The sequence below is a fragment of the Acinonyx jubatus genome, chromosome E3, assembly GCF_027475565.1.
Source record: "Acinonyx jubatus isolate Ajub_Pintada_27869175 chromosome E3, VMU_Ajub_asm_v1.0, whole genome shotgun sequence".
Classification (NCBI taxonomy): Eukaryota; Metazoa; Chordata; class Mammalia; order Carnivora; family Felidae; genus Acinonyx; species Acinonyx jubatus.
Window position 1 is genome coordinate 36,972,996 of NC_069398.1, and position 129,273 is coordinate 37,102,268.

General features: G+C 60.8%; 12 protein-coding genes and 1 long non-coding RNA gene across 44 annotated transcripts; 6 read left to right on the forward strand and 7 right to left on the reverse strand.

Annotated features, from left to right (window-relative positions):
* Positions 1–343: 343 nt before the first annotated feature.
* FBXL16 (F-box and leucine rich repeat protein 16) lies at positions 344–12,034 on the reverse strand. Of its 2 annotated transcripts, none has more exons than XM_027043708.2 (6): positions 11,708–12,034; positions 4,514–5,172; positions 3,336–3,844; positions 2,852–2,936; positions 2,430–2,493; positions 344–2,268 (listed from the first exon to the last, which is right to left on the reverse strand). In XM_027043708.2, the coding sequence occupies exons 2-6, from the start codon at positions 5,156–5,158 to the stop codon at positions 2,120–2,122; spliced, it is 1,452 nt and encodes a 483-aa protein (XP_026899509.1). In that variant the 5' UTR covers positions 5,159–5,172; positions 11,708–12,034; the 3' UTR covers positions 344–2,119. The 2 variants fall into 2 exon arrangements, with proteins under 2 accessions (XP_026899509.1, XP_026899510.1); XM_027043709.2 differs by having other exon boundaries at positions 11,703–12,034.
* Positions 12,035–17,775: 5,741 nt separating this feature from the next.
* METRN (meteorin, glial cell differentiation regulator) lies at positions 17,776–22,140 on the forward strand. Of its 3 annotated transcripts, none has more exons than XM_053213421.1 (5): positions 17,776–18,162; positions 18,612–18,720; positions 19,614–19,673; positions 19,758–19,964; positions 21,425–22,140. In XM_053213421.1, exons 1-5 carry the CDS (start codon positions 17,791–17,793, stop codon positions 21,535–21,537), a joined length of 861 nt encoding a protein of 286 aa, XP_053069396.1. In that variant the 5' UTR covers positions 17,776–17,790; the 3' UTR covers positions 21,538–22,140. The 3 variants fall into 3 exon arrangements, with proteins under 3 accessions (XP_053069396.1, XP_053069395.1, XP_026899524.1); XM_053213420.1 differs by having other exon boundaries at positions 17,981–18,162; positions 18,320–18,720; XM_027043723.2 differs by having other exon boundaries at positions 17,981–18,162; positions 18,320–18,720; positions 19,758–22,140.
* Positions 22,141–23,477: 1,337 nt separating this feature from the next.
* Positions 23,478–24,829, forward strand: ANTKMT (adenine nucleotide translocase lysine methyltransferase). 3 transcript variants are annotated; one of them, XM_027043736.2, is made up of 5 exons: positions 23,478–23,639; positions 23,839–23,943; positions 24,036–24,176; positions 24,389–24,439; positions 24,576–24,829. In XM_027043736.2, exons 1-5 carry the CDS (start codon positions 23,478–23,480, stop codon positions 24,795–24,797), a joined length of 681 nt encoding a protein of 226 aa, XP_026899537.1. In that variant the 3' UTR covers positions 24,798–24,829. The 3 variants fall into 3 exon arrangements, with proteins under 3 accessions (XP_026899537.1, XP_026899538.1, XP_053069399.1); XM_027043737.2 differs by lacking the exon at positions 24,389–24,439; XM_053213424.1 differs by lacking the exon at positions 23,839–23,943.
* On the reverse strand, positions 24,775–29,839 carry CCDC78 (coiled-coil domain containing 78). Of its 7 annotated transcripts, XM_053213418.1 has the most exons (13): positions 28,964–29,552; positions 28,578–28,664; positions 28,418–28,504; positions 27,868–28,182; positions 27,677–27,744; positions 27,473–27,551; positions 27,243–27,368; positions 26,821–27,008; positions 26,582–26,753; positions 26,354–26,442; positions 25,334–25,400; positions 25,156–25,256; positions 24,775–25,059 (listed from the first exon to the last, which is right to left on the reverse strand). In XM_053213418.1, the coding sequence occupies exons 1-13, from the start codon at positions 29,021–29,023 to the stop codon at positions 24,948–24,950; spliced, it is 1,551 nt and encodes a 516-aa protein (XP_053069393.1). In that variant the 5' UTR covers positions 29,024–29,552; the 3' UTR covers positions 24,775–24,947. The 7 variants fall into 7 exon arrangements, 5 of the variants coding, with proteins under 5 accessions (XP_053069393.1, XP_026899496.1, XP_053069392.1 ...); XM_027043695.2 differs by having other exon boundaries at positions 26,821–27,368; positions 27,677–28,182; positions 28,964–29,558; XM_053213417.1 differs by having other exon boundaries at positions 26,354–26,397; positions 26,821–27,368; positions 27,677–28,182; positions 28,964–29,553.
* A 203-nt stretch (positions 29,840–30,042) lies between these two features.
* HAGHL (hydroxyacylglutathione hydrolase like) lies at positions 30,043–32,935 on the forward strand. Of its 4 annotated transcripts, none has more exons than XM_027043732.2 (8): positions 30,053–30,464; positions 30,813–30,877; positions 30,968–31,085; positions 31,173–31,281; positions 31,359–31,462; positions 31,696–31,794; positions 32,144–32,223; positions 32,504–32,935. In XM_027043732.2, exons 1-8 carry the CDS (start codon positions 30,360–30,362, stop codon positions 32,649–32,651), a joined length of 828 nt encoding a protein of 275 aa, XP_026899533.1. In that variant the 5' UTR covers positions 30,053–30,359; the 3' UTR covers positions 32,652–32,935. The 4 variants fall into 4 exon arrangements, with proteins under 4 accessions (XP_053069398.1, XP_026899535.1, XP_026899533.1 ...); XM_027043731.2 differs by having other exon boundaries at positions 30,061–30,464; positions 31,693–31,794; XM_053213423.1 differs by lacking the exon at positions 32,144–32,223 and having other exon boundaries at positions 30,043–30,464.
* A 17-nt stretch (positions 32,936–32,952) lies between these two features.
* Positions 32,953–40,272, reverse strand: CIAO3 (cytosolic iron-sulfur assembly component 3). The gene is made up of 11 exons (XM_027043710.2): positions 40,115–40,272; positions 38,812–38,907; positions 37,968–38,111; positions 37,556–37,688; positions 36,917–37,051; positions 36,507–36,625; positions 36,155–36,284; positions 35,403–35,475; positions 34,770–34,907; positions 34,183–34,340; positions 32,953–33,948 (listed from the first exon to the last, which is right to left on the reverse strand). The coding sequence occupies exons 1-11, from the start codon at positions 40,178–40,180 to the stop codon at positions 33,710–33,712; spliced, it is 1,431 nt and encodes a 476-aa protein (XP_026899511.1). The 5' UTR covers positions 40,181–40,272; the 3' UTR covers positions 32,953–33,709.
* Positions 40,273–58,526: 18,254 nt separating this feature from the next.
* On the forward strand, positions 58,527–64,452 carry MSLN (mesothelin). 6 transcript variants are annotated; one of them, XM_027043720.2, is made up of 13 exons: positions 58,527–58,842; positions 59,326–59,535; positions 60,015–60,174; positions 60,777–60,864; positions 61,521–61,564; positions 61,668–61,767; positions 62,043–62,221; positions 62,299–62,454; positions 62,548–62,690; positions 62,769–62,896; positions 63,257–63,351; positions 63,622–63,808; positions 63,883–64,452. In XM_027043720.2, the coding sequence occupies exons 3-13, from the start codon at positions 60,115–60,117 to the stop codon at positions 63,969–63,971; spliced, it is 1,269 nt and encodes a 422-aa protein (XP_026899521.1). In that variant the 5' UTR covers positions 58,527–58,842; positions 59,326–59,535; positions 60,015–60,114; the 3' UTR covers positions 63,972–64,452. The 6 variants fall into 6 exon arrangements, with proteins under 6 accessions (XP_026899521.1, XP_053069407.1, XP_026899523.1 ...); XM_053213432.1 differs by having other exon boundaries at positions 62,311–62,454; XM_027043722.2 differs by lacking the exons at positions 58,527–58,842; positions 59,326–59,535 and adding exons at positions 60,507–60,670; positions 60,980–61,136 and having other exon boundaries at positions 59,567–60,174.
* Positions 64,388–71,036, reverse strand: LOC106977343 (mesothelin-like protein). 7 transcript variants are annotated; one of them, XM_053213431.1, is made up of 13 exons: positions 69,065–69,235; positions 68,859–68,939; positions 68,576–68,702; positions 68,305–68,495; positions 67,885–67,975; positions 67,536–67,677; positions 66,971–67,164; positions 66,740–66,895; positions 66,540–66,667; positions 65,844–65,974; positions 65,670–65,764; positions 65,200–65,455; positions 64,388–64,783 (listed from the first exon to the last, which is right to left on the reverse strand). In XM_053213431.1, exons 1-13 carry the CDS (start codon positions 69,070–69,072, stop codon positions 64,518–64,520), a joined length of 1,866 nt encoding a protein of 621 aa, XP_053069406.1. In that variant the 5' UTR covers positions 69,073–69,235; the 3' UTR covers positions 64,388–64,517. The 7 variants fall into 7 exon arrangements, with proteins under 7 accessions (XP_053069406.1, XP_053069405.1, XP_053069404.1 ...); XM_053213430.1 differs by lacking the exon at positions 69,065–69,235 and adding exons at positions 69,809–69,929; positions 70,882–71,036 and having other exon boundaries at positions 65,670–65,937; positions 67,536–67,975; positions 68,859–68,944; XM_053213429.1 differs by having other exon boundaries at positions 65,670–65,937.
* Positions 71,037–73,912: 2,876 nt separating this feature from the next.
* On the reverse strand, positions 73,913–77,084 carry RPUSD1 (RNA pseudouridine synthase domain containing 1). Of its 2 annotated transcripts, XM_027043687.2 has the most exons (6): positions 76,884–77,084; positions 76,204–76,393; positions 75,982–76,105; positions 75,793–75,895; positions 75,509–75,610; positions 73,913–75,027 (listed from the first exon to the last, which is right to left on the reverse strand). In XM_027043687.2, exons 2-6 carry the CDS (start codon positions 76,383–76,385, stop codon positions 74,630–74,632), a joined length of 909 nt encoding a protein of 302 aa, XP_026899488.1. In that variant the 5' UTR covers positions 76,386–76,393; positions 76,884–77,084; the 3' UTR covers positions 73,913–74,629. The 2 variants fall into 2 exon arrangements, with proteins under 2 accessions (XP_026899488.1, XP_026899489.1); XM_027043688.2 differs by lacking the exon at positions 76,204–76,393.
* Positions 77,085–77,307: 223 nt separating this feature from the next.
* On the forward strand, positions 77,308–85,835 carry CHTF18 (chromosome transmission fidelity factor 18). 3 transcript variants are annotated; one of them, XR_008294669.1, is made up of 23 exons: positions 77,308–77,466; positions 77,672–77,869; positions 77,951–78,101; positions 78,273–78,441; positions 78,864–78,956; positions 79,038–79,090; positions 79,220–79,364; positions 79,856–80,065; positions 80,585–80,682; positions 80,926–81,049; positions 81,133–81,284; positions 81,396–81,489; positions 81,793–81,891; positions 81,980–82,110; positions 82,298–82,469; positions 83,255–83,479; positions 83,562–83,711; positions 83,810–83,940; positions 84,609–84,753; positions 84,868–84,984; positions 85,253–85,310; positions 85,385–85,620; positions 85,702–85,835. XR_008294669.1 is itself a non-coding variant. In XM_027043684.2 (22 exons), the coding sequence occupies exons 1-22, from the start codon at positions 77,376–77,378 to the stop codon at positions 85,519–85,521; spliced, it is 2,943 nt and encodes a 980-aa protein (XP_026899485.1). In that variant the 5' UTR covers positions 77,308–77,375; the 3' UTR covers positions 85,522–85,803. The 3 variants fall into 3 exon arrangements, 1 of the variants encoding a protein (XP_026899485.1); XR_003415468.2 differs by lacking the exon at positions 85,702–85,835 and having other exon boundaries at positions 84,580–84,753; positions 85,385–85,466; XM_027043684.2 differs by having other exon boundaries at positions 85,385–85,803.
* On the reverse strand, positions 85,806–88,106 carry GNG13 (G protein subunit gamma 13). 2 transcript variants are annotated; one of them, XM_027043685.2, is made up of 3 exons: positions 87,946–88,106; positions 86,169–86,300; positions 85,806–85,996 (listed from the first exon to the last, which is right to left on the reverse strand). In XM_027043685.2, exons 1-3 carry the CDS (start codon positions 88,104–88,106, stop codon positions 85,891–85,893), a joined length of 399 nt encoding a protein of 132 aa, XP_026899486.2. In that variant the 3' UTR covers positions 85,806–85,890. The 2 variants fall into 2 exon arrangements, with proteins under 2 accessions (XP_026899486.2, XP_026899487.1); XM_027043686.2 differs by lacking the exon at positions 87,946–88,106 and adding an exon at positions 87,590–87,666.
* LOC113594994 (uncharacterized) lies at positions 87,640–114,598 on the forward strand. 2 transcript variants are annotated; one of them, XR_008294670.1, is made up of 8 exons: positions 87,640–87,990; positions 89,532–95,997; positions 97,054–97,140; positions 108,021–108,157; positions 109,288–109,375; positions 110,413–111,818; positions 112,103–112,294; positions 112,389–114,598. It is a non-coding gene; the product is annotated as an uncharacterized LOC113594994 (long non-coding RNA). The 2 variants fall into 2 exon arrangements; XR_003415466.2 differs by having other exon boundaries at positions 89,532–95,991.
* Positions 105,114–108,879, reverse strand: LOC113594840 (proline-rich proteoglycan 2-like). 2 transcript variants are annotated; one of them, XM_053213435.1, is made up of 3 exons: positions 108,457–108,879; positions 106,930–107,978; positions 105,114–106,630 (listed from the first exon to the last, which is right to left on the reverse strand). In XM_053213435.1, exons 2-3 carry the CDS (start codon positions 107,315–107,317, stop codon positions 106,215–106,217), a joined length of 804 nt encoding a protein of 267 aa, XP_053069410.1. In that variant the 5' UTR covers positions 107,318–107,978; positions 108,457–108,879; the 3' UTR covers positions 105,114–106,214. The 2 variants fall into 2 exon arrangements, with proteins under 2 accessions (XP_053069410.1, XP_026899022.1); XM_027043221.2 differs by lacking the exon at positions 108,457–108,879 and having other exon boundaries at positions 106,930–108,233.
* Positions 114,599–129,273: the final 14,675 nt, after the last annotated feature.

The following is a 129,273-nucleotide window of genomic DNA, read 5'->3' on the forward strand; positions in this document are numbered from 1 at the left end:
ACATCCCTGCCCCCCTCTTAATCTCAGTTACCCAATGCACGAAACAGGGCTCATTTTTGCCCTTCTGGAAGGATGGACTAGATTCTAGATATTTTGAGGTTACTCTTATATGTAATGACTTTGGTATCATTCTCTCCTCCCCAAAGCAATGAAAGCTTAGGGACCGAATGTACTGGTCGCTGCTGTGTTCCCAGTCTGCACAGTGGCAACAACCTCTGCGTGTTGAGAGAACCAGAAAGTGTGATGAGTTGAGCGGTGCACAAGAGTCCAGAGACTTGGGCCACCCTGGGCAGATACACCTTTCCCTGCCATGGTCGGATGACCTAAAAACAACTCAGACACGTGTTTTTACAACTTTTTTAATATATATTTTTATAAACAGGTCACGTGATAAAATAGCACAAGAAACACTTACCAAATATAAGGTTATATCTTCCGCATATACAGGAGAATGAGGTCGTTATGTACAATAAGAAAATGATTTTAGGGGTTGGTTGGTTTTGTTTTGTTTTCCTCTCTCCCCTTAATTTTTCCTCCTACAGTCGTTGGAAATATCACAGCTTCAGTTGCATTAATACTTTGGACAAATGGACAGCTGCCTCCTCCCCACTAGGGAGCCGTGGGGAGGAGGGGCTGAAGAAACTGGCTCCTGACCACCTCAGCCCCGGAGCTTCCTGTGGGCACTCCAGGACAGGGAAATCTTTGGGCTGTTGAACTGTTTCTCTGCTTCAACAGCATCTCTCGCTCTCTCGCTCGCTCTCGCTCTCTCTCTCGCTCTCTCTCGCTCACTCTCTGGCTCTCTGGAAACTGGTTACTTTCTTCCAACCAGACAGGGGGTGTCCCAAGATTGGGTGTGGGCACTGTATTTCCTGGGGCTCAAGGTTGGGATGGAAAGGGGTCCCAGCCCCCTCCTCAGCAATTGCCAAGATGTGCCAGCATCCCCAGGACTTCTGTATGTCTTGGGATTGGACAGAACATGGCGAGAGCCCATTTGGGCAGGCAGAGGTTTGGGAAGCTGGGGAGGGGGTGGGGGCAGCTAGAAAGGAGCCCTCCCTCCTCTGGATGCTGAGGGTGTGCTGGCCACTGTAAGATTGGAGTTGCTGGCTGGCGCTGATCCTGAGCCTTGGCTGGGGCCCGCTTTTCCAGCTTCCACCTGACAGAGACCTGCCCAGGATAAAGTGTGGCGCTGAGGAGGCTGGGCCTAGCTGGCTACAGGGACTGGTGTGGGGTCCACCCAGGGCTGTTTGCAAGGCCTGCAGGGCCTGAGAGTTGCTCCAGCTTGTGGTTTCTCAAGGTGGTGGTGTCCTGCCCGGGTTGAGGTAAGCTGCAGCGGGCTCGGTTAATGTTGATTACACCAATATCATTGTCAGCCAGGGCTGTCCCTCCCTCAACCCAATTCCACCCCATTCTGGCCCACGGACCCATAGACCTGCCAGTGGGGGATGGGGCGAGCAGGGGACTGCCTCATACAGTGGCCAGGAAAAGGGGAGGTCTCATGGGGTCAGGCTGGCATGAGGTGGGGCACGGGCGGGAGGGACTTGGGCTCCTTGGCGGGCCATGGCTTTGGCGGTGGCCTGTTTCCCCTCGCACCCCTCCGAGGGCCTCAGGCGCGGTGCAGTGGAAGATGCGGGAAGCCCTTGGGGCTCTTCTGGCCCCTGTGTCCTGGGGGACTCAGCTCCCCTCAGTCCCTCCGGGCCCTGCCCGAGATGGGGGACAGCGGGGAGACAGAGCAGGGTGTGGCGGGGAAGGTGGTAAGGGCGGCGGTCAGGAGAGCTCAAAGCGCCCCCTAGGACCGAGCCCCGGCCCCACCCCCCCACCCCCAGCGGGTGGACGAATGATGGAGGCGGCTGTGGTGCGGTGGAGGGCGGGCGTGCAGTGCGGGCACGAGGGGCATGCACAGAGTCCCCGAGTGTGCGTGCGTGCGTGGGGCTGGGCCCGCCCGCCGCCCCTCCCCGCCCGGGCGGGTCCAGGAGGGGCGCGGGGGCCGGGCGGTCACCAGGTTCGCCCTGCCTCCCGCGCTGGGCCGCAGGCGCGAGGGCTCCCCTGAGGGCAGGGCCGGGAGAAGGCGTCCCGCCCCGGAGCGTGGCGGCTTCCTGCGCCGGGGGCGGGGAGGCCCGCGCTACTCGATGACGAGACAGCGGGGCAGGTGCTGCGAGAAGTACTTGAAGAGCTCGGGGGTGGCCCCGGGGCAGTTGGTCAGCTCCAGTTCCTCCAGCTCCTGCAGCTGCACCAGGCCCGACAGCCCCGTGGTGGTCAGCAGCGGGCAGCCTGCAGCGGGCGGGAGGCCAGGCGGCGGCTGAGTGCGGGGGCCGGCAGAGCTCGCCCGGCGTCTCCCTCCGGACCGGGCCCTGGGACCCGGGGAGTCAGCCCCAGGTATGAATCGGCGCGAGGGACCCGGCAGGGCCAGGTGGGGGCGGGTGGGGTCTCACCTGCCAGAGACAAGAGCCGCAAACTCCTCATGGCCAGGAGGTGCTTCAGCCCGAAGTCCTGCACCTGGGCGGGAGGGGAGGGCAGGGCGGGTTAACGACCTCTGCTCGCGCCCTGGCGGGGAGGCGGGGGTGGGGGGGGGGGCACTTCTAGGGTCAGGCCTTGGGCCTGGAGCTGTTGGAGGCGCAGGGGGGCAGGGCTCAAAAAGGGGGTTTCTCGGCCTCCCAAGGAGCCAGGAGGCAGCGGGGGAGTGGCGCTGAGGGCCCCAGGGAGTCCGGGTGCTCGGCCTGTGTCGCGTGCTAGGCGTGGAGGGACCCAAACTTCCTCTGACCCTTCCGGGATCAGGGCAGCGGGCTGAGCGGCTGGGAAGGGCCGAGTCCCCCACCTCCGCTCCCCAGTCTTGGGAGGCGAGGAGGGCGGGTACCTGGCAGCACCATCGCAGGTAGAGGCTGCGGAGGGACGACATGGTGGACAAGTAGCTGAGGCCAGTATCCGTGATGCGTACACACCTGTGGGTGCAACAGAGGGGCGCTGCCCACCTTGAAACACCCCGCCCCTCAGCTCCGCCCCTTCCTGCTTTTCCCGGCGTGTCCAGGCCTGAAGCTCCCCTCCGCCTGCACAGATGAGAGCGCTTCCCTTTCCACAGACTCTCCCCAGCCAGGTCCCCCCCAACCCCCACCCTGGTTGCTTGGTGGCACCACCCGTTCCGGGGTGGGGGGCGGTTCAGCCCCACCCTTGTTACAGGGCCACTCTGGATCCCGGGTTTGTGAGCGCCCGTCCTCAACCCACTCCCCATCACGCGGCAGCGCCATTCCGCTCCACGTCGCTCCACTGGTCTAGGCTCCCCGCTCAGAAGGCCCCGCCCCCCCCCCCCCCCCCCACTGCCCAGGCGTGGGGGTCGCGCGCACCTGTCCAGCACCAGCTCCTCCAGGCGGTGCAGGTCGCAGGCCACGTACTCGAGCGCCATGTCCGTGATGCGCGGGCACCACGAAAGGTCAAGGCTGCGCAGCTTGCGCAGGTTTTCGGCCACGAGCTCGACGCCGTCGTCGGTGACCTTGGAGCAGCCGGAGAGGCTGAGCGCGGTGAGGTTGGGCAGGCTGTGCACCACATTGACCACGCCGTGGTTGGTGATCTCCCAGCAGGAGAGCAGACGCAGCGTGTGCGTGCTGTGGCCCTGGCGTGCTGTGAAGTAGGCCAGCGCCGTGTCCGTCACGTGGTAAGCCTGCAAGCTCAGCTCGGCCAGGTTGGGCAGCAGCTGCGAGATGGCCGCAATGGCGTCGTCGGCCACGTTGATGCAGTCGCTCACGCTCAGCGAGGTGATCCGGGCGCTCAGGCTGGACCACAGCCCCGCCTCGGTGAAGTCGTTGCAGCCTGACAGCTCCAGGCGCACGACCCCCTGCATCTGCTCCAGCATCACCTGCGGGCAGCAGGGCGTGGTGAGGATGGGGGGGGGCGGGGCGGAAGGAGCCCGATGAGGGGCAGAAAGCAGTGTTCTCGAGTGTAGACGGGTGTAAAACAGGACAAGTGCACGTCACAGTGTGTTTCTCACATGAACACAACATTCTAAGAGAAGAGGCAGAGCACAGGGGGACCTGGGAGCTCAGGGCCTCTCCAGAGCAGGGGCTCCAGAGCACTTGGTGTTAAGGATTTGATGGTTAGAGTCCTGGCCCTGGGGAAGGGGCAGCTTGCACAGCTGCTCCTCTGGCCTGAGCACCTGCTCCCTTGCAGCATCCCCCCCCCCCCACCCAAGGCTGGCCTCACAGGCATGTAGGGCTCTGAGCTCAGAGGGTGCTCCCACTTGACTGATTGCTTTGATGTTGCTGTCTTGAAATTCTTAACCATCTTTGAACAAGGGACTTGAATTTTCATTTTGGATTGGGTCCCCCCAATTATGTAACCAGTCCTGCTTCCCCTCCCCCAGAGACATGATCCACAGAGCACCAGCACCACCCTCAGCTCCTTTGCTCCTTGTATGCCTGGGGTTTCCTCTGGGGGCACCCTCCCTCCCCCCACCCCCAGCTCATTTGCTGCTACTTGGCCCTGCACACCCCACCCCTGTCCCTTCTAGGCCACCGGTAGGGCGCACCTCCAGGCCGGCATCAGTGATGGTGGAGCGCTTGAGGCTCATGGCCTTGACGCCCTTCTTAGAGAGGGAGTAGTTGTCGATGAACTCACAGATGTCCAGGTCGGAGACACCAACCAGGCAGAAGCCCTCAAAACCACGCGCAGCGAAGCCCTGCAGGTTCACAAACTCCTTCTCGCCACCAGGCAACACGTTGTAGAGCTCCTTGGCATGCAGCACAGGTGTGAGGCCCGCCCAGAACTTGGGCTGGTAGAGCACACGCCGCCAGGCCTTGCACACCTGGGCCAGCACGCACTTCTCACAGGCTGAGAAGTACCAGAAGAGGCCATTGAGGATCTTTTCATCTGTGGCCAGTGGTGGCCGCTCCACTGGGGGCCCAGGAACTGGGACTGAGGCTGGTCCACCAAGGGGGAGCCCTGCTGGGGGGCACAGGCCCCCAGCTAGGGCAGCCCGTGGCAGTGGGGCAGCCAGGCTGGGTGGTGGGAGGGTGGGTGGGGGTGGTGGCTGGCAGGGCCGGTTCTTGGCAGCTGGTGTGCCCTTGGTGATACTGGCTGCACCCAGGCCGTTGGGCTGGCCCGGCAGCTTTACCAGGCCATTTCGAGGCAAGCATGGAGGCTTGGGGTCGCCGTCCACACCCGGGCTCGACATCTTCCTCGCTCGATCTGCAGACAGGGTCCAGGATGGGGTAATGAGTCTCCTGCTGCAGCAGGGCTGGGCTCCTTCCCATCCCAGGGCATCTCCTCCCCTGGCACTCCCAGAACCTCCCAACAGAAAGGATCTGAATCTAAGTCCCTTCTTCCCCGACTGTGAGATCAGGGCTGTTCATGACTATGACACTCCCTGAGCACCTACTATGCGCACTGAGCTCAACCAGTACTCACATCTTTTTGACAGCTAGGTACTATGGTTCTCGTTTTAGAGATGAGAGAAGAGAGGCAGCGACAGACAGACACTTGCCTGGGACTGCTCCCTTCACCTTTACTACCCTGATGCCCAACATCAGTGTTTGCCAGGCCTACCTCTACCCGGGTAGGAACTGGGAGACTGAGGGAGCTGGTGTGGGGCGGCCTCTGCATCTCCACTGTGGGGTTCCAGCATGCCTCTGAGGAGTGGTTCCAGGACCCTGTCTGAGACTCACACACCAGCCCCTGAAAATGTCAGTGCCTACTGGAGGTTCTGTGGTTCATAATCTACCCAAAAGAAAGGGTGAGGTTTACTCTGATGCCAGCACAATGATCCCTGGACACATACTGTCCTGTAATCCTCCATGTAACCCGTTGAGGATCGTACTATGATGACCGTGCCCATTGTTACAGATGAGGAAAACAAAGCAGCATGAACTGTTTGCCCAAGGTCACAGTAAGTGGTGGAGTCGAGGCTTGGACTAGGGCTGGCCGTGGAAGCATATTTGTAGAGAGTTCCTCTTAGGGTGGGACTGAAGCCACCCCCCCCAATGCGCCCCCCCCCCCCACCAGGGCTCTGAGGTTGTGAATGGGTGGCAGATGGCTTTGAGCACAGATAGCCCTGGAGAGGGGGGCAGGGGGACCCTCACAGTACCACGATCTGCTCCACATTCCAGATCTTCTCTCGCCCACCCCCACTCTAGACATCCCATGGAAAGGCAGTGCACCCAGTGGTTTAGCCATACAAGCTCTAGGGTCACACACCCTGGCTCTGTGGCCTCAGTGAGGCACTTTTCTCTGAGACTCACTTTCCTTACTTTTGAGCCTGAGAAAGGATGATACACCCCCACACGACAACATGTGAAAAGGGCTAAGCATAGTGTATGGCCCACAGTCAGCATTTGGAAAGTGGTGAGGAAGTTGCTTCTGGACCCCATGGCCGTCCTGAGGGGAAGGGGTAAGGAGCCATTAGGAGGGAGGGAAGTGAGCCACCCTGCCCTGCTCTACCCAGCACCATGCGTCCACTGGCTTCCAAGCCCTGGACAGGACAACCCTTGCTGGCCTTCCACATCTGTGGAGGGGTTGCTGACCTGGGCTGGGACCAGGGGTCTATGGGAACATATGGCCTCATGGCTACCAACTCAGCTTTGGGTCGAAAGGCCTTCCTGCTCTGACAGCCATGAGCCCCCAGCCTGGCAGTCCACATCAGGCCCACCCTCCCCAGGGGAGGCTCCCCAACCTTGGCTGTCCCTTTACTGCAGCTCATGACCAGATAGTAGCAGCCTCACACTGGATAAAACACGACATTCATAACAACGTCTGCTGAATGTCCACTAGCTTCATGTCAGCCCCGTGTGTGTTGGGGCGGGGGGCGGGGGGAGCAGCCTGACATGAGGGCTGCCCCAGATCTCTTAAAACCAGTATGTGATGAGGAGACCGTTGTGGATCAGAAGTGCCTCATGGAGGGACAGGGTGAAGCCCACTACTGGCCGCCCACTCCTGGGACCAGAGGAGAGGCTGTCCTGTCGTCCTGTCGACTCCCTCCTGTGGGCTGTACTGGGTTCAGAAAGGCAGCCCCAGCCTGAATACCTTCTGTGTCCCCGGTGCCCGGCGCCAGGATCTCAGGGCTCAGGGCGCGCCACCCACCCGACCTCCGCCGCTTCCCGCAGACCAGGCGCGGCTGGCTCGGCCCCGGAGCGCAGCACCATGGACAGCGCCCCTCCAGCCGCTGTGCGCGTGCTCGGAGGCCAGGCCCCGGCGGGCTCCACCGCGGACAGCGGCTGGTGGGGGTGGGGAGGGGGGACGGCCCCGGCAAACCAGCTCAGCAGGCGACGGGGCGGGGCGAGAAGCCGCCCGCTCCGCCAAGATCCGGAGGAGGCGGCGGAGGTGGCACCAGGGGAGAAATAACTCAAGAGCAGTGCCGATTTAGGTTAAAGATGCTCCCAGCCACGGGTGTGCACGTGGAGTGCCTGAGTTGGTGGTGGGGGGCAGGGTGCACGTGGATGCCCCGGGCATCTGCAGGGCTCTTCCCCCCCCGCCCCATCCACCCCACTGGAGCTCACATTTGCACGCGCCCACAGTCCCATCCCCTCTTCAGGCCTCAGGGTGGAGCTGGTGAAAACAGCCAGCGGGTGAAGAGAGCCCACGGGAGGGAGGGGCCAGGTCGAGGATGGCCTCCGCCTGGGGGTGGGGGTGGGGGTGTCCGAGGCCTGGCTGCCCCTTATCTCACACTCACATCCCTGGCCAGAAGGCACTGCCCTGCCTGCCAGTGGGTTAGCCCTTCTGCCGTGCCTTCGCCTGGAGCTGCCTCTCGGCGGAAGCAGCTCTGAGTTCCTGACCTTGTCCATGGTCCTGCTGGGCTCCACCTGCACACTCCAGCCTCACTGACCCAGCCTGACAATCCTTGCTCTGTGGCTCAAAACTGGAAACAGCCACAGCTTGGCCCAGGGGTCAGGGCTTTAGGAGAGAACTGAGCTTGCGGTCAGAGATGAGTCTTCCTGTCAGTTAGGCAGGGGGTCTCTTGCAGGGGGCTGGGACAAGTGGCCCTCTGCCTGGTCCCACCCACCCAGCCAGATGGGCTGCGAGACCCCAACCTCTTTCGTACTTGTTCCTGTCCCTACTGCATGCACTGGGGCTCAGAGGACCTGCCCGGAGTTTCTAGTCAGGATGGGGTAGGGGCAGTGGCCAGTCTTATGTGGTCTGCCTCCTCCTTTAGAACTAAGCACTAGGAGCTAACGCTAGGAAAAGAGGCGTTTTAAAAAGATGGCCAAACTTGCACTATTCTCAGCCTCAGCCCCTGGTGTCTTGTGCCTCCGTGTGGAGCGGAATTCTGGAGGAGGTCCTCCTGGGATAGGCTGCGGGGGCTCCAGGTTCCTGGGAGGACTCCAGAACTTGGTGGCTCCCAGGCCGACAGTCTCCAGATGCCCACGCTGAGGCTCTGAAAGGAACTGCTTCTTTTGCGGCCAAGTCACTGGGCCCTGAGACCTAGCAAGTCCACCTTACAGCCTCGCCTCTGGTTCCTCCTCAGCCATGGCCCTACAGTCCAGCCAGACCCCCTGTTCTGTATTCCTCATCCCCTCCCAGGGCACATGATGGGCCCCCTGCTTGCTCAGTCGGCCTCCCCACTTCTTAACCCTGCCAGCTCCTTACCCACCATCCTTCAGTGTGAGCACCACCCCGGTCTCCCCCTGCGGGACTCCCCAGCCCTGAAAAAAAGCATCTCCAGGGTCTCAGTCATTACTGTCCATCCATCTGTCTCTTCCCTTGGCTGGGGACTTCTTGAAGACAGGCAGCACCATGACTGAGTGGCCTCTGAGTGCTGGCTGAATGAATGAATGAATGAATGAATGAATGAATAATGGCAGTCAGCAGGGTCATGCAGAAAGGGATATGGCTGCCAGATGCCCAGGAGGCTTGATGGAAGACAGGCCAGATGAAGAAGAGGGCAGTGGACGGTAGGGGAGCTGCTTGTAGCTCAGTTTGTTAATCCTGGTTGTAGCAGAGGCCACTGTCCACAGTGAGGGCAGCCACTGGGTTGGGTTGGTGCCAGAGTCTCTGAGAAGGCACCCAAGACCCTAGGGCTTAGGGTGGGCCTTGCAATTATTCAGGCCCATGGGAAGAGGATGGCTCACATCTCTTTTTTGGCTGAGTCCCCACTATGGGAGCTGCAGGGTTAAGGAGGCTGCCTGCCCATCCCTCATAATCTGGCCAGATCCAGGGAGAGGGGACAGGAGCCACCAGAAGGGAGGGAGGAGCTGGTCCTGCCCTGCTCTTCCCAGTGCCACTCCTCTATTGCTGGTCTGAGCCCTTCACACATTGCCTGACCAGGCGTGGGGAAAGTAGGGCTCAGAGACTGAATTTTCAAAAGGTGCACAAAGCTGGGATTTGACCCCAGTTTGTCTGACCTCCAAAGACCAAGCTAGGCATTGAGGTCCAGATGGTGACCCTGGGCCCTCAGCTGGTCTGCCGCTGGCCAGGTGCACTTCCTGAGGCCTCTTCCTCTGCCCTGTTCTGCTTCTCCTGTCCCCTGTGTCCTCCCAGCCTGTGACCTTAGGCTAGTGGTCTCCCCCAGCATTGTCTCTGTCATGCCCCTGCTCTCTCTCCAGAGGCTGCAAGCTGCAGGACTCTCTTCTTTTGGACTGCTCGTGCCTAGGAAACCCTCCACTCCTCATGGCCCCCAACTCCGAGATCTCTTCCTTCATCCCCGATACTCTGACACAGCCCACCGTGAATGCTGGAGGGGTCTGGCCCTGATAGGACCTGCACTGACCAATTCTCCTGGCCCACTGAGGCCCATGGAGCTGGACAGGGTGTGGGTAGCCAGAAAAATTCACATCGGGTCGATCTGCAGTGACATCCCCAGGGACTGGGGTGACAACCAGCTTGGGATTGGGGACACAGTGCGGGCTGACAAACTCCATGACAAGCCCCGTGACTCAGGCACATTCACATCCCTGTCACTTTGCACATGTGCCAGGCAGCACTCCCTTCCCGCCCCCAGCCCAGGGATGCTTCTGGGGTGCAGGCTGCCCCACCCGTGCCCCGGGGGCTCCAGGAAGTGAGCACATGGCTTCAAAAGAGACCCAATCGGTGCTTCATCAGACCCAGTCCTGCGGTCAAGCTCAAGACAGCTTGGCCATGTGGGACTGGGCACCTTGGGGAACGGGCTTGGGCTCCACGCCTCATCTTGGCTCTTTTGCTCTGGAGGATGAGCCCTCCAGTGCCTAGACTGGGGGCATCTAGTGTCTGCCTCTTTGGGTGGCTGTCTCAAACCCTCCCCCTCTTCCCCACCAAGTGAAGTGATGGGGTCCAAGCCCACCCTCTGTGACTGGTCTGGCTGCGGCTCCAACCTGCCAGTGGTGGGGAAGGTTCTGAACCACCCACTTACCCCACAGAGCCTTCCTTCACTGCCACCTCCACTCTTCCCCTCTGAGGCATGGCAGCGATCACCCACGTGTGACAAGATGGGGCTGCAGGCAGCCAAGCAGGGCCCTACCTTGGGGTGAGATGTCTCCCTGGCTCTCAGCAGCGCAGGCTTCCTGGGCCCAGGCCAGTGGTCTCGAGGGCCCCAGGTGCCCCTACCTCAGGGCTAATTGTGTCCTTCTTCCATTGGGAGAGAGGACTCACTGAAGTGCCCTGGAAGTGGGTGTGAACTGGAGGGTAGCGCCTGTCCAGAGAGCCTGCCCAGCATCAGGGGTACTTATAGGCCTGGCCCAAGTGAGAGGTGGCTGAGGAAGAGGGGAGCCAAGTAGCGGAGACGGCGGGCCCTTGGGGCCTGAACAGTCTGCCCTGCACTGCCCACGTTTATGACCGGGGTTTGGATCTCCCTTGTCCCCATAGCTCCTGGTCCAGACCTGTGGCCACCTCCTGCCAGGCCAGCAAGTCTCCATCAAGCCTTTGCCCTCTCAGGGACCCAGTCCAGGCCTCCGCTCAAAGGCGTTGGCTGAAAGAAGGGGCCTGGGAGGTGGCGGGTACCGGGAAGGGACTGACCGAGTGGGCAGGTGAAGCGGCATCCGCCATCTGTTCTCTCTTTGGAGGGAAGGCTTCCTGTGCAGAGGCCGGGAGGGGCTGGAGGAGTGGCCACTGGGCCGTGGGCTCCCTGAGGCTCCAACAGCTAGGGTGTTGGGTGCCTTCTGGGGTGATGGGTGGGGGACTCTCTCCCCTGAAATCCCGGGAGGCCAGACCCCTGCCCTAGCAAGTCTCAGAGTGCCCAGTTTCCCTTATGGGGCCGTCCAACCTTGGCCAAGGCTCGACCCCTCCTCCAGGACCAGGCACGTGGCCAGCCTCCTCCTTTCCCCTCATCCTCCTGCTGTGGTGGCAGCTCCACACAGGCCCAGGTGTCCAGGGCAGACTGGGCCCCCGCCATGCATCCACATGGCTCCAGGAGTGGAACTGTGTCTAACACCTGTCTCATAGGCCCAGGGGCTCGTGGTGCTGGGAGGGAAGCTCAGAGCTCAAAGGAGGTCCAGGATCTCACCCAGCCACGCCAGCTGGGGGCCTGCAGTTCCGCTTCCACCGAGATATGGTCGGGCGGCACCGGCCCACAGCCCTGGTCCAGTGGCTGTGGGGAGCGTGCTTCAACCAGCCAGCCTCTGGGGTCAGGAGCCCTGGGAGGGCCTGTCAGGACCACAGGCTCAGTGGCCTCCGCCTGGGAAGCGGCCGCGCGTATGTGAGACCCTGGGGGTGTTGGCGGCCCTGTCCGAAGCCCCCTCCCCCCTCCTCATTGTGGCCGCCGCGATGGCGTGGCCTGGCCCCTTCCCCGGCTCCACAGCCTGGCCCGGTGCACACACCTTACCTCGGCCCGGGCACCTGGCTCATGCCACGCTGTCCGCCGGGCGTCTTCTCGTCATGGGGAGCCCGGCATGGGCGCTGGCGAAGCGGGGAGGCGGCCGAGGTGCTGGCCTGGCCGGCAGGGCCCAGCCGCGCCCCGCGCCCCGGCCTGGCCGGCCCCCTCGGCCGCGCCCGGAGAGGAGCTCCCCGGTGGGAGAGGATCGGCTGCCCGAGCCTCCCACCGGGGAGGCTGAGGCAGTGCCCAGATAAATAAGGCCGCTTTGCAGGGAGCCGGGCGGGCGCCTCCTCCCTCCCCGCGCCCTCCTCCCCGCGCTCCTCCGCGGCCGCCGGCGGCGCCGCGCGCGCCCCCCGCCCGGCTCTACACGCCGCGCCCTCGCGCGCTCCCGGCGCCGGGAGCCAATCCGGTTGGCGAGCCCGGGCGGGGGCGCCGAGGATGCCGAGCCCCGCCCCGCCCGCCGCGCCCTGCCGCGCGCCCACGGGCACGCGCCGGCCCGGCGGCACCCCTGCCCCTCCGCCTCGGGCGCCCGCACAACAGCAGACCCGCGCGCACGGCGGGGCGGGGCGGGGCGGGCAGGGCGCGCAGCCCGAGAGCCGCCTGTCCGGGGAGAGCCCTGCCTGCGCGGAGACCTGCGGGGGGAGAGGACTCGAGCTCCTTTGGCGCCGGCGGTTGGCTCGGGGATACGTGGTCCCGCGCAGACAGGTGCCGGCCCCGCGCGTCCCGACCCTGGGATGCCACCTTCGAGGGCAAGGACGGTGCCCCCCTCCCCCTCCCAGCCCTTCCTGCGGAGCGGAGCGGGCGGCCAAGCCCCCTTCGTGGCCCTCACGTCTCCGGCGCACCTGCTGGGTGCCAAGTCCAGAACCCCCCGCAGCGGGGACGCCCCCTCTCCCGCAGAGCCGAGAAACAAGTGACCACCAGATCATTACAAGGGAGTGACAAGCGCGATGAAATTTCAAGAGGGCCACGTGACAGTAACCGCGGGAGGGGGCTGGAGGCGTCGCTCCTGAGCACAGGACACTTGACAGGCGACCCCAAGGATGGCAGGGTGGGCGAAGTTACCCCGGAAGGGGTGTGCACGGGTTTTTAGGTTTTGAGGACTTGAGCCTGGCGAGCCCGCTCTGGAACCCACTGGAGGGGGGTGTTGGTAATGGCCGCTGTGTAGGGACCAGGCTGGGAGAGGGGCCCCGGGTGGGATGCAGAGGGAGGGTGTGCAGGGCTCTGTTCCGGCTTCCCAGCAGGCTCAGAGCAGAGAATGGAGGCTAATGGTGACCATCCCGGACCCCATCCCGGGGTCTCCTGGGAGCAGAGACTGGGGAGGGATCAGGTGTGGGGAGAGCAGAGAGGGGTCTTCATTTTAGGGGAGGAGCCTTAAGGCCAAGAGGGAAGGCCCTGGAGGGGGAGAGGGAAATGAAAACAGCTGGTGTTCGCAGCGTTTGGTGGGAAGCAGGACCCAGTGGGGCTGCTGTGAGGTGGGGGCAGCTGCAGGGGGGGAGCCTAGCTGTTTGCGAGCTGGAGCGCTGCTTTTGCTGTGTGCAGGGCCCTGGATCCGGTTGCTGAGGCTGGGGTGACGGCGGCTTTCCCGTGTGGCAGGGGTGACTGAGTGCTGTCACCCACACAGTCGCCCCTGGTGTGCAAGTCCAGCGGGCTGGCCTTCCAGTTCATCCTCCACCCCGTGGGGGCCCCGGTGTGGAGGGTGTGTGACCGTGACCTGGAGGACAGGGTTTGACCTCCTGCTTCCAGGAGGTGCCAGGACCTCATGCAGAGAGCAAGTTCCGCCCTCAGCGGGGCCTCAGAAGACTCCCTGCCTTGGAAGGATCTGAGCGAAGAAAAATATTTATTCGGAGGGATGTGAAATACCGTTGCACAAGCCTGCCTCCCGAATACCAGTGGGTTCTGCTCCCTCCTCCACCTCTTTCACCCTCCTCGTCCAGCCGGCTGCTCTCCTCCGTGGCTGATGGCGGCCACTGTTCTCCCCGTGGTGCAGGGGACTCGGCCCCATCCTCCTAGGGCTCTGTCTGCTCCGCTGCAGCCCAAAAACCCCGAGTCTCCAGCACCGCCGGCCCCCAGCTGTGCCCTATACCTGGCCCCTTGCTCTGGGAGCTGTGGCCACACTGGCCTTCCTCCAGGGCCACAGTGCTCCCCTATGGTGTCCCATAGGGGACACCCGTCCCATGGAGCACTCCTCGCCTGGAGCACCTCTCACCTAGAGCATCACATCACCTGAAATACTCCCTCCTCTGGAGCATCTCCATCCCCTGGAGCACTCCTTGGGCTGGTGCATGAGCACAGAGGAGTGTCCCCAGTCCAGGCTGCTGGAGGTTTCTGGTTGTTTAGTCCCCGGAGGGTGAGGAGTGAAGGCTGTTGGTGAATCCCACCCTGAAACCATTCTATGAGATGGGGAGAAGGGTCACATCAGGGGTTGGGGCTGCCCACGATGCGGTCACTCCTCATGGCTGGCCTGGGGTTCCTTACAGGAGGTCCTCAGGCAGTTCCTTGTGGGGGCTCTGGGTACATGTGTCCTGGAGCCACCTGCCTGGCCCAAATCCTCCCGTCCGTGGTGGTGGTGGTGGGGGGGGGGATCAGGCAAGTATTTCCCCTCCTGGGAAATAGGTGTGGGGTCCAAGGGGGTGCCCTGAAGGTCAGCACGGCAGCTAGCACAGCCCAGGCTGTGAGAGCCCCATGCCCGATTGTAATTCGGCTGGCTCTGAAGCTTCCTGCTATGGAGCCATGGGGCACACTTTCCGCCTCTGTCCCCCCCCCCCCCACAGCCCTCCCTCCCGTGCCCCAGCGCCCGGGGAGGGGCTGTGAGGGGCAGAGTTGTGTGTTCCGCCGTCCTCACCACTCCACTGCTGGAATGGGCGCCCACAGGAGTGAGAACCTCAAAGCCTGGTGTGGCCATGGTGGCTGTGGGCATCAGGGGGTGGGCCCCTTTGCTGCCTTCTGCTCCCAGCCTTTCCTCCTCTTGGGACCCAGCCGCCTGCCAGGGGCAGAGGGGCGGAGCCACAGGGCTGAGCATGACTCAGGGCCCAGCTGTCACCACGGCAACCCTGTCGCCTAGCAATGGCGGTCTCCCAGTAACGGTCGTCTCCTAGCAATGAGATATTTTCCTGGGCCCTGGCTGGAGCCTGGCAGTTATTTTTAGCTCAGCTGCAAGTCAATCTGCAGCTGCATTTTTGGCTCCTCCAGAAGATACAAGGTGTGTGTGTGGGGGGGGGGGGGGGGTGGATTTCTTGTCAAGGGGAAGAAAACATCCCCATGACAGAAACCTTGCTGTCGAGGGTCTCCAGATGCAGCATCCATAGGTGGGCAAGGCCAGATTCTGCTGGGGGTGAGGGTCAGGGAAATGGGGTGCTGGCAAAGGGGAGCCAGAAGAGTCAGCAGATATGACCATTTCCCTGATGGGGTCTCTGGGCAGGCTGGTCACTCCAGCACCTTGGGAGACCCTGGGTCAAGCTGGGTAGGGGCAATCCAGGCCAGTGCTCATGGTGGATACCATCAGAGCACATCACCGGGGGGTCCGGGTTCTGGTAGGCTCCTGGCACCCCCTGGCATTCAGTTTGGGAACTGTCTCTGCTGTCCCCAGCCCCTAGCCCCACCCCAGAGGGGCAGCACATCCAGGTGGGCCTAGCTGCAAGGGTCTGGATGACCACAGGTCCAGCTGGGGACTCAGGCAGGGCTGGCCTCTGCTCAGGCCACACCTCTCCTTCTCCCCCACTTTTGCTGAAGTGAGAGCCCAGGCGAGTCTTGTGCGAGTGAAAGAACTTGACCTCTCTGTCTGGGCTTTCTTACTCTGGGGACCTGTTCACTGTCCCCTCCAGGCCAAGTGCAGGCCCTTCTGTACCTGATGGGCCTGGGACTGGCCCTGCACTCCTCCAACTCGCCACCTTCCTGGTTCCCGGTCTGTCCTGGGCTCCACAGTGTCCTTGAGGCATTCCCCCTGTTTCTCGGACCTGCCGCTCCCCCAGGTCTTCGACCAGCTCAGCCCCTGCCTTGGTCATGAGGGTTCCTTGCCTGTGCCCCCAGGGCTGGGGCTTCCTGTCAGGTGCCCGTTGTCCTGTGGGGCTGACCCCCTGCTTGAGTACAGGGCTCCGCGTGGATGCCCCTCCTTGTCCAGCATCGGCTGCACCCCCTGCGAAGAACTAGGGTATGGGTGGGGATGGAGAGAGGCCCCTTTGGAGGGGCAGGGCCCTGAAGGTCCTGGAGCTGGGGGCATGTGAGCACAGACACTGGAGTCTGAGATGTCTTTCATTCAGTCATTCAGCCCTCTGTTCGCTCATTGGTGCAGCCACTCACTGCTCATGTATTTACTGAACACCTGCAGTGTTTCTGGTCATTGCACTCCGTGATCGAGGGCAGGCATGGCCTGATGGACTCCTTATCCTACGGGAAGCAGATCTTTGATGGCTAACGACAGCAAGGTACTTTGCTGGTGGGAGGGCAGCAGCTGTGAAGACAGGTTGCCCCTGTGCAGGTTTTCTGAGGGAGAGAGTCAGCATTACCCACTGGGCGACGGTAAGAGGTCTGCACGGGGGAATCCTGGTGATGAGGAGACGGCTCAGGGCCAGGCCACTGGCCAGGGACACCCACAGGACATTGACTCATTCTCTGGGGGAGAGCTGGTGTGGGGAGTCAGAGACAGGGGCTCTAGGCTGGCAGGGGTGAGTCTGCAGCTGACTCCTCACGCTGCCACCAGAGGGCGCCCGGAGCCCACTACGTGCCTCAGAGACCGCGGCTGGACACGGGCCCTAGAGACTGGTCAGAAGGTGGGAGGTGGACACGGGTGCCTGGACCGCAGCAGCTGTGGTGTTGTCCGGGGTGCCCTCTCCCCTCCTCCTACTGGAACCTCGTTTACCTTCTATGTTCCCAGCACGGGCCCTGTCTACCTCTTTCATTTTTAACTGAGTAAAATTTGCTCCCTTGACCATTTTTAAAGATTTTTTTTTTTAATGTTTATTTATTTTTGAGACAGAGAGAGACACAGCATGAGCAGGGAAGGGGCAGAGAGAGAGGGAGACACAGAATGTGAAGCAGGCTCCAGGCTCTGAGCTGTCAGCCTAGAGCCTGAGGCTGGAACTCATGAACTATGAGACCATGACCCGAGCCCAAGTTGGCGCTAAACCGACTGAGCCACCCAGGTGCCCCTCCTTCCTTTTTAAGGTGGAATCACAGTCCACTGTTGGATGGACATTTTGTTTATCCTTTCCTGTGTCTGTAAACACTTAGGTTCCTTCTGCCTCTTGGCTGTTGCGATAGTTGGTTTTCACTCCACCTTGCCTGGAGCCAGGGGCCTGTTGTGCCCTGGGGTGTGTCCCCTTTCCCCTTGGGACCATCTCCCTCATGTGCCAGCCATGCCCTTCAGGCTCAGGAGTAGCTGGAGGGCTGAGTGGGGGGCAGTGGTGTGGAGGGTTCACATCCACAGATGGCAGAGAGTCTATATTGTTACCTGCAGACCCTGGTTAAAAGCTCTCAGTAGCCCCAAGGGTTGGAGTACGCGGTTGGACTCCTGGCTTTGTGCCTAGAGCCTCTGTGATCCGACTCAGGGGTTTCACCCAGCTCTAGGCCTTTGCCAGGGCAGTCTGCTTCCCCCCTCCCCCCACACCTGCAATCCTCTCCAGGCCCTACCTGGCCATCTGTTCCCCATCCCCTCTACGCAGAGGAAGTCCTTGCTCCAAGGAAATCTCTGGGCTCCCCCCCTCCCCACACACAGCCTCCACACGCACCCTGGGGTGTTTGGTTTTAGCTCCATTTCAGTTTGTCTGGACCTCCTGATTCTGGGGCTCAGGGCTGTCCTTTGGCTCCTGGTTTTCCGTGGTGCCCACACGCCTAGCATCGGGCCCCTCATCCTTGGGGGTTCTGTGGGCACCTCTTGGGACGAATCAGCAGGGCCAGGTCGGGGCACGATGGGAGCTGGAAGCCCAGGGCCCACTCTTGGAAAGGGTCACCGAGATGAGCCGCCCTTCCTCCTCCCCTCCCCCCCGCCCCACAGCACCCCACCACCCGCCCCCGCCCCGAGGCTCCAGTGGGCGCCCCCGCCCCGAGGCTCCAGTGGGCGCCTTTCCCACCCCTATCCCGGCCCGGGGCTCCAGGACATGGGCGCACACGGCGAGGCCGGGGTCGGGGGTCCCGAGCTGGGGACACACGGCGCACAGAGCCCCGAACTCGGCCCTCCGCGCCTCCCGCGAGCGCCGCTGCGATTGGTGGAAAGTTCCTGGGCCGCGCCGCGATTGGCTGCGCCCGGCCCGCCGCCTCCCGGCCGCCCGGGACCCGGCGGGACTGCCCCGCTGCCGTGCGGCGCGGGCGGAGGGGTGCGCGGGGCCGGCTGGCGACCCGGGGGCTCCCGCCGCCGCCCCGCCCGCCCGCGTCATGCCGCCCCCTGCTCTGCTTTGCGCGCTCTGCTGGGGCCTCCTGGCCACCGCCACCCACGCCGGCTACTCGGGGGACGGCTGCAGCTGGAGCGGCAGGTACGACCCCTCCCCCCCCCCCAAGGCCGCGCCCCCGGGGTCCCGAGAACAAAGTGGACACAGCTGCCGCTGGCTGCGGGGGAGGGTGCAGGGCGAGCGGGCCGTGCCGGGTGGGGACGCGGGCCGCCTGCCTCAGCGCCTCCCGTCCTGTCCCCAGCGGCCTGACCCAGGAGCCGGGCAGCGTGGGGCAGCTGTCCCTGGCCTGCTCGGAGGGCGTGATCCAGTGGCTGTACCCGGCCGGGGCGCTGCGCCTGACCCTGGCCGGCTCCGGCTCCGGCACGCGCTCTGGCATCGCCTGCCTGCGGCCCGCGCGGTCCTTCGCAGGCGCCCAAGTCTTCGCGGAGCGGGCGGGCGGCGCCCTGGAGCTGCTGCTGGCCGAGGGTTTGGGCCCGGCGGGGGGCCGGTGCGTGCGCTGGGGTCCCCGTGAGCGCCGGGCCCTCTTCCTGCAGGCCACCCCGCACCCAGACATCAGCCGCCGCGTGGCTTCCTTCCGCTTCGAAACGCACGAGGACAGGTACCCAGAGCTGCCTCCACAGGCCCACGGTCTTGGTGCCGATGGTGAGTGATGAGCTGGGTGGGGGGTGGACCCGTCGTCCCCACTGTGCAGGGAGAGCAACAGGCATGAGAGCGAAATGGGTTGTCAGAGGCCACACAGCTAGCGAGGACAGGTCGGAGGGTCTGGAAAGGGGGCGGGCAATCCCTCATGATTCAGCCTAGGGAAAGAGCTAGCACTGGGCAGAATGGGGGGAAAGGGGAGGCCGCGGGGACTCCTGGTCCCTGAGGGGTTGGGGGAGGGGAAGATGGCGGGACAGAATCAAAGCCTCCAGCCAAAGCTGTCCAGGGCTCCCTGGCCCGGCAGTGACCTCCCTCCCCTCCCCCAGTCCAGTACAACAAAAAGTCCAGTGTGCGGCCTGGTCACCATGGAGACGCTGCCTTGCCCCCCCCCCCTGCAGGGCACCAGGCCCAGCTCTTTACTCTCTTAGAACTTGAAGCCTGACCCCACAGGGGATCTTTCTGTTCTGCACCCTGGCCCCAGGCCAACTACTCCAAAGCCCCTCCTGTCTCCCACCAGGTTGGGCTGGTGTCTTTGGGCGGCGGGAGGCAGCTCTGGGGCCTGCAGGGTTCCCTCGTGCTGGTGTGCATATGTAAGATGGGTGCATGGGAGTGTGCCCCCAGACACCCCCTGCAGGTCGGCGAGTCCCTGTGCCCGCGCGCTGGGCACGGCCCCTAGGCCCACGTCTGTGCCCGCACGAGCGTGCAAGTGTCACCCCGAATACAGCATGTCTTCAAGATGTGTGTGCCCGCCTGCTCCCTCAGGTCCCCCGTTGCCATCAGGCCGCGAGGGGAGGGTCTGGTGGCCTGCCCTCTCCCTCCTGCCTCTAGCTGGGGGGAGGCCTAGGGGGGTCCAGGAGAGGGCAGGACCTACAGTCGGGATCCCCCCTTCATGCCAGGTGTCTGTAGGCCCTGCAGCGACGCCGAGCTCCTGCTGACTGCATGCACCAGCGACTTTGGTGAGTGTCCCCACCGCAGGGGGGTGGGGGCTGGGGTCTGCCCTGCCCTGCCCTGCCGGCCACTGGCAGCATGTTTCCCCGCAGTGATCAACGGAACCATCCGCGGGGTTGCCCACAACACAGAGCTGCAGGAATCTGTTATCACAGTGGCAGCTGCCCGTGTCCTCCGACAGACGCTGCCGCTGTTCCGGGTGGGGGAGTCCGGGGGCCAGGCCTCCATTCACACCCCGCTGCGCTGCGGCGTCCGTCCTGGCCCCGGCGCCTTCCTCTTCATGGGCTGGAGCCGCTTTGGTGAGGCCTGGCTGGGCTGTGCACCCCGCTTCCAGGAATTCAGCCGTGCCTATGCGGCTGCCCACGCCGACCACCTCCACCCCTGTGAGGTGGCACTGGACTGAGCGCCGGGAGCAGGGCACTGGGGAGGGGCTGGGAGAGGGTGGGTGGGGAGGGACAGCCTCCTCAGGGTCCCAGCTGCTTCTGAGGTGATAGCCACAACCAATAGGAACACTGATGTCATTAGCCAGCGTAGATGGGAGTGTCCCATGCCTGAGCCTGGGCCATCTAAGCACCCCCCAGCCCCACTGCTCCGATTTCTGCTTCGGAGTAGGACACCGAGGCTCTGGGCAGTGATGCCTTGTCTAAGGCCACCCAGCTAGTGAGTGGGAGAGTGGCCCGTGCCCGTGCCTTGAAGGCGAGCTGCTGCCTGGGTTGGGGGGAAGCAGGGACCCTTCCTTCCACGGGATCCTCAGCTCTGCTGCTCCTACCTTCGAGGCCAGGTTCTTCCGTAAGTGAGAATGCAAGCAGAAAAAGGGCTGTAACTCCCCAGGTCTGAGGAGGGAGGGGTCCTTTACTGGGGGACAGGCAGGAAGACGGCACTCCTAGCCTGTGAGGGAAGGCGGTGCAATCTGGCAGGATGCCAGACTTCCCTCTGTGGTCCGCTGGGAGCCCAGCAGAGTCATCCTGGCCCCGTCCGATCCTCGGGGAAGAATGGCCCCCTCTGTCCTGAGGGCCCTGAGACGTGCGTAGCATCCGGACATGGCTCATCCTCACGGGAGCGGGGTCTCCTCTGCAGGGTCGGGCACCGTTTCTGGAGGGCAGGGTGATACAATGGGGTCTCTAAGGACCATTTCCCGCCACCGGCCCCATTGTTGCTGCCTCCGCCTTCCTTTTCAGCCTCAGTCACATAAAAGGCTAGGGCAGTTTGGGACAAAGCCCTGTGTGGAGGCTGAATGCCCCTGGGGTGGGGGTGCATGCCAGGGCTTCTGAACCGGGACTGGCTGACTCTGCTCACTCCAACCCCACGCGTTCCTGAGGAAGCCAAAGCTCAGGGTGGGGTTGGGGCACCTGGACTCACAGGCTGAGCCCCAGAAACAGCTTCCCATCCTCATCTGCCAGTCTGCAGTGGGGAAGGAGCTGACGGTGGGCATGGAGGCCAGGGGCCGCCTCATCTTTCAGGCAGGAGCTGAGACTAAAAGAGAGGCCGGCCGGTCTGTGCAGGGCCCAGACACAGGGCTCCTTCCTCCAGATTTGGCTGACAGTTGTGGGTAGGGGAGGCAGGTTCCCAGGGGTTTGCAGCCACCTGCCCTCCTGAGGCTCACTGCCGCTCCCTTCTCCCCAAACTTTCAACCATGGAGTGCTCAGGGTCACGCAGTAGACCTCTCCTGTCCCTTGATATGCCCTCATCGGAGAGCTGGAGCAGCCTCGTGGCTTTACAAACCATCAATGTGCTGATGACCCTGTGTTTTGATCTCCAGCCTGGACCTTTCCCATGGACTGCAGAGCGTCGTATCCCTGTCTGCCCCCTTCCCCTCACCGAAGAGCATCTCGGCAAAGACCAGAGGAGGAAGAGATGGGTGTACTCTCCTGATCCTCCTCCTCTGCTGGGAGGTTTCTGCTTTGTCCAGGCCCCAAGGACGGCTTCCTCTCCAAGGCTATCCTTACCCTTGGTATCTGTCCTGATTTTGTGGTCAGTTCCCCACAGCCTTTCATGGGAAGGAGGCCCCTGGCCACACCCAGGGGTCACTGTGGACTGCCTCCCAGACCACCTGCCCACAAAAACGTAGGGCGGCTGCTCTGGGCTGAGCCCTTGGTTGGACACTGGTCTCTACGCACCTGTCCCAGGAAGTGCCTGAGCCTCCCATGCACACCCTCTCCGCAAAGTGCTAACTTTGCAACTAGTATTCTTTTCATAAGGTGCAGAAAGGGCAGAAATGGGTATGGCTAACAGGGCTACAGGAGGCCTGGGGTGCTCCAGGTCATGCCCCAAAGTCTTGGGCCAGGGGCTTCATGCCTGCCCTGGGGGGCGGGGGCAAGGGGAAACAGTGTGGGTGAGCATGTATGTGGGGGCTGTGGGCTAAGGGAGCTGGCCTGTGGGGCACCTCTGGGCATGTGCACTCACACAGGTACGTGCCCAACTGCTGAGGAGCAGAGCACCTGAGTAAACATGAGAGTTGTGGGGTGTGTGCACTGAGGAGTCTGGTTACGTGCATTCATTCAGTCAACAGCTTTTATTGAGTGCCTTCTAGGTGCCAGGTGCTGCCCTAGGAATAAAACAAGGAACAAAACACACAAGGGTGGGGTACTGTGTAAGCACCCCCCCCCCCTCAAACTGCCTAGAGCCCAGTGTACAAACTTTCTTTCTGGGGAGGGCCCAGTGACAGTCCCACAGGAGACAGGATCCTGTGAGCCACGTGGGGCCGACCCTCCTCCCCAGTGCTCATTTCTTGGGAGCATGGCACTGGAGTTTCCTGCCACCCACAGGCGCCTGTCTTTCAGGACTGGGCCAGTTGGGGACAAGTACAGGCAGGCATGTGAGGCGATGTATACCTGAAGGTGTGGGCAGGGGTCTTGGGCATGTTTATATTGTCTGATGCTGAGGCTCCTGACCAGGGCCGCGGATGTCCAAGGAGCCAGGCCATGACCTGTGTACATGAAAGCCCCTAACATTCACGAGACATCTCACCCAGCCTCAAGGTGGGATGAGGAGGTTCTGGCTCTGCCACCTGACCCAGGGCTCTGTACCCCTATTTGTTTCTCCCACCCCCAGGCTTTGCCAGGTCACCTCCGGGAACTCTTTTTTTTTTTTTTTTTTTTTTTTGCGTTTTTGGAGAAGGAAGGTGGTCTGCCTAGCTCTTGGGGCTCTTTCTTCCACTCACGTGGCTGGGCCGGCTGCCAGTCGCTCGACCACTCATATCCGGCCCCCGTCCGACCACACTCACAGCCATGTGCCTTCAGCTAGATCTCCTGGTCAACCCTACCTCTCAGCTGAGCTCCCAACTTCCGCCGCACCCTCCCCGTCCTGGCCACTCGGGCTAATTGCCTTCGGCTGTGGGACGGACCCGGGAGGGTGTCCTCCCTGAGCCCGCCCCCGGGCTTGGCTGGCCTTCGGGTGTCGCGGTGGGCGGGGACCTCCACCAGTCTCTCTGGGACAGCCTTGCGGCTCGGGCCGCCCCACACCCCGGGGCTCCCTTCCCGCCAAGCTCCACGGCCGCCCCCCGCCCCCGGCTCCGGCCACGCCTGCCTTGCCCTTCCCAGGGGTCCCCTGCGTGCGCAGGCTGGGCCGGTGCGGCTGGCGGCCGCAGACGTCCCAGTAGGACCCGGAACGCGCGGGAAGGGGGCCGAGCCGCGGCGGAAAGCGAGTGGAAGGCCGCTTCCGGCGCTCCCCCCGCACTTCCGGCGCTCCGTCACTTCCGGTAGGGGGCGGGGAGGAGGGCCCCCTCCGGCTTCCGGCTCGCGTGTGAGGGTGTCCGACCCGAGCCCGGGAGGCGCCTTCGGGCGGGGCGACCCTGGGGCGCGCGTCCCGCCGCCATGGAGCAGGACGACCCGGGCGAGGCGCTGTCGGAGCTGCGCGGGCGGCGGCTGGGCGCGCTGGAGCTGCTGCAGGCGGCGGCGGGCTCAGGCCTGGCCGCCTACGTCGCGTGGGCGCTGCTGCTGCAGCCTGGCTTCCGCCGCGTGCCGCTGCGGCTGCAGGTGCGGGGCGGGGCCATGGCTGGGGGCGGGGTCCGGGGGCGGAGCCGAACCCGCAGAGAGTGGGAGGCGCTGCCTCTCCCTGGCGGGCCGCGGGTGGGGACCTTGAAAGCTCAGGAGGCAAGCTCTGCGCGTCTCACCCGCCCCCCCCCCCACGTGGGATCAGGTTTGGGGACCCAGCCCCGCTTGCCTCCTTGCCCAGGTGCCCTATGTCGGTGCAAGTGAGCGGCAGGTGGAGCACGTGTTGTCGCTATTGCGAGGCCGTCCTGGAAAGACGGTGGACCTGGGCTCTGGCGACGGCAGGATTGTAAGGAGTGGGATGCGGGGGGGTGTCCTTGTCTCCCCCTCTCGCCAGCGCACCTGCCCACCTTCTGGACCCACAGTTGCGTGTGCCCACAGGTGCTGGCTGCTCATAAGTGCGGTCTCCGCCCGGCTGTGGGCTACGAGCTGAACCCGTGGCTAGTGGGGCTGGCCCGGCTGCACGCGTGGAGAGCAGGCTGTGCCGGCAGTGTTTGCTACCTGCGTGAGGACCTCTGGAAGGTAACCCAGGGAGTCCCGGACCCCCAGGGGCCCCCACGCCTGGTCTCCACACTTCCAGCTCTGGGTTGGCCACCCTGCTGACAACCCCGGGTTCCCCTGCCTGCACCCGCGTGGGCTGGGGCCAGGACTTGGAAGCCACAGTTACCCCAAGCTCACCACACCTCTTCCTCGGCTGGGGCCCCGCTCCCTGCTGGGGTGACCTCTTCTTGCAGGTGAGCCTGAGGGACTGCCACAACGTGTCTGTGTTCCTGGCCCCTAGTGTGGTAGGTCTGGGGTTTGCTAGCCCCAGGGGAGGCCCGGGCCACCCTCAGTGGAGGGGTTGGGCCTGGAGGAGCTGGGCAGGGGCAGTTGTATTCAATCTTGCCCACCCTGTCCTCCCTCCTGCTCTCTCTCCCACAGCTCCCCCTGCTGGAAGACAAGCTGCGGGCAGAGTTGCCCGCAGGGGCCCGAGTGGTGTCGGGGCGCTTCCCCCTCCCCACTTGGCAGCCTGTGGTTGTGATGGGGGAGGGTCTGGACCGTGTCTGGGCCTATGATGTCCATAGTGGTGGGCCAAACGGTCAGGCTTCCCCGGAACCCAGTTCTGCCTCAGTCCCTGGGGCCCCCCGTTCTCAGGTTGGCTGACCACTTGGACACAATAAAGACTCTGGACTACACGTACTGACTCTTGTTAGGTGGAGGGTTGGGTGGCATGACCCCTGCCCGCAAGGGGGTGCTGTGAGGAGGGTTCCATGCCAGCTGCGAAGAGTTCTGCTGAGTGCATTTGACAGCTGGCTAGCGGCTGCGGGTCTTGGAGTGCTGGGGCTTGACTGGAGGGGTGGCCCCCACTTTGCAGGCATCCTCTGTACCCATTAGCTTCCTCAGCCTCAGGATCTCTTGTTTGTACCTGCTCGAAGGAGTCAGGCTTAGTCACCTGCCTGGCTGTGCACAAGCCCTGACTCTCTTGCCTGGAGCTGAGGCCCTCAGTTCACTCCCAGCCCACCTGCCTAAGTGCTGGTCCACATAGTCCTGTAGCTCAGAAAGTTGCTCCTCAGCCATCGTGGCCCGGACTAGTAGCTTTGCCCGCTCGCGTTCCAGCTCTGCCTGGCATGGGGAGGGCAGAAGCTCTGAGGCAGGACAGAGTGTGAGGAGGGGGTCCCCAGCCAGGCCTTGCCCACTACCTGGGTGCCACGGGAGAAGTCCTGGAGCTTCTGGTGGATCTGGGCCCAGGAGGCAGGTTCCTGGCCCCTGGGAGGAGAGAGGGAGGGGCATGTATGAGGGCCAGCATCAGGCCAGGTGTTGACCAATGATCATGCTCAAATTGGGGCACCTAGATTCCTGACTTGCCTGCTGGGAGCCAGTGCAGAACTGCATGGACCCACCTGTCCACTTTGGGCCCCCCTTGGGCCTTTGAGCCATCTGTACAGGAGGACAGCCCTCCCTGTACAGGGACTCAGAGAGGGCTAAGTCACGAGGTAACATAGTGACCCCAGTGCTGTATGGATGTTGATGGAGGACTTCCCCCCCATTCTAGGGGTTTGCTTCTCGAAACTCGGAGTTGCGCTGACACAGTCCCTGCCCGCTGTAGTCAGACACACGGAGATCTAGAGGCAAGGGCTGTGAAAGTCACCAGGCGGCCCGCCCCTATCCCGTCCTGGGGCCAGGGCCTCTGCTGGCCATCCCACCACACCTCTTCATCCTTCCGTCCTCTGGGTCTTGCTGAAATGTCCCTTCCTCAGGGTCTCTCCCTGATCCTTCTATTTTTGTTTTTAATTTTTTTTTTAACGTTTATTTATTTTTGAGACAGAGAGAGACAGAGCATGAACAGGGGAGGGGCAGAGAGAGAGGGAGACACAGAATCGGAAACAGGCTCCAGGCTCTGAGCGGTCAGCCCAGAGCCTGACGCGGGGCTCGAACTCACGGACCGTGAGATCATGACCTGAGCCGAAGTCGGACGCTTAACCGACTGAGCCACCCAGGCGCCCCTCCCTGATCCTTCTAGTCACGGTTAGCCCCTCTCCTGTCAGGTATCCCCTTCACCCCAGGCACTTGGCTTTCTGTGATTGTTGATGCCCCCCATATAGACTGAGACCCAAGGACACAGATGGGCCTCCCTGTTCTCCCACCCCGCAGTTAGAGTTGGGGGAATAAATGAATGCTCTCCCCGCAGATCTCCCCAACACCCACCCCAGGGTACTCACTGTGGCTCTGATGTGCTCCCCTGGGAGGCTCCACTGGGTCCCTTCTGTAGGAACAAGAGCAGCGTCATGAGCCCATTGGACTGGAAACGCTGTGTGGTAGGAATTCTCTGTCAGCTCAGTAAGGCAGGCTACTCAAGGGTTGGACCTTTGCTGAGCCTGTCATGGGGCTGGGGTTTCTTCTGGGGCTCTGAGCTCCAAGGCCAGTGTAGGGCAGCAGGGAGAGCCCACCTGGGCCTGGAGCTTCCAAAGCTTCGTCTCCAGCCTGGCCTGGTTCTCTGGTAGGTGACTGAGTTTGGTGACCAGGTGCAGAGGCAGTGGCTCCAGGTCTGAGGTGGCTGCATCAAAGGTAGCCTTGGGGGTCCAGGGTGCCCCACTGGGGTCTGCCGGCACCTGCTGCACACTAAGCCACATGTCGGGTCATACAGGGCCACCCCACCCCCAGGTGCCCGTCTCAGGGACGGGCCCACCTGTGGTTGGCCAGCAGCTCCTCATGTCTACGGCTCAGATCTGCCAGGCGCTTGCGGTAGGCGCGAGCAGCCCGGGCCAACTGCTGTTCACGGCTGCGGTGTGCTGCCCGGATGTCCTCCAGAGTGGTCTCCAGGAACGTCCTAAGGGCTGCGGCTTCCGGCACCTGGCCGGTGGGCTTTGCAGACTCCTGGAGGAGATTGGGCGGGGCTGGGGGTGGGGGTGGGGCCAGGACTGACAAGGGCGGGGCTTGGTTGGGCCCACACTTCCTCCCACGGTTCCCTCTGTGGAGCAGATTGGGCCGTGCGGCAGGCCGGGCCCACGGGGTCTCCCGGAAGCAGCCCAGCGCACTCGGGCCAGGCTTGGGCTCCGCGGGACCCGAAGCCTCCCACCCAGCACAGGGCCACCCCCAGGTGGTGCTCACGGCCACGGCTTGGGCACATCGCTGCAGCTGGATGGCATACTCTTGGTTCAGCTTCTTGAGCTGCAGCTGCAGCTGGGCGTTCTCCGCCTCAGCCTGGCGGAGCTGGCCCTGGCAGGCAGACAATACCTGCGGGTGGAGGCAGCCTTGAACCTACGTTCCACGAGGTGGCCCTTTGCTGACGTTGTAGGACACCTATCTACCAGATGTCAGGGGATAGGGCTGGGCCTCACCATGGCTTGTGTGGCCAGTCGCTGCCCAGCCATCCTGGCCTCCTCTCGGGCTCCCTGCAGCCGCCGACCCAGATCTGCCCTGCAGATGTGGGCGTCAAGCTCAGCTGGGCTCAGGGCGGGGCCTCCCTCTGCCTCTTGGGAACAGCCGATCTGCGCCAGGTGCCCTCCCGGATCCTCCCCATCCCGGGTGAGGCAGCCACTCACACGCGGGTCTCCAGTGCCTGCTTCTGGGCCCTGTGCTGCTCCAGCACTCGCTGCCATTCTCCCTGTAGCTGCCGGGTACACAAGGGCTGGCTGAATGAGACCCCAAGCTCTGGGTCCCTGGCCTTGCCCAGCCGCACCCTGGGCTGGGACAGATCTGCACTAATTCCCAGGCTAGGGAGCTGCGCGCTCACACTGTTCCCCAGCTTCTGTTGTTCAGTCTTAGGGGTCAAGAAGTCCTCAGGCTGTGCCTGTACAGGAGAGCCGGTCCCAACCTCACTGCGCCCCTGTGCACCCCTGTTTGGCTCCCCGCCGCCCAATCCACCCAGGCAGGCCCTCCATGCACTTAGGGTGACCTGGGGTCTGTGGTGGATGGAGTGTACCTGCTCCTGGGCCTTGTGCCCAAGCCCCTGTGCCAGCTTCTGGCGGCGCCCCAGGTCAGCCTCTGCCGGGGCTGCACAATCTCCATGCAGCTCCAGCTCCAGCACCCGGCTCTCCAGCCGCAGGACCTGCAGGGTGGCCAGGGTGAGCAGGTGCGCCTGCCTGCCAGGACACCCGGGGCAGGTCAACATCATCTGGACCCATGCAGGGCACCACAGCACACGCGGGAGAGGTGGAGACACAGGCACCCCGTGAGTGTGTACAATCACATGGGGTGCCCCCGGACCCCTCCCAGCACTGGTCCTTGGTATGCACCCTCCTCCTGTGTGTTCAGGGCACATGTGGGCACACATCAGCACCCACCTCACTCTTCAGCTCAAAGAGTTCAGCCTCGTGTTGCTCCCGCAAGTGATGCGTTGTGATCTGCAGGTCAACCAACTCCTTGGAGATCTGTGGGTGGCCAGAGTAAGAGGTGGGGTCTGTGGGACCCCTCCTTGTTAGCACCCCAGGGCCCCACACCAACCTGCAGCCGCTGCTCCTCACTCAGTTGTAGATCTGAGGGAAGCTCTGTCTTGAGGCTGGTTGTCCAGTCCTCGGCCTGCCGCAGAACCTGGGGAGGAACCGCCCACCCGCACCCCCCAGGTGGGTCTCAGGCCTGGGCTGTGGCCTCCACTCCCATGGAGCCACCAGCCATGCACTCTTCCTCCCTAATATCCCCTACACACACACACACACACACACACACACACACACACACACACACACCCACAGCCTGAGTGAACTAGGCAGTTTCTCCCATGGCCAGGATCAAATCCAGGACATGGCTACCGGCACCCTTCCTGGCCTTTGAGGTGATGGGGAGGCACCCTGACCCCATGACAGAAGCAGGAGTGTCCTGGAAGGACTCACATTCTCAGTGGCCCAGGGTGGGGGCTCCGGCCTGCGGCCTGGGGCTGCCGCATGCTCCATAAGCAAAAGGAAGTCTGGCCCAAGTGCAGTGCCACCTTGCCTACTGGCCTGTTGCTGCAACACAGAGGCTTGGGGCGTTGCTAAGGCCTCTGTTGGTCTCCTGCTGGTCCCCGGTCTCTGAGGGCCCCACCCACGAGGGCAGTCCGGAAGGGGAAGTTCGGTGGTGGCTGAGGAGGTGGGGAGGGGGCCTCTCTCAGCTCATTCCATGGTCCATCCTTTTTGGTTTCCGTTTTCTCCTCTCCGAAATGCAGACCAGCACCGCTGCATTTATCCTGGGCGCAGATGGAACCAGGAGTGCATGAGAGCGCCCAGCCTGGGAAGGTGTGAGACAGAGCGACCGCTGCTGTTACCGTTTTTCTCTCGCACAGTGCCCTGCTCTACCGTGGGGGTTCACACACTCAGCAGGCGCCCCCTGTGTGCCTGCTGTTTCTGGTCGGACGCTGGGATGGGCAGGCGAACAAACTGCAGATTCTCCCACCACCAGCCCGAGGGAAGGGGACGCAGACATTCCAGTTAAGGGCTGGGGGTCTCAAGAGGTCTGGCTCAGCTCCCGAGCCGGAAAGGCTTCGCGGAGGACGCACTGCAGCGCCCCGCGTGGCGAGGCCGAACGTGCGTGCGGCCCCCACCGGGCACGCGCGCGCCCCCGCCTGCGCACGCTTGCTCCCTGCGCCGGGGCGCGGGCCGTTGGCGGCGGCCAGGCGGAGCGCCGCGCTCCGCTCGGGCCCTGTGGATAGTGCCCTGGGCCCATCTCTGTCCCGCTGTCTCTCAAGCGGTCCGCGCAGTCGGGGGGCGCAGCCCTTGCGGGTAAGGGGAACATTTCGGGACCCGTGTCGCGCCGTGACGGGAGGGGGGCCTGAGGGGCGGGGCGGGCCTGGAGAGGGGCGGGGCCTTGACGAGGGGCGGGGCTTAGGCAGAGCGCTGAGCGGCACGGGAGGGCGTGGCTCAAGGGGAAGGCGGAGTGAGTGGGGCGGGGCTGGGGAGGGCGTATCGTCGCGAGGGGCGTGGCCTGAGCGTGGAACGGGCGGTGCGGTCGCGGGGACAGGGCCCGCGGCGGGGGGCGGGGCCTGCGCAGCGGGCGGCGGCGGCGTTGGCGTCGCTGGGGGCTGGCCTCCGCACTTGGCCGGACCGCCTGAGCTTGGGGCGTTGGCTTCCTCACCGGTCCTCCGGGAAGTCCACGGAGCAGGGGGCGGGCTCCCTTTCTGGCCCCTGAAGTGTGTGTGGAGCTGACCCCTCCCTCGCCCAGCCCTGCTTTGAGGGAAGCCCCCGCCCAGGGGAAGGGGCTCAGAAGCCGCGGGCCTCTCTAGGAGAAGACGCGGGGTGCCTGGACTTTGCGACCATGAAGGTCAAGGTCATCCCTGTGCTCGAGGATAACTACATGTACCTGGTCATCGAGGAGCACACGCGGGAGGCTGTGGCCGTGGACGTGGCCGTGCCCAAGAGGGTGAGGGCAACCTGTGGGCGGCGGGGAGCGCCGCTGCGGGCCTAGGCAACTTGGCCCCCGAGGGTCCCCCCACCACCCCAACCACCCTGGTTGGAGCAGGCCTTTCCCCTATTCTCTAATCTTGAGTCTGCCCTCAAGTTAGGACCACGTCACCTCCGTTTTCCCCGTTCCCTGGTGTCTAACTGTTCCGTACGCACGGGGCGCTCAGATATCGTCTGCTGGGTCTCCCCTACCCCTACCCGCTCCTGGCCTGCCCGGCAGTCTGTGTACATCACACCTGGCGCCCTAGCGTGGGTGGGGGGCGGCCACCTGGCCCGGCCGAATCTCCCTAACTCCCATCCCTTTCAGCTGCTGGAGATCGTGGGCCGGGAGGGGGTGTCACTGACCACTGTGCTGACCACCCACCACCACTGGTGAGCGCGGTCGGGGCGGGCCGAGGCGCGAGGGCATCGCCCCTGCCCCACCCCGACCCGCCTGTGATCCTGCTTCCGCCCCGTCCGCAGGGACCATGCGCGGGGTAACGCGGAGCTGGCGCGGCTGCGGCCGGGGCTGGCTGTGCTGGGCGCGGACGAGCGCATCTGCGCGCTGACCCGCAGGCTGGTGCACGGCGAGGAGCTGCGGGTGAGCACCGGTCCGGGGGCGTGGTGGGGGGTGGGAATGGCGCCGCGGGCCCTCCCGCGTCACCAGCCGCTTGCCCCTCTGCGGCAGTTTGGGGCCATCCATGTGCGCTGTCTCCTGACGCCGGGCCACACCTCCGGCCACATGAGCTACTTCCTATGGGAAGAGGACTGTCCTGATCCGCCGGCGGTGTTCTCGGGTACTGGTCGCCCCACCCCACCAGCCCCACCTCCCTCTGACCCCGCCCCACCTTCCCTGACCTGCTCTCCTCCCCAGGGGATGCGCTGTCGGTGGGTGGCTGTGGCTTGCGCCTGGAGAGCACAGCTCAGCAAATGTATCAGAGCTTGGTCGAGACCCTGGGTACGCTGCCCCCCGAGACGGTGAGCCGGCATCCCTTGCCTTCCTGCAGGGTCCAGACTCCCTGCACAACCCTCACACTCTGTACCTGCCTCGTGCCAGGGATACAGAGTGAACCTTAGCCAAGGAGTCCAGGCAGATCAGGCCTGGGGTTCTGGGGTCCAGGGAGGGTCCAGGCCAGCCCCAGTGAGCGCCTTCCCCCATCACTGCCTGTGGCAGCACTGTGCACCCTCTGAGTGCCTCCTTTCTCCAGAAGGTGTTCTGTGGCCACGAGCACACGCTGGGCAACCTTGAGTTTGCACAGAAAGTGGAGCCCGGCAATGACCACGTGAGGGCCAAGCTGTCATGGGCCAAGGTGCGGCCACTCCTCTGAATGGCGAGGTTTGGAGGGTGGATGAAGATTGGGACGGAGGAGGGGCACTGCAGGGGGAGTCAGGCATGACTGGCCTGGAGTGATCAGACCTGGCTTAGCCTTGAGTATCCTGCTGACTGAGGCTCCTATTGGTGAGGGGAGGGATTGGTGGCCTCGGACAAAGGGCTGGGCAGCTGGCAGAACTGACCCAAGGGTGGCTGCCCTCAAGTACTAGATGGGGCGAGGCAGTCCTTCTTCTGCTCCTGCCCCCAGGAAGGGGCGGGGCTGAGTGGAGCGGAGTTGTCTGGGGCTCTCAAGACAAGGCTGTGACAAGGGCCTGTGGTCATTCCAGAAGAGGGATGAGGACGACATGCCCACAGTGCCATCCACCCTGGGCGAGGAGCTCCTCTACAACCCCTTCCTAAGGGTGGCGTGAGTACTGGTCGGCATCCCAGGCCTTCTTGTGGGGGCCCCGTGCCCACTCCAGGGGCTGTCCCACCGAGCAGGCTGCCCCACCGAGCAGGCTGCCTGAGGGTCGGCCTGCTGGCCTTGAGCCCGACTCAGCAGCCACTTGGGCTCTGCAGGAGGTGCCAGGGAACTGGTTATTGGGCTGACTTGCACCAGGGAGAGGCTGCTCATTAAGTGTCCTCTGCCAGCACCCACCCGGCAGTGTCCCCAGGGAGAGTCCCCACGGCGCCCCCTCTCCCCGCAGAGAAGAGCCTGTGTGCAAGTTCACGGGGAAGGTGGCCCCGGCCGAGGTCCTGGAGGCACTCTGCAGGGAGCGGGCAAGCTTCGAGCGGGCGGCTGAGCCCCTGCAGCCGCAGGCCCGGGCTCTCCTGGCACTGCAGTGGGGGCCCTGAGCACACCCCAACAGAAGTGAGCCCCAAGTGGACCCACCGTGCGGCCCGGCAGCACATCTCTTCTCCTTCAACCCTCGGCACATTGAGCCCACAGGAGGGTTGCGTCTGGAACCTTCCATGGCCCCACCCAGCTGGCTGGCTGGCTTTGGAGGGTAGGCACCCTGGCAGGGGACATATGAGGCCCCTCTCTGGGGTGCATGTGAGCCCTGAGACCTGGGTGTTTGGGAAGCAGCCTAGCGGGGTGCACGGGGCTTTTGAACTTTGAATAAAGCTTTAAAAGACTTCTTTTTTGATGCTGGTGGATGCTCTCGGAGAGAAGCCATCGGGAGAGAGATCCCTTTATTAGACTTGGAACTTGGTAAGGAAAGGCCTGTGGGTTCAGCCTGATCTGTCCTCTCCCCCACTCCTGTAAGTGGAGAAGGGACTTCGTGCCTAGTCTCAGCGGTCTCTCTCACAGAGCCTGCTTCCCATCTGGAATTCTGCCCAGAGAACGCAAGCTGTGAGGTCCCAGAGGCCATGCCTGGCATCATCAGTGCCCAGTCCCAGGTGGGGCAGGTGCTGCACCCCAGCAGGGGGTGTCGCAGGCTGGGCGCCCTTCTCCGGCCAGCATTCTACGCCATCCAGCGCGGTAGGGTTCCTCACACTGGGCTCCAAGTTTGAGCGGCCCGGCAGGCGCTGCCCATCACTGTCCTTCACAGCCTGGCTTCAGTGGGAGCCTGGCTCCTGCTTTTGTTCTGCCTTGTGCAGCCCACGGGACCGGCTGAAACCCCCACACACTTGGGCCACAAGGCAGGAGTGGCCAGCACCCTGCTCGCAGAGCTGGGCCTGTGGGGAGGTTCTGGGACCTTGTGGACCATCTGACCTCCTGCAGTGGGCAGTCAGGACGAGCACACCGGTCCTGGCTATGGGTTCTGAGGCTCGTTTCTGTATGGGCTCCGGCACATCCCCAACAGCTGACGTCCGCGTTTTGGGGGTGGTCCCCGGGGTCTCGGGACACGACCTTCCCGGGAGTCCGGGTGCGGGCTGTGGCGGGCCTAGAAGGCTGGCGCGGAGGCCTCCTACCACCTGATGCCGAGGCTGGAGCTGGCCTTCTCCACCGCGTGGTAGCTTGTGTGCAGCAGGCGGCCAGCGCGCTCCGAGCCCTCGCCCTGCAGCCAGCACCGGTACAGTTCCTGGATGCCAGGTGCATCCTCCGGCGCCTCTGTCCTGACCATGCTATACAGCGTCTCCACGCGCTGGAGAAGCTCCTTGCCGGGCGTGTTGGGGGCCTTGAGCTGGCCTCCGCCGTTCAAGCAGCCTGTAGCAGAGCAAGACAGGTGAGCGCACGGTGACAGGGAGGATGCCTATACCGGGGAGTGGGGGAGGGGGGTTGGGAAGCACAGCACGACCCCTTCCCAACACCGGCCCTCCTGAGCCTCCTGACCCCCGGGCTCCGCCTCCACCCCTCCTGCCCTGGTGAGACACTGCCCACAGCCCTGGTCCTGGAAAGGGCCCCCGTGCCCTCTGGGAGAAGCGGGCCCCACCCAGCTACCTGCGGGGCAGGCCATGACCTCCACATAATGGTACGGGCAGCGCCCTCGCTTGAGTTTCTGCACCAGGTTCTGGATGTTGCGGAAGCCATAGGCCGCGGCAAAGTGCAGCACGATTTGGCCCTCCTTCTCCAGGGTCACCTCCTGGAAGTCCTTGTTCCTGGGGGGAGCACAGGCCAGGCTCCCTCGGTACCCGCCCCTGCAGGCACGTCTGCCCCCTAACCGGCTCCTCGGTGGAGGACGTGGAGGACAGGGATGCAAGGACAGGGTAGAAAGCTCCCTTCCGCCGTTAGGCAGGGGGCCTCAGTGTTCTGATCCTCCCTCCCAAGAATGGCCGTGAGGCGTGGCGAGGTCGCACAAAGCCCCCGGAGGGAGGCCCTCCCTCCGTGGAAGGGAGCATTGTGTCGGGACACACCCTGTGCCAGGCGCGCCACCGTGGCCTTGGGGCTCTCACCCCCTGGGGTGTGGGCAGGGACGCGGACCGCTGGGGAGGCCGGTTCACGTGAGCGGGAGAGGAGGGCTGGTGCCCTGGGTCTTCCCCCACCCCAGCCTGCCGCCCTGTCCCCATGCTCCAGCCCTTCCCACTGACCTCAGGGGTCTGTAGGTGATCTCGTCCACGTGGATTCCAAAGAGCTCCCGGGCTGCGTGCTGGAACACGTGCTCCAGGTAGCCCCCGGAGCCCCCGCCCCGATGGCTGCTGGGCTCCTGGGCAGACACACTGCTGCACCTGGGGAGCAGAGCATGGCCTCGGTGGCAGCGGGAGCTTTCGGGTGACCTTTTGTCTCTCCCATGTGAGGGAGCTGCTTGCTAGATGGGAGAGGAGTCCAGAACCCCCAGGGCCTTTGTCTGTGTGTCAAGAGGAAGCTCAGGTGGGAGAAATCGTTCCTCTGTTGAGTCACCTATTTGGGGAGCTCAGACGTGTGTCAAGTTTGGGACAGCTCTGATGACCATCAGTGCACTGTCCGTTGGCCAGGTCATGAACTTGACCACCTCTGTGTGCACTGAGACCGGCGACAGGGCGGACGCGGACCTGACTAGGAGGAAGTCACGGTGGAGAAGAGGAAGGGAGGGGACGCAGAGCTGAGGTCCATCTGGGGACCGTCTACCCCCACGCCCTCACTGCTGCTGCTTGCCAGCGCGCCTGCAACCCCCCAACCCACAGGTCGAGCTCCCCGACGCTGGATTCACGTTCTCCCCTCTGCTGCAGTGGGTGGTGACTTACAGACTGTCCAGGGGGGCTGGCTCCAGTTCCGAGAGTGAGACCCCTTCTTCTTCCAGCAGCTTGAAGACTTCTCCTATGGTAAGACCCCAGCACAGGGGCGCTTCAGCTGAGATCTCAATCAAAACAGAACGCTGCGGAAACCCGCGTCATCTGCATCCCTGGCAACCTGTACCTTAGCTCCAGAGACCCGGATGTCCACCTCCTGGCTTATGGGTGGAGGGTCAACCTGGCCACTGAGGCGAGGAAGGACTCCACTTCTGAGGACCCTCAGAAGAGCCAGCCAGCTCCCCAGACCCGCAGCCCACCCTCCACCCTCCCAGCAGCGTGGCGGGGGGTGGACATACCCATCCCCGGACCCGCTGCAGTGTGGTCGTGGCTCCCCGTGAGGTGGAGAGGGGCATGTGTTCATGCAGGGGGGCCCCCTCCCCACCCCACTGTCTGGGTTCCTGAGCATTTTCTTTTCTGTATTTTAAGCACTTGGGAGACTGTGAGGCTGCTCAATTCAAAAATGGGGTGACTGGCCCATGTGAGTCAGAGTGGATGACGAGAATCCCCACCCGCCTCTTCACGCAGACTGTTTTAGAGCAAACACCCGGCCCTTTGGCCACACGTCCCCCAAGACAATGGAACAGCTGTGAGGTCTGATCTGGCACCCAGGGGAGGGCCACCGGCTGCCTCATGCATAGGGGCTGGCAGCTCCAGCCAGAGCCTGCGGGCAGGACCTGGGCAATACCACGACGTGGGACCCACACCTGTGGTGACAACACAATCCACATCACGAGTCTGGTAGTCCTGGCTGAAAAAGTCTGGTCTGGAAGCTTCCAGCTTTTTGTCATAGCAGGGCATGACCGTCACGTGGTAGATCCTGTCCGGGGTCAAATGCTGCAGGGAAATGTGGAAATGTGAAGTCGCTGCCTGACCTGATAGTAAAGGAGCCCGCAGGATAAGGTGGGGGGTGACATCACAGGCGCGGCCTGGGACACAGCCGGCCAGCGGCCAGGATGGGACCGAGATGCCTCGTGTGGCCATGTGGACATCGGAGGTCTTGGCTCATCTTTGAGAACAATGGCAGTGAATCGTTCACAGCTGGAATATTCTTGTTACCTGCTGCTGGGCAAAGAAGTCCTTGACCAGGGAGCCCATGACCTGCTGTGGGGACCGAACAGTGCTGAGGTAGGGGATGAGGAAGCTTCCGTGCGTCTTCTCCGCGTAGCAGATCCAGCCTGAGGCCGACACGGGGAACAAACGGGGTGTCTGAGCAGCTGGGCAGGGAGTGGCATGACCTTCTGGGGTGCACCGGCTTGTAGGGGGAGTTTTGGTCCCGTTAAAGAACGTGCCTACTCTGCTGTCACTGCCGTGTGCTTCTAGCATCTGTGAGATCACAGTCTTGGGGAACTCGGTGACCCCAGGTGGCTCTCAGGGCAGCTCCTTCTGCCGAGGCGGCCACTGTGGCAGAAGCCTCGTGTGGCCCCACCCAGCGTTCCTGTCCCCCGTGTCCCGCAGCGTGAACACACCTGGGCAGGCGGACGCAAGCACAGGCAAGGCCTGCTGGGAGTCGGCCTGTCCTCGGAATCTCTGCACAAACTCTCGCTGGCTCTCAAGGAGACTGAAGTTCCTCGAGAAGGAGGTATCGAACACGTAGTGCACCCCTGCAACACAAGCACCTGCCTCACCGCCACGAAGCGTGGCTACATCGCAAGGCCCCGATCACGCCCCTGGGAGCGGGGACGCCACTTTCCAGGGGCGCTTCAGCTGTCTGCACAGCGGCTGTCCGGGCCAGGCCACACCTCTTGTGCCCGCCCCATGTCCTCCCAGGCCTGCTCCTGGCTCACAGAGATCGACCAAAGTCTTTGGGAGCCAGAGCGTGACAGGGGACCAGGGAAACGGGCCTCGAGGGTGACAGTTTAAAAACAATACAGGGGGGAGCAAATTCCAGAGAATTCCAGGAATTCCAGACTGGAGGAGGACAGCCACGATTCAGATGGCTGCCTCTTAAAAGGCTCAGCTCTCATCTGTCAAACCCAAACTTCATACTGAAGTCAACTCAGAACAGTTTCTGGTGCGTTTGAGTTCAGTGAGTCAGAGGCCGGAGGAGCCCCTCGCTGGACCCCGCACACGCTGAGCTCAGCACGCACGCGAGGTCTGCTGCCTACCGATTTTCTTAAAGAATGCAGTCAGCTTCCTGGCAGTGTCTGTAGGGTTCAGCCCGAACTGTGCAGCCAGCGATGCCCTGGACTGGGGCGAGACGGACACGACAACCAGCCTCTGCTGACCGGGGGCCGCCGTCTGCAAAGCAGAGGACACATGCTCACTCGCTGTGTTGTACAGACTCCCAGGGGGCCAGCGCTGGGGGAGTGCGTGCTGCCTCCGGCAGGGCGTGTCGCTTCCACGTACACGCAGGGCCCCACACCCCGGTGTGAAATCCTGACCAGCAATTCACGGGCATCCTGCCGACGACACCTACAAGAGGCAGGAGGCACCAGATGGGCTGCCCTTGGCAGCAAGAGCAAAGGACACTGGGGCGACGTCAGGTTAAAAAAGTCTCAAAGACACCCCCCCACTTACCTTATTGGCATCTATAACCTTCCGCAGCTCCTCGTGGCTTTGCTGAGTGATGAGCACGGTCTCTGCCGAGGTGACACAGCCACTGCATGCCAGGCAGTCATCCAGCGAGATCTTGGCCTTCTCCAGCTTCCGGGTCCCTCCATCCTGGAAAGCACAAGCACTCGGGACTCAGAGGGCCTCTATGCAAGGACACGAGCACTCAGCATAATGGAACCTGCAGGAAGCCTTTATTCTCTGGCTCACAACACCGACAACCAATGTGGTAGGAGGCTGGCTTTGTGTGCCACTCAATTTTTAAAAATTAAATATTGGTTGGGGCGCCTGGGTGGCTCAGTCTGTGAAGTGTCCAACTTTGGCTCAGGTCAGGACCTCACGGTTTGTGAGTTCAAGCCCCGCATCAGGCTCCATGCTGACAGTTAAGAGCCTGGAGCTTGCTTCAGATTCTGTGTCTCCTTCTCTCTCTGCCCCTCCCCTTCTCAAGTTCGCTCTCTCTCTCAAAAATAAGCATAAAAAAAGAGAGTGTCAGACGCTTAACCAACTGAGCCGCCCAGGGAGTCCTTAACTGGAAAATCTTACAGAATTAGAACTCACGGTGGCGGTGGGGGAGAGGGAAGGGAAGACAGGAACCACCATCTGCAAAAAGAGCCTCCCCCCCCCCCCCCCACAGCTCCATGTTCTGCCTCTGTGCCCCTCCACCACCACCCCAGGCACCATCTCTGCCCTCCGAGCCGTGACGACAGTGAATCTGACCACTCTGATGACAGCAAAAGGTCCCATGATCTCCGTACCTGTGACTGGACGGAGCAGCAAAAACAGGTGTTTGGTCATCTGGGCTGGAACTTACCTGAGTGACCTGGAAGTAACTGCCATCGTCTTCGATGTGGATCTTGGCCACGCCGCTTCCCGACCTCTTATCCACCTTCATGGGCTTGATGCAATCCTGTACCAGGAAGAGACCCCAAGTGGGGGCCCGAGTGTGTGGAGGTTACCAAAGAGGAGGGGACCACCACATGGGACAGGGGTGCTGCCTGACTCTCTTCCTGCCACAGCAGCAGTCATGGCAATACAGTTGTCACCCTGCTTGCACAGGGGCACACGTTCTAACCCCTGCCAGCACTGAGGCCTACTCTGCAGCTCAGTCAGGGGAAGGCGGACTTAGCTGGGCCTACACACTAAGGCACCTGCGGGCACCACCAGCCCTGACCTTTACTCCGTTCAGCACAAACCGAAGGCGTGGCCACACATGGAGAGCCAGTGTTACCCTGGCTACCAAGAGGATGCCCAGGAACCACCATTTCTGCATCGCTCCAGGAACACTTGGAGTCCCCGCCTTGCCCAGTGAAATGTTCTTTTTCTCTTAAACTTCGAGTTCTTGCCCTTTCTCGCTGTCGCTACAAGAGTCTCTCTGGCTATTCCCTTCCCAGAGATGATCAGCCCCAGAAAGCCCTGGTGGGGGGGGCCCTGTCCAAGCTCATCCCTGACCTCGGAGCTGTGACCAGCCCCATGCCCTCCCCCTCCCAGCCCCTGTGTGTCCTGCGCAGCCAGTGCAGTTGATAGGCAGCTACACCAGAGAAGGCCGCCTCCCGCTTTCAAGTGTACCTGACCTGTCCCCTTTAGGGGCAAGCTCTGTCTTCCTCCCCAAACCAGCACCTAGGACGACCACCGCCCCCCGCCCCAGTCACGGTAGGTGATTCCAAGGGACCTACTCCCCTGCCTTCGAAACTGAGATGGGATCATTCCCCGCCGTCTACCAGAGTAAGCGGACAGGTTCGTCCGGCCTCGGTCCTGAGCCGCCACTGCCCGGCTCCCTCCCGCTTCCTGCTGCCCACTCGGCACTCCCGTCCCCCGGTCGCGCCTAGGACAGCGTGATGACCCGAAACTACTTGTCCTATTGGGCGGTGCGGGCTGGTGACCTGGCCTCGCCTCGCCTCGCGGCACAGGAACCCGGCTCGGGGCGCCTCCATCCCTGGCCTCGGGTCCCCATCGGTAGGAAGCTAGCCCGAGCGCCAGAGGCCCGGGGTGACGCGGGCGGGGAGTCTGGGTTCCGATCTCGTTTTTCAGGGAAAGAAACCGAGCGGAGGGGAGTCCGGGGAGTCCCCCCCCCACCCCCCGCCAGGCACGGCCGCCACCCACCCGGGCCGCCCCACCTGAGACGGTCCGATGAAGTCATCCAGGTCTGTTAGCTGCAGCACCCCGCTGAAGGGCGACGCCATGGCGGCCGTACTGCGGCTGGGCGCGGGGCGCCAACGTCGCCAAGCGGCGCGAAACTGCGGGACTGTTCCGCCACGCTGCCGGAAAGCGACCCGCCTGGCGCATGCGCATCCGCGTCCCCCCGGGCCGCGCGCCCCCTGCCGGCGGGGCCCGTGCCGCGGGGGAGCGTGTCACCTTCCCGGCCTCCTGAGCGTGGGCGGAGGGGCCGCCAGGACCACAGTGTTGCCTCCCTCACCCAGGGCTCACTGCCTGCGGGATATGTGGCCCTGAGTCCTAGCCCTGGGAGCTTGCTTGCAGAGGCAGCGGCCTTGCTATACTTGGTCGCAGAGGCGCTCGAGACCCCAGAAGGGCGCCTGGCCCCCCCCTGGACGTGCAGTTCCTGTTGCAGAGCGAGGGAAATGGAAGTGACAGGGCGGGCAGCGCTCCCCACAACTCGGCGGCTCCGTGCGGAGCTTCTCTCACGGGCTCCGACACCCTCTTCTGTCATTTTGGAGACCAGCTTGGGAAAGCGCCGTTTCCCTGTAAGGTTTGGTAGCGCGACGCGGGACTGCTGCTGGCCAGGCTCGGGCCCTGGGCCGTTATAAATCGTGTCGAGTCCAGTTTTATTGTCACTACTGACCCCTTTTTAGTGGGGCTTTCCAGACACCTGCAGGAGTTGAGTCTGGCACGTCCCGGTGTTCATCTCGTGTTTCTGAGGGCCCAGCCTGGCCCGTGCTCCCAGTCTCCTTGCAGTACTTAGCCCAGTGTGGACTTGAGTGCTGCTGACTCCCACACCTGCCTGTGGGTTTTCCTCGAGGCCCAGGGACCCAAGGTCCACCGGCGGGGGCAGCGTCCTCGGGCCCCTGCAGCTGCTCCTCTTGGCTGCCAAGACAGGACTTTCTTCTACAACAGCTGGGGCAGGCTTTCCGTAGCAGCTACGGGAGCTCCGCTTCCAGGCCCCCAGGCGCCACCCGTCCCCTGTCCAGACAATACCTGACCAAGGTCTGAGATACGGTTCCTGAAATCTGAACAATCCTAAGTGATTCTTAGAAGCGGGCGAGCCCCAACCAACCTTAGTTTCACCGAAATGCCCCAGAGTAGGTTTACAAAAGACTCGTGAGAGTAACAATGGCATTGAGATGGGGGCCAGGAATGAGGGCCTGTTAGGAGTGGTGGAGAGGATTTACACGGGAGGGGCCCTGGCTGAGGCTGGGGGGACAGGGAGGGTTCTCCCGACGCCGACGCCGGGAAGGGGGGCTGCAGCCAGTAGGTATGCAGAGCCGGGGTCCCTGCAGGGCGGGCTTCCTGCCTCCTTCCCCTGGAACCCAAGTCTGTGGGAGCGAACCAAGTGGAGCAAAGGGTGGGGGTGGACGAAAGTGGAAGAGCCCACGCGTCCATTGGCAGATGAGTGGGTAGACGGGCGAGGACTCAGCTGTAAAGCCGTGTAGATGAGCCCTGGTGACATGATGCTCGGCGAGAGAAGCCACTCAAAAGGCCACCTATCGTAGGATTCCATTTCTATGAAGCCTGTGAAATAGGCAACTCCACAGGGACGTTAAGTAGATTGGAGGTTGCCAGGGGCCCGGAGGAGGCTTCAGGGTGAGGTGAGGAAGAAGTTTTGGAAAGCAAGGTAATCTTTGCACAACACTGTAACTAATGCCACCTAAAAAGGGTTGCTATGGCAACTTTTGTTGTAGGTATGGTACCACAATTTGAAAACTACTAATGTAATATGTCAAAAATCACTGAACTGCACCCTTTAAGTGGGCAGATTTTATGGCATGTGCATCTACATCTCAATAAAACTGGCTGCCCCAGGGGAGCTTCAAGAGGTCCGGATGCTGAGTGCACCCAGGTTGGCCTAGCATCGAACCATCAGTCCCAGCGTCCCCGTGCCATGCCTAGGCGACGGTTTCTGGTTCAGACAACCTGACTGGGGATCTCTGATATCACCCACACCCTCACGCAACAAGGGCCCCTTGAGGGTCTTTTACTCATCGCAGCCCCATCCCTGGAGACCTGGGGCTCTTGAGCAGACGCTGTGTGCACCTCCTCTGTGCACCTGCTCTCACACCTGCAGATTCTTTCATCATCATTAGTATTTACTGCACGCTTCCCGTGTGCCGGGGTTTACACACGTGGGGGAAACTGAGGGCCAGCTGAGGACTTGAGAGGCTGTGGGCCCCGTAGCCAGCCTGGGCAGCGGCCGCGATGCTGTGCCTGGGTGTCGGCACCCCTCTCCCTGAGCTGGGACAGGTACAGAGCTTGGCCTCTGCTCTGGATGTGTCCCCAGGACCCCCTTTGCCCAAAGCTGGCCACCAGATCTTTGGGTGGGAGCAGACGCACATCAGAGTTTCACCGCCTGAGGAACCCACCTGACGTTAGTATCCAGGCAGCTACAACAAAGGACCACGACTGGGGGGTTTAGAACAACAGAAGTTTATTCTCTTAGTTTTTTTCTTTCTTTCTTTTTGACATGTTTATTTATTGTGTGTATGAGAGAGAGAATCCCAAGAAGGCTCCGTGCTGTGAGCACGGAGCCCGACGCGGGGCTCGATCCCACGAACTGTGAGATCATGACCTCAGCTGAGATCAGAGCTGGTCGCTTGTCGACCTCTTTGGGCCGTGGACGTGGGGCGGTGAAAGAGCCGAGAAAAAGACGACAGTATAGCGAGGCACAGGGGACCCCGAGCCAACCGCCCGAGGCCCCGAGGTTTATTGTACATCTTCTTTTATACTTTTACAGAGCTACAGATCCACGACGATTAACTGTAGAAGGTTAGTAAGGCATGACAACAAAGTACATGTGGTTCAGCTAAAGCACAAACGTACGTTGCCGTTGCGTTGCGTGCAAAGGCTTTCTTGCAGATACATAGGATATGATAGGAATCTTTATGGCAGGATCAGAAACAAAGAGGGGAGTGAACACGCTGTGTTATTTACAGCTGGCTTCCTTTAAGCAAAACATCCTTGTCTGCCTACTAGAGAACAGGCCACATTTCCCGAGGGCATTTCGCTCCATTCCTTTCGCCTTATTTTTAACCCTATGATCTCCAGCTTTCTCAGAGATCTTGGAGCCTGAACGAATATGCCCCTGTGGTTATTGTGGTGTTCTGTTTCCCACAGCCGCTCAACCGACTGAGCCCCGCAGGCGTCCCCACGCTCTCAGTTCTTGAGGCCAGAAGTCTGAGGCCAAGGTGTCAGCAGGCCCAGCTCCTGGTGGCCCTGGGGAGCCCTGGGCACAAGACAGCATCTCCCCAGCATCTGCCTCATCAGCACATGGACCCTGTGTGTCTTCTCCTGACACTTGTCACTGGATTCAGGGCCCAACCTACGTCCCAGCATGATATCATCTCCAAACCCTCAGCTTAACCCTCAGCAAGGACCCGATTTCCAAGCGAGGCCCCATTTACGGGTTTGGGGCACATGTTATTTGGGGGGCACTGTTCAACCCGCCAGAGCCCTCATGTCCAACTTTTATGGGACCCTCAAGGGTCAGAGGACAGCTGCATAACGTGATGCGTCTCACAGGTCATATGACTGCGCTGGCCCTGGGGTGCGGAGGCTGGGGCGGACCACGCCTGCTGTGCTGCAGAGCCAGGGTTGGGCCCGCAGGGTCTTGGAGGGGCGGGGACAGACAGCCTGTGTGCTGTAGGAATACATCCACCTAGGGTCAGGAAAAGTAAACGGCCTTTGTCTTTTCCAAAAAAATTTTAGGGGCCCCTGGCTGGCTCAGAAGAGCGTGCAACTCTTAATCTCGGGGTTGTGAGTTTGAGCCCCATGTTGGGTGTGGAGATTGTCTAAATACTTAAAATTTTTTTTTTTAACTTTCTCTTAAAATGTAATTTCAAAACACTACCTTCTCCAGGGTTACTGTTTTGTGCATCAAGGCCCCCCAAGATGTCGGAAGGGAGAAGTGGGGTCCGCTCCCCCTTCTCCGCATGGCTGTAGGAGGAGGAGCGTGTGCCCAGGGGCGGCCCGTGTGCTTGTGCTGTCCGTCTGCCCACCGGACCCACCCGGACACTTGTGGCTGGTGCAGAGGCCCTGGCGTCCTCATCGGGCACCGGGGTGGGGAGGGGCAAACAGGGCCCACGGAGGGGCTCCCTGTACAGCGGAGCCCCTGCCTGGTAGGGAGGGCGGTCAGGTAGAACAAGGCCGGCCTCCCACCCAAACAAGTGGTTCTGGCCTTCGGAATCTGCTCTCGTGCTTTTTGTGAACTGGGGACTATTTTGTTTGTGGGCCTGGGTGGCCACTGAGGGGTCTCCTTCCCACGTGAGGGCCTTCGTGCTCAGGAGTTTCTGAGTAAATCAGCCCAGGTCCCTGAGGATCATGGCTCTCCTGCCCTGTCTCGGTGGGTGTGGGGGCACAGCCTTCCAGGCCAGTCCCTGCAAACCTTCCACTCACCTGGGAGGCTCTCTGGGCCCTGGGCTGGGGTGTGGGGAGGGAGGGTAAAGGAAGAGCCCACTCGGGGAGGGTCTGCATCAGGGTGGGACCCAGCGCCCCTTATGCTCAGAATCAAGAGAGAAAGCAGTCTCTCTTAGGAGCGCGCGCAGGTGCTGCGGGCAGTTCGTCCAGTGCTTGGATCGGGACACTTCCCTGGTGGCCTGAGGTGTCCCGTTCGGAGCCCACCAGCCCTCCCCACCCTCAGGTGCACGCCGGGCTCCTCGTGAAGCCAGAAGTGTCCCTAGGCTGAGCAGACACAGCGTTTTATTTGTTGAAGGAAATTACCGTGGGCAATGAACACATCATTAGCGGCATAATCAGCACACGCGCCTTCCCGCTGGGGACGCCACATCTTGTCAACAGGTGTAATCCGGCAACAGCCGGGAGGCCGGGAACGGGCTGCAATTAGTAGCTAATGAGGACGCCTGCCGTGACCTGTTCCTCCTCGGGAGAGACCATGTGGGACTGAGGGCGGAGGGTCACACAGAGAGCGCTGGGGCTCCCAGGGTCCTGCCTCCACACCCACCCGGGCGCAGGAAGCAGCAGAAAGAGCTGGTCGGCCACACGGCCTCACCGCTGCACACGTGTCCCTAGGTCTGGGAGGTTGGCTCCGCTTCAGCCCTGGACGCCGAAGCCGTCTCAGCGGGGACGCGCCGGCAGGAAGCCCCCTTTGCCTGACCAGGTGCCAGAAGGAGAGCGCCAGGAAGGCCCCGGGACATGGCCGGCCGCTTTCTGTGGCTGGGCCTCTGGGCTGTGGCCTAGGAAGTGTGGCCGGGGGCACAGTCCACTCTTGGAGGGCGCGCCTGAGGCGGGTCAGGCTTCGAGGCATGCAGCTCGGAGCGGGAGCGGGTAGGGGGAGCGAGGCGACTCTGTGGGGGCGGGTTGTGGGGCTCGTTTGTGGCACTCTCCCCCTGGCCCTGAGCTGCCTCTGCGTCTGCACTTTGTACTCAGCCCCCAAGTCATCAAGGGGGCCATCTGGGGTGTCTGGAGGCAGAGCTGAGACTGCTGGGTGGCGCGGGGCCCCCTCAGGAGCCCCCAGGCCTCCGGGCCCACGCACCCTTGGTGCTCACGTGCTTCGGCTCTGCAGCCCATCCGGCAGTCCCTCCACGTGTTGTGCTGCAGCCCCCTCGGCCATTGCCGGCCACACCCATGCTCACGGCGGGCTGACCAGTCCAGGAACCCCTGGTCGGGTGAAGGGGGTCCCGCTGGCCTGGCCCTGTGAAGATGACAGGCTCAGAGGCGGGCAGGGCCACCCATCCAGACCTCCCCGGGGTCGGGGATCACACACATGTCCGTGTTCACATCTGGCCCATCGGCAGCAGCAGGTTGGTCCTCTGGGGCGCCTTCTTTTGGGGGACGTGGGCATTTTCCCCACCCTGCTGCCACATCTGAGCTCCCTCCTAACTCAGCTCTGTGCCCCCCCCCCCCCCGTCCCTGGCCGTGGCCCCTCTGACGCTGCCCTGCCGGCCACCCTCACCTAGCCCCCACGGCCCCGGGAGGGCCCCTCCCCAGCACCTTCCAAGGTGTTCCATGGAGCTCCAGGTGGGGCCGGCTCAGACAGCACCCCCCGGGATAGCTCAGGGGGCTTGACCAGCACAGTGACTGGAGGACCAGGAACCTGGAAGCCCACTTGGTTTTCTCTGTGTGAGGTTTGTATTGGTTCGTGAGGTCAGGCCTGGCCCACTGCCTGTGGGCGGGTGACCCCGTGCTTTGGGGCTCGGAGCCGAGCCCTGAGATGTCTCAGCTCTTGACGTTTCGGCACTCTTCAGCAGACCCATCCCAGGCTCCCTTCCCTCCTGCCCTGCCAGTCTCCGCTGGGGACGGCCTCCAGCTCACCTGGGCTGTAGCAGCTGGGAGTAGGGGGGGGGAGTCCCCCACACTCTGTAGAAGATGAGGTTTTTCTTGTGCTGGGGGCACTGGGAGGGAGGAGCCCGCTGCCTTGGTATAGATGGGGTAGGGGAGCCATTCTGCAGAACAGAAGGGCTCACGGCAGGGTCCACTCCGCCACTGCCCGGACGACGCTCTTCCGTGGCTGTGACCTGTGAGAGCCGCGGCTCGATTCCCCGAGGTCCCGGCTCATCTCTTCATCTCGGCCTCATTTTCCCTTCTGTGGTGGCACGGAGGAAGTGACCTGGGGCCACCTCCACCCTGGGCAGCCCTGACTTCCCCGTGTACCTTAGGGTCCTTGTCATCCCAATCCGGACCACTGCTCCCAGAGGTCACCCTGACTGCAGGAGGCACTGGGAGGTGGGGATGTGTCGAAGCCAGAGAACAGTGAGGAAGCACTTTCACCCTCTGATGGCCAGGTGAGCCAGCTCCTGCCAGAGCCCGGTCACTCGCCCTTGGAAGCTGTCCTGACATGTGGTAGGGTCCTTGTGGGTGGCCAGGGGTCTGAGGAAGGGACCAGACCTGGAGTCGGTGGGGCCAAATAGGCCACAGGCCAAGTCTGGTGGGGAGGGGAAACAGGTCACCCCAGATGCCCTGGCTGCAGTGGCTTCAGAGCAGGCCCAGGACACCTGCCACGTGGAGGCCAGAGGCCAGTCTTGACAGACCCGGGGAGCTCCACAGAGAGCTGGTCCAGGGCCTGGTCCACGGTCAGCTCCTGGGTGATGGTGCCTGAGGCCATGAAGGAGGTAGCCAGCTGGGCTGGCGGGCCTATCCGGGACCTGGGCCTGGATGTGGGCATTGCCCATCAGCTTGGCTGTCAGGGAGGCACCTGTCCCACTCCAAAGCCCAGCTGGCTTCGCTCCTCCCTCCCCGTGCTCGAGCCACCGAGCCTCCGGTCCCGACATAGCAGGTGCTCGGTCAGAAAGACGCAGCCTCCCTGGAGCACGTGGCCACGTCTGAGCATGAGGGTCCCTGCGGGCATGTCCTCAGCCCACACAGTGGTTCAGCTCCCTGCGGGGGAGGCAAGTTCTGCCCATCTGCTCCTAGTGACCGCCCAGGGACCCGAACAGTGCTGGGGTGGGGGGTCAGAGAGTGAGGGTAGCCCTGCGTGCTGCTGACCCTCACCCCCAGATGCCTTGCATGCCAGGAAGGTTCTGCAGAGGCCGCTGGTGCTGTGGGGAGCCAGCACCAGGAGCAGCTGGAAGACACCGTCACAGCCCCTCACTCGGGGGTTGGGGCACGGGGTGGGGTCACTGCCCAGGTGCCCCCTACCCGACTCAGCACCGGGGCCACCCACCCTCACCTTTTCCTACATCTGCTGGAAGGCATCACGGAAGACATCCCCCCGGAGCAGGGCCAGGATGGCACCAGCCGTGGCCAGCAGGAAGTGCAGCAGGTGAGTCTGGAACCAGAGCGTGATGTCCTGGCTGTGCTGGCCCTGGAGGCCAGGTCCCATGTGGCAGCAGGGGAGGTCCAGGGGGAGGTGGCCGGGGCAACGCTCGTTCACCGGGCCTGAGGAACGGGGGTCAGCTGGGCAAGTGGCAGTTCCGTCTCCCCTGTGCCCTCTGACCCAGGACACCACTCACAGATGCCAGTGGGCCTGCAGAGCAAGCCCGGGAGTGTCTGGGCGGGGCTGGCCCTCATCTCGGCCAGTGGAGCCAGCTGGGTCAGGGTCAGCAGGGCCCAAGTAGAGACCTGGGGTCAGCCCCAGGATTGCCCCCTCTCCCTGATACTGTTGTGCCATTCTGGGTCCCCACATCTAGCTGTGTGTGAGCTTCCTCTGCTCCTCTGAGAAGGCATCAAGGTCGTATCCAGGCAAATTATGTTGGGGGAGGGCTGATGGTCAGGGGGAGGCTCCGGGAGCCCAGCAGGCTATCCCAGTACCACGGTGGCCCGTGGGGACACTCACAGGTTCCACTGGGCCTCATCGCCCAGGGCTTGGGGTGGCAGCAGCAGCAGGCAGGTGGGCATTCAGGTCAAACTTGGTCCTGGCCCACTCCCCCCTCCCTGGGACCTGGCCCATGTCCTCCACCCCTGGACGAAGCAGTCCCAGCTCTGCCCACAGCCCTGCCCCTGTTGGGAGCATGCACGTGGGCCTCCACCGAGAGTAGTAAGTGAACTGGGACAGGAGTCACCGAAGCCTGGAAGAGGGTCAGTGGTCCTTGGAACCCGTCCTTGAGTTCAGTGATGGCCATGGTGTGAGCTCTGGCCCCAGGCAGTGGACCACAGCCTCCAGGACGATGGTGTGGACTCGTGAGAGGGGGTGGCGGGAGGGCTGGGCAGGGCCCGACCGGAACAGATCCTCTGGTGACGTCTCTCCAGCCCCTGCAGCCCACCTGGGAAGCCACAACATACAAGAAGCCCACAGGCCTGGCTGATGCAGAGTGTGGTGCTGGCAGCCTCAGCCCTGGCCCTCGCGGACACCCTCGGAATGTCCAAGAAGACGAGTGGCCACCTAGCTGGTGGCCGTGAGCAGGTCTATAGCTGTGAGCAGAGGTGAGGCTCAGCAGGGCAGGGGACATCAGCCGGGTGAATAGCCACAGCCCCACCACCCACACGTCTGCCTCAGTCCAGCTGGGCTGGGTCACTGGTTCCTGTGGCTGCAGTCCCCATGGCCTCAGGGACACAGCGGCAAAGGGAAACATCCCTGGCCACCTACCGGACCTGGCCAGTTCTGGGGGGCAGGAAGGGGCCCTCTCGTTTCCTTGAGGCTGGGGCCCAGCTGCAGGCATGCAGCCACCCCCGGCAAGTGCCGCCCGGCAAAGCGGGAAACCGAGGCCCTGGAACCTGCTCGCAGGGCAGTGGCTGAGCAAGAATGTCGCCCCAGGGGTGCCAGACACCGGAACCGTCCCCACACTCCTCTCTCGAAGCCGAGAGACCTGACTCTTACGTGGGCTCTGGTCAGTCATCGGACCTCTCTGGCCCTCAGTTTCCTTCTCTGTAAAAAGGTAAAAAGACATCTGCAGTGGGTCTTCATTCACAGAATGAATATTCTGCTCTGCACTGGCGTCAGGGCGGAAACAGGGGCTCAGGGAGAAAGGGGCTGACCTCTCAGAGTCAGGAAGGCCGCCAGCTGACGAAGGCTTCCTGGAAGAGGCCACCTGGTGCAGAGACCCGTGGCAGGTCTGCTCCAGGCTCCAGGCCAGCCTACTCTGGTTCTTTTTGTTATTTTGCCCACACTGGGGAACAGGTGTTTCGAGAAACCGGACTGGAGACAGGGCATGTCGGGGCACGGACCCTGCCGTGCCAGGACGTGGGTCCTGCCGGGGAACCTGGCCACCCACCCTTGGACTCATGGAGCTGATCAGATTAGACAGAAGTGCGTCCACACCAGCGATCAAACCAGGAGTGACCGTTCATCCGACTGCTTAGCCGTGACTGGATGCCTTCCCTGATGAGGAACAGATTTAGTCCTGTGAATGGGAGAAAAAAAGGCCTTTTCTTTTTGTGCAGAATAAGCAGCCCCACATTTGTTTTGTTCACCCAGAGAGTGACAAGGCCAGCAATAGCCTGGGGGCAACGCCTGACAGAGAGGAAGGACAAACGGAGGTCGTGCATGAGGAAGGAGAAGCCAGCTGCACGCCTGAGCGCAACTTGCAAAACGCGGAGCTGAGCCGCGCTGGGAGGAGACCGGAAAGGAAGGCACATCCAGGTTGCCAGGGTGGGGGGTGGGAGCTTCGTTCCAGGTGTCCGCCGTCGGGCCGTCCCTCACATGGTCACCAACACCTGTTACCCCCACCTTTCTAATTTTGTCCGTCTCCTTGCTTGACTTGGAATCTCTGTGGTCACAGGGGCTCCCGTCCTCCCCCGTTGTAGGTACTCACTGAGCCTTGGGCACTTCTAGGCTTGGCTGTCCCTCTCCTTGTTTGACGCCTGCCTGCTAACTGCCAATTGTTTGTGGAACAGGAATCCTTCATTCTGGTGAAGTCAGACTCACCCACAATCAGCAGGTAGTTTCTGTTTGGGTCTTGGCATCTTTCGCGACTCCTCAGTCCAGGCCCTTCTATGTGCCTAGAGTGTTCTCTGCCGTACACAGGTCTTACTGAATTTGGCACCCAGCTTGTCTGCCATGCGGGCAAGGGGCCTCATTTCCCTGCCCCACCTGTCCCACGGACTGTCCCTTTCCCCGCCATTGCTGGTAGCAGTCCCTGCGTGCACACGGGGGCATTTTGCGTCGTCTCGTGCCTGCCCCCGCTGTGTGTTCCTAACTTCATTACGCGTGGCTTTGTCTTAGTATCCAGGAACTTGTCTCTTCTTACGTCACGGATATTTTTTCTCTTTATTTTTAAAATAAAATCGTTACATTCCTGAAAAAAAAAAACAACCTTGTATTTTAATTTTTAATAGGATTGAATCGATTGGGGCGCCTGGGTGGCTCAGTCAGTTGAGCGTCCAACTTCAGCTGAGGTCATGATCTCGCGGTCTGGGAGTTCGAGCCCCACGTCAGGCTCTGGGCTGATGGCTCAGAGCCTGCAGCCTGTTTCCGATTCTGTGTCTCCCTCTCTCTCTGCCCCTCCCCCACTCATGCTCTGTCTCTCTGTCTCTGTCAAAAATAAATAAACATTAAACAGTTTTTTTAAAAAATAGGATCCAATTGTACAGCACAATTTTAGGAGACTGATAGCGTTATCCTGCTGGGTTGTTCTCTGCATTACTAGGCTGATTCCTAGAGACTTTGTGGATCTCCTCGTTATTAGAAAGGATTACTTTTCCACTAAGTTTGTTATTATTGCTGACGTGAATGAACGCTGTTGATGTTTTATGGTTGTGAAATATACATAAAACTTACTCTTTTAATCACCTTTAAGCGTACGATTTGGTGGTATTAGGTACACTCACAATGCTGTGTACCCACCACCACCGTCAACTTCCAGCTGAACTTTTTATGAAACGGACATTCTGCACTCTTTAAACGGTGATTCCCCTCCCCGCTTCCAGCCCCTGGTAGCCCCTGTTACACTTTCTGTCTCGATGCGTTTCCGTAATCTGGACGTTGCATAAAGAGGGAATGTTTGTCCTTCCCCATCTGGCTGCTTCCACCGAGCACCATGTTTTCGAGGCCTGTCCACGTTGGAGCGTGCGTTCCATTCCTTCCGCGGCCGAGTCATATAAGCCACCGCGGACGGTCCACGTGCTTTCTTCACCGTTCCTCTGCCGATGGGCGCTTGGCGTGTTGTCGCCTCTCGGCTGCTGTGGACATGGGTGTACAAAGTCTGTTTGAGTTTCTGTTTTCAAGTCTTGGGGGTGCATATCTTCAATTGCTGGGTCGTGTGGTCATTCTGGGTTTAAGTTTCTGAGGAGCTGCCAGGCTGTTTTCCACAGTGGCTGCACCAGTGAACGTTTTCACCAGAAGTGCACGAGGGAACGGCTTCTCCGCATCCTTGCCAACGCTTGTTAGGCTGTGGATGTTGAAATCCATTTTATTGTGCAACTTGTGTACAATAAAGGCATGTGTTTAAAGTGCACCATCCAAAGAGCCTTGGCACGTACACACCCATGAAGCCACCACCGCAACCAGGATGCGGAACGTCTCCACTGCACTTTTGTGTTCGTTACTCCCTGTTGAACAGGAATCCCTAACCTGGGGACAGCTGCCTGGCTGAAGGCAGCCGCGGATTTGCTTTTTGTTATAATAGATTAGCTTGCATTTTAAAGTTTTTACAAAGATTTTATATTCTCTCTGCCCTCTGCTTCTTCACTCAGCATGATCTTGAAACTCATCGTTTCTTCACGTGTCAGTGCCTTGTTCCTCCTTGTTGCCAGATGGACAGACCACATTTAGTCTGTCTGTTCATCTATTGGTGGAAAATTGCTTTTCCCCATTTTTGGCTACTGTGAATAGAGCTACTGTGACTGTTCTTTGCGTGGATGTACATTTTCATTTCTCTGGAGCCATTACTTAAGAGTGGAGTGACCAAATCGCGCAGTGAGGTGTATGTCTAACGTCTTAAGAAAACGCCAGATGAGGGGCGCCTGGGTGGCTCAGTCGGTTGGGCAACCGACTTCGGCTCAGGTCATGATGTCGCAGTTCGTGCGTTCGAGCCCCGCGTCGGGCTCTGTGCTGACGGCTCGGAGCCTGGAGCCTGCTTCGGATTCGGTGTCTCCCCCCAAAAAAGAAAAGGAAACGCCAGACGAAAGTGACGGCATTGGCATGCGCGTCCACCAGCAGCGTGTGACCGTTCGGCTGCTCCGTATGCCTGCCAACGCTCAGCGCTGTCAGTCCCTTCCAACTGACTCCCTCAGGTGGGCGAGTGTCACACGGATTTGATTTGCGTTTCCCTGGGCGGTCGGTGATGTCGGACCACTGTTGTTGTCCCCACACGTTCCAGGTGTGTTGACTGGCCATTCACACACCTTTTGTGAAGTGTCTGTTCAAATCCTTAGCCTCTTTAAGTGATCGATCTATGTTTTAAGTGCAGTGGAGTTAACATACAGCATGATGTCAGTTTCGCACACGCGGTACAGTGATCCAACGATCCCACATGTCACCTGCTACCCATCATGACGAGTGGGCTCTTCACCCCCAGCACCAACTTCCGCCACCCGCTCTGGTAACCGTCAGTGTGTTCTCTGTAGTTGAGAGTCTGTTTCTTAGTTTGTCTCTCTTTCTTCCCCCTTCATTTGTTTGGTTTCTTTTTTTTTTTTTTTTAATTATTTATTTTGAGAGAGAGAGCATGAGCCAGGGGAGGGGCAGAGAGAGAGAGGAAGAGAGAGAACCCGAAGCAGGCCCTGAGCTGTCAGCACAGAGCCTCATGTGGGGCTTGAACTCACAAATGGAGAGATCATGACCTGAGCTGAAATCAAGAGTCAGATGCGTAACCGACGGAGCCCCCAGGCGCCCCCATTTGTTTCGTTTCTTAAATTGCACGTATGAGTAAAGTCACATGGTATTTGTCTTTGTCCAACTGACTGTTTCACTCAGAGCATCATACCCTCTAGCTCTATAGCCCTATCCATTTGTTGCAAATGGTAAGATCTCGTATTTTTTTTTAAATGGCTGAGCAATATTCCATTCTCTATATACACCACTTCTTCTTGTAAAAAAATTTGTTTATTTGTTTTTGAGAGAGAGAGCGAGCACGCACAAGTGGGGGAGGGGCAGAGAGAGGGAGACACAGAATCCGAAGCAGGCTCCAGGCTCTGAGCTGTCAGCACAGAGTCCCACGAGGGGCTCGAACTCACGAAATGCAAGATCGTGACCTGAGCCAAAGTAGGACGCTTAACCGACTGAGCCCCCCAGGCGCCCCTACACCACCTGTTTTTTATCCATTCATCTATCGATGGCCATTTGGGCCACTTCCATAATTTCACTATTGTAAATAATGCTGCAGTGAACATTGGGGTGCAGCACGTATCCTTTTTAATTAGTGTTCTTGTATTCTTTGGGTAAATACCCAGTAGTGTGATTACTGGACTGGGGGTATTCTATTTTTTTTTAATGTTTATTTATTATTTTTGAGAGACAGTGTGAGCAGGGGAGGGGCAGAGAGAGAGGGGGGCAGAGGATATGAAGCGGGCTCTGTGCTGACAGCAGCGAGCCAGATGTGGGGCTAGAACTCATGTACGGTGAGATCATGACTCAAGGCAAAGTTGGACACTCAACCGACCGAGCCACCCAGATGCCTCCCCGGGGGGGGGGGGGGTAGTTCTATTTTTAACTTTTTGAGGAACCTCCATACTGGTCTCCACACTGGCTGCACTGGTTTGTATTCCCACCAGCAGTGCAAGAGGGTTCCCCTTTCTCAACATCCTCGACAGCACTGTTGTTTCTCATGTTGTTGAGTCTAGCCATTCTGACAGGTGTGAGGTGGTCCCTCACTGGAGTTCTGATTTGCATTTCCCTGATGATCAGGGATGTTGAGCGTCTTTTTATGTGTCTGTAGGCCATCTGGGTGTCTTTGGAAAAATGTTCATGTCTTTGCCCAATTTTTAATTGGATTATTTGGTTTTCTGGAATTGAGTTGTATCAGTTCTTTATGTATTTTGGATACTAACCCCTTATCAGATATGTAACTTGCAAGTATCTTCTTCCATTCAGTCGGTTGCCTTTTAGTTTTGTTGATTGTTTCCTTTGCTGTGCAGAAGCTTTTTATCTTGATGAGGTCCCGATAGCTTATTTCTGTTTTTGTTTCCCTTGCCTCAGGAGACATGTCTAGAAAGAAGTTGTTACAGCCCATGTCAGATAAGTTACTGCCTGTGTTCTCTTCTAAAGGACTTTTATGGTTTCAGGTCTCACATTTAGATCTCTCATCCATTTTGAGTTTATTTTTGTGTGTGATGTAAGAAAGTGGTTCAATTTCTCTCTTTTGCATGTCGCTGTCCAGTTGTCCCATCCCCGTTTGTTGAACAGATGGTCCTTTTCCTACTGGATATTCTTGCCTTGGCCTGTTTTTTATTTTGTTTTGTTTTATTCTGTTCTACTCTAGTCTATTTTTAAATGCTTGTTTATTTGAGAGAGAGAGAGAGAGAGAGAGAGAGAGCGAGCATGAGCAGGGGGGAGAGGCAGAGAGAGAGGGAGACAGAGAATCCCAAGAAGGTTCCACACTGTCAGTGCAGACCCCAATGCGGGGCTTGAACTCACGAACCGTGAGATCATGACCTGAGCTGAAATCAAGAGTCAGATGCTTAACCAACTGAGGCACCCAGGTGCCCCGGCCTATTTTTAAAACATAGCTTTATTGAGATATAATACCCATGTCATCCAACTTACCCATTTAAAGTGTACAATCCACTGTTTGTTGTATTCACTGTGAAGAACTTCCTTTAACCTAAATTATCGAACACTGAATTGCTTTGCAATTTAATTTTTGCTTCAGACTTGATCATGTCTCTTAATGATTTTAACCTCAAATTACAAGGGAAAGAAGTACTTGTATGTGAAACATACACACGTTACTGCCATCTCAACCAATGACGTTATGTGAATCGCAAGGACGCGGGTCACATGCTTCCCATGCTGTCTAAGCTGAAACGAGAAGCGGGCTCCCCACTCCTCTGTGCATCGGCAGCAGCTGTATGTTTTGAGTTCAAACTACAGCTCCTCAGTGTTCTCGCAAAGGAAATTTCCACATTTCAAAACCCATTTAACCGTGCAACTGAGGAGCTCCTACCTGACTCTCAATTGGAAGTGATTAATCTTGTTATTAAGCTCACCCTGTGGATTTTAAAATTCCAAATCGCGTGTTTGCCATTTCTAAAACTTGGTTATATGCGTGTGTGTGTGTGTGTGTGTGTGTGTGTGTATCCTACATCTCCATTCATGAAAGCCTATTTTCCATTACTCGGTTGAGTATAGTTGTAATAGCTGCTTTAACAATTTTATTTATTTATTTATTTATTTATTTATTTATTTATTTATTTATTTATTTATTTTTGAGAGAGAGCATGAGCCGGGGTGCAGCAGAGAGAGAGGGAGACACAGAATCGAAAGCAGGCTCCATGCTCTGAACTGTCAGCACAGAGCCCGATGAGGAGCTCGAACTTGTGAACTGTGAGGTCATGACCTGAGCCAAAGTCGGATGCCCAACCATCTGAGCCACCCAGGTGCCCCTGGATTTTTTCTTAAGCAAAGTATAGTTGACACGGTCTTGGATTTTACCATGAATACTGTGACTATCATGTCGTAGAGACACTGCGTTCTGTTATATTCCTGTGAAGACTGTTGATGCTTTTGTCTTGGCTGGCAATAAACTTGATTAGGCTTGAACAGTGAACTCTGCAGACCCGTCGGTCTCAGCCAGTATTTCATCTTTGGCTGAGCTGTTTCCAGTCTGCCTTGCACATGTATGATTCAGGGGTCAGCAAGAGACCTGGGTAGAGTTCAAACACAGAATTTGGGGTCCCCTTCCCAGGCTCTCTTTCAGAATTCTTCGCTTATTCTCTGGGATCTGCTAATCCTGGGCTCCTTCCTCCTTCAGCCAGAAAGATGGTGGGATCTCTGCTGGAGCCCGATCACGGGGACCCTGCCTCTGACTATCTTCAGGGCAAAGCTACATACGCAGAGGGAGACCTCCTCCCTGCTGCTCTCCTCCGTCAGTGTCAATTCCCCTCCAAATTCTGCTAGCTTTCGTTCCTTCCCCAGGACCCTTAAGGACTTGGTTTTTATGATTTGTCTGGAATGTTTCAGTTGTCATCTGTGGACGGATCTTCCTTCCTTCCTTCCTTCCTTCCTTCCTTCCTTCCTTCCTTCCTTCCTTCCTTCCTTCCTTCCTTGTTTATTTAAAAAAAAATTTAATGTTTATTTTATTTTTGAGACAGAGGGAGACAGAGCATGAGCGGGGAAGGGGCAGAGAGAGGGAGACACAGAATCTGAAGCAGGCTCCAGGCTCCGAGCTGTCAGCACAGAGCCTGATGCGGGGCTCGAACTCATCAACTGCGAGATCATGGCCTGAGCCGAAGTTGGACGCTTAACTGACTGAGCCACCCAGGCACCCCTTTAATGTTTATTTTTACTTTTAGGAGACAGAGAGAGGGAGAGCAGGGGAGGGGCAGAGTGAGAGAGAGAGACAGAGGATCTGAAGTGGGCTCTGTGCTGACCAGCAGAGAGCCCGATGCAGGGCTGGAACTCATGAACCGCGAGATTATGACTGAGCTGCCGAGCTGAAGTTAGTCGCTTAACAAATTGAACCATCCAGGCACCCCTGGATGGACCTTTCCTTTGTCTTTGTCTTTCTTCCTTTCTTTTAATTAATTTTTAAATTTACATCTAAGTTAGTTAGCATATAGTGCAATAATGATTTCAGGAGTAGATTCTGGTAATTCATTCCCTGTGTATAACACCCAGTGCTCAACCCAACGAGTGTCCTCCTTAATGCCCATCACTAATTTGGCCCATCCCCCCACCCACAACCCTCCAACAACCCTCAGTTTGTTTTCTGTCTTTAAGAGTCTCTTGTGTTTTGTCCCCCTCCCTGTTTTTATATTATTTTTGTTTCCCTTCCCTTGTGTTCATCTGTTTTGTGTCTTAAAGTCCTCATAGGAGTGAAGTTCTATGATATCTGTCTTTCTCTGACTGACTAATTTCACTTAGCATAATACCCTCCAGTTCCATCCACGTAGTTGCAAATGGCCAGATTTCATTCTTTTTGATTGCTGAGTAATACTCCATCGTGTATATATTCCACATCTTCTTTTCCATTCATCCATCGCTGGACATTTGGGCTCTTTCCATACTTTGGCTGTTGTCGATCGTGCTGCTATAAACATGGGGGTCACGTGTCCTTCGAAACAGCACACCTGTATCCCTTGGGTAAATGCCTAGCAGTGCCATTGCTGGATCGTAGGGTAGTTCTACCTTTAATTTTTTGAGGAGCCTCCATACCGTTTTGCAGAGTGGCCGCACCAGCCAGCATTCCCACCAGCAGTGCCAAAGAGATCCTCTCTCTCCGCGTCCTCGCCGGTGTCAGGACTAGTGGGGCGGCCTGCGGAGATCCTGTGGCGGCACCAGGTGGGGGACCCACCCTTGCCCACTGAGCCTCGTCTCACGGCATGAGAAATGGGGCAGTGAGACGCTGTGAAGTAAGGCGTCAGCTCCCAACTCGAGCCTGGTACATGCCCGCGCCCCCCAGGGGAGGCCCAGGCTGGGGCTGCTCTCCACCCGGGGCCCTCCCTCCTCCCGGGTGACTCCCCCCCACATTCCTGCGGCAGGGGCAGCCTGCTCCCAGCTGGCAAGGCCTCCTTTGTTTGGCTTGACTGACCTGAGGCGGTGCCAGCCTCTTGGCCACTTCACTTCCGGGTTGAGGAAACCAAGGCAAAGGAGGCTCGGGTTTGGTCGATTGCCCTGAAAGAACCACAGTGCAGGGCCCACTGGCACCAGGGGACGTTCCCAGGGGACTTTCCCGTGGTGTCCTGGGGTCCAGCCCAGTATCCAGGGCCAAAAGGGGCTGACCATGGCCTCATCTGTGTGGGGTGGGGACAACGGCCCAGCTGGGGTCTGGGTCACCCGCATGAACATGCCTGGGGAGGTGAGGGTGGGGTCACGTCCATCAGCACTCCTGGCACCTCTAGCCAAGGTCTGAGTGGGAGCGGGCGTTAGCCAAGGCTGGTCCCAGGGCCCACCTGGGAGGGACCCTGGCCACCCCAAAGAAGCAGGCGGGGGGGGGGGGCAACCCGGCCCCTGCCACCACAGATGCCCCCTTCCAAGGTCCTCGCACTCGGCGAGTGTGAGGCCCCCCCCAACTCTCCTCGGGGTCAGTTCTGCCCTAGTGCCAGCTGCTCTGGCCACACTGCGTGACCCCGGGCTGGCTGCACAGCGTGTCTGTGCTTGGGGCTGACTAAATGACCATACGTGGAAGACCCAGAACCTGTCCGGCTCCCCTGCGAACTCGCACCAGAAGGACCTGAAGTTGGGAATGTGGTCTGACTTCATTTTCTGTCGCTTGAAGACCAGATGGTGGGTGGGGGGTTGGGCTGGGGTGGGCTGGGTGGGGCAGCTGGCCTGCCCCGAGTTCTGAGCTCTTGATGCTCAGGCCGGAGGAAGGAGCTGGACGTTAATCTGTCAAGGCAGAGCTACCTCTGCCTCATTCTGCGCTCTGAGCAGCTTGTGGTCCGCTCAGACCCCAGACCCCACCTGGCAGCAGGGTAGGGGCAGAAAGGCAGGGGCAGGTCCAGCCTCTCTGTCACCAGGCCCCACTGCCAGGGCCCTGGACAGGCCCCGAACCTTGCCCGCTCTAGCATGTGCCAGCATCTGAGTAGGGCCCAGCATGCAGTTGGCCCTGAGCCAGCGTGTAGGTGTTGAAGGGTGACAGCGACCAGGTGGCTGCTGTCACAGAGGCCTCAGGGTTAGAGATGGGGCCAGCCCTGACACCCTCCCTGTACTGCCCCCCACCGCCCCCCCCAGGGAACGATGCAGGACAGAAAAGGAGGCTCGAGAGCAGGCTCGCAGAGGGAGACAGAGCTCTGCTGGGGACTGTTTCCACATCACACACAAACACGGGCACTCCAGACTGGCGGGAACAGACTTGAAACCGCAGGTCGAGCTCAGGCCACTTCGGAAGCTGCAGACCTGACAGCTGAAGTGCCTCCGTGGCCCCAACCTGGCCTTCCGGGGGTGGGTCTGGGGGTGGAGATGTGAGGGATGCAGATTCCAGGGCCCACGGTGGCCTGCAGGGGCTCCTGGGAAGCCCCATCTGAGGTGCTGGGGGTTCTCTGGTTACATGGGCCTGGGGAGGGGCCCACCTGGCCTCACCCATCCAAGGGGCGGGGTCCTCCCTCACTCCATTGCCTGTTTACTGGTCTGGGGGTCTGGTTTTCTCGCGCCACCTCTGGAACCTGGGGGTGGAGGGGAGAAGGCTCACCTGGGGCCACTTCCCAGGACACACCCCCAGCGCTAGGCTCCTCGCCCCGCTGAAAGGCGTTGCTGATGGGTGAGTGCGCCCCCCTCAGTTTTGACCCCAGGTGGGGCTGACGCAGGCTTGCACGGAGGCTTGCGGGGAGGGGATGTCTCCGCTCACCACGCCCAGGGCGGGCAGCCTCCCTCCCTGGGAGGGGTGAATGTAGTTTGGCCTACACTGGTTCGGTCTCCCGCAGGTCCCCACCCTACCTGGGACAATACTCTCTGGAAAGCGGCTCTCCACCCACTGCCACACCCCACACTGGCTGGCAAGGCCCCTTGAACCCCACTCCAAAAATGCAGGGGAACCGCCCCAGAATCCCTGTCCACCCACTGCCTCACCCAAGGGACTGGCAGGTAAGAAGGGGTGTTGTACCCACAAGACACTGAGGCCTCTGTCTTGGGAGGGACCTCAGAAGAGAAAGCAGGAGAGCAGGTGGGCCTCAGTGGCCTTGTCCAGCCGGGCCCTGGGTTTGCACAAAGCCTGGCAGGTGCCAGGAGCAGGAGGATGGGGAGGAGAGAGTGGCCACGCCCCAGGTTGTGGGGGGGGGTCACTCAAATCTATCCCCAGCTCTGGTGCAAATGTGGAATCAGGCCAGCCTGGGCCAGAGGCAGCCCTGCCCTAACCAGTTGCCCGCCTGGGCTCACTGCTGGGGGCCTGGCTGACTCGGACTCAACACCCCCTGCAGGAGGGGCCAGCTTCCCGGAGGGGGCGGGTCAGGTGGACAGGTCAGTCCTGAGAGCAGGGCTGGAGGCCGCAGAGACGCCACCTGCAGGGGCCTGAGAAGGTTCGGTGTGGGGCTCTGAGACAGTCCAGCCTCATAAGGCCCTGCACTGGCCCAGGGTGAGGCAGGTGGGTTGGAGGGGAAAGGAGGGGTGCGGGGGGGGGGGGGTAGTCAGGGGGATGGGGGGGTTGTTCACCCAAACGGTGGGGATATCAGAGCGGCTGTCCTCCACAGACAATGGCCTTGCAGGCTGCTCTGCCTCCCCTGGGGTCCCGTGGGACCCCCACCCACTGCAGCCTCCTGCTCCTGCTTCTCAGCCTCGGTGAGTAATGCGGTGGGGGGGGGGGGTGCTGCTGCAAAGTAGTGGGGGCCCAAACAGCTGAGGGGCCTCAAGAAAGGCTCTCATTGCCCCACACCTCCTCCCTGCCTGTGGGCAGTGCCCCCTCCCCCATCCTTGGCAGGTGCCCTGAGGTCAGGCAGCTGTTCCAAGTTCTGGACAGGTGGCCCGAGTCCTGGCGGGTGCTCCGAATCTCGGCGGGTGCCCTGAGTCCTGAACAGGTGCCCTGAGTTCCAGATGGGTGCCCCAAGTTGTAGGTAGGTGCCCTAGACCTGGGCAGGCTGTCAGCCGTGTCTCTGTCCCCAGAGGTGACTGTGGCGGCCCCCCTGCTGGACCTCCACGCCCTGCAGCATTAGCGGCTGAGCCAGGGCAGTGATGGGCGCTCAGGCCAAGCTGAGAGTGTCCACGGAGAGGGTAACTCCTCGACCGGAGCAGTGAAGGCTTAGGAGGAGGATGAGGGACGCCTGAGCCCTTGGGGTGGGGTGGGCTGTGACATCATGGGGTGCAGGGGCCTAAGTCTGTGGGGGGAGCACAGTGTTGGGGGAGCAGCTTTGCCTCCTTCCTACATACGGTGGGGGCCGGTGGCAGGCACCCCAGGAATCCCTGGCTGTCCCTTCCAGCCTTATGCTCTTCCCCTGCAGGATGGGTGCTACCTTCTAGGGTCCGGGCTGCAGACTCACGACCGGTAAGTTCCCTCTGGGGAGACAGAGGAAGGTGTCTGGCCCCAGGTAGGGGGCCTCGGACCCCCGGCCATGCACAGCTCAGCTACAGCCCTGCTCTGTCCTCAGGGTGTCATGACCCCCTGGCTGCAAGGCACCTCCCGGGACCTGTCTTGGCAGCGGCCTGAGCTGACCGTCCTCCTCCCGAGGGACCGGCGGGACACAGAGAGTAAGTGGGAAACCCTGTCCCACTGGCTGTCAAGAGACCTGGGGATGGGGTAGGGTCGTGGGCTCACACCTGCCCATACCCGTGGCCCTTTCTGGCCGCTCGGCTTGCTCCACGGTGACAACCTCGGAGAAGGGACAGAATCACTCCATTCTGCTGATGTGTAAACTGAGGCCTGGAGGGGGTCCTGCATTGCCCAGGGTCTGTCTACGTAAGGGTTTGGGAGGAGGAGGTTGACAAGAGATGTCCAGCCCTCAATCCCCCGCCTGCCCCCGCAGAGAAAGCCTGCCCACCAGAGCGGAAGGCCCGTGTGGTGGATGAAAACCTTGTATTCTACGAGCCCTGGGAGCTGGAGGCCTGTGTAGATGGGGCCCTGCTGGCCGCTCAGATGGACCGGGTGAACATGGTGCCCTTCACCTACCAGCAGCTGGGCGTTTTTAAGCGCAAATTGGACGAGGTAGTTCATGAGGGGCTCATACCTGCCCACCCCGCCAGAGCATACCCAGCCATCCATCCAGTCACCTCCCCGGGCAGCTCTATCCACAGGGGTACCCCGAGTCCCTGGTCCGGCACCTCGGGTACTTCTTCCTTGAGCTCACCCCCGAGGACATCCACAAGTGGAACACGATATCCCTGGAAACCGTGAAATCTCTTCTTGAAGTCAGCAAAGGGCACAAAATGGATGCTCAGGTGACAGGGAGGGAGCGGGTGGTGTGAGGCCGTGCAGACCCCAGGGGATTGTGGGTCTCCTTGCCCCAAGGCACCCGTGGCCTCCTTCCACAGGTGGCTGCCCTGATTGCCCGCTATCTGGTGGGAGGGGGCCAGCTGGACAAAGCCACTCTGGACACACTGGCCGCTTTCCATCCGACGTACCTGTGCTTCCTCAGTCCTGAGCAGCTGGAGTCAGTGCACCACAGCGTTGTTTGGTGAGTCCCAGGGGTCTGCCGGGGGTGGTGGGCACGCTGCGCCCTGGGCTCACTGTCCGGGCCCTGCTGCCTCTCCAGGGCAGCCCGGTCCCCGGATCTGGATGCATGCCGCCCGGCCCAGATGGATGTACTCTATCGCAAGGCCCGCCTTGCCTTCCAGAACATGAGCGGGTCTGAATACTTCGAGAAGATGAAGCTCTATCTGGGTGAGCCAGGGTACACCCAGGGGGCGGTGATGGCCAAGGCTCCCCACGCAGGGGCCGCCAGTTCCTGCCTCACTAGGCCACTGCTGGTGTGACTGGTGGTCACTGTGCCCTGTGCCCTTACGAGTGTGTGTAGGTGGAGACCCTGTGAGTTCTGAGCCGGCCCAGATGCTCCCGCGGCCACCTCCGGCCTCTCCACGCACCCTGAGGGTCAGATGGGCACCAGGGGAACCCGGGGCCCAGGAACTACTTAGGAAAAGGGAATCTTGGGGAAGGAGGACGGCTTCTTGCAGCCTCCGGGCAGGGGATAAGACTGGGGGCTGTTGCGTGGTCTCACGCTTGGGGCCCTCTCCCCGCGGTCAGGTGGGGCCGCCACGGAGGACCTGCGGGCTCTCAGCCGTCAGAACATAAGCATGGACTTGGCCACATTCCGGACGCTGCGGCCCGAGGCAGTGGTGGTACGGCCGCGGGGCGGGGCCGCGGGGGCGGGGCCCCACGGGGCGGGGCCCCCACGGGGCGGGGCCCAGGGGCGGGGGGGGGGGCACGGGAGGGGCGGGGCCAGGCAGGGGCTGTCTTCGCGCAGGGGCGAGCGCGGAATCCCGGAGCGGCCAAGGCAGGTTCTGTGCGCCCGGGAAGGGAAGCGCCGGGAGGTTTGGGCGGAGCAGAGCCCGGCAGCCTTCTGTGGGTGAGGCAGGGCGCCCTTGACGGCCCGCTGGGGGCTCTGGCAGCCGCTGACCGTTGCCGAGGTCCGAAACCTTCTGGGTCCGAACCTGGTGGGCCTGAAGGCGGCGCGGGAGAGCAGCCCCGTGCGGGATTGGATCTCACGGCAGCGGCAGGAGGACCTGGACAGTCTGGGCCTGGGGCTTCGAGGCGGCATCCCCAATGGCTACCTGGTCTTGGACCTCAGCTTCCGAGGTGGGCCAGGGTGGCCGGCTGGGTGGGGTCGGAGCGGAGCGGCATGGGGCGTCTGAGTCACTCCCTCTGTACAGAGGCCCTCTCAGGGGGCGCCCGCCTGCTCCGACCCGGACCTGTGCTCACTGCGGCCCCGACTCTGCTGTGGGCTTTGGTCCCGAACTGAGCCCGCTGCTCCGGATGCTGGACCTGCCCTGCTGGAGGCCCCGCCTGGCCAAAGCGGCCCCGGTGCTCCCTGGCCCGCCTCAAGGGGACTGGGGTTCAATAAAAGGACACTTTCCTTCCCTGCAGAGGCACCCTGTGGTGTTCTGAGGACGCGGTGGGAAGGCCCTGACCTGGCAGATGTGGTTCCCGAGTTGTAGCCCCTCCTATTTGCACTTGGAGGAGGGGGTCCAGGGGAGGTAGTCCAGGCAGGCAGGTGGCCTTCAGGGCCTTCCTACCACTGTTTCCAGTCCTGGGGTCTCCCCTCCGAGTCCGGGCCAACACTCAGGGGACACGGCCGGAAGACGACGGCACAGAAGTCCGTTCCCGGCTGAGAAGGTCTCTGCCCCTCCTCGGGCTCAGAACAAAGGGACACAGGCGGAAGGTCACCTTGTCTTTTATTCAAATCCCTCAGGGATGCCCCCTCCCAGCAGCATCTGAGGGAGACCAGAGGGTTGGGACAGCGTCTCCGTCAACTCTTCAGGGCTGGCCTTGGGGTGGGCCCAGATCCTCATTCCAGCTCCCTGTCCTGGGAGCTGGATGTGGGTGGGGACCAGCCCTGCGGGCCCCTAGAATGCCGGACGTGGTGGACCCCAGCTACCAGCCCCCGTTTCCCTGCTCGTGGTGCTGGGGCGGCGCCGTCTTCAGAGGCCATAGTGCGGGTGTCCCAGGAGCAGTCCTGGCTGAGCCCTGGGGTGCCCCAGTACAGCAGCCACAGGAGGCCAGAGGGTAGGGCCACAGAGAGTGGCAGGTACCCCAGATGGGCTGGTGGGCTGCCTGTAGGCAGAACATGGAGGGAGCACCCATCAGTCCCGGCTGGGAGCCGCCCCCGGGCTGTCCCACCGCCTCCCGGGCCTGGGCACCCCCTCAAGGCTCACACCGTCCCTGCAGCTGGGGAAGGCCATGTAGGCTGCTGTCCTGGGCCCTGGGCAGGGATGGCACAGCTTCTCCCCCCCACCCCCCCCACCCCCCACTTTCTGGCACTCAGCAGGTTTTGGAGGAGGGGATTTTGTCCTTCAATAACTCAGCCACCAGTGAAGAGTGAGGCCGGTGTCACCCAGATGCCACCCAGGGAGACAAACAGAAAGAGTGGCTGACAGAGTGTGAGGTCGGGGGTCCACAGAGGCACTGGGCAGACCGACCGGGCTGGGTGGGGAAGTCCCACCAGAGGGGAGGGCGGGTTGGGAGCATACCGGAGGCGGGGGCGCTGTGCCTGGGAAGGCCTGACGTGGGGGCTGGGTAGGGCCCCCGGGGCGCGGTGTTGGGGGTGACGGTGGTGGAGCGGCCTGGGCCGCTGAGGCCGGCAGGGTCCGTGTCTAGGCCCAGCTCGCCAAGGGCCGACCTGTTGAGGCTGCGCAGCCAAGAGCTGATGGTCGGGTGGCTCCGTGCCTTCTGTAGGTCCCCCACGTTCTGGCCCAGCAGTGTCGTCACATTGCCGACACTCAGGCTCTGCGAGGGAAGGGAGGGGGCCGTGGGGGGAGGTCCGGAGGGTCCCACAGAGGCCAGCTTTGGGGTCAAGGGCAGACCTGGCAGGGCAGTGCTTGACTGAGGAGTGAGCACAGGGCTGAGGCCTGGCAGCAGTGAGCTGGGGTTCACGCGGTCTGCATCCCTCTGACTTTGGGGTGCTTGGGCCTCCCCTGGGCAGGCAGCCCCCAGGGCCCACCTGCAGCACATGGGGGTTCAGATTGGTGAACGTGTCGATGTCCATGGAGACGTTCGCCTGGACCAGATGCCGCAGCTCCTCCACAGGGGCACCTCCTGGGGGCCGGGCAGTGGTGAGGGGAGAGGGGCGGCGGGCTTCTGGGGACGGGCTGCTGCACACAGGGCAGGGTCTCACCAAGGTAAGGACGCATGAAGCGGTAATACGCAGCCGTGGTCCTGGTGCTGCCGAAGGCCTCGCGGGCCTTGGCGTAGAGCACGTCTTTCCGGCTCTGAGGGCAGGAGGAGATATCCAGGGCCCCAGCCAGCCTGGGGGAGGAGGAGGCTGCTGGGCAGGCTGGGAGCCCCTGACGCTCCTGGCCGCTCCCCTCCACAGCTTTCCTCTCGCCCTCTGTACTGTGCCTAATAGCGTCCCTCCCCAAACTCGCACCTGCCCCAGCCTCAGAAGGTGGTCTTGTTTGAAAACGGAGTCGTGGTCGCTATCTGTAGGTCTATTCTAACATGACCCCACGCTGAATTAGTGTGGCCCAAGGTCTAACAACTGGATGCAAGAAGGAGATCTGTACGCAGACCGAGTGCGAGGCCGCGTGACCACGGAGGCCGAGGCCGGGGCGAGGTGTCTGCCAGCCCGGGAAGGCCAAGGGGTTCGGGCAGCCCCAGAAGCAGGAACGTCCCCTGCAGGCCTCAGAGGCAGCTGGTCCTGTGACGCCTTGATCTCAGACTTCCGGTCTCCAGACAGCGAGAGGTCTCAAACGGCTGGGTTAATGGCACTCTGTTGTGCAGCCGTAGAAAACTAACAGCCTTAGGTGGCCTGGCCGAGCCCCACCCTCCTTGGCTGAGGGGCGGTGAGGGGGCGGTCACTGGGGCTGCTCACCGGAACTCCGAGGGCCTGATGGCCTGGATCTGCCTGGCACTCATCCAGCAGAGGCGGGAGCCCCCGATGGCCACGAGCAGGGCGCCGGTGAGGGTGCCGTTGTGGTCCAGGTACTTCTGTAGCACAGCCTGTAGGCGAGGCCGGGTCAGCGGGGCCGGGGTCGGCGCCCCCCACCCCCACGCCCCCCGCACCGCCCTCACCTCAGTCTGGTTCTCCAGGGCCACATCTGAGGCCAGCAGGGCCACGACGGTGTCTCTGGACGTGACGTTCCACTGGCCGATCTCGGAGCGGGAGTAGAGGTAGACCAGCGAGGCGATGAGCGGCAGCTGCTCCTCGGGGACCCCGCGCGGGTAGACCTGGGGTGGGGGGGGGGGTCAGGCCACACCGCCCGGCGCCCGCCCACCTCTTCCCACAGCTGGTCCACGGCGCACCCGAGCCAGCTTGGCCTTGACGACGCGCTGGCACTCGGCCGGCAGCGGGTGCTGCAGCAGGGGGTCCAGGTTGGCTTTGAGCACGCGGCTCCCCAGGCAGGACTCAAGCTGCACGCAGTCATAGTGCACCAGAAAGAGGTCGTCGCGCAGCGTGGCCGCCGTGATGTCCCCGCGGAGGCAGGGTCTCCCTGTGGCTGGGGGTGGGTTGGGGGTTTTGAGCTGACCTGTGCTGACCTGGGGCCCCACCCACCTCACTCCTGAATTTGGCCTGCCCTTGACTCCCTCCCCAAGCTTGACCTCTAGCCAAGAAAACTGTGTCCAGACCAGATTGAGTTTGACCTCGACTCCCAACCCAGGCCCGACCTTACAGTTCAGCTCCACTGGGCTCTAACGAATCCCGATGCCCCCCCCCCGCCCCCCCCCCCCCCCCCGCACCTCTCGGCTGGATGCAGACCCCTAGGCCACGCCCAGGCCAGCATGCCACATGTTGGGTGAGCCCGCCCTAGGGTTAGGAGCCCAAAGCAGAGGAGACAGAGCATCCCCGGGCCACAGTGGCCACACTGACCTGTGCCCCGCTTGGGCCGAGAGGACACCGACTCAGCCTTGGCCTTCAGAAAGTCAGTGACGAAGCGCCTGGCGTCCTGCTGGCTAAGCCGCCCAGCCCGGTATGTGGCCACCGTGCTGCCGAAGAAGTCCAGGCCCACAGCCTGGCAGAGCGGGCATACAGACTCCATACCCTGGTGAGGGGCTGGCAGGGGCCCCTGGTTCCTCCTCCCGCCCCACGGATGGAAACCCTGGGGCAGGGAGGGACTGGGGACACCAGTCCCCAGCTGAGTGGCTGCTGGAAGGCCGGCCGGACACCCCTCCCCTTGTCCACAGCCAGCTGGACAGCCCCCCACTCCAGAGCACCCTACCTGCTGCACCTGCATCCACAGGCTGGAGCTGATGTAGGTGGCCAGGGGTCCCAGAGCCCGCAGCCCCTCTAGGTTCCAGGAACCCGGAGGCCTGGCATGTGGGAAAGGGGGGCACTGTGTCAGGGTCGGGAGCACAGCCCCGGGGCCTGGAGGCTGCCTGCCCCTCTCCGAGCACCCACTTTCTGGGGCCTGCCCTGCGGGGGACACCCTGCTCGGGAGAGACTCTCCCACTCCGGGTGTGGGGGCAGGGGACCGTGGGGTTCGGAGGGTGGGGACAGCACCCCTAAGCTGGTGTGTCCCAGGCTGCGGGGTCAGTGGTGCTGTGAGCTGGGGCGAGAGGTCGAAGGTCGGCAGAGCGGTACACACTGGCGGTCTCCTCCGGAGGGGGAGGCCTGGGCAGAGAGTTCCGGCCCTGCCTACCCAAGCGTGGTCTCCCCACTGGCCAGCAGCGTGTTGAGGGCGGCTTGCTGGGGGGCGGTCAGCCGATGGCAGCGCTGCAGATTCTGCAGCACACGGGGGTCAGCAGCCATGATGCTGGACGCGTCCATGTCGCACACCAGGACCCCGAGGAGCAGCAGGTCAGAGGCGCTGAGGCGCAAGCGGGGTCCTCCCTACGGCACGGCAGGTCAGCGTGAGCCTGGCCCCACTTCTGGTCCACCCGACCCACCCGGGGCCCGCCCGCGGTGCCTACCAGGCAGGCCAAGGCCACACGCTGCAGGGCGGCCCTCTGGTCCGGCAGGTTGGCCAGCAGCTCTGTGTCCCCCTGGGCAGCACGGTGGGTGAAGGCCCGGCAGTCGGCTTCCCTCACCTGCGTCAGGCTGTGGGAGGGTTGGGGGGCTGTCGGGAGGGTGGGGACCGGCCAACGGTGCTCTGGGGTGGCCCGGATATCCCTGGGGAGCTGGGGTCCCCGGGACTCCAAAGGAGGCACGCTCAGCCTGTGCCGCCCAGGTTTCGGGCCGGGAGCGGGCACTCACTTGTAGAAAAGCAGCAGGTCCGGCGGGTGGAGCTCAAAGTCGTCCTGGAGGCCGTGCAGCGCGGCCAGGTTGGCCAGGCAGCTGAGCTGGGCAGGGCGGTGATGGGTCACTCGCCCAGCCCAGGGCTCCCCCGGCCCCCTTCTCTCTGCCACGTTACCCTCTCCCTCAGGGTGGCCCCTTCCCTGCCTGCATGGACCCCGCCTCACCTGGACATCACGTCGTCTTCCCGTCTCAGCTGCTCTTGGGATGTGTCAAGGCCAGCCCGAGAGTCCTCCCCACCCTGGGCCCCCCTGCACTACGGTGACTCAGAGGCATTTATCTCAGGGCCGCCTGCCTGGATTTCTTGTGTTGCTTGACTTACTTTGAGGTCGTTCTAGGTTCAGTACTAATTTCATACCAATGTTATAAAGAGACAAAATGGTAGCTTTTCTTCTTTCCGTTTCTTTAAACTCAGGGACGGGCAATGCTTGGATCAGCGGTGGGTCGCAGGGAGAGGCCAGCAGGCTGGGGGAATCTGCCCAGGGCCCAGAACCCGTCCCAAAGGGGGACGCTGCATGACAGATGGAGGGAGGAAGCGGCCAGCGCAGGCCTGGCGGATAAGCCCTCACCCGAACACAAGAACAGAAGGCAGGGGGTCTGCAGGTAATTGGTGGAGAAGGCCCTAGAAATGATCCAAAGTGGGCAGCAGCAGAGAATCACTCAGGGGAGGGAAAGCCCAACCTCTGGAGGGCCAGACCCCCTGTCGCATAGGGGTCTACTGAAGCGACACCCCTCAGGCGGTGGTGACGCTGGCGGTGTCTCCCGCAGGGTCCCAGTGCTCCCCCCTTCTCTCCCCCACCGTGAGCTCGCCCCCACCCGGCCCCGCAGGCCCCCCGCTGGCCCGTGTCCTGCGCTGGGGACACCCCTGCCCTCAGCACCCCAGCCTGCACCCATCCGCCACAGCCATTCACCTGCCAGGCTCTGAGGAGGACCCGGCGAGTCGCCATCGCCCTGATGAGAGCGGAGAGCTGGTCCCGGGGCAGCTGGCTGGCCGGCTGGCACCAGAAGCTGTGCAGGAGGGAGGCGTTGGCACTGGGCAGAAAGGAGGCAGGCGGTGAGTGGGGGGGGGGGGGCGGTGTAGCCCGGACTGCAGTGCACAGGAGGGAGGTCAGCTCCCCAACACCCAGGGGCTGAGACACAGGAAGGGTGGCTGGTGGCGCCTGGGTGCAGGCAAGACCGCTGCTCTGCTCGGCACGCACTTGTGCCCCTGTGGCATGTAGTTGGCCCCAGGCTCCAGGCAATGAGCAGGGCTTCAGTATGGCCCCGGCCTGGACTCTGGGTCTGTGCTCCCGCCCGGGGCCTGGTCCCAGGGGGCTCTGAGCTCGAGTGAGCTCCCCGGCCCCAGCAACGGCTGAGTGTTTGGAGCAGATGTGGTCTGGGCATCTGCGGTGTCACCACGGCCAGGCTGGTTCCTAGCTGAGTGCTCCGCAGGCTGTGGGTCTACTAAAATCCGTGTGTGGGGAGGGCATCTCTTGGGACTTCAGCCTGGGTCTCCAGCCCTGCCTAATCAGCACACTGATTGGTCAGTGATTGATGGTCCACAAGAGGTCTCTGACTCCCAGGGAAGGGAAGGGTGGCTGAGCCCACGCATGAGCCCTCTGAACAGTGCTTGGGAATTACCGAGTCTCTGTTTAGGTCCTGAGAGAGCAGCCAAGCCTCGGGGCAGGGGAAGAAAGCCGAGAGGACTCTGGCCGGGAGAGCAGTGTGAGAGGTGAGGGGTTCAGCGGCCCCAGCCCCAGCTGCGACAGCCTGGGGGACCCACTCTCGGCCACTCTGGTGTGGTTGGGACATGATGCAGGACACTGGGTGATCTGGGCCACCTTGGGGCAAGGTCGGTGAGTGCTGGGGGCAGCCCTGCCTCAGTCTCGCCTGGGCCGTCAGGTGCTGCCCCTGGAGCCGCACCCTCCCCCCCCCCCCCCCACCAGGGGATCAGCTGCCAGGATGTGACCTGTAGGTTGAAACTGCAGGAGGGGCTGGCACTCACCTGGCCCACAGGTCAGCCCTGCTGGCATCCAGCCCTCCCTGGGAGAAGCCCTGGGCCTGGGGACAAGAGCAGTGGGCGGTGAGCCACATGAGGAGGGCGAGGCCTGGGCTCACCTGGGCACCTGGAACAGAATGGGCCATGAGCAGCTGACGCCCCCCCCCCCTCCCCGGCACGGCTGTGCCTGCCTGGTGGGGGCATCCGTCAAGGGTCTGCCCAGGGCTCCCTGTGTCCCTATGACCACAGATGGTCCTGCCACCTGAGAGGAGCCGGCCGTGGGAACCACCCCCAGAGGGTCCACGGTGCCCCTTTGTGAGGGGGGGCAGTCTCACCTGCTCTGAGGCCCATGGCTGTGCAGGAAGGTGTGGGGTCACGGGCGGTGGGTTCAGGACAAGCTGGAGAGGAGATAGGACGTGATGAGGCCCACGCCATCACCATCCCCTGCCCTCCTCGGCCCGGGCACAGAGAGGGCATTGCAGTCTGGGGTCACACAGGATGGCTGCCCCACAAGTGTGTCTGTCTTTGGGGAGGGTAACAGCCCCACAAACAATAGCTCTGCGGAACCAAAGGGAGTGGTAGAAGGGGGCCGGCCCTAACCCTGGGGCCTTCCTTATAGCAGGTCAGGGCTCATGGCACCTGCAGGCTCTGGTGTCTCCGATAAACAGATCTCCACACAGCTGCAGGGCAGGAGCGGTGGTCCCAGTAAGTCCCCCGCACGGAGCTGGGGGTTGAAGCTTCAGGGGTTCCCTAACCTGTGCCCACACCTGGGTGGCCTAGAAAGCTCTCTTCTCCTCCAGGGAGACCTGGAGGCCCAGCCAGACCTTGCCTCCGGCCACAACCCCCACCACAGCCCCGGAACAGCCCTGGCCAGCCTGCAGATGGAGGTCCTGAGGGTGTTGGCGCTTGTGGGCTTCTAGATTGCACTCCACCCAGGGTGTTACTGTCCTCTGCAGGGAGCAAAGCGTTAGCTCAGAGGGGCTCAGCTCCCCACCCAGAGCCACGATGACACTGACTCCCAGCCTGCGCCCTGAGGTTCGGGTGGCCCTGCCCCAGCCGTCACTTCTCACCTGGGCTCGGAGACCTTCTGCTGTAGAGGGAGGCTGCTCCCGCGCCCCGGGGTGGCTGTCCAATGCAGGGGGGTATAAGCCAGGTGACGGGTGCTCCAGCCACTAGGGACCCCAGCCCACCGAGTGTGTCAGACCCTGCAGCTGAGCCCTGGGGCACAGGGCTGGTGCAGGGGGTGGGCACCTGTGTCCCTGCTCGGCTCCATGCCTCGCCTGACACCCTGCCTGCCTGGCGACCCAGTCCTGCAGCGATGCCTACCTGGCAGATGTGCAGGGGAGAGACCAGGGCTGTGCCAGGTGACGGTGCCGTGTCCGCCCCGGGGGACCTTGAGCCCAGCAGACACCTGCCCTCCGGCCCCGGAGGAGCGACAGACTGAGCTCACGGTTGGCAGCCGCCCAACGCACACCCCTGCCCACTGGGGAATGTCTGTGCCCTGGGGGTCACGTGTGTACTCGTACACGTGCGTGTCTGCAGCTGTCGTGTGTGCTGGTGTCTTTGTGCACACGCATGTGCCTGGGGGCGGCCACAACTATGTGAATGATAGATGTGTTCCCCACAGGGACATCAGGCACACGTGGATCCAGTGTGGCACCTGGGTTCAGCCACGCATGCGGCACTTTCTGCCCCGTGAGCGTGTGTGTCCGTAAGTGTGCGTGCTGTGAGGCCGGGAGGGGATGAAGGCAGCAGGCAGGTGTCCTCAATGGCAAAGAGCTGTGGTGCACACGCTCTGGGGCCCAGGATGGGTCCCCTGAGGTAGAGTGGGAGGTGCCGTGGAAGCTTATCCCCAGCTGAGGGGGGCAGGGCCCGGGGGATACGGGGGCCTGGAACCCCACGGTGCTGGGTCAGCCACCGAACTACTCTCATCAGCACCACAAGGGGAGCCACACGTGCCCAGAGAGCCAGCCTCACCGCCAAGCAGGCGTGTTGACCCAGGGCCTAAGGCGCCAACAGCTAGAGGGACCGGCTGAAGACAGCTCCCCCCTCCCCTGGTGTGGACAGGCCTAACCGAAGTCCAGCTGCCCTTCCGCATGGCTGGGGGCTGGGGGCGGGGCCCCACCAGCACACGCAGCTCCCCAGTGGGGACCTGCCCATGCTCTGGCCCCACCAGCAGTGCCTGTCCCGCCACTGTTGCTAAGGAAGCTCTCCTTTTCCCCTTTGCCCAGGGGCACCTGCACCATCCCCACACCCTTCAACCCTGCCCACCCACGGCCAGGGCATGGGGGGGGACAGACAGGCCGTGTGCGTCCGTGTCTGGCCTCTGCAGTCTCAGCCTAGAGGCCCACGGGGTGGTGGGAGACAACCTCCCAGCCTACCCGTAGGAAGCAAGGTCCAGACCTGGCCTGTGGGAGGCTTTCTGGATCCCGGGGGGATTCAAGGCACCAAGGAGGTCTTTTACGGGGAGCAGCAGCACACAGAGAACGTTCCCCAGGACGGTGCCTACTCCTGTGTGCCTTACCCTCGTGCCTTCCTACCTTGGGGATACGAGGTATACCCAGCCCTCTGACTTTTCTGTTGTTGGTTCTGTAGGACCAGCCCGTGGGCCCCCCCAGGCCAGTGCGTCCAGACAAGTGTCCTGCGGCTGGTCACACCTGCCTCCTGCTCTCCCCGACCCTGGAGACTGGCTGGCCCTCTGAGACGGTGAAGGGCCCTAAGGCAGATGTGGAGACCACAGCTCTAGGAAGAACTGGTGAGAACAGATGGATGCTGCAATGTTTTTGGCCAGAAATAGGGATCTCCAGGAACAGGACTGACCCAGTTTCGGTCCTCTACCCAGAGCCCGGCCCTCACACTAGGGCTGTGGGGTGCTCACTGCACGGTGGGGGAGGACAGGTCAGCAGCCGGGACCATGAGGTCCATCCTGGGTCCTGCTGGGGGGCCTAGGGCAGAGGTATGCCCCATGCAGGGAAGAGGGCAGGGATCCGGGACCCCCAAGTCCCCCACGTCGGACAGATTCACGATTGCTCACGGGGTCAGTCACTGAGTATTTATTGAGTCCCTGATGCTCAGCTGCAAGTAGGCTGATGGGGCTGTGTTACCGGGGATGGGGGCTGGTCGTCCTCACTCCCAAGCCCAAATCCGGGACTGCTGGCTGCCTAGGCATTGTGAGAGGGTCGAGAGGCGTGGCTCAGACCCTCCCCACAAGCCATCTGGGTAGGAGGGGGCCGACGGGCAGAGTCTGGTAGAAGCAAAGGCACAAGGCAGTATCACGGGCAGGATGGGTCAGGGTCTGCAAGAGGGGAGGCCCAGCCCCGCTAGGCTGACCAACACAGGACCTCTGAGAACGGTGAGGACCAGGTGCTCTGAGGCCCGGGCTGGGGGCCCCGGAGGGATCCAACCTGAGGCTGGCTCAGCTCTTGCCTCTGCCTCTTGCAGGGAGACCTTGGGCAAATTTACAAAAACAAGCCACGAGGGATGAAGCTTTGGAGCCGGGAAGGCAGGCCTTGGTTTCCCCTGGGGGAGAGGGGGCTTGGAGGAAGGCCTCATCCTCCAGAATCGTGGCGGCCTGGCTCCCCCTGCTGGCCTTGCGGCCCCTCTCCAGGTCTAGCTGCCACAGCCAGGGGATTCCGTCCCTGTCCGCAGGGGCGCGGCACAAAGGGACACCCCCGACTTGGGACGGGCCTAGGGTTCCCCCCTGAAGCCCCACCCCTAGTGGTCCCAGCTGGCGCTCCCACCCACCGTGGTGCCCTTAGTTGTCAGGCTCCAGTGTCCACTCTGACAGCCACTGCAGGCACGACGCCCGCTGTGCCTCTGTCTCGGGGGGCCTGGTGGAGGGTGTGGGAGTGCTGCAAGGCCCGGGGCTCCCTTCCGCAGGCTCAGGGTCGGGAGCAGCCCTCAGGACCTGGACGAGCTGGTCCAGTGACCGCACCAGGGTGTGGGGGCTCCAGCAGGCATCGAGCGTGGGCACGAAGGGATCTGGCGTGCAGGCCTCCACACACTCGGTGTGGGTGGGGATGCGCAGGTAAAACGCGTGCAGCATCATGCGGAAGGGCTGGTCTTCCCGGCCCGACGCCTGCCCGTAGGTCAGGTCCCCCACAACGGGGTGACTGAGGGCACTGCAGTGCACGCGCAGTTGGTGCGTCCGGCCTGTGGGGGTGCCGAGGGAACACGTAGGGTGGGGAGGGCATCCCGTGCCCCTCCCCTCCCCCCACATCGCCCCAGCCCTGTCCTGTCGCTGTCTGGAAGCCCCACGAAACCCTTGAAAATGGCAGACCTCTCTGTTTCCTGGTACAAACGAGAACATCGGGATTTAGAGAAGCGGTCGACTCCAAGAGTCGCTGCCAGGAGGGTCAGGGCCAGGCACGCTGGAGAACTCCTGCCGGCCTTCCAGAGGCCCTCACGTCCAGGAGCAAGTCCCCGTGTGGGGCTGAGATAGTGGAACGGCCCCAGGCAGGCCACTCTGCCCCTGTGCCACCGTTTCATCTCACACGTAACAGAAGGGACACCGCAGCACCTTGTGTGAAGAGACGTGGGTGCCAGACATTGACCGCGCCAGGGGTGCGAGGGACATCGTTAACAGACAGCAAAGGGGCCTGGACGGCTTCCTGGTCCCCGCCCCCAGACGTACCCGTGAGGGGCTGCAACAGCACTTTGGAGACGGGGTCGCCCGCGTACAGCCCATGTTCCAAGACCACCAACTCGGTGACACTTGGCTTTGGGTTCTCACAGCCTGTGAGGAAGAGGACAGGGCGTGAAGGTTGGCTGGACCAGCCTAGGGCCCAATCCACTCCAGCCCAGCTCACCTGTCTCCACGGGCCCTGCCCGCTCAGGCTCCTCACTGGATGACCCTCCCCCTCCCACTGGTCCCCAGGGATGTCCCCCTGACAGACCCCACTCCCCTGGCCTGCGTACCCTGTGTACCCTCGATGCACATGGTGTGAGCCCGACCCTCTGTGCTGTTCCTGCCGATGGCATAGTTGATGGTCATCCGGCTCTCCTGGACGTGTCCCCGTACCTGCCAGGCAGAGGGTCAGTAGCTGCTCTCGGGGCCACCCACCACTTCTGGGGAACCCCCTGCTTCGGAGACTGGTCAGACCTTACCAGAGCCAAGTAAGCCTTGGTGACACGGCGCTCCTTGAAGCACTTGTAAGCGCTGCCCGCTGCAGCCTTGTTCAAGGCCACACAGAGGGCCCCGCTGGTGGAGAAGTCCAACTGGTGGCAGAACCTGGCATGGGGCAGCGGATCAGGGGTGGCTAGACTGGGGGTGGCCACTTCCCTCCCGCAGAGGCCGCTGGGGGCCACCAGTGCCTGGCCTCTGCACACCTGAACCCATAGTAGGTGTCAGGGTCCGCTAACTCGGGGAAGCGGAGGCGCAGCTGCTTCTGGAGGGTGGGGGTCTCACGCCACATCCTACTGTCGATGCGCAGGTCCCAGTGCTTGTTCACCACCAGGAAATCCTGGCTCTGGTACACCACCGACAGGCTCTCTACTGGGCCTGCTTCCATGCTGGCGCCTGCAACGCACGGGGGTCCACGGGAAGTACAGCGCACGTCAGCGTCCTGCGCAATTCGCGTGTACATCCCTGTTCTCTAGGGTCCCCGGCGTGAAGCTACTGACGCGGCGTCCGCACGCACTAGATCCCTTTTCTACTCTCACTTCTCAGCTCTGACTGTGGGGTTGTCCGACCCAAACGCAGAGCCCGGAAGAAGCAGCCTCGCGCCTCAGCCCACCCCCGCGGACCCCTCCGGGGCAGTCCTCCAACGCGCGACAGGAGCCGCTTGCCGAGAGGGAAGGGGCCAAGAGAGGAGCTGCCGGCCACCCCCCACCCCCCCGGCGGCCGTGGCGCCCAGCGAGGGCGGCCATCTCCGCCCTCGCCCCCCGCCCCCGCCCCGAAGCAGATACAATCCTCCCCGGCAGCCCCCGACCCCCGCGTCTGATGAGCACCGGCCTACGGGTTCTGGGAGCCCTTCCCGCAGCCTGCCCCGCCCCTACTTCGGACCGACCTGCAGCTTAGCCGCGTCGCCCCGGCCCGCGAGGCAGCTGCCGGGCGCCGGCTCCAGCACTACGTCCCCGCACCTGGCGGCCCAGCGACCCCGCAGCCGCGCCTCACGGGACCTACCGGAGCGCGCAGCCCTGCCCACGCCTCGCGCACGCCCCGGACGGGCGGCCGTGCGGGCCAATGGTGAGCGCCCGAGACCTCCGCTTCGCCTCCTGCACGTCTGCTCAGCCCGGCTCTCTCCCCGCCCTCGTCGCAGACAGGCGGGCGTGCCGGCCAATGGTGAGCGCCCGAGGCCACGGCGCTGGCTCGGCCCCGCCCGGCCTGCGCGCGCAGCCCCGCCTCCGCCCCGCTCCTCCCGGTGGCCAATGGCGAGAGCCGCCGGGCACGCCGGCCATTGATTGGCGGCGCCGGGACGCGAGGGGCGGGAACGGCGCGCAGCACCGGCGGCCGCGCGGGAGGTTCGGAGCGGCGGGTTGGTGCAGCGGGAGCGGGCGCCATGGGAGACCCCGAGCGCGAGCTGGGGGGCGGCCAGGACGACTTCTACAGCCAGTTTGCGGCCGAGCTCGAGGTGCTGGCCGAGCTGGAAGGTGGGCGTGGGCCCCGCCTCGGCCTCGTCCCTCTAGTCCTGGAGGGCTGGTCGGAGGAGGGGAGGCGGCGGGGACCCGGAGGCTGGAGCGAGCTCAGGCGGGGGCGTATCGGAGCGAGAAGGGCCCTCCAGCGCCCCAGGCCGCGGGAGCTGTTGACTGTACAGGCTGACCTGGCGCCGCTGCCGTCAACCTTCTCTCCCGGCAGGGACAGCCGCCCTGTCGCCCTCCAGGGGTCCCTGGCCCGCAGTGTGTGGGTCCCGGCTGACATTCGAGGAGGAGGCCGTTGCTGGAGGGGACGCTGCCACTCATTGCTTTCCAGGCGGACCTCCAGGGAACCACAAAGGCAGTGCCAGGAAGAGGCAGCTGGCCGATCATGACCCCAGGGACGGGGCTTTGCCCCCCAGTATGTCCTCAGAGCCCCAAGGCATACAGGTGGGGTGTGAGGCTTGGCAAGAGCTTCTGAAACTTTCGACTTTCTCCCCAGCCCCCAGGGTCAAACGGCTCAGGCTGGAAGTCGTGAAGAAGCTGAACTTCAGACCTGAGCAAATGGAAGAGCCGCCCCTTCCTGACTCGCCTGCTGGGGACATCACCCCCCCACCGAGTCCGGAGATCCCCCCTGAACTGTGGGGCAAAGGGTGTGTGGCTTGGGGCACAGATGCCCCAGGGATTTTGGGAGGGTCCCAGGTTTTGGGAGGCTTGGGGCTGAGTGTGTGTGGGAGGAGTGTATTGTCAAGAGTGGATCTGAGTTTCTCCTGCCATGGTCACAGGAGGTGAGTGTCCCCAGGTCAGCATTTGTCCCTTCCTAGGCCCTTGGATGCTGGTGCTGACGTGGGTCCCCTTCAGGCCTCTCCAGCAGCTCGAAATCCTGTCCTGAGGCGGCCCCCTGTCCTGGAGGACTATGTCAGTGTGACCTCCACTAGTGGCTGCCGGGCTTTTCTGGTGCTGCGGGGTGACCCCGTGGGCACAGGGGTGCAGGTGCGTGTTGTGTGGCCACAAGTGGGGGTGAGAGGCTGGCAACAGCCTTCCTGCAGGGTTGGCAGGCTCAGTGCTGTCCAGGAAAGGGTCCTAGACCTCATATTAACCCTCAGACCCTGGGGACCCCTCAGGAAGTTCAGGTGACGTGCAGTCATCCACTTGTGAGGGCCTGTTTCACTGTCCCCTTCCTGTGGCGTCTCTTTACTCTTTCTCTGATGTTTTAACCTTTATCTTTTTTCTTTAGAGCTATCTCTATCCCAGTGCATTTTCTCTTTAGGATTTTTGTTTGGGGAGGCGGTTTGTTCTTGCGTTGGTCTGTTGTCAGTAGAAAACACCACCTGGGTCCTTGAGCACTGACGAGAGAGGGTCTGTGGGTGGTTGTGTTCTGAGAGATGACAAATGGTGTCCTCGTTTCCCTCCAGAACCCTTTCCTTGATATCTGGTGGCGAGGCCGTGGCCAGCTGGACCTGTTGGGTGTGTCCTTCGCGTCCCTGAAGGAGCAGGTCGACAGCGAGGTGGGATTTGTGGGGAGAAGGGTAGCTCTGGGGTGACTGCATGCTGGAGACACGCTGATCCCGTCTCTGCTGTTCGCACAGCGGAGGCAGCAACTGCTTGAGGAGGCCCGTCAGCTCTCAGACACGCTTCGCAGGTGACACGGTGGGCCCTTCCAGCCCTGGGACCCTTACCGGTTCTTGGACTGCTGATCTCCAGCTTGTAGTCGGTGGGGGGTGTGCAGTCCCTCCACTCGCCCGGCAGCTCAGGGCATGATGTTCTCCAGCCTCAGCTCTGAGGAGGTGGGAGAGGAGGTCCAGACTTCGGGGGCCCCTGAGGAAGAGCTGGCTGACGGCCAAGACGACTCCCAGCACTGCCTCTGGGTGGATGAGTTCGCGCCGCGGTGCTACACGGAGCTTCTTAGCGATGACGTGAGACCTCGCTCTCTTGTTCCCGTTCAAGCGTGACTGATTTTTTTGTTGCCCCAAAGTTGTTCTTGTCAGCTTGAAGGACCTTGGGAGGGTGGAGAGGGTTTGGATTTGCGCTTTGGAGCTGTATGTGGGGAAGCTGAGGCCAGCATGGGGCTGGTGGCATTCTGGAAGTCACCTGCGACCTGGGCTCGGGGTCCAGGGCTCCCCCTGCCTGCAGCCTGTTTCCTTCCCCACTGTCCCAGCAGCTGATGCTGGAACACGCGGGACAGTGGGGTCTCCTGACGGAGTTAGGGTGGTAGGGACAGAGGTCCTGGTGCGAGCCTCGCTCTGTCACTCACCGGCAGGGTGACCTGTTCCTTAGCTTCCACATTCCCGTGTGTCTTTCGGGGCTTGGGACAGCAGGCTGACGTGAAGGGCGGGCACGGGGAGTCCTCGGTGCTGGCGGTTCCTCCAGGCCGCGGTTCCTCCAGGCCACGCTTCCCGTCCCGCAGTTCACTAACCGCTGCCTCCTCAAGTGGCTGAAGCTGTGGGACCTGGTGGTGTTCGGCCGAGAGAGGCCTGCTAGGAGGCCCAGACCCGGTCTAGAGCTGGCCCGCGGTGGCAAGGAGGCCACGACTTCCAGCAAATGGAAAAGCCACGAGCAGGTGCTAGAGGACATGCTAGAGGCTGACCTGGACCCGAGCCGGCGGCCCCGGCAGAAGGTGAGCCCCGCCTGGCCGTGCCACACACATCTCTGAGCCCGGGGGCTGTGCTCTCCGGGTGGGCAGCGCCCTTGCAGCCTCTGGGGGCCTCTGTCTCCATGGCTGAGGGCGTCATGACGCCAGGGTGTTGGCACAGAACGTCGGTGACATGAGTTGGAATTTGAGTGTGCTTTAAAGACTCGGACGAAGTTTGCTTTTCGGAGGACCGCGTACCTTTCCAGGACGCTCACGGCGACAGCGGGTGGTTTCTGGGGGGTCAGTTGCACTAGCAGCATCTGTGTCTCTGTCAGATCTCCTCACTGCTGGTCTCGGGCAGCGCTGTCTCTGACTCTGAAGCGGTAGGTGGGAACCCAAGTGTGCTGAGTGTGGTCTGTGCTTGTGTGCTCGCCACAGTGGGCTTGGGGCACATCCCTTAGGAGCGAGCCTCACGGGACAGGAGTTTCAGCCTCGAGGGCGGGGCAGGGGTTCCAAGGTGGTATGAATGGTAGCCTGTCTTCATCCGGCCTGTCTCGGCTGCAGGTGGCACTGCTGTGTGGCCCCCCGGGGCTGGGCAAGACCACCCTGGCTCACGTAATTGCGCGGCAAGCTGGTTACTGCGTGGTGGAGTTGAATGCGAGGTACGTGCCAGGCCTCCGGTCTGTTCTGACTCCCCCGAAACCGTGGTGGGCCAGAGGTGGGGCTTGGTCCCGGGGTCTTGGGCGGTGGAGTTCGTGCTTTGTCAGGGCTCGCTGGGACGCGGGGTGGTCCTGTCACAGGGTAGCCTCTAGCTGTAGGCCTGGTGGCCCAGTCCTGGGAGCCTGTGCTGCCAGGGACCCCGATCGCTCCCCTGACGGCCCCACCTCTGGCCTCACTGGTTCCAGTGACGACCGCAGCCCTGAGGCCTTCCGCACGTGCATCGAGGCGGCCACGCAGATGGAGTCGGTGCTGGGTGCTGGCGGGAAACCCAACTGTCTGGTCATCGATGAGATCGACGGGGCCCCCGTGGTGGGCCTCCTGGGCGCCCCAGTGGGTGGGCGGGTGGGCCGGCGACGGGCTGGGGCTCACCGTGTCCTCCGCCCATACCCCAGGCCGCTGTCAACGTTCTTCTGAGCATCCTGGATCGCAAGGGCCCGCAAGAAGCAGAGTCTGGGGGTCCGGCTGTTCCCACAAGTGGGGGACGGCGACGCCGGGCTGAGGGGGGACTCCTGATGAGGCCCGTCATCTGTATTTGCAATGACCAGTGAGTGGGGGAGAGCAGAGGGCCCCTGGGAGGGTGCCGCCCTACCATCCCCCCCCCCCACCCCGCCTTTGCCCTTGGGGGCGGGTGTGTGCCCGTGTCTGCCCCCTACAGGTTTGTGCCCTCCTTGCGGCAGCTGAGGCAGCAGGCCTTTCTTCTCCACTTTCCGCCCACACTGTCTTCCAGGCTCGTGCAGCGGCTACAAGAGGTGGGTGAGGGCTGTGGTGGGGAATATGCAACCGGGGGGCCATGTGGCCAGCTATGGGGTGGGGGGACGCCGCGCCTGTCCTGGTCCCCTCTCGCATCCAGGCCCCATCCCCTAGCTGACCCCTGGGCATGGGGGTGACTGGACCAGTTTGCCCAATGGCAGTAGATGGTTCGAGCAGAGAGTGAGGCCGGGCCCCAGAGTCTGTAGCTGTTGTTCCCCTGCATTCACCTGTGTTCTCGGGAAGAGGTGGCCTTGGGCTGGGCTTCTGGGGGAGAGAGCGCCCACCCTTCCGCCTCCCTGCAGATCTCCCTGCGGCGGGGCATGCAGGCCGACCCGGGTGCGCTGGCGGCTCTCTGTGAGAAGACAGACAACGACATCCGCGCCTGCATCAACACCCTGCAGGTGGGCAGGTGGGCAGGTGGGGCAGGGGCTGCGGCCGGGGGAGGCAGGGCTCAGCCACCTCTCACTGCCCCACACACCCTGTGTCCAGTTCCTGCACGGGCGGGGCCGGCGGCAGCTGAGCGTGCAGGTCGTGCAGACCACTCGCGTGGGTCTCAAGGACCAGCGCAAGGGGCTCTTCTCCGTGTGGCAGGAGGTCTTCCAGCTGCCCCGGGCCCAGAGGTAAGCGGGCCGGCCAGCCCTGCCTCCAGCAGAGACCGAATGCTGCCCAGGCCCTGGGGGCACTTGGCCTCCCCGCCATCCCGTTAAGGACCAGTAGAGCAGACCCTCAGGCCGCTTTGGGTGGCAAGGTGCCACCGAGAGCGATAAAGAGGCGGGGCTCCGTTCCAGCCTCGGCACCCCTCTGCAGGCAACGCTGGGGCCAGAACCTGGCCCTGATCCCGCACACGCTCCTGCTTGGCGATGGGCCCACAGGTCTGGGGCCCCGTCCTGCCGAGGTGCCTTTGACCATGGCTTCCCAGCGGTTCTACCACATCCTGCACGTGGCTGCGTCTGCAGGCGAGCATGAGAAGGTGGTCCAGGTAATGATGCTCTTGGGACATTTTTGGGGGCTCCCAGTGGGTCAGTACCTGGCTGTGTGTCTGTCCCCAGACAGCGGGTGGGAGACACTTCAGATGGTGTCAGGGAAACAGGATAGGTGCGAGGGGTGGTGGACATGGGGCATCGGGGAGATCTCTCAGAGATGACAGCAAGTGGACAGAGGCCTGGATGGAGGGACTAGCTGGTGCCAGGCGGGGACGCCCCGTGTGGGCTGGCAGGGTGGGGAGGTGGGCCGGGTGCGCAGTGGGGTCACTCCATTTGCTGGTCGGGATCCATCTGGGTGGGGCGGAGCGGGCAGAGTGGAGTTCCGGTTTGGGCGGGTGGCCCAGGTGCCCCCACACCCCCAGGAAGCCCGGCCTAAGCTGCCTCCCTGACTAAGCAGCTTTGGATTATTGGGTGATCCGTAAATCTGGAAACCGTTACGGGGAGGGGTCGTGCCGTAGCCCAAGGAGACGACTCTCGCAAGGAACGAGAGCGGGGCTTCTTCTGTGCCCTTGATTCTGACCGATGGAACTTCCTTTAGGGAGGTCGGGTTCTTTTGTGCGTCTGTCAGGGATTTGGTCAGAACACCGGGGCGGCAGGCTGGGCCTTCTTGGCTCTGTCTTTGGGGTCTTGGGGCGGGCCCTTGCTGGTGTTTGCAGATGTCCCGAGGCCCTGCATTTGGCAGGGCGGTGGGAGGTGGAGGTTCCCGTTGGGTGGTGCTTACATGGCGGGCTGGGGGCCGCGGCTGGAGGGGTTCGGGGCCCACCCACCTGCTCACCCCCAGGGCCTGTTTGACAACTTCCTGCGCCTGCGGCTTCGGGACTCCAGCCTGGGTACCGTGTGCGCGGCGCTCGACTGGCTGGCCTTTGACGACCTGCTGAGCCGGGCCGCCCACCACGGCCAGAGCTTCCGGTTGCTGCGCTACCTGCCCTTCCTGCCGGCAGCCTTCCACCTGCTCTTCGCCTCTAGCCACGTGCCGAGGATCGCCTTCCCCAGCAGCCAGCAGGAGGTGTGCCCCTGCACCCAGCCCGGGGCTCGGGGCCGGCCCAGAGACGCCGGGTTACCCAGGCCCCGTTCACTCTCTGCCCCAGGCCCAGAACCGGACAAGCAAGACACAGAACCTCATCCAGACGCTGGTGTCAGGCCTGACGCCCGCTACCCGCAGCCGGGCTGCACCTCAGGCCCTCGTCCTGGATGTCCTCTGCCTGCTTCTGGACATCCTTGCGCCCAAGCTGCGCCCTGTGAGTGCCTCAGCCAGGGCGGGGTTGCGACTGCCCGTAGGGGAGGGCCCCTGGCCATGCTCAGTGTCCGTGCCCTTGTCCCTGCGCCCTGTCCACAGGTGAGCACACAGCTGTACAGCACTCGTGAGAAACAGCAGCTGGCCGGCCTTGTGGGAACCATGCTTGCCTACAGCCTAACCTACCGCCAGGAGCGCGTGCCCGACGGGCACTATGTCTACAGGCTAGAGCCGTGAGTCTGTGCGGCACCTGGGGCGGGGGTGCCAGGGGCAGGAAGCTGGGCTCCAAGTGCCGTGGTGGTCTCTGGGCCGGGAATCTGAAAGCGTGGTCTCGGCGACGCGTGTGTCGGTGTTGCCGTCTGTGGGGTAGCGGCAGGGGCTCGGTTCCCGCTTAGCCTTTGCCCAGATGTGATCGTGAGGCGTGGTGTTCCAGGTCAGGCACAGCGCTGGGGTCTGAGGTTTACTGCGGAGGCTCTCGCTGCCTCAGTGTCCCGCAGAGGGCCCTTGAGGTCCCCAGGGCTCGGCTTCCCCATCCCGAGATAGTCCCCGGGGCCCTGCTACCCAGCGAGGCACCAGCCGCACGTCTCCCTCTGTCACAGTCACAGGGAAGCAGTAGTGGTGACAGTTCCAAGCACTCAGCCCCAGACTTGAGACCAGGCCATGCCTTGTGTCATTTCTTCATCCTGTGGCCCTGGAGGGGTTCCCTTCTTGTGCCCACGTGTAGTCGGGGAAACTGAGGCTTGGGGCAGGTAATTTTCTCTTGCTGTGGGGCTCAGGCATCGTGTTGCCAGGACCGGGCCCACCCTGCAGCTCTTACATTCTGGCGTGGGGGCTGGTGTGGCAGGTGGCCCCTGCCTGTCTCTGCTGACCAGGTACATCTCTGTGCCAACTCTGAGAGCAGGAATGTGGAGGAGGTCTGCCGCTTTCCTGAGCTGCCGGCCCGCAAGCCCCTCACCTACCAGGCCAAGCAGCTCATCGCCCACGAGATTGAAATGGAGAAGATGCGGCGGGCAGAGGCCTTGGCCCGGGCTGGGGACAGCCACCAGGTAAGCCTGCCCGGGCTTCGGGCCAGAGCCAGGCCTAGGAGGGCAGGGCTGTTGGAAGGGACCTTGTCCCTGGAGTGGCCCTGCGCAGTCAGCCTTCGCCACCTGTTTTTGCAGGCAGAGGAGGGTCCCCAGGGGGTTGCTGGGGAGAAAGGGACGCAGCCACCTGCCTCACGCAGCCACGAGGAGCAGCGGCTGGAGCGCATCCTGAAGAGAGCGGCCCTGGAGGAACAGGTGCAGGGGGTGGGGGTGGGGGGCAGGCGGGTAGGGACGGGGCTGGTGCTCAGCCTGGGGGCCTGCCAGTAGATCCCTGCTGCTCAGCGTAGGGCGTTCCACTTGGCTCAGTTTGGATCTGGTTACGGTGTCCTCCTGCCACTATGCGGGTTCTGAGGGGCTGAAGGGAAGGGAGGCTGGGAGGGGAGGTGGGCGTCTGCTCCCGCAGCCGCCGGGCCTTCTGCTCACAGCAGGGAGTCTGAGACCCTGACCAACCTGCCTCCTTCAGCCCGAGAGAGACTTCTTTGGTCGTGTGGTCATCAAGAGAGCGCCAGCCCTGAATGCAGGTGTGTGGCGGGAGGGGGGGGGAGGGCGGGAGGGGCCGGAGCAAGGCAGAGTAGCAACCACACGTCCTCCACAGGAGATGTGGCCCCGGACACAGATGCGACCGAGTGGCGCATAGGCACAGCGGTGGGCAGGAGTGACGTCTGGTTTCGCTTCAAGGAGGGCGTCTCCAATGCCGTGCGGCGCAGCTTGTACATCCGGGACCTGCTGTAGCGGGCCTGCGCCGGACACCTCGACCCGTGCCGGGTGCCCTGGACCCCTCACCGGACGCCCCAGGATCTACGCTGGATACCCTGGGGCTGTGCGGGACACCTTGACTCGTGCCGGGTGCCCTGGAGCCCTCACCGGACGCCCCAGGATCTACGCTGGATACCCTGGGGCTGTGCGGGACACCTCGACCCGTGCCGGGTGCCCTGGACCCCCCACCGGACGCCCCAGGGCCCAGGCTTGATGCTGTGCTGTTGCTTTTCCTCCATCAGAAAACGTACAAAAGCACGGACGTCATCCAAGAGTCTTTATAAAAGCCACACCTTTATCGGGGTGTCCTCCCTACAAAGAGGCAAGAGTCGGGGCGGGGGTGCTTCACAGGATGGCGCACTTTCCCTTCTCCACCCACGGGTTGTTCTTCATCAGGTCGGGGTTCAGGAACGGGTCCTTGGGGATCCCATCCTCGATCCACTTGAGGAGCCTGTGTGCGGCCGGTGGAGAGGGGGAGGTGAGCAGGCGGGTGCCCGAGGGCGAGGGCTGGCTGTGGAGGTGTGGTTCTGGCTCATGCAAAACGCTTGGGGCAGGGAAACGAGATGCAGATGGGAGCCGGCAGCCCTGGGTGGGCGGGGCTCCGTGGGGTCCTGGGGACTTACTCAGGGATGGTCTTGGAGGACATCTCCCTCTGGAAAGCCAGCTGGTACTTGAGGCTTTCTACCTCTTTTTTCATCTGAGGCACATCCCACTCCTCCATGGTGTCGGGAGCTTCGGAAGTGGCCAGCCTGGGGCTGGAGGGCGCGAGAGGAAGCAACAGCCAGGGGGCCCGCCAGCCGGCGGTCACCCCCAGATGTGCCCTGCCCACTGGTTGAGGGCACCCCCTCCCAAAGGAAGGAGGGAGGCCCACCCTTGTACAGTGACACCCAGTCTGCGGCTTGGGAGGTCCCCAGGGGCCTCACCACCGGTTTCCCAAGGTCCACATAGGCACCCACACAGTCTACAGGGTGCAGAGCCTGGAGCTGAAGCCCCACAAATGAGGCCCCATGTGCCTGCCCCTCCCCCATGGGGCTAATTAGCCGCAGGGAAAAGTTTTTACTCAGTTCCACACCCTTACTTCCCACCCCCACCAAAGCCTTACCACGGCCTGGTCTCTGGGTGGGAAGCAAAGGGGCAATGTTGTGGCGACAGCAGGGCCAGGCACACGGCACAAGTGGGTTCCCAGAAGCCCGCCCTCCCGACTCCCAGGCCCACTTGCCACCCTGGTTGCAGAGTGGGTGACCCAGACCATCATCATGTAAGAGGTGGGGCCCTGCTTGGCTTCCTTCCAGTTCCTTTCTAATGCTTTGCATGGGGAAGCCTACCCAGAGGAAGTTAATCCCAGAGCCAGGAGGATTTGGCTGCAATTTGCATCTCTGCCTAGAGGCTGCAGGGAGGAGGTGCTGAGGACCTTGGGGTCCCAGGCTGCACAGCAGGTCTGGGACTGGGGAGGGGCTGCAGCCTCTTTGGGCCCAGGGCTGCCCCCAGCACCGTCCACAAGCCATCTGGCCCAGTTTCTGCTGTGCACCAGCCTGGCAGAGCAGGTTGCTTCCTGCCTCCTCCCCCACCTCAGCCCACTCCAGGGGCCCAGGGAGTCCCTCACTGGGCCCCAGGCCCTGCTCCCATCACTGAGGCTGAGAGCCAGGAGATTGGCTTTCTGGACCTTGGGAGGGTGGGCAGGGGTTGACAGGAGCGCGGCCCTGCCTGCGTCAGCCTGTGGAGGGGACTCCTGGCCGGAAGATCTCTTGTGGGGGTGGGGGTGGGGGGGGGGTCAGTCCTGGTCGGTTGGGGACAGAACAGCCGCACTAGGAGTCGTCGTGGGAGGGTCAGTCAGGAGCCAGGGGTAAGAGCCCCGGTGGAGGGGAGTCTGCCTCTTGGGGGGGGGGCAGCCAATGGGGGGCATGCAGGTGCTCCCCTCCCGGAGACCCCAAGTTCAGCATCCCCACCCCTGGCCGGGACAGCCACGTGGTTGGGGGCTCTCCGCGGCGGGGGCGGGGGCGGCGGCCCTGCCCGCCGCCCCCGCCGCCTGCCCTGCCTGCCCTACCTGCGCGCAGCGCCGCCGGAGCCGGCTGCCGGTCCCGCGCGCCCCGCGACGCCCCCGGCCACGGCGCTCGGCGCTCGGCGGGCACTGCGGGCGGCGCGCACGGCGCAGGACGCGGCTCCCCTCCCCTTCGGCCGCTCCGCCCCCGCCCCCGCCCCGCCCTCCCGAAGACCGAGGGGGTTCTCCCCACTGGTGGGGTCGGACACGCGGGGCAGCTGCCCTCGGCCATAAGACCAAGAGGCAGGGGCATCTGGGGGTTAGGATGGTCCAGGTCAGCTCGGTGGGATCTGGGCGAGTCCCAGAATCCCTCCAGGCCTCGGTTTCCTGCTCTGCACAGGGGGCCAATTGATCAGACCTACCTTGGACGGTGCCAGCAAGGGCCAAGTGACAAGGACCAAGTGATGGTGAGCGACAGCGAAGACCAAGTGAATGAGTGAGCGGGCACATAAGCGGGCAGAGCCCGGGCAAGTGCCCCGCCCACTCCTGCCACCTGGGGGCCAGGCTCTGGCACCGCCCCCATTGCCTCCCCTCCTCCTCCAGGGACTGCGCCTGACCCTACATGGTCTGCCAGCCCTTGGGGGTGGGAGATGCAGGGGTAGGCAACATGGGTCAGCTCTGGCCCTGGACAGTGGTCTCCCACAGGGCTGGGTGGGCTCCTGGGCTGCCGTGTGGTGCTGCCACCAGAGACTTACAGCCATTAGATTGTGCCCCAGCCCTCCGCGCCCCTGATGGGCTGAATCATAGACTAGGTATGGATAACAGGGCCAGGACACTGTACCCCTCTGAGGTCTCAGCAGTGCCAACTGAAGGGTCTGTGGGCAGCCCACCCCTGGAGCTGAGCCACCCACAGGAGTGAGCCTGTCCCCTTGAGGGCATCTGGGCCTGTGCCCCATGCCCCGGCCAGCAGCGGGTAGACTGGGTAGCTGCCCTGAGGGCGGGGAGGTATGTCCATGCTTCAGTTTACCCTAAGCCAGAGACAGCCAGACTTGCTCTTCGTGGGCCCAGGGGTTCCCTGGCAGTGTCCTGCCTCAGGAGGCGGTGTCTGGCTTGGGGGTGCCCAAGCCCAGGCTGAGTGGCTTTGGGGGCTCCGAGGAGAGAGGGGGCCCATCACCTCTCTGTCAGGCTCCTCACCCGGCCCGCGATGGGGCCCAAGCAGACAGTCCCTCTGCCTTCTGCCCCTCAGGGCAGAAGGTGCTGTCGGGGCTGGGACCACATCCAGTTCCCCTCAGCCGTGATGCTCTGGGTGTGTGTGGTAGGCCCTGCTGTCCTGCTCTCAGGGGAACTGTGCCCCTGGGGCTACTGAGTGACGCAGGTGCCAGGCTGCATCCTGGGTGGGGGGCCCCCAGGCAGCAACGGCAGCCGCAGGGACCAGCAGTGCCCAGCTTCCCAGTCATGATCCTCGCAAAGGCCTGGACCAGGCTCTTGGCAGGAACTCTGGGCTGGGGGCCTATGAAAGGTCAGGTGTCCTCACCTAGAAGGCAGGATGGGGTGTCCCCTGCCCCCTTGGGCTCCCGAACCCTCCCTGGTGCAATTCTGTGAAATGGGGTCAGCTGTGCCTCCCTGGACTGCTGTCACGCATCAACACGATGACACATCAGGAGACGCTTCTGGAACTGGGGCAGATCAGGCAAATGCGGGATTATTTTTATTATGGATTTAGGGGGATGGGGGCTTAGAGCCCAGGGCACTGCCATCCTGCCAGGGCAGATGGCTGGCAGTGCTGGCCTTGCTCCCCCCGCTGAGGCCCGTTTGTGCTCACCTGCCTTCGAGGCCCCACACACTGTTTTGCTCCGGCTGCCCAGGGCTCTCCTGTGGCCTGTGGTGCTGCTTACACGGGGTGGGCAGCCAAGGGCACCGCATTATGTCGGCCCTCGGGACTGGTTCCAGGTTTGGACTGACCCCCGGGCTGGGCAGATCCTGCCACACAGTCATGTCTTCTCTCCAGGCTGCATAGACAGAACAGGGCACCCACACCAGACAGCTTCTGGAGAGTCCACTGGGGGAAGCCCTGCTGAGACCCGGGTCCGCTGTGGTCACAGCTGCGACCGACGCAGGAAGTACACGGCAGGGGCACCTGGGCGCAGCTGGGCAGCAGTGTGGGTCGTCAGGACGGTGGGAGCCAGGCCTACAGGTGGCAGCTGTGGGGGGCACAGGCCCTCCCTGAACATCACTGCTGTGCTGTCTCTGGCCTCTGGGCGCCGGCCACACCTGCTGCCGGGCGGACACCTGCTGCTGTGGTCCTCGCGCTGACCACAGCCCCACGTCACAGAGGCCACCAGTTCATGTGGCGGAACCGGTCGCGCACATCTGCTCTCACGCCTGTAAGGACTCGCATTTCTCACCTTCGGGATGCTGCGCAGGGGGAAGCAGTAACAGCTCGTCCTCTAGCTGACCGCCACCTTGCAGGCACCCAGAGCAGGTCCTGGGAGACCAGACACCGTGCTGAAATTAGCTGCGCTAACTGGGCTGCTGGTGAGACCAACGGGCTGGTTGCTGGCCTAGAAACGGCTGCCGCAGGCCCCACTGCCAGGCTCCTACCACGCGGGCGGGCGGGTGGGCAGTGTGGGCCGGGCCTCTGGGGGACGCGGCAGGCATAGTGAGACTGCGGCAGGAAGTCAAAGACTGGTGCGTGTGGGGTGCCCTGATCCCTTCTGGGTGGGACCCTGAAGAGGGCCCAGGGAGGAGGGGGGAGGAAACACCCCCACCAGACAGGGACCCGCCGTCTAGTGTTGTCCCCGATACCACCGTGACCTGTGGGCTCTCTACTGGTAGAGGCCAGAGCTGGGGCTGGTCTCCATCACTGGGCCACTGATGCACAGGCATGTTGGCAACTCTGGGCCATGGGCACACTCGGGTCCTGAGACCAGGCTCCTCAGAGAGCAAGACACGGCTCTGGGCAGATGGCCGGCCTGCACGTGGGCACCATGAGGCCCGAGGCGAGACCGCCGAGTGCCAGTGTGCGGCTCTGCCTCAGACTTCTGGGGGGGTCAGACCCCCCCACAACCCTCCCAAGGCCACAGACACGTCCTAAGGGGGTGAGACCACAGGACAAGCGGTCAACGCTGCAGGGCCTGGGCTGGCGGGGGGAAGGCCTGTCAACGTTCTGTCCCAGGGGAGGGCATGGGACCCATGGGCTTACAACAGGCACGGCGACGGTGGCCCTGGCAGCCCCATGGGGACATGCCGACTTGTTTCCTGCCCCGGGGATGACTGGCAGTGGTAAATGCCAGGACTGGAAAGCCAGCACAGAGCCTCTGATTTTACTCTGTTAAGCAGAGCTCACGGAACACCGGCCTGTACGTAACCTCTGCAAGCTCGGAAGCGACAGTCGTAAATAACTTAGGCTCGCTCAGACTGTTCTGTGCAAACCTATAAGACGCGGTTCCGGGGAAGCCACGGGCAGGAGGGTGGATGTCATCTGCAACACCTCTTGAGTCCGTCTCAGGGAAGCGGCTCATTCTGGCAGCTCTGTGGCCAGGGAACCAATGCCAGGCCCTCGTCTGCAGCTGACCCAAGTCCTCGAGGTGTCTTTCAGGGCAAAGCGAGAGACTAGTAAAGCAGTTTCTTTTCTTTTTTTAAAATATATATCTATTTTAAGTTTATTTATTTACCTTGAGAGAGTGAGCTGGCAAGCAAGGAGGGGAGGGGCAGAGAGGGAGTGGGAGAGAGAATCCCAAGTAGGCTCCACACTGGCAGCACAGAGCTGGGCGTAGGGTTCAAACTCATAAACCATGAGATTGGGGCCTGAACCGAAACCAAAAGTCACATGCTTAGCCCACTGAGCCACCCAGGCGCCCAACAGTAAAGCAGTTTCTGAATGTCAAGCAAAGTTAGGGTAGTTGTCTAAAACAGACAAATCTGCCGAGCTGCAGGTGATCCCATCTCGGGAAGGCCCGTGGAGGGGAGCCTGTGATACATGGTGGGTGCAGGGGAGGCCTGCCGTGTCACTGGCTCAGGCCGCCCACTGTCCCATTTTGCACCGGCCCCACAGGCCCCCCTGGGTGTCAGAGCTGTCTCCCCTCCAGCGGACGCTTACTCTGAGACGAGGTCAAGTAACTTTGCCCGGTCACCTGTGGAGTGAAGGGGCATCTCAGAGCTGGCCCAGCACCATCCTCTCCGCCAGGGCCAGCAGCCAAGGCCAGACCCAGGGGACAAGTCCTTGGGAGAGGGTCCTGCCGTGCTGAGACCCCCTGCGTGTGGTTCACATCACCTCATCCCTGCTGAGAGATGGAACGTGGGCAGGTGCCACCTACTGGCTCAGGCCTCCCGCTACCAGACAGGCTGGAGGGTGCCAGTGGCCTGGACTGTGGCCCCCAAGTGTGGGGACAGGCACAGCAGCTTGCATACAGTGGGGCCTAGGTCTGCCACTTGTGCAGGCTCAGGATACTTTGGCATGCGGCTGGTTCTGGTCTGACTGCACCTACAGGCTGCGTGGGGTCACTGCTTGATGAGGCTAGTGCCATTTGGGGGGGGGTCCCACCCAGTGCATCATCAGCAAGTGTATTGGTCTGCACCCCCAGACATGCACCATAAAGGGGGGGGGGGATATACGCATTGGGCCACCGGGCCATCTGGTGCGTAGGGGCACAGGCTGCTCTGAGGGCTGGCCGTGCTGCAGTGACTGCTGGCCTGACCCCAGTTCCAGGCAACAGGGGTGGTGGCACCACAGCAGCAGTGTGGATGCAGGCACGCGGACAGGGCTGGGGCTGAATGGAGGGCCCCTTGCGCTCTATGCTTAGCAGCTGACACCCCCCACACAGCTCCTGAAGCAGGCACAGACCTCTGCCCCTGCACCGGGAGCCACCCCACGCGGTGACAGTGGCCCGATGGCCAAGTCAACAAGGTGTGCCTCTGGTACTTGCGGTGCCAGGTGATCGTGCCCACCACTGAAGGCGGTGTTATGCCAGAGGCCTTTTAGAAACAGCTTCAGGGCCCAGTTCTTCCTCCCAGAGCAAAAGGAGGAGACACCTCAGGGGACGTCACTCTGCTCCCTCCCCCCGCAGGCCTCACCCCAAAGGCGAGGATGTCTAGCAGCCAGGGCAGCTCCCCGAGCGGCATGCGGACAGTGGCCTGGAGGCAGAGGACGCAGGTCTCCAAAGCCCAGCTGACAGACAGATGGTGTCCATGAATACGTAGAGGGGGCAGTGAGGGCAAAGTGAGGCTGTGCACTGTGTGAGGGGTGCCCTACACAAACCGTCCACGCCGGAGAAGAGTCTGGGGTCAGAGAAGGCTGTCGTTGTGCCCCTGCAAGATTCTCTGGCCACACGCACGGTATGTGTCAAGGCCGCAACGCATCAGGGAGCCATTCAGAGAGAAGCCAGGCCCACGCAATGGGGATGGAGCCCACACAGGCTGTCTGCTGCCCTGGGGCCATGTGGAGAGGGGGTGGTCACAGGTCGGGCCAGCCGGGCAGTTGCATCTGATGCTGTGCAGGCGGGTGTTCAGAAGGGTGTGGGTGGGGGGCAGCTCACAGGCAAGTCCCCACCAAATGCGGAGGTGCAGGGTGGGCGCAGAATCCCCAGGAGGGGAAGAGTCAGCACAGGCGCCTGGTGTTCTGGGACCATCCAGGACGCCGTTACGCCGTCTATCTGCAGCAAGTCGTGGCACCCAGGAAGCCGTCTGGTCCTCCTGAGGACTCCCAAGTGCAGGAACTGTGGCCGAAGCCCCACAAAGCTGCCTGGGGAGGAGACCTAAGACCCAGGGGTGGATGTGATGCTAGCCATTTACCGGTCTCGTGACCACAGACACCCCTCAGCCACAGGCACACGGTGGAAGGCAGCGGGAGGCACAGCACTCGGGGCGACAGTGGCCGCCAGCCTCCCAGTGTCCTGGCACTGTCCTGAGTCAGTCACTTGTAGCACTACTTTATGAACGTGCTCAGGGCCCTTATTGCCTCTAGGACCCACCCAGCTCTCCAGCCTGGTAGAGGTACCTGTCACCTACTTTACATCCAGGGTGAAACCACACAGAGAGCACAAGCAGAACCCCCAGGATAACGCCATCCTGGTGCATCCTGGTGATCAGCTACAAAACCCTAGTGGTTATAAAATAAACACTACCCTTAATGGAAAAGGCCAACGGTTGCACCACATACTGGAAGGTTTCACCAGGACGGAGTTCCTGAAGCTCACGTCCACGCCTGTCTCGCCATCGCTGATCCAGGACCATGTCTTCGCTGGTCCCCGGGCGTCGGCATCAAAGCCGGAGCATCTCTGGGGATCCAGCCAGGCGGCAAACCTGGTCCCTGCGAACAGTCACGCCGGCTCACCGACCAACGCCGCCCACGGTCCCCCAGAGGGGTCCGAACGGGCCGGGGCTGAGAGACCAGCTCTCCCTGGGAGCACTTGTTAGGAGCACAGCGTCCTCAGCCCCTCACCGCTTCCCCGCCTCCGATCCTCCAGGCACAGAACCTGAGGGCAAACAGATGTGCCCTGAGCACTTTCCCCAGGCCCGAGGCGGCTGCTCATCTAAACCTCTACAAACATAAAAACAATTCTTCGCTCAGAGGCCGTACAAAACCCTGCTCTTTTGGGACGAAGAGAAGGGACGAAAGCTGGAGGCGGAAGGGGACGCCAAATGTCTGTGGTCCTGCCTTCGCTGCGGAGGCTTCGCTGAGCGGCCCCGGCTGCCCAGAATGGGGGTCTCGGTCTGTGTCCCCGCGGCCACCCAGGATCTGCCCCGGAAGGCCGGCCGGGCCCCATCCTCGCCGTGCGGGTGCGCCCTCCAGGCTCTCGGGGGACCGCCTGGCACGGGCTCGACTTCCCTGTAGCCTCCCGCCCCACCGAACCAAACCCGCCGGACACCAACTTTCCACCCGTCCGGGTACTTCCGCCTTGGGAGGTCGCTTCCTGTTAGGTGCCGGAAGGGGCGGGTCACCGGAGCGTGGGGGAGGAGTCTAGAGCTACGGCATGCAAGACGCAAGCAACCTGGAGCCTGGCGGCGACGGCGGCGGCCTGGAGCCGAGGCCGGGCGAGGTATCAGGGGTCCGACTTTTGGATTTTTTCCCTGGAGCCGCGTTTCCAACGTGGAATTCCTCGGCCGGAAGGGTTTTCCAGGCCTGTGTTAACCCTAACTCGGCCAGTGGATGAGCGAGTTGGGCTGTGAAACCCCGTGTAAACCGGGGCGTTGTTAGAGACAGAAGACGGCGCCTGGCGAGGACTCCCCTCAGGTCTCCTCCCGTCTCTTCTCCAGCATCTCCCCATTCAGGTCCCTCCCTCGCCCGCCTCCGGTCTCCTCTCCAGCATCTCATCACTCAGGATCCCCCCAGGTGCCCCCTCGGCGTGTCCCCACTCGGGTCCCCCCCCTCCCCAGGTCTCCTCTCCAGCGTCCCCGTTTTCAGCCCCCCCCCCCCCATGTCTCCCTTCAGCATCTCCTCAGGTCTCTCCCCCTTCCTCCCCCCCAGGACTCCTCACCAGCGTCTCCCCCTAGGTTCCTTGCCCTGGGTCACCACCCTCAGCCCTCCCCACCCCATATTGTCCCTTTGCAAAGCAGCGGAAGCTCTTCCAGGCTAAAGGAGTGTTGTATACATCTGAGCAGGCCACGTACTTACTGTTCAAAAGGAATCTTCGGAAGGTCTGTTAGAGCTTGACATCAGGGGCTTAGGTGTACAAAAGTCCCAGGCTGGAAAGATGGGTGACAGTAGGCAAAGGTGGTCTTCCAGTGGGACTCGGTCCAAGGACTTCAGGCTATGTCCCCAGTGGCGTCGTGGCTCTGGACCCTGATGAGGGAAGGCGTGATGGCAGGTTTGAAGGCGAGTGGGGAGGGGTGGCCTGGAGACAGACCGCAGCCCAGTTGAGGCACAGGAAGAGAGCTGTGACGTCTGGCATTCCCGCGAAGCTTGGTGTCCCACGTCTGTTCTGGCCCCACCGCTGTCTGTGCCACATTTGTGCTACTGGGTCGCTACGGGGTCGGTTGCTCAGGGTGGCCCTACCACTGCCCTATCCTGCTGGGCCTCCGAGTTCCGGCCTTAAGACTACTTCTCATCCCTTCCTGTTGGCCGTGTGCTCGTGCATTCCCTCCTTGCCTCCCCGAGTCCTCTGGACCCGGGCCTGCGTGGGGTGTGGGGTGTGCAGGTGGGAACCTTGTCTAGCCGGTTGCAAACAAACCAGCGGCAGCACACTCTGCAGAACCCGGAGGACCCCCAGTAGAACCTTGGGCCAAGGTTCCGCGGGGCTGGACGTTGGGGGGAAGACCTTGTCAGGACAGAATTTGATTATACATCTATCAGCACCCCAAAAAGGCACTAGTCAGGATCTTTCCATGACACCCATTTATCTTGGAAAACAGAAGCCCGGTGACTCTGCGCGTTGGATGGAATAAGGCACCAGGCGGCCGCATCATCCGTCAGCAGGCTGGGCCCTGTGCGCGCGCCCCTGTCCGGTCCTCGCCGCTAGGTGGCGCCGCAGGTGCGCGTGAGTGCCATCACTGGTTCCCAGTCTCAGGACTCCTTAACTATCTTCAACTTGTTGAACTTCTGTCATGTGGTGCTGTATAGGGAGGGGCATATACTGTGTTAGAAGTGGAAACAAATTTGTTGCGCATACTTTTTTTTTTTTTTTTTTTTACTTAAAACAAACAATGATAGGAGCGCCTGGGCGGCTCAGTTGGTTAAGTGTCCGACTTCAGCTCAGGTCATGGTCTCAAGGTTCCTAAGTTTGAGCCTCACATCGGGCTCTGCACTGACAGTGCGGAGCCGGCCTGGTATTCTCCCCCTCTCTCTGTAAATAAATAAATAAATAAATAAATAAATAAATAAACTTAAAAAAAAAAACCCCAATAATAAAACCCACTACACACGAGCACTCCTTTTTAAGAAAAAGCAGTATTTTACCCAAACAAATTTACAGGTATGTTTTACATTTAGGCCGATCCCTTGAAGGCAGAGCTGTGCTCTCCACTCTCCTTTTGCCCTCGTCCCTACCAACATCACCATCGGGTAGCCTCTGGAGCACGCTGCTGGGCCTTTTCAAGAGAACGGGTGTGAAAGGCCGTTCTTGGGGCGCTCGGTGGCTCAGTGAGACATCTGACTTTGGCTCAGCTCATGACCTGGCCGTTCGTGAGTTTGAGCCCCGCAGAGCCCCACACAGGGCTCTCTGCAGGCAGCACAGATCCCGCTTGGGATCCTCTGTCCCCCTGTCTCTCTGCCCTTCCCTCACTCATGCTGTTTCTCTCAAGAATAAATAAACATTAAAAAAAACCAGGCAAGTTCTTAGCAGTCCCCACAGCCATGCAACTACCTTGAGAAGCAGACACAGCTGTCAGCTGCCTCGTGTCCTTTTTGGTATTCTGTCTGCATTGATTTGCTGCATTTTCATTTTATTTATTTATTTATTTATTTTATTTCCTTTTATTTATTTTTTTTTGTTAAAGAGCAGGAGGACCAGACGTAAAATATTTAATATGCTTTTATGGGGAGAAATGAACTTGCAGCAGTCTGATTTGTAATCAAGGTTACTCTGCACATTAAGGAGCTGCCCCTTTCACTCCTGCTGAGGCCCAGATTATTTGAGATTCCTAGAAGTCACCGTCTCAAGAAACCCCGAGAAGGATGGCAAGTGAGTGGGGCTCTTGTGGGAGTGGCCCCCAAGTATTGCAGAGACTTAGTGGGGGGACCATGCATATGTCTGTGTCAGGGACTTTGCAGATCAGTCGTGAAGGGCAAGGGCCTTGTTCGTTTCGGGGGGTCTGTGGAAAGACCGAGCTGGTGTGGTTCTGGGAGTCTTGCTAGTTTTTAAAAATAGACTTCCCTTTTTTCTTTTTCTTCCTTTGGAGGGGGCAGCATGCGCACATGCACGAGCTGGGGCAGGGCAGAGAGAGAGAATTCTAGGCCGGTTCTGTGTTCAGTGTGGAGCCCGATGTGGGGCTCGATCTCATGAACCGTGAGGTCATGACCTGGGCTGAAATCAAGAGTCAGGCACTTAACCGACTGAGCCCCTCAAGCGCCCCCAGACTTCCTTTTTTAGAGAAGTTTTAGGTTTCCAAGAAAACAGAGCAGAAAGGACAGAGCTCCCCTGTGCTTGTCGGCCCGTGCAGAATGTCCTGCTGATGACCTCTCGCATCAGTGTGGTGTGCCTGTCACAGTTACTGAGCTGTCCCTGGCACAGTGTTGCAGACTGAGGCTGGCACTCTAAGCACACGTCCTGAACTGTTACCTGGTATCCTCTGTCCTGGGACCCAATGGCGTTTGATCATCCTGTCCCCTTGGGCTCCTCTGAGCTGGGACAAAAGCGATAGTGTCTCAGACTTTTCTTAGTTTTGATGGCCTTGACCATCTGAGGTGTGTCGGTCAGGAATTTTTTTGGATGCTTCTCACTTGGGGTTTGTTAGATGTTTTTTTCTCATGGGTAGGTGGGGACATGGCAACTGCTTCTCGCACCGTGACCTTTCTGTAGGTCCCATTTCCCTCCCTTGAGACGGAGAGGGCCTGGGGACTGGGGAACAGAGTGGAGAGGGAGAGGGAGGAGGGGCCGAGCGTGTGAAGGGATAGCAGCCCTTGGCTGGGGGAGCCCGTGGTGTCCCAGAAGCGGCAACCAGAAAACAGAGCCAAGGGAAATGGGGGCCTGACGTTCTTGAACACCTGGTGAGAGCACCTGGCAGGGAGCACTTGGCAGGGAGCTGTGCGGCTCCTTCTAGCTGGGGGCCTCAGGGGGGAGCAGAGGGTCCGCTTTGGCCAGGGGCTGTTCGGTCACTGGCGGCCGGGCTCTGCCCAGGGAGCATGCGTCTTCCAGCTTCAGCCCGTGGGTCTGCAGGGATGCCGCAGCACCCTGGCCAGCCTGCCGGCTCCCTGTCGGGCGTGCTCCTCAGGTCGGCTAAGGGAGGGGCGTGTGTTCAGGACGGCGTCTCCCACCATCTCCTTTTGTTTTTTCTGGGGGCTTCACTGTGGCGATGGGAGTTTCTTAGGGCTTCGAGGTGCTGCTTTTACCTGTGTTACCCCTCAGCACCCAGGTGAGGCTTTGAGGCCCCCGATTCTGCTGGTGCAGCCAGTATGTGGAGGGTGGCTGGGGCCGGGAAAGGCAGCCCTGCTCCCGGCCCAGGCTGCTTGTGGGTGACCTGCTTCTGCTGAGAGCTGAGCTCCACGGGGAGCCGGTGGGGGTGGAAAGTCACGTGGGTGTGCGCACAGCCGGACGCAGTGGCGTGCGTAGGAGCCTGGAAGGGTCAGGCTGGACTGGGTAGGGGGGAAGGCGCCGAAAGACCAGAACCCATTCTGGGGCGTCCCCTTCACCCTCCCAGTGCTTTGGTGGGGGAGCCGCCTGGAGCCCTATGGCCGTCTGGATCTGACACATCGCTGCTCTGGTGACACCTGCTTTGTGGTGAAGGTTGCTTCCTGCTTTAAAAAAGTACGTCTGGCTCCAGTCACCCCTGATGCGCCTTCAGCTGAGTAACAATCTAGGCTCTTGGCTTTTGATGTTCTCAGCGAGCTTCTGGACACAGGCTGATGGACGGACGACAGCTTTACACACCTCTCTGCAGGACCCGTGACTGAGGCAGCCGTGCGTGGAGCCGGCAAGATGTGACTGCTGGTTCTAGCCGCTTCTGGTGAGAGTGTTTCTTGGCCTTTCACCCGTAGCTTCTTCCAGACCCTCGGCCTGTCTGCTCTTCTCAGCCTGGAGCCCCCGCGTTGTGACATCGTCTAGCATTTAAAGCAGAGACAGAACCAACTCTGCTCCCCAGGAATTGAACTTTTGAGGTTTGTCTTCAGAAAAGCAAACCACATGCTGAGTTGGACTCACGTGGACTGCTTTAGCTGTGGGTGAATAGCCAGAGCTTCCCCCCTTCCTTCTTCCCCAGTGGGGGCTGGCGGAGCTTTTGCTGTACGTGACCCAGGCCACCCCATTTTACTGCCGAAGAGCTCAGAGTTGTCTGTGTCAAAAACAGAGAAGTAAGGGAAAGAGAAGCAGGACGGCTCCCTGCTAACCAGGCACCCGTGAGCCTTCCGGGCCCTGGGAGGTAGGCTCGCAAATGTTCTGGTGTCTCGGGGACAGGTCTGGTGTTTGTTGTGGAGAAAGACTGCCGGGTTCGCACTGTGGTGTTGTCCTTTCCTAGGCGTATGGCTTTAGTTTCTGGATGCCCCGGTTGCCTCATTTGTGAACTGGGGTTAATGATCTCCACTCCCGAGCGTGCCAAGATGAGATACGCTAACAGACAGCTTAACCATAGGTTGATGGTTAGTGCCACGGAAGCGTCAGCCTGAGACGATGCGAGTGGTGATGTTGGTGACGACAGCGATGCTGGTGGTGATGATGGGCCTCACGGCCTTGGCTGCACCCTGTCTGGGAGCTACTGCTAACGGCCAGGACCCAGCCGGAGGATTCTGACCCCCACCTCTTAAGCCCAGAGGACCCGTTCTAGCTCTCTTCTTTCCGACCACTTGAGGAGAATGTCTTCTTCTTATTCCAACTGGAAGAAACGCTGATGTGTCGGGGCAGGCGCTTCAACTTGTGTTACTGTCACAGCAATCGATCAGGTGCCCTGAACACAACCGTGGTTTGGCTCAAAGAGTCAACCGTGGGGCGGCGAGGTCTGGGCGTAGAGGAGAAGGGCAGCGGACACGAGCACAGTGCTTATCTAAGCCGCTCAGTACCGTCCGTATCACCAGGGCTCCCGGAAGCGATTAGCTGAATGGTTTCCGTCAGAGGATGTTTTTGTGACCTCTCCTGACTCAGGGCGGCCCGGACCGTGAGGCCCTGGCCTGGCTGGCGGAACACGGGAGGCTGTGGCATATCCAGCCCCCTCTCCTTCCCAAGCTCTGTCACTGGCTTCCTGGAGCGAGGACCCGACGTGGTCCCTCTCCTCTGCTCCACAGTGGGCTCAGGGCTGCCGTGGGGGCCACACTCTTCTCCTGGCTCGTTCTGCATTGGGTGTTCTAAACATCCTCACTCGGGAGATCGAGTGGCTCTTAAAAGATCTGCCGTGGCCCGGTCTTAGAGGAAAGAACAGAGTCCACACAGCAGTGACTCCCGTTGGCCAAGGAGGACTGGTTATAGCTGGGTGATGGGGCGAATGCGCCATGGTTAGAGGCCTTGAAGGGAGCGGGAGATGGCACTCCAAAACATGCCACCTTGGCCTGAGGGTTATTTTGAGCTGACGATAATTGAGACTCAGACGCAGAAAAAATCCTTGTCGGAGCCTCCCCTATCTGACTACCAGAAGCAACTTCTGGGAAGTCAGGCTGCCACCAAGTCGTTCTTTAGGGCAGGTCTACTCCCAAAGGGGATCCCACGGATGAACCTATCCCAAGTCTCTTCTCCGGGGGTTTTATGGCCCTGAAAGGGCCTAAGAGGCCACTTACACCTGTAGAGACAAGTGGTATCACAAACTTCCTTACATCTCACTTATTTTCCTGAAACACATTTGTCTTTCCCAAAGAAGTCTATTTGTTCCAACTTTAAGAAGGATCTTTCTCCCCCCCCCCCCCCCACCAAGTTAGATATATAAACATCTAATTGAAACTACTGAACCAACTGTTTGTCTTGGCTGCCATGGGCGCATGATGAAACTATTTTCTTTTGTTAATCCGTTGTTTGTCAGTTTAATTCACAGGCCCCATGCACATAACACCAGAGGGGCTCCTGCAGCCTTCTTGACAGAGGCTCCCCAGCTTGGCCAGTCATGGGGGTGGGGCGAGGGAATGCGGGTGGAAGGGGGGTGGGGGATGGGTGCTGGGACCGAGGACCCCTACACCCTCCATCTGCCTTTCTTTCCCCCATGTGTGACATCACGCTCACAAAACTCAGCAGAATGAGTGGATAGATCAAGATCGCTCATCATGTCCTTGGCAGACATTGTCACGTTGTGAAGGTGAGTGGGAGAAGAAGGCCCGGTCGGAGGCAGGCGGGGGCCCCGTGGAGCAGGCCAGGATACGCGCCTCTCCAGGGTGGGCGGCTCATCGCAGTCTCGGGTGGCTAGTGGATGTTGGAAAGTTCCAAAAAATGTTTAGTTTTCCCCGGTGTTTTGTTTCAGTCGGGTTCAAAATGTCCCACGTGAGAAACGAAAGGGGGATTGGCCCCACGGCCCCACCGCACCCCGCGTGTGTCCTCTCCGTGGTGCTCGGAGAGAACTGGGAGCCCTTCACTGCCTGGGCCGGGGGGACGCCAGGGGCTCAGCCGGCTCCAGCGTGCTTCCGGCATCAGGACAACCGGGACGGGGCGGCACTGTGTAGAGCGGCCCTCGGAACCCCGGCCCGGACGGGGCTGTGCTCACGTCGCCGGGGGTGTTTACCATCACGGGCTTCACTGCTAGCTTGCGCGTGTGAGCTGTCACACCCATATTTCCACGTAGGGACAGAGAAACATGGTTTCTCTATTTTGGGTAGCTCCTTTTAAGTCATGCGGTGTTTCAGGGAGAGACACTTCGGAACGTCAGAAATTTAAAATGCAAAGTGCTGTAACGCGGCTCTCAGCGCCTCGTGTGCTGAGAGCATGTCTGTTGAGAGTTACGTGGGCCCGGCTTTTGTGGCAATGAATCCCAATCGTCTGTTTGTCGCAGGCAGAAAACAACACGGAGCCCACAGCGCCGGGAGCAGCAGGGCTGGTGGCACGACCTTGAAGCGGGAGGAGGCGTCTTTTGCGTTCGGGACTTGTCACTATTTTAAGCATAATGGTGACATCTGGTATCGCTTACATGTTGTCTCTTTCAAGCGGTAACCATTTTTCCCTCTGAATGCAAGCAGCGTCTGGTTCCGAAGGCCTTTTCCAGAATTTCTGGTTGCCACGGGCTTTCGTTTGGATGGTTTGGACGGGTTCCGTCACTCTGGCTCAAGCCGTCCGCCTGGCCTCTGGGTCACTGCCTACGCTCTGTGCTAGCTGGGATCCCTTCATCCAGATCTACTGGATGATAACGTCCCTTGATCCAAGATCCTTAACTAGGGATCACCCAGGAGAGAGGCAAAAAGCTGAGCCGGCCCCTCCTGCCTGTTTCCAAGCAGTGAGCGAGACTGCTGCGCCATGTCTGGCCCATCGTCCTGCAGGGTGGGCTGTGCCGGCAGGCCCTGCGAGCCTCCCCACCGAGCACCAGGGACCCCCCTGCGCCCAGACCGTAGGACGCCCAGAGCCTCCTACGTTCGGGGGCTCAAGAAAGACCAGCGGAAACAAAAGGCCCACTTTAAAAAACGCACAAAGGGCTTAACGGACATTTCCCGAAAGGAGAGACACAGACGGCCAGCGGGCCCCCGAAAAAAACTCCTCTCAGAACGTGGGTCACAGCCACCCCGAGGTACCGTTTCACACCCACTGTGGTGATGACAAGAAAACGCGAAAGAACGAGTTCTGGCGGGACGGGAAACGGCGCGGCCGCTCTGGAAAACGGCGTGGTGGTTCCTCAGCAGGTGGAACGTGGAGTCACCGTATGGCCCGCGATCCCGCTCCCGGGTGCACGTCCAAGGCCACCGAGAGCAGGGGTCTGAACGGATCGCCGTACGCCCAGGCTCGTAGCAGGTCTATTCACAGCAGCCAAAGCTTCAGACGACATGAGTGTCTCTAGACGGACAGATGGCTGGGCACACGTGCCCTGTCCACGCAGGGGAGGGGAGAGGGTGGCTGTGGAGGCGGAGCCCAGGACCGGCCTTTCTCCGCAAGGTCTCTGGGGCCAAGAGCTGCCACCTGGCGTCTCGGAGGAGACCCCCCCTCCCCCCCCAGGCCAGGAGGAGGCTCGGGGGCATAAACACAAGCACGTCTTGGCCTCGTGTTCAGTGACAGGGTGTTCAGGGAGCCGCAGGACAGTCTGAAGGCTTCACACGAGGCAGCTCTCCGGGCAGGATGCGGGGCTGCTGGGGCCCTTCCCAGCAGGATCCCCGGAGAACTCCAAGTTCGGTCTCTACATTTTCATTAAGAGCTTCCACCCGGGGAGAATGATGGATTAGATTTTGCTGTTGGAAAGAAGCCAGATAAAAATTAGATGCCTCTTGGCTCCCCACCACCCACCCCTTGCCCCTGCTCTTTTCTGAAAGCTTTACTTTTCTCTCTCGGTTCCTGGCAGGAAGGAACCGAGCGGGTACGGTCGCTTCCTTGAGCCTCCCTGCTTTAATTTCAAGTGTGATTTCGCTGTTGCTCTAATTTTCTTCTGTTCTGGAACAGCTTTGGGCCTTGGGCTCTGCATTGGGGGTGTGTGTGCGCGTGTGGTTTCTGTTTTCTTTTCAGTAAGCTTGTTAGAATTTATAGCTGGAAACGGAGAGAATACTCTGCCTCACAAAAGAAATTCATCTGATTCCTCACGTCTTGTCTCTTCTCTCCAAGTTCTCGTTCTTGGCCAAGCTAACCTGCCGCCTCATCCACCTAAATAGAATCGGGTTTGCCTCCCAGCCAGCCACTTTGTAGCAAAGCCGGGTTCTGACGGTCTGCTGTCTTCTGTTACCATGCGCCGACAGTGGATTTCAAGAAGAGCTGTTGTGTTTTCCCAGTGCAGGAAAGGAAACACTAGGGTTCCATCTGTCCAGAGGAGCTGAGAGCGCATGGTTGGCAAACCTCCAGGGACAGACTGTGAGGCAGTCGCAGGTTGCAGAGGGCGCCGGAGCCGGGCGTGGGTGCCATTCACGTGGGTGTTGTTTTCTTGAAGTTGAACCCTGTGGAATTCAGCAGAGACCTCGAGCGGATTCGAACAGCCTCAGCCCCCACGTCCCGGGTCTGAAATCAACCGTGTGGGAGGAGCCGCCCCGGCAGAGCTGCGTGCCCGCCGTGCAGCCGCGTACCTGCTCCCGCACCCTGACCAGAACATTCCCCTTGTGCGTGCAGGCAGCCCACGCTCAGGGGCACGCCACGGTCCGAAGGGCCGGTCATCCAGAACCCGGCGTTCCCAGCGACAAGAGCCTCACGGGTCTCTCCAGGCCTTTTTCTGGGCCGCCAGTGTGGACATGGCAGACACACAGACGCACAGACACGGCCCGAGAGGGTCTTCCTTCCAGTCCTGCCCTGAGTTCCCGCGCTGTCCCGCAGGGGCACCCCGGGCAGCTGAAAGCAGCTTAATGGACAGTTTTGTTGGTTTGGTGATGCCATCTCATGACGACATTACCCAAATCCCTTGGAACATTTTTGGGACTGTGGATTCAGGGGCCTGGACCAAGGGACTCGGCAAGGGAGGTGTGATCTGCCTGCTGCCCCTCGGGCTCGGGACCGGACCTCAGAGCCACCATCGGGTCACGGCGGCCATTCCCATGGCTGTGCTGGTGCCCCCTGGGCCAGCGGTGGCCGTGTGCGATTTTGTCAGTCGTTTCCTTCTTTAAAAAAGATTTTTTTTTAATCTTTGAGAGAGAGACACAGAGTGTGAGTAGGGGAGGGGCAGAGAGAGGGGGAGACACAGAATCCAAGGCAGGCTCCAGGCCCCGAGCTGTCAGCCCCGAGCCTGACGCGGGGCTCGAACCCACGAACTGTGAGATCATGACCTGAGCCAAAGTCGGACACCGAACCGACTGAGCCACCCAGGCGCCCCTGGTCGGTCGTTTCTGACTCGCCATTGGTGCCGGCTGTAGCGAGGAGGAGCCGGGGTGCCCGCCACGTGCCGCTGGACACCGTGGCCTCTGTGCCCTGGAAGTGTGGCTGGCCCGCAGCGAGGGGCTTCGGGGCGGAGACCCACCCGACGGGGAGACTTGGCACAGATCGCGAGATGGCAGGTGAATAACGCGCTATATGCGTTACTTGGCCGGGTGGTAGTGTTTTAGACCGATCCAGTTAGGTGTGTCATTCACATTAATTCTGTGTTTCCTTTTCCTTTTACGATATGGGCAGCTCCTGGAAAACTTAACAGCTGAGGGGCGCTCGGCTGGCTCTGTCGGAGGATTGTGCGGCTTTTGATCTCGGGGTTGTGAGTTCCAGCCCCACGCTGGGTGTAGAGATTATTATTTAAAAAAATTTTTTTTAATGTTTTTATTTATTTTTGAGACAGAGGGAGACAGAGTGTGAGCAGGGGAAGGGGCAGAGAGAGGGGGAGACACAGAATCCAAGGCAGGCTCCAGGCCCCGAGCTGTCAGCACGGAGCCTGACGCAGGGCTCGAACCCACGAACTGTGAGATGATGACCTGAGCCAAAGTCGGACACCTAACCGACTGAGCCATCCAGGCGCCCCTAGAGATTATTTAATAAAATCTTAAAAAAAAAAAAGTTGAGTCTGTGGCTCATATGGTGTTTCTTTGGATGGAGCTGTGCCACAGCCGCCTTCTCAGAACACACGTGCACGGACACGCACGCAAATGAGCACACACCATCACACGCAAACATGGGCATGTGTCTGTGCATGCAGATGTGGATGTGACACGGTGCATGGTGCGTGAGTGCACACGAGCACGTGCACACACGCACGTGAGTCCTGCTCAGGACACAGCTGGATTCCGGCTGACGCTGGGCAGCGGGGGCTTCGAGGCTCTTGGAGGGGCGGGGAAGTAACAGGCCTGAGGTCACAACAGGGAACGGGGCCATCCCCTGTCCCGAGTGCATCAGTCACATGTCCTAAGGACGCTGTCCTGCAGGGTGTGCAACGAGTGTGGGAACCTCGGGCCGTGACGGCGGGAAGGATGTCAGACACACCGGCCTCTCTCTGCTCCAACTTTCTCTGCCACCACCGGTCTGTGATTCTAAATTAATTGATTTTTTCACGGTTTCTTCTGTTTTAAAAAATGAGGTGAAACGCGCATAAAATTAACCGCTTAGTACTCAACAATGCAGTGGCATTTAGCACATCCACAGTGTTGTGCACCCACCAGCTCTGTCTCGTTCCGGAACATTCCCATCACCTGCCCCCAAAAGAAACTGTGTACCCGGTAGTGGTCACTCCCCACCCACTGTGCTCTCGGTGTCCGCGGGCTTGCCTGCTCCGGACGTGTCCCGTCAGTGGAGTCACGCCGTGTGCCCTGTTCCCTGGCTTTCCCCACTGAGCGGCCCGCGTGCGAGGTTGGTGTTGCGGGATACGTCCGTGCCTCTTTCCCGCGACGTTCTGCGTGTGGATGGGGTACTTTATCTGTCTGTCCGCCTGGGGATGGACCTGCGGGTTGCCTCTCCTTTTTGCTGTTGTGCTGCCGCGACGTGGGGCCGAGTCTGACACCTGCCTCCGTTCCCGTAGGGTCTGCGCCCACGGGTGGAGAGGGGCCGCCTTCAGGACGGGCTCCGGCCCCTCTCCCACAGCCCCCTCGGGACCTTGGAGGAACCCTCGTGTCGCTTCCAGACCGAATGCCGTGTGGCTGGCTGGAGGCCGGCGGTGCCCCTCGACGGGTCCAGCGAGCGAGCCTCTGGGAGCCGCCCCCAGGCTTCGGGCCCTGGAGCAGCCGGATCTGCTGCTCCCTCAGGGAGCGGAGGCTGACCGTTCGTTCAAGCCTCTGCCGAGAGAGGCCTTCCTACATGTGCACTGGAAGGCCGAGATCTTACCATAAAGTGGGGCCAGAGTTCCCTTCTCAGACCCCTGGATGAGCGTTGGGGCGGGGCGCGTGGGGCACTCGGGCCCTTTGGCCGGTCTTTCCGCCCGTGGAGGCTGGTGCTCCCGGCCCACCCTCTTGGCTTCTTTGTCCGTTACGTTGGGCGTCGAGTGGCTGCGCCGTGGGGGGCCCGGCAAAGGCGGGAGACCGCGGGGCGGTGCGCGGCGGTGGGAGTGAGGCAGCGGGGGTGCCTGGCGGAATCCGGGGAGGGAGGGCGGGTGCGGCACGCTGCCCGCCTGCTCGCCCGGGGCCCTGTCTGCTGGGGGACGGGCCCCCGGGCCTCGCAGGGCGGCTTCCGGCTCCTTTACCGAGGCCACGTTCACCTGGCACAGAATAACCATGTTGAGGGGAGCAACTCGGTGCCGTTTAGGGCATTCATGAGCTCGTGTGACATCGCCTCTCTCTGGGCCCAGGACATTTTGCTGTCCCCAAATGAAACCCCAGGTCAGTTGGCACTGGCTCCGGTGCCCACCGCCTACTCCCCGCGTCTGTGGCTTGGACCCCTCCAGGGACTTCCCAGAAGGGGAACCACAGCAGGTTCCTGTGGCGGCGGCTTTCCGCGGGCGCGACGTCCTCCGGGTGCGTCCGTGTCGGAGCGCGCGTCAGAATCCCCTTCCTGTCTGAGGCAGGGTGGTATTCCATCCTGTGGATGGGCCCCGTGTTGCCCACCCTCCTCTGTGGGCGGACTCTGCCCTGCTGTGGACACTGCGGCACAGGTCCTCGTGTGCGGGGGTGGTCGCGGGGCGGCTCCGCGGATCGGTCTGTGGGGCGGGTTGGGTCTGCGTGGTTCCCTGCGTCTCCTCCTGGGGCCCCTCCGGGAGATGCGGGCGTCTGCCCCCGCCTGGCCCTGCTTTCCACGAGCCGCCCGCAGGGAGGCCGCGAGCAGAGCCACGCGTCTGCGCACAGGCTGCGTTGGGGCCGCCGCTCTGCGCCTGCGGATCAAAAAAGTAGTTCCCGGACCTCGGCTTTCAAGACAGCTGCGGGCTGTTCCTCGGAAGAGGCCTGTGGGATGATAAAAAGTCGACATTTGATCTTTGTCCCCAGGCACTGGCCCCTGGGGCGGGGGAGGCTCTTTGGCTTGCTGCTGAGACGCCTGGGGGCTGCTCCCAGAGAGACCAGTGGAGGAGCAAAGTGATGGGGATTGACGCCCAGCCTCCGGTGACTCGATCAATCGCGCTTCTGTAATGAAACCGCCGTAACAGCCCCTGGGCTCCTGGGGAGAAGGGACCCACGGAGGTGCCAGGAGGGTGGTGCCTCCCCCCCAACCCCCCCCCCCCCGCATCTCCCCGCCCCCTCCCCCCGCAGGGCCTGGAGGCTCCGAGCCCCTTCCCCACCCCTTGCCCTGTGTGTCTCTTCCATCCCTGTTCCCGAGTCTTATCCTTCATAAGAAACCCCCAAACTCTCCGGGTGACCTGATTACTGTGGCACCTGACATGGGGGAGTCTCGAGGGGCCCCTCAGCCCGGGGGGTCTGCACTGACGTTGGCGGTTGGTATCGGGATTGAGTGCAGTCGCAGGACCCCCGGCTGGTGTCCGGAGAGCGGCAGACTCGGCTGATGTCAGCAGAAAAGCGCACATGTTGTGTTGGTCGTGCCCCGAGTGACAGCAGCTCAGTGGCCTCCTTTCTGACGTGGGAGGTTCTCGGGTGGGAGGAGGCAGAAGTTTGGAGCCTCCTGTGGAACTGGACAGTCCTGTGTCCATGGCCCCACCGCCCCTTGTCCACCTCCCACACAGCGCGGGCGTTCCCCGTGTCCTAGATCACCAGGGCCAGGGACTGGGCAGCAGCGGGCGGTCGTGCCCAAGCGTGTTCGAATCTCAAGCCTGCAGCCTGCCGCCCCAACTCAGGCCTCTGCCCCCAACACTCTGGTGCTTCCTGTGCCCTGTGTCCATGGGCCCTTCTGTGTCACCCGTGGGCGTAATAAGCTGTCTTTGCCCGGAGCCTCTCCTCTGTGGACATGAATATTTGGGGGACCCTGATCGGCTCACACTGTGTTGATGGCGCGCAGGCCTCAGGGAAGTTCCTCTCGAACGGGAAGCTACTGCCACGTCTGCGCTGCACTAGGCCAGCAGGGCTGGCCGGGGCTCACTAGGGTGGGATGTGGTCACCTTTGGGTGTGGCCCCTGCCCCAAGGCTGAGCCCGGGGTCCTGGGAGCCTCCGCCTGGGCTCTGAGGTGCTGCTGATTCAGTGCATTTCAGTTAGGCAGGAAGTTCCTGAGAGGAAAACCACAAGCTTTATGTTTATTTAATTCCAGCCATTCTGTGGTTTTTGGAGATGGCCTTTAAAGATTTGTTTTTGATTTTTATCTCAAAGAGAATGCAGAAAAGCCCATGGGTCGGGCTCCAGAGAAAATACACACAAAGAAGAGAAGTGAATTTGGATCTCACCAGGCAGCTTTCGGGTAAGCAAGTGGCAGGATGGGGCTGGGGTACATCCCCTCAGGGTAGCAGCCCTGCGTGGCCTGCACATGTGGGTCATGGAGACACGCTCCCTGGAATCCAAACGGCCTTGCGTTCAGGCCCACGGGCAGCCTGCGCTGGAGCTTGGGCTCTGGGGAGGCCTCCCTTCATGGACCCAGGCTACCTTTTTCACCCCTCTGGCCACAGCAAGGGGCCAGGCCTCGGGGGTCCTGTCCAGCACCACCGGAACCAGTGGGGTAGGAAGAGGCCCCTGGAAACACCATGACAGGTGCCCATCTTGGCTGGGGGAAGGATGGGGGGTGCCCCGGGACAGTGGCACCGTCAGCCCAGAACCGCTGCCACGTGCCCACCTTGGTCCCTCTCGGCTCTGTGTGCTCTGAGTTCCCCGCCAGTGCCTTGCACGGGGTGGCCCGCCTCCTGATGCTCCCCACGCAGACCTGTCTGAGGTCAACGCTCTTGCCTGGAGCAGCAAAGTCATTGGGAGTCTTTCCTCCGGGTCAGGACCCCCTCCTGGAATCTGAGGTCATTCTCTGTGCCAAGGGAGGGTCACTAAATTCTTAGGAAAACTCCAAAGCAGAGTCAACAGAAAAGTTCATCCACGCTGTAGGGTCCTTTGGGGAAGGGGATCAGCTCTGTGACACCCACGAGCTGCCACGTGTGGACCCTGTGCAAGCTGGGGCGCTCATGGAGTGGGCTCTGGGCCAAGAGGTTGACGCTGCTGCATCTCATTTATTTCTGGAGAGCTCAGGCTCTGCCCAGTGGGTCCCCGGATTTGAGTCGGCCTGATGTCACCACGCTACAGGAGGCAGTGTGTGTGTGTGTGTGTGTGTGTGTGTGCGCGCGCGTGCGCGTGCAGGAGTGGGCCTGGCATGTGCCATGGGGGAGGGCGTGATTCCCCCGTGCTCTGTCAGCAAGGAACCGTCCAGGCCCCTTCTCCCCTGGTAGCCTGGAAACTGCCAGTGCCCTGCTTCCCATCAAACTCTCTTCGTTCATTTATGTGATTTCCTCGTACTTTCAGGCTCCGGCTGCCTGGGCCATGGCCAGTGGGAGCCTGTCCTGGGGGCGTCCTTCCTTGTTGTCCGGGACTCCGGTGTTGAGATCCTCCGCCCGTCCCCTCTGTCCTGGTGCCTCTGGCAGACGCGGATTTGAGAAAGTACACGCTTCCGTGGGTGCCTACATCCACCACCGCTCCCACCAGAGCCATGAGTTCGCTGATGCCTCGGCTCCACCGCGTCCACAGGCTCGTTTGGGTTTTCCGTGTCGGAGCCTGTGGCTCCTGTCTCCACAGCGCGGATCCCCCGTGCTGCTCAGAGCCCTGCTGCCACAATGCCCGTGTGACTGCCAGTCCGGGGGCGGGGGCGGGGGGACCTCGTGCCCACCCTCTGTGGCTTTAGGGTTGCTCCTTCTGGGAAGGGCAGAGCGGTCTGCCCTGGCCTCCGCTCAGGGCCAGCAGGGAGGTGGAGGGGAGCCTGGTTCCACCACCAGCTCTGGGTATGGTCGTGTCCACCCACATCCCCTCGGGACGGGGGCTGAGACGCCGGCTGTCCCGTTGGAGCCAGGTCGCGGCTGTGAAGACGCATGGGGCACCTGGTGAGCCCTTGTGGCTGGGGTGCTGCGTGTGTTCACGTCTAGGACCGCAGAATGAGCGGCGTTCGCCTGGGCGTCGGCTTCCGCTCCTGCAGCTGCGTGATGCCCACCCCGAGGCCGCCGGCCTGCACACCCGTGAGACCCTCGGGCTGACACGGCTACTCCTGCTCCGCTGTGCCGGCAGCCACTGCGGCCACTGGGACGCGTGCCGGTCACTGTCCTCTGCTCTCTGGTCACCACACGCCCCGTCCCCGGTGCTGTGAGTGGCGGACCCGCATCTGTAGCTCTTCTGAGCTTCTGGTGCCTCCTGCGCGTTTCCTTCGTGGAGCCTCCTGCGTGTCCTGGCGACCGGTGGAAATCATGTTTGCACTGAACAAGCCAGAGGTGGTTTCTCGCTACAGCAGGAGGGACCCGTTCCACATCCTGTGACAGGGACGGAGGAGGGGGTGTCCCTGGCCAATGGAGGGCTCGTGGACGCTGGGCCCACTGTGGACTGAGGAATTTCTGTTTGTCTTTAGGGTCTTATTACCTTCCTGGGCTGCCCTAACGAAGCCACAGACTCAGGGCTCAAACCGCAGGCATCCCTCTCAGCCTGCAGGCTGTAAGCCCTAAACTGAGGTGTCGCGGGGCCGTGCTGCCTTTGGGGGGGCACCCTGTGCATCTTCCAGCCTCTGGTGGTGCCAGACATACTCGCCGTCCCTTGGTTGGTGGATGCGTCACCCCCTCTCTGCCTCCAGGGGCACACGGCGTTGCTCTCTTGTTGGGATGGGACTCACCGACTCCAGCTGGTCACCGACTCCCTCTTACTGATGGTGCCTGCAGTGGCCCTGTTTCCAAGTAAGGCCCCATGCTGCGATCCCCAGGGTCAGGACTGAGGCATATCATTTCATGGGAGGGTTCAACCTAGTGCAGGTCCCAGCTGTGCCCTCTTCCATTTGACAGTATTGAAAAACCATTTATATTAAAAAAATTAGCTTTGAGAGAAACGTACAGAAATGTGGCTTTTCCCAAGCTCAGTGCCACCAGTGGCCAGCCTAGTGGTGGTGGGTCGTGAGGCCGGGCATTCCGGGGATGCTGTACGTGTGCAGAGGCCCCGTGCATCATCTGCCCTCCTCCCTCAGCCCCAGGACGCCGTGGGGATTGCACAGCATCGGTGTGTCCGGAGCTGCTGGGCTCTTCTCAGTGGCTGTGTGAGAAGCCGTCGGGAGACTTTCAGGACGTAATCACAAAGGCCGGAACGAGCAGAAGGCACCCTCACAGACCAAGCGTGATCTGAGTTCCTGCCGGGGAGCACCTGGGCCCAGGACATGGGAGTTCGTAAATTATTTTTTGATTTTGAATTCATCTCACTTTTCGAGAAAAGTTGTGAAAAAGGGTACAGCGGATCCCTGTGTTCTTTTCTGGCAGGTCGCCCAAACGTTCACGTGTTCCTGCGTTTGCTTTCTCCTTCTCACACCTGAATCTGCAGAGTGGAATATGTCGGGCTGTGTTCCCCACACCAGGCTGTGCTGCCGCCGGGGCGGCCGTTCGTGTTGCTGCAACGATACGTGGTCTCTATTCTGCAGTCTGCATTCACAGGTCTTCAGTTCTCTGTCCCGGGAAGGACTCCCACTTCTCCTGGGGGCCTTTCCGAGTACCTCACCTTCTTGCTTGCCATCGTTGCCGGGGTCCCTCTGCCATTCCATCCTCCAACTGGTGACTTCGTGCAGCTATGAGGACTTTTGGTTTTTGTGTGTTAGTTTTAGCCTTACTGAGTTCGTTTATCCTTTGAGTCTGTTTCCTCCCTGTTGATGGCCTGGTGTCACGCTCGCTGCCCGGTCGGGAGTCCCATGTGGCTAAGCTCGTGTGTACAGATGAGATGAAATGAGACCAAAGGCTCACGATGCCGCCACATTCGCCCCATTTCCAGTGCTTGGCGGCCGCACGGGCTTGGCGGGTTTCCGACACTGAGCTTGTGGGACATCCCTTCATCGTGAAAAGTTTACTGCATATTACTGTTCCAGCGTTTTCCAGGTACATCAGTGTAGCCTTTGCAAATGGACACAGCTGGCTTTGGGCTCTGTTCTTGGGTCCCTGACGGGTTCCCCGTGTCTGACTGCAGCGGCTGAGGCCTCCAGGGCCGGGCTGGCGGGCGGTGAAGGCAAGCATAGTCCTCATCTTGCCCCTAATGACACCAGCGTCTGCTTCAGTGAGGTGGAGACTTTAGAAAAGGCTATGTTACTATGTTAAGAAAGCGGCTGTCACTTCCTATTTTCCTTACTGTTTGTACTTTTATCAGGAATGGGTGTTAAATTTTGCCAGAGGCTTTTTGTGCACCTATGGGGGGAAAGCATGTGATTTTTCTCTTCGGGTCTGTCAAGAGTGACTTTCACAAACGGATTTCCCAGCAACCAGGCGGCCGTGGCATCTGGGCGTCAGTCCCGCACGTGGTCACCATGTCTGTCTTCCCACCCATTGCACCTTCCAGTAGGGTCTGGGGGTCAGAGTTCCTGTTGCAGTGGGGCTCTGCCGGCTGGCCTTCCAGGAGGGGGCTGGGGTCAGCACTCCTGGGCGGGGGGGGGGGGGGCTCCACCGGCGGGCACAGTTTAGCGTGTGCCCCTCCGATTCAGGGCGCCGGAACAACTGGGCAAGCTGTGACCATCTGGTCCCTAGCCATGCGGTGGAGTTCATCTGTGGAGTCATTAGGGCCCGTTTTTGTTGGGGGCTGCGGTTCGCTGGAGGCTTTTTTCTTCCGTGGAACCGGTGTGGTTAGGGTCCCGCCCCCCACTGTAGCCGCTTCATCTGGAAATTCGCATTTATTGCGCTCCGCATGAAATGTCACTACGGCATAGTTATTCTATGTCATTTATTCCTAGCAGGGCCAGAACTCGAGCCTCCTCTGCCACCCGGCGCCCGGCGCTTCCTGGGCCCTTGCGGGTGGGCGAGAGGCAGACTCCGCCTGCAGTCTACACAGGCCGAGCCGAGCAACCGCGGCTCGAGAGGCACACGGGGTTCGCGGGGAGACCAGCTCGGCTCTGCTCGCTCTCCACTCGGCCTCGTGCCGGGCAGGGTGGCCTCGGGAACGCGGGTGGCCGCAGCGGAGCTTCCTGGGGAGGGGAGACGGCTGTGCCCAGGCACAGCCACAGGCCACTGCCACCGACAGCGCATCTCTCGCGGCCGCACGGCGCTGCCTGCTGGAGGTTGTGCGCAGGCGCAGCTGCAGGCTCCCGCTGTTGGCTGCGAGTCTCCTCCGTTGCGCAGCCGCACTGTCCGCACGCCGCCGCCTGCTCGAGGCCGTGCGCAGGCGCAGCTGCAGGCCTTGCAGTTGGCCTCGAGTCTCCTCCGTCGCGCAGCCGCACTGTGCGCACGCTGCCGCCTGCTCCAGGCTGTGCGCAGGCGCAGCGTTGGCGGTCTGGCAGCAGGAGGCGTGGAGTCGGCTCAGATGGCGCCTCCTTGGCTCCTGAGCAGAAGCCAGGGGCCCACGGTGGAAATTCGCGGACTCTACGCTGCCGGGCGTCGGGCCGTCTCTCGGAGAAGAGGAGCGTGAGTAGGGGTCCGCCGGGAAGGGCAGCGTGTCCTAGAGCCCCGTGAGCGGGGATGAGGCAGGTGGGGCGGCCGGGCGGGGCAGCTGGAGCCCTGGCTGGGGACATGCTTTGGGGTGGGATCCGCGGCAAGTGCTGGGGAAGGCTGTGAGGACGGTGGGGGACTGGCGAGGCGGGCTGGTGCGTCAGGCGTTTGGACCGGATGTGGAGGGATCGCCGGGCAGCTGGACACGCTGGGGAGGGAGGGGGCTGAGTGGGGGGCTCATGCGGGCTCAATCAGGCCCTGGCCAGTGGAGTCTGGAACCTGGCAGGGCAGGCGTTCCTCTGTTGTGGGCCTTGGACGTAATCTGTGGCGGAAGTTGCTGGTGCAGGCTCCTGGCAGGCGCCGTTATCAGCAGGAGTGGGAGCGGGGTGGTGGCTTGACTCGGTCACCCGAGGACGCTCCAGGTGGAGGACGGGCTGGTGCCCCGGGGATGCCTGCAGGGTCTCACACGCCCTTCCTGCGCGCCCCAAGTGGGCCAGCATCTGCCCCTTCCCAGTGGTGGCCACACACCGGCTTTTGGGCTGGCCCGGGTCACCTTCCTGTTCTGGAGCCGTCTGGCTAGGACACAGACCCCAGGGACATGGGTCCCCTTTGTTAGGAGGGGCCCGTCGGCCCTGGAGGGGGCTCTACAGAGTCTCTGCTTCATGCATCCCCCTCTCACAGCCAGGGACGGGGGACGACTTCAGGGGAGCAGATGTTTGGGTCACAGTCGGAAAATAGAGCTGAGAACACAGGCGGGTTCCTTCTCTCCAGACTCACATCCGTGTGATTTCCGTGGTTTTTGCCCTTTGTCTTTTTTCACTGTCAGAGGCCGAGAGGCACCGTGAGAATGCAGGTAAGCCCAGGACACAGGGCTGTCCCCACCCAGAACCCTGTGGTTCCAACCTGAGGACCAGGGCTGCTCTGGCCCCGTGACCGTGTGGACATGCCACCCTCTCTGAAATGTCTGTAGGCTTTGGTCAGGGTCAGATACAGTTCCTCCCCTGTCCCTGGGGTTCCCGAGCTTCTCACCCTAGCACGGGTTGCCTTTGCCTTGATAGTTAAAAGGACACAAGAAAACAAACCCAGACCGAACCAAACAAAAAAGCTCACTAGAAATTAAGAAAATGAATAAATATTGAAAGCCAGGCCTGGGGAGATGGTGTAGAGCTTGCAGGTTAAAAGCGTGTTGCTGGCTTTCTTCAAGTGACGGCCCCAAGGGGAGATGTCACCGCTGTGGTGTCCACCCTGGCCTTCGAGCCAGTGGTCGGAGAGTCTCTGACAAGATGCTAACAGCCGGCTCTTGTTGCATGACCTGGCCCTGGACGTGACAGGTGACTTTCAGGACAGAGCTGGGGATGTCTGTGGGGACTTGAACACACCCCTCCAACATGCCGAACAAGTAGAGCAAAAGTAGGGAAAAATACAGAAAATCAGAGTACCGTTGTTGATAAAATGAATTTTATTTATATTTCTGGATATTTGTATCCTAGAGATAGGCATTTATAAACATGTGTACCATTATTAGGGATTTAATAATATAGTTTTATATCTGAGAGTCGGTACTATTTATTTATGAGTTGATGCTGGAAAGTATTTAATTTTCCACACCAGTTTAGGACAAAAACCCTCAGAAAATTAGGAATACGGCACGTCATTTCTTGAACTTGAAAGAGAGCGTGCAGCACAGATGCCCGGCGCTGTGGAGGACGACTTCCTGACCTCTTTGCTGTGAGTTAGGAATGAGGCCAGGCTGCCCGCAGGCCTAGGTCACAAGGGGGTGTGGTGAAAACCGCATACTGACCGTCACCGGATCAGATGTATAGATTCCTGGAAAGACGGAAGCCACCAAAACTGAGTCAAGCAGAAAGAGGCACTCTGAACAGGTCTGTAAGGAAGAGATGAAATTCCTAATGTAACTTCCGGCAGAGAAGTTACATTAATGATAAAATGAACTGGGAAGTGTTCCCTTGTTTTGTACTTTCTAGAAGAGATTGGGTCGAATTGGTGTTTTTTCTTTAAATGTTTGGCAGAATTCACCAGGCGGCTCCTCCGAAGCCTGTAGGGTTGTCAGCTGGGAGCTGGGAGCCGCAGGGGGACGCCTGCAGGCCTGGGCGCCAGTCCCTGGGGAGGCCCCGCCCAGAGCCTGGCAGGCCTGTGGGGGAGGGGCAAGGTCTGGTCCCATTCTCGCCTTCTCAGAGACCAGAGTCACCTGGAAGCGTCGGAGTTTTGGTGGAGGGACTCACGGGGAGGCATCCGGCCCAGGTCCTTTGGGCCATAAGCCGGGGAGGCATGCACCAGCTTCCTTCCTGCCTCTAGCTGTCATCGTCGATGGGCCTCACAAGTCATGCTCATGTGGGGACGCCCCTCTGGGGCTCCTCAAGCCGAGAGCTGCCAGGAGGGCAGTGTGGGGCAGGCCTCACCCAGGCTGACACTGGATCCAGCATGTTACCAAACTTGGGGTAGGAGGGGGGCCCACCAGGAGATCTGTGAGGGTCAGAGGCCCTTCCCCTCTGGCGTGTGTGAGCCCCCGACGTGGGCCGTCACCGAAGGCTGCGAAGGGGGAGCGGGGTTGCCAGGGATTGGCCTGGGAGGCGCACACCAGGCTGCATGAGTGTGTGGAGGCTGGCAGTGCCTTCCTGGGGGCGGGCTGGATGGTGCCCCCCGAAGGTGTGTCCCTAGTTCCTCTGAACGTGACCTTGTTTGGAGATAGAGTCTTTTCAGATGGAATTGAGTTAAGGTGAGGGGCTGGGCTACAGTGTGGGCATCCTCAGGGGGCTTAGAGGGACCTGGGCCGCGGCTTCCGTACTGATGAGACGGAGGGCCACAGACACGCCGAGGCCCCCTACGCTTCTGTTTGTGAAACAGAGTGTGACTGCACACGGCTTGTGGGTTCCGACAAAAGGGCCCGTCAGTAACCCATGCCCCTGCCCCCTCCATTGCCCTGGAAGCTCCTTGTGCTCCCTCAGGTCTGTCCATCTGTCCAGAAGGGCCCCACCTGTCCCAAAACTGCGCGTGAAGTGCGGCCGGTCTGTACGTGGCCTCATGTGTCCGGTTTCTTTCACTCAGTGTAATTCCTCTCTCTCCCTTCCCTCCCTGCGTGGCTCTGGAGGGCGGTGGCGGGACAGGCGTCCTTGTCTTGTGCCCAAGCTGCTGGGAGGCACCGCAGCAGTGGTGGGGTAGAGCTCATCAGTAGGCCGAGGAGGTTCCGCTTTGTTGCTAATTTGCTGAGAGGTAAAACAAATTTTTTTGGTCACGAATACATGTTGGATTTTGCCTAGTATTCTTTCCGCATCTGTCGATTGTGTGTTTTTTTTCTTAGTCTTTTAATTGATTTTCCATTGTTTTTGGTAACGTTTACTTTTGAGAGAGAGAGACAGACAGACCAGAGTGCAAGCGGGGAGGGGCAGAGAGAGAGAGAGGGAGACACAGAATCGGAAGCAGGCTCCAGGCTTTGAGCTGTCAGCACAGAGCCCGGCGTGGGGCTCGAACCCAGGAACCGTGAGATCATGACCTGAGCCGAAGTCGGACGCTTAACTGAAGTCGGAGGCTCAACCGACAGAGCCACCCAGGCGCCTTGATTTTCCATTTTCAAACTACTCTTGCATTTCTGCGGTGAACCCCACTTGGTCACGGCACGTGATTCTGCGTTTACGTGTCTACAGCTGGTGCATCGGCTGGTATGTTGTTAAGGACTTTTCTACGTTCGTGAGATGTGTCGGTCTGTGGTTTTTTTGTGTTGTCTTTCCTGGGTTTGGTTTTGGTAATGCTGGCCTGATAAAATGAACTGGGAAGTGTTCCCTTGTTTTGTACTTTCTAGAAGAGATTGGGTCGAATTGGTGTTTTTTCTTTAAATGTTTGGCAGAATTCACCAGTTAAACCACTTGGACCTGGACATTTATATTTTAACTGCAAATCGAATGTCTTTATCACTTACATATTATTGAATATCTAGTAACACGTGGATGAGTTTGGCGTTTTGTGGATTTGAGGGATTGGTCCGTTCCATCTAAGTTATCAAAGTTTCTGCTTCTCACTTTCGGTAGCTCAGGTGTAGCCCAAGGTCAAGGGTGAGTCCCGACAAGGCTGAGGGGCAGCTGTTCCCCCAGGGCTGACCAGAGCAGTTAGAGGAAGCGTGGGCCGATGGGGCTGCCCTGTTGCGCCCACATCACGGCTGGGATGGTGGCTGTGCTGGTGTCCTGAGGCTGCTGGAACTATTTACCACGAACTAGGCAGCTGAGGACACGAGGAGCTTGTTTCGTCAGAGTCCTGGAGGCCGGAGTTTGAGATGAAGACCCTCGTGGGGTCGTGCTCTCTCCAGAGGCTTCAGAGGAGGCTCTTTCCTGCCTCTGGGGGCTCCGGGCATCCCTTGGGTTGTGGCCGCATCCCTGCAGGCTCTGCCTCTGTATTCATGTGGTCTCTGCTGTGTGTCTCTTGTAAGGATGGTTGTCACTGGATTCAGGATCTGTCCCGGTAAGCCAAGACGATCTCCTCTTGAGACCTTTAATGACAACAGCAAAGATCCTAAGTAAGGTCCCATCCCTAGGGATGGGACTTGCCCCTTGCCCATTAGGGGCCGTGTTTACTCTGCACCCCCGTTGCCGGGCTTTCTCACCCTCCTGCCTCCCCGCCAGCCTGTTCTGGGAGACCACCCTCGTTTAGATCTTGCTCCCGAGCCGAGCTGCTCTTGGAACCCGAGCCAGAGACCCCAGTCCTAAAAAGGTGTGTCCCACTGAGTCCGGGGACCTGGCATCTTCTGTGTTGCATGTGGCTGTCCCTTCTGCACTGGCAGCTGTCTTGCCCCGGCCATTCGGGCGTGGCTGGGCTAGGGGAGAACCAACCCCGAGAAGGCATGGACCCCTCCCGAGTGCCCTCCCCTGGCGCTGGGGACTTGGGAAGGGAGGACTACTGTGTGGTATCTCTGTGGGGTCAGGGGGCAGAGCTGCCTGGAGGCTTCCAGAGCTGCGGCCTCCACCTGGAGGCCCTCTGTGCTTCGCTGCTCTTCCCCAACCCCGGCGCTCAGGGATGAAAGGAGGTGTCCCCCCAGCAAGATCTTGCAAGAAGGGTGAGTGTGGAATGAGCCCGGGGGGCTGTGTGCGGTGGGCTCATTGCTCACAGCCGCCCTGCGTGGGGCCAGTCAGTGCAGCTGCAGATTGCGCAGGGGGCCGGGCCCAGCAGACCGTGTCCTCCTAGCACCTTCCTGGCTCCTGAGAGGCAGTGGGCACCACCCTCCTGGGCATCCTGTGGGGGCACAGGGACGGTCAGCAAGACCGTGTGGGCTCTGGCCTGGCCTCGGATGTCCCCACCCCTGGGGTGTTGGACCTTCCTTTCGAAGGGGCATTGGAACCCGGAGAGAGTTCCTCCCTTAGCGTTTCGAAGCCTGGAGCTTATGTTCCTTGCTGTAGAAGGAAAAGGCAGCTGATACTTCCGGCAGGTGGCTGCTGCTTGGAGGCTGTCCCTTGGGGTAGATGTCCTCGGTCTGGCGGGCTGCAGCCTGCGGGCCCACAGGGCGGAAGGTCAGGTCTGGGTGCTCATTCCTAGGTCTGGAATATCTAGCCGTTCACACGGTGTATGACATTGTGATATTAGTGTGTGCTGTCGAACGTGCCCCTGCCTGCTCGTGAGTACACGTGCGTGTGCTGGGCCATCTCCAGGCGTTCCGCACTTTCTCTCCCCGGGGAACGGGGAGCAGGGGGTCTCTCCTCAGGGAAATCCATGACCCAGGAGGCCCGCCCACCGCCCCGACCTGCAGTTCCAAATCCCACACTTGGAGACCAGACGTTTTATCGGAGGTTTGGCAAGAATCTTCCGCTGGTCTAGCCTGTCCTCTGTCTGTCCCCTGCAGAAACCCCGAGTGCCAGTGACGTTGGGGCTGCCCCAGCCCTGCCTGTAAACCTCCAAACTCACCTGGCCCCCAGGGGCAGGGAAAAGATCAGGTGAGGTGAGATCCTCTGCTCCTTACACGTTGGCCTCGCCTGGGACCCCGGGTGGGGGTGGGAGATGGAAGGTGCTAAGTTTCAGATCAGGGACCCACGTGAATCACGGGGAGGGAATGGTGTTTGGGGGCGGGGTGGGCAGGGCCCCTCCTAGGCAGGCGCGTGTGCAGAGCCTGTCCTTGTGGCCTTCCCTCTGGGGAAGGGGACTGACTGTCGAGTCAACCCAGTGATCTCGGCGGCCCCTAGTCTGGACCTGCCATGAGGGAGGGCAGGTGCTGGGTGGGCAGGAGCCAGAGGCCCCAGGTCTGGGGGACCTGGCCATGCTGTCTGGGGAAGAATTTAATGATGAGCTCTGGGGACGAGCGGCTTCCTCTGGACTGGCCCTCGGGTGGGGGGTGGGAGAAGAAGCAGGGCCCGGGACTGTCCCCTCCCCCAGGTGGAGGCCCCCGTGCCTGCCCAGCAGAGCCCCCCAGGAACTCGGTGATCCAGGGGCTCCTGTGTATTGAGGGAGAAAGCCCCCCCTGCGTGGGGGTGAGGGGCCCTGGGTGGTTCCTAGCTCGGTGCTAAGGGCTTGGAGAGGGCCCGGGACTCACACGGGGTGGAGATCAAGGGGCCAGACAGGGCTTGGGAGGGCGGTCCCCAGGCGACCGTTGGCCCCGCCGCCCTCCACCCCCGACCTTCTTGGTGGGGCTGCTGTCCAGGAGGCAACTGGCCCCTGCCACCAGGTTGGCGAGGAGGGTGGCTGTGAGCGGCCACTCTGGGCCCAGAGTCGTTACCTGCACTGCCGCAGAGCGTGTGGGACACTGGGGGCCGCAGGTTTGGGGTCCCCTGGTCTTCTCCCCGTGTCTCCTCTTACTACAGGGACACCACACATTGGATCCAAGGCCCACCGTGTTCTAGCGTGACCTCCTCTTAGCTAATTGTATTTGCAAAGATCCTCTTTCCAAAGACAGTCATGTCCTGAGGTTCTGGGAGGACATGCCTTTTGAGGGACGCTGTTTAACCCGCTGCAACTGACACCTGCCTGGAGACCCACAGTGGAGGCTTCTTGGGCAGACTTGTGAGCCAGGACCCAGCCTGGGGCGGTGGCCAGCGAGGGGAGGGCTCTCTGCACCGGCGGCTGTGCAGGCGTCGGGGGACGGTGATGGGCGGGGGCGCTGGCTGGTTCAGCCCCCACGTCGGGGTCTGAGCTCCGAACATGCTGTCCACTTCCGTTGGATGGGGCAGTGACAGGCCACGCTGGACGCAGTGCCCGATGACAACGGACAGACAGAGGGACGGGGCCCAGCCCGGCAGCTTGCCGCGCCAGCCCTGCAGCTGCACGGCGGCCACAATGGACTGAGGGGCATTGATGGGGACACAGTCGGCCCCTGATAGCTCGCTAATGGCGCTTCGTATTTTCTCGTGGAGAAGAATCGTGTGAATGTGAAGACCCGGTGGGGAGATGAAGGCCACTTGATGAAGGGTCTTGGGCCCACCCCTTAAAGGAACAAGGCGGGTTTTTTTCCCCCCTTTTTCCATGTGGCACAGACAGCTGGCTCCTTAAATATTAATCAGGGGTTATTGAGATGCAAATGTGTGCCCACCACAGAAAGGCCCCAGCTGCAGGGCTGGCGCCGAGTGCCCTCCACGGCCCAGGTGCAGCGCCCGCCAGAGCCAGCGCAAGGAGGAGGTGACTGCCGGCGACCCTCCCCGAGGACAAAGGCACCGTTTGCTCCTCGACAGGAGGCATCATCTCGTCTCATTGGCCTTGCCCATCACAGCTTCCTTGGCTTTTCGCCTCAAGCCAAGGTGTCCTTGCAGGGAGCCGTGGGCGGGAACAGGGGCCTGTCCGTCTTCTCCATCTTCTCCGTCTTCTCCGTGGTGGCAAGCTTTGTCAGGCTCGCACGTGTCCCTCGGGCGTCAGGCGAACTTAGGTAGCTACGTTCACGCTCGCGGGAGAGCCACGTCACCACCCTGATGCCCTGCATGGAGAAAAGGGGTGTGCGGGGCTTTGCGGGTCCCTGCCTGGGCCAGAACAGGTACCCTGGCAGCTTAAAAAGAGGACAGAAACACTTGCAAAGAGTGAAAAACGGCGGGTGGGGAGGGGTGGCAGCAAGCAGGGGAGGAACGCAGTCGAGACACGAGAGGATGGGGCAGAGGTGCATCAGGACTCGGGAGGGGAGCGGACACCCGTTGTGCTTACGCTTGCTTGTGTGCGCCTGTGAAAGGACAACAGTGTAGCGTTCTTGATAATAAAATACCGGAAATAAAGTAGGCTCTCCCCCTTGACAATGGAAACATAGGTTTTTGTGTTTAGAATATTTTAGTTGTGAATCGGAACACACAGAAAAAGCCCACAAAATGTGTGCACTCAGGAAACCGCCACAAAGCGAATGTCAGCGTAACTGCCATCCGGCCAAGAGCTAGAACACCGCTAGACCTCTGTGCCACCCCCACCGTACGCCTGGCCCTGTGTGGCCCCCAGTGTCATCCTTCACACCTGTGACTCGGTCGTGCGGCCTTTGCCTCGGTCGTGCGGCCTTTGCCTCAGTGCTTCAGGCCCCCTGGCTCAGCAGCGTGCCTGTGACATTCACCCCGTCTGCCAGGGGTTCTAGATCGTTGGTGCTCTTTGCCGCAGTGAAGTATTCCACCAACGCCCGTTTGTCCGTTCTTCTCTTGGTGCTGACCTGGCAGTTTTTGTCTCTTAGGAACAGGGCTGGTGACCTCCAGCGCAGGCCTCCTCGAAGGTACTTGTCCGTGCATCTGTTGAGTCCCAGGTGAGCCAGTGTTGTGAGTGCTCTGTGCCTTTGTCTACTTGGCATTGCCAGTGTTACTTAGCGTAGCCTGGTGTAGGGATATTTTGGGGTTTCTTTGTCATCTTTTGTTTTCAAAATCAACTTGATTGAGGTACAGGTGACAGCGTGCAGGTGCCGGCTTATACCGCCACACGAGAGCTGACTGTGTGTATCCCTCTCCACTTCCGTGCCGAAATCAGATGCAGTGTGTTTAGATCATGGGAATTAAAAAAACAACAACAAAAAAAAACACTACAAACCAGGTCTCTGTTTGGAGGGTCTATTGCAGTTTCTATAAATTGCATCTCCTTGAAGCGTACAGCTTGATGGTTTTTGACAAATGCCACGTTACCTGCCACGCAGTTGAGACCTGGAATGTTTCTAGCTCCCTGCAGACTCCCTTGTTCTGCTCTTCTGTCAGCCCCTGCCCATCGTGGCCCCAGGTAACCACAGTTGAGACTTCCTCCTTAAGAGTTCCGTATAAATGCAATCATACGGTGTATATTTTCTTGTCTCTGGATTCATTAGTTGAGCATGTTTTTGAGGTTCAAATGTGTGGTGATGTGTGTCAATAATATGATCTACTAATTGCTAAGGATTGTTTGTGTGTGGATAGAGCACAATGGGCTCATCTACTCTTCTGCTGGTGGACCCCTGGGCTGTTTCCCAGTATTTGGCTGGTCTGAATAAACCTGCTAAAAGCATGGCTCACAAGTCTGTCTTCTCATTTTTCTTGGGTAGATACTTAGAATGGCTGGGTTGTATGGTAGCTTATGCTCAGTGTTTTCAGAAATGCCAAACGTTTCCAGAGCAGTTGTACCTTTTTTATACTCTGACCAGCAGTGTATGAGTGTTTGTGCAGATGATGTCATTCTTTCATTAAATGTCGGATAGAATACAGCAGTCAAGTCATCTCAGCCTGAAATTTTCTGTGTGAGGTTTTAAATCACAAATTCATTTCCTTCAATTGTTATGAGACTGTTTCGGTTTTCTCTTTCTTTGTGACTCAGTTTTAGTAATTTATGTCTTTTCAGGGATTTTAAAAAATTTCATCTAGTATTCTAATGCAGAATAAAGTTGATAATGTTAATACCCTTTCAGTGTTTGTTGGCTCTGTAGTGATGGCCCTGCTTTCCTTCTTGATATAGATAATTTGTCTTTTCTCTCTTTTTCCCTTGATCGTTGTAACTAGAGGTTTATCCATCTCACTGGTATTTTCAAAGAACCAGATTGGGTTCCATTGGTTTTGTTCTCAAATGTTTGGCCCTGAAAAGGTTCTAGTTTGATGCGAAGGTCTTTGTTGGGAGTCCCCACGTTGTCAGGACAAGGTGCCTCTTCCCTGCAGCCTGGGGTGCACCATTCTGGCTTTTTGGCTTCTCTTCTTGGGTCAGATTTTTCCACTTTTCTTTTTGTGAGTTCACATATCAAGTTTGTTTATCTTTTACCTGGTATTTGTAAAGGGTAGTAGATTAGCTCACCATAGTGAAATTTTTAAACGGACAGCTTCTAGGCTAAGAAAAAGATGAGGTCCTAAGGGAGATGGTGGGCCTCAACCTGGATGCCAGCACAAGATAAGAAAGAGAGGCACGAGGGAGGGAAGGGAAGAAACGACACCGTCCACTGTTTGCATGTGAACTATTAGAATAAGAACTTCAGCTTGTTTTGAGCACTGGGCCAGTAGTGATAGGCAGTTTTGAGAATTGGGGGGCTGAAACCACCAGGTGCCAGGATTATGAAGCTGTAACAGTTTGGACTATGTAGAAACACGTGGGCACATATGGATCCCCAGCAATGAGCCACCCAGCCTGGAGGCTGCTGCCAACCCAGCCAGGTCAGTCCCATTGGAGCAAGGTGACCACACACCTCAGGAGGTGGGGCGTAACCCCATCCATGCTACGTGCTGAGCTGACACCAGGTAACCACAGGGCGGAAGCCTCGGCAGAAGCCATCCGGATGGCAAAGGCTTATGCGTCACCAACATAATGTAACCATGGCTGCCCTTCCGTCTGCTCAGATTTCCCACGACTGATTGGTACTTGTGTACCTGTAACTGTCCTTCCTAGATCTTCCGTTAGAAGAAAGTTCGTGTACGGTCAAACACTGTCTCTGCACACCCGCTTTCTATCCCACTGGCTAAGTACCACCTTATGTCCTGGCCTTGAGGGAATCTAGCCCTATGCACTTGACACAGAAGGGATGGCCGCTTTATCTGCTGGCTCTCCCTGCGTTCCCACTCGATCGTGGCAGTGTGAGGTCTCTGGACCCCTGAGACAGGGAGGTCCAGGGTCTTGGGACGCTTAGGAGGCTTTTCTTCGCTTTTGTTTTATTTTGAAAACTTAAGGTGAAGACGGCATTACCACAGTTAACCATTTTATAGGGAACAGTTGGTGGCACTGAGTATGTATATCATAGTGTTGTGGACCCACTGCCTCCATCTAGTCCCCAACTGCTTCATCCCGTCAAGAGGAACCCACGATGCTGTCACTCTTCATTCTCCCCTCGCTCCAGCTTCTAGCGATCACTAGTCTTTCGGTCTCTACAGACTTACCTATTGAGGATATTTCCTATAAATAGAGCCATGTAATGGGTGACGTTTTGTGTCTGGCTTATTTCACGGAGCACGATACTTTTAAGGTTTTCCACATCGTAGCAGGTGACACAACTTTACTCCTTGTTCCATTGTGCAGAGAGACCACATTTTGTTCATGTGTTCGTCTGTTGGTGGACATTGGGGTTTTCACCTTTTGGCTGTTGTGAACATTCATGCACGAGTATCTGTCTGACTCCCTGTTTCGAACTCTTTTGGACACACGCACCCAAGTGGAATTGCTGGGTCATGTGGTCGTTGATCCACGTTTAACCTCCTAGGTGCTGCCTGGCTGTCTCCACAGTGGCTGTGTCCTTCACATCCCCACCTGCAAGATACAGAAGCTCCAATTTCTCCATATCCTTGCCAATACTTGTCATGTTTATTAAAAAAAAAAAATCAGAGCCATTATAGTGGGTGTGAAGTAATACCCCGTTGTGGTTTTCATGTGCATTTCCCAGCGACTGAGGATGTCGAGGATCTTTTCATGTGCTTTTTGGCCAGTTGTGTGCCTTTCTTGGAGAAATGGCTAATCAAGTCCTTTTGAATTGGTTTGTCTTTTTTGTGGTTTAGCCGTAAGAGTTCTCTATTTATCCTGGATACTAGACTTTTATCAGATCTATGACTTGCAAATATTTTCTCCCACTGTGTGGGTTGTCTTTTCACTTTGCTGATAACGTTCTTAGAGGCACAAAAGTTTAAAATTTTGATGGTGTCCAATTTATCTGGTTTTCCTTTTGTTGCTTCTGCTGTTGGCATCCCATCTAAGGATCCATTGGTAAATCTATTTTTTTTTTCTGGGACTTTTAATAGTTGCCGCTCTTTCATCCATTTGGAGTTAATTTTTGAATACGGTGTGGGGTAAGGGCCCAACTTCATCGTCTAGTGCTTAGATCCTGCTTTCCCAGCACCATTTGTTGAAAAGACTGCCCTCTCCCTGAGTGGCCTTGGCACCCTTGTCTAAAATCATTTGACCATATGTGTGAGGGTCTGTTAGCTCTCCGTTCTCTTCTGGTCCGCGTGTCTGTCGCTATGCCAGGAACGCACCGTTTTGATAACTGTAGCTTTGGAGTAAGTTTTCATATCAGGAAATGTGAGTCTTCCAACTTCTCAAGATTGTTTTGTTACTTGGGGCCCTTTGCAGTTCCATGTGAATTTGAGCATTGGCTTTTCCGTTTCTCCAAAAAAAGCCAACAGAATTTCAACAGAGATTTCACTGCGTCTTTAGATACTTTGGGTAGTACTGTCATCTTGACGCTACAGCCACACGGTTGGTGGATGGGCATGCTTCTCACCGACTTCGGTCTTTAGAAGGTTTTCCAGCAGTGTGATGTAGTTTTCAGCATGTAGGTCGTTTACCTCCTTGGTTACGTTTTTTGGTAGGTATTTTATCTTTTGGCTGCACTCGTAAATGCAGTTGTTGCCTTAGTTTCTTTGCCAAATTGTTCATTGCTGGTGTATAGCAGCACATCTGATTTGTGTGTCCGTCTTGTACCCTGCGGGTTTGCTGAGTTAGTTTATTAGCTCCAGTGTCGCATGGGGTTTTTGTGTTTGTTTTTGTGGATCTTCGGAATTTTCTGTCTGTGGGATCATGTCAGTTGTGAACAGAGGTGGTTATACTTCAGTTTTCCTCAACTACCTGCCCTCCCTGGAATTCGAGTGCAGTGCTGGGTGGCTCCAATGACCGCGGACATTCTGGTTTCAGCTCTGATCTTGGGGGGAAAGCTTTCAGTCTTTCGTTATTGAGAATGACGTGGGCTGTGGGCTGTGGCTGACCACCCTGTATTATGTTGAGGAAGTTTTCTGAGCGGCTCTTATCCTGAAAGGCGGCTGGATTTTGTCAGATGCTCTTCCTGCATCTGCTGAGTGGACTGTGCGTGCCCCACCCGCCGTGTTCTGTCGATGCGGATGCGCGTACCGCGGTGATGGATTTTCTGAGGTTGAGCCACTCTGGCACTCCTGGGGCAGAATCCCACTTGGCCGTGGCATAGAATCCTCTCTGGTCATGCTGTTACTTTGCTAGTATTTTGTTGAGGACTTTCCGGTCTGTATGTTTAAGGGATGCTGGTGTTTTTGGCTTTGTTATCAAGGAAAACTGGCTTCACGAGAGGACTTAGGAAGCGTTCCCTTTTCTGAGTTTTTTGGAAGAGTTTGGGAAGAATCGGTATTAATGCTCTTTTAAATTCTTGGCAGAATTCAGCAGTGAAGCCATTGGTCCAGTGTTTTTATTTATTGGGAGGTTTTTGATTACTGATGCAGTCTCTTGTTATAGACCTTTTACAACTTTGTTTTTTCCTGAGTCACTTTTGGTAGTCGGTGCGTCTCTAGGGTTTTGTCTGTTTCGTCGACGCGATCTCATTTGTTGGCATACTGTTGCTCTTAATACTCCTAAAGTTCTTTTTATTTAAGGTCAGTAGTAATGCTCCCGATCTCTTTTTTCTGATTTTAGTTCTCTGCATCTTTTTTTTTTTCCTGTTTGTTAAACTAAAGGCTTGTCGATTTCACGGATTACTTTAGGAGTTTTAAAGGTCAGTTTGCTTTACTCAGTGGCTTTGGAAGCAGTTCCCTGAGGACAAAGCCATCTTTATGCCCTGAGGGTACAGGGCAGGGAGGTCGACTTGGGGAGCGGCCCAGGGCCCAGGGTGTTGTGCTGCGGAGCAAGGGGACTTGTCGGCAGAGGGAGGCAAGCAGCCACCTCACGTCTGGCGAGGGTGTCCTTCCCAGAGGGACGTCGGTCCTAAGGATGCGGGGGCCTGAGGTGGAGGGGAGTCTTGGGGGTGGCGAACGCATGGGGTAAAATAGAAGACAGTCAGAAGGTAGGCCCAAGTCCTTTTTTCTGGAAACTAAAATCCCCACCTCTGTCTTTGGATGGGTTGATGGGAAAGGCAGCAGTTCTAGAATCCACAGACCAGGCCCACAGTGTCCAGCTGAGCCATGGGGCCCTTGGCCCCATTTCCTCGAGGTCAGAAGGAGGAATAGACAGAAGTGAAGTTTTCAGTCCAAGATGGCAGCAGTGGAACCCCCCCAAGGTGGCAGGCAGGAAGAACGAGTGTCCGTGCGCTAGGGCCGGGGACGCTGGCTGGAAAACCCGGCGCCGGCGCCGCGAGACCCAGAAGGCGGCAAGAAAGACCAGCCCCAGATGAGCCTCGGGAGCAGGGAAGGGCTGTCACCCCACAGACGGCAGAGGCTGGTGACCCGTGAGTAATCGCAAAAGCGGCTGAGCGGAACAGTGATGGCTAACGGCCCCTCAGGCTGCCCGGGCCCACCCGGCAGGTTTTAGGAATCTGCGCCCTTCTCGAATTTGTCACTGTGTCCGTCCGCAGAGCCACGGGGCCTGAAGTGTGCGGACCCTGTGCAGACGCAACCCAGCGGCCCCGGGGGCAGAGCACGGGGGCCTTCCCCGTGCAGATGCAGGAGGCCTGCAGTGGCGGGCAGGGCCCGGAACTCCT

What these genes read in the sequence shown, in the direction of transcription:
- FBXL16 (XM_027043708.2), bottom strand. Translation starts at nt 5,158, where the DNA reads ATGTCGAGCCCGGGTGTGGACGGCGACCCCAAGCCTCCATGCTTGCCT. An exon ending in ACCTGCGATGGTGCTGCCAG is followed by an intron (nt 2,494 to 2,851) that starts GTACCCGCCCTC and finishes CCTCCCGCCCAG; the next exon opens with GTGCAGGACTTCGGGCTGAA. An exon ending in GCGGCTCTTGTCTCTGGCAG is followed by an intron (nt 2,269 to 2,429) that starts GTGAGACCCCAC and finishes CGCCCGCTGCAG; the next exon opens with GCTGCCCGCTGCTGACCACC.
- METRN (XM_053213420.1), top strand. Translation starts at nt 18,065, where the DNA reads ATGCCGCCCCCTGCTCTGCTTTGCGCGCTCTGCTGGGGCCTCCTGGCC. An exon ending in CCACGGTCTTGGTGCCGATG is followed by an intron (nt 18,721 to 19,613) that starts GTGAGTGATGAG and finishes CCTTCATGCCAG; the next exon opens with GTGTCTGTAGGCCCTGCAGC. An exon ending in CATGGGCTGGAGCCGCTTTG is followed by an intron (nt 19,965 to 21,424) that starts GTGAGGCCTGGC and finishes TTTGATCTCCAG; the next exon opens with CCTGGACCTTTCCCATGGAC.
- ANTKMT (XM_027043736.2), top strand. Translation starts at nt 23,478, where the DNA reads ATGGAGCAGGACGACCCGGGCGAGGCGCTGTCGGAGCTGCGCGGGCGG. An exon ending in GCTCTGGCGACGGCAGGATT is followed by an intron (nt 23,944 to 24,035) that starts GTAAGGAGTGGG and finishes GTGTGCCCACAG; the next exon opens with GTGCTGGCTGCTCATAAGTG. An exon ending in TGTTCCTGGCCCCTAGTGTG is followed by an intron (nt 24,440 to 24,575) that starts GTAGGTCTGGGG and finishes TCTCTCCCACAG; the next exon opens with CTCCCCCTGCTGGAAGACAA.
- CCDC78 (XM_027043695.2), bottom strand. Translation starts at nt 29,023, where the DNA reads ATGGAGCATGCGGCAGCCCCAGGCCGCAGGCCGGAGCCCCCACCCTGG. An exon ending in CAGGCACTGGAGACCCGCGT is followed by an intron (nt 27,552 to 27,676) that starts GTGAGTGGCTGC and finishes CCACATCTGCAG; the next exon opens with GGCAGATCTGGGTCGGCGGC. An exon ending in GACTGGCCACACAAGCCATG is followed by an intron (nt 27,369 to 27,472) that starts GTGAGGCCCAGC and finishes CTCCACCCGCAG; the next exon opens with GTATTGTCTGCCTGCCAGGG.
- HAGHL (XM_027043731.2), top strand. Translation starts at nt 30,360, where the DNA reads ATGAAGGTCAAGGTCATCCCTGTGCTCGAGGATAACTACATGTACCTG. An exon ending in TCCGCCGGCGGTGTTCTCGG is followed by an intron (nt 31,282 to 31,358) that starts GTACTGGTCGCC and finishes TCTCCTCCCCAG; the next exon opens with GGGATGCGCTGTCGGTGGGT. An exon ending in AACCCCTTCCTAAGGGTGGC is followed by an intron (nt 32,224 to 32,503) that starts GTGAGTACTGGT and finishes CTCTCCCCGCAG; the next exon opens with AGAAGAGCCTGTGTGCAAGT.
- CIAO3 (XM_027043710.2), bottom strand. Translation starts at nt 40,180, where the DNA reads ATGGCGTCGCCCTTCAGCGGGGTGCTGCAGCTAACAGACCTGGATGAC. An exon ending in GCTTGCGTCCGCCTGCCCAG is followed by an intron (nt 36,626 to 36,916) that starts GTGTGTTCACGC and finishes TGTCGGCCTCAG; the next exon opens with GCTGGATCTGCTACGCGGAG. An exon ending in ATCACCTACAGACCCCTGAG is followed by an intron (nt 34,341 to 34,769) that starts GTCAGTGGGAAG and finishes TGCTCCCCCCAG; the next exon opens with GAACAAGGACTTCCAGGAGG.
- MSLN (XM_027043720.2), top strand. Translation starts at nt 60,115, where the DNA reads ATGCAGGGGAACCGCCCCAGAATCCCTGTCCACCCACTGCCTCACCCA. An exon ending in CTCACCCAAGGGACTGGCAG is followed by an intron (nt 60,175 to 60,776) that starts GTAAGAAGGGGT and finishes TGTCCTCCACAG; the next exon opens with ACAATGGCCTTGCAGGCTGC. An exon ending in TGCGGCCCGAGGCAGTGGTG is followed by an intron (nt 63,352 to 63,621) that starts GTACGGCCGCGG and finishes GGGCTCTGGCAG; the next exon opens with CCGCTGACCGTTGCCGAGGT.
- LOC106977343 (XM_053213430.1), bottom strand. Translation starts at nt 71,021, where the DNA reads ATGGCCCATTCTGTTCCAGGTGCCCAGGTGAGCCCAGGCCTCGCCCTC. An exon ending in ATCAGGCCCTCGGAGTTCCG is followed by an intron (nt 65,938 to 66,539) that starts GTGAGCAGCCCC and finishes TCCTGCCCTCAG; the next exon opens with AGCCGGAAAGACGTGCTCTA. An exon ending in TGAACCCCCATGTGCTGCAG is followed by an intron (nt 65,456 to 65,669) that starts GTGGGCCCTGGG and finishes CTTCCCTCGCAG; the next exon opens with AGCCTGAGTGTCGGCAATGT.
- RPUSD1 (XM_027043687.2), bottom strand. Translation starts at nt 76,385, where the DNA reads ATGGAAGCAGGCCCAGTAGAGAGCCTGTCGGTGGTGTACCAGAGCCAG. An exon ending in CCAAGGCTTACTTGGCTCTG is followed by an intron (nt 75,896 to 75,981) that starts GTAAGGTCTGAC and finishes TCTGCCTGGCAG; the next exon opens with GTACGGGGACACGTCCAGGA. An exon ending in GTGCATCGAGGGTACACAGG is followed by an intron (nt 75,611 to 75,792) that starts GTACGCAGGCCA and finishes TCTTCCTCACAG; the next exon opens with GCTGTGAGAACCCAAAGCCA.
- CHTF18 (XM_027043684.2), top strand. Translation starts at nt 77,376, where the DNA reads ATGGGAGACCCCGAGCGCGAGCTGGGGGGCGGCCAGGACGACTTCTAC. An exon ending in TCCCCAGCAGCCAGCAGGAG is followed by an intron (nt 83,480 to 83,561) that starts GTGTGCCCCTGC and finishes TCTCTGCCCCAG; the next exon opens with GCCCAGAACCGGACAAGCAA. An exon ending in TTGCGCCCAAGCTGCGCCCT is followed by an intron (nt 83,712 to 83,809) that starts GTGAGTGCCTCA and finishes CCCTGTCCACAG; the next exon opens with GTGAGCACACAGCTGTACAG.
- GNG13 (XM_027043685.2), bottom strand. Translation starts at nt 88,106, where the DNA reads ATGGGGGCGGTGCCAGAGCCTGGCCCCCAGGTGGCAGGAGTGGGCGGG. An exon ending in CCTTGCTGGCACCGTCCAAG is followed by an intron (nt 86,301 to 87,945) that starts GTAGGTCTGATC and finishes CGCGCCCTCCAG; the next exon opens with CCCCAGGCTGGCCACTTCCG. An exon ending in TCCTCCAAGACCATCCCTGA is followed by an intron (nt 85,997 to 86,168) that starts GTAAGTCCCCAG and finishes GGCCGCACACAG; the next exon opens with GCTCCTCAAGTGGATCGAGG.
- LOC113594840 (XM_053213435.1), bottom strand. Translation starts at nt 107,317, where the DNA reads ATGGTTATTCTGTGCCAGGTGAACGTGGCCTCGGTAAAGGAGCCGGAA. An exon ending in AACTCTGGCCCCACTTTATG is followed by an intron (nt 106,631 to 106,929) that starts GTAAGATCTCGG and finishes CCGTGGGCGCAG; the next exon opens with ACCCTACGGGAACGGAGGCA.